The 130,583-nt window shown below is 33.3% G+C and overlaps 2 protein-coding genes and 1 long non-coding RNA gene across 3 annotated transcripts; all 3 read right to left on the bottom strand.

The window, feature by feature from the left end:
• Nucleotides 1–16,121: 16,121 nt before the first annotated feature.
• On the bottom strand, nt 16,122–33,853 carry LOC145303696 (uncharacterized). The gene is made up of 8 exons (XM_080145298.1): nt 33,714–33,853; nt 29,855–29,909; nt 28,129–28,188; nt 24,887–24,961; nt 20,982–21,047; nt 18,633–18,697; nt 17,347–17,469; nt 16,122–17,006 (listed from the first exon to the last, which is right to left on the bottom strand). The coding sequence occupies exons 3-8, from the start codon at nt 28,144–28,146 to the stop codon at nt 16,853–16,855; spliced, it is 501 nt and encodes a 166-aa protein (XP_080001424.1). The 5' UTR covers nt 28,147–28,188; nt 29,855–29,909; nt 33,714–33,853; the 3' UTR covers nt 16,122–16,852.
• A 627-nt stretch (nt 33,854–34,480) lies between these two features.
• On the bottom strand, nt 34,481–103,023 carry LOC145304098 (monocarboxylate transporter 10-like). The gene is made up of 17 exons (XM_080145859.1): nt 102,955–103,023; nt 102,455–102,516; nt 101,783–101,849; nt 94,317–94,418; nt 93,577–93,654; nt 92,055–92,141; nt 87,891–87,928; nt 74,659–74,747; nt 73,685–73,837; nt 70,800–70,912; nt 70,045–70,100; nt 66,788–66,908; nt 64,742–64,785; nt 61,964–62,019; nt 37,769–37,851; nt 36,112–36,151; nt 34,481–34,517 (listed from the first exon to the last, which is right to left on the bottom strand). The coding sequence occupies exons 1-17, from the start codon at nt 102,957–102,959 to the stop codon at nt 34,491–34,493; spliced, it is 1,221 nt and encodes a 406-aa protein (XP_080001985.1). The 5' UTR covers nt 102,960–103,023; the 3' UTR covers nt 34,481–34,490.
• A 9,557-nt stretch (nt 103,024–112,580) lies between these two features.
• On the bottom strand, nt 112,581–119,203 carry LOC145335278 (uncharacterized). Its single transcript, XR_013885187.1, has 3 exons — nt 119,135–119,203; nt 116,675–116,714; nt 112,581–112,682 (listed from the first exon to the last, which is right to left on the bottom strand). It is a non-coding gene; the product is annotated as an uncharacterized LOC145335278 (long non-coding RNA).
• Nucleotides 119,204–130,583: the final 11,380 nt, after the last annotated feature.

Genomic DNA, 130,583 nt, shown 5'->3' with positions numbered 1-130,583 from the left:
TGGGACGGTTCTTAGACTTAAATAACACTTCGAATATTCAACCTTTAGATTCTATGATCGCAGCAGCTAGTTCAACTTTAGTGGATTAAATTTAATTTAATTTTGATTGATTAAGTGTTTGTTTTATATGGGTTATTTGAATTGTTTTTTTTTCTATTACTGAAGTACGGACGAAACCCAGGTTATGAAAAGATGTTGAAAGAAATATTAAAATTTTACAACAAGGCGAGTACTGTTTAGAATCTAGGATAAGGATTTGCGGATCACTTAGTTTGCATAATTAATGTTTAGAAGTGAAGCTTCTCTTCAACTACATCATGTCTGTAATTCAGTCTTGTGTGAAAGCAAGTTCCATGGCTTAAATCAAAAGATTATAACTCATTTGCTTGTCTGAAAATTTGTAAAAACAAGTCTATACTTTAAGCCATTGTGTCTGTCTATCTGTCCGAAATGTGAGTTTCTCTTTCTTTTTTTTATCATTTTTCTACTCACAAAAATACTTCTGGTTCCAGGTATAACTGTCAATAGCCCTCTAAGATGAAAAATAAATTTCAGTAAGCTTATTATCAATATTACATTGTGTTTGGGACAAAAAAAGTCTTTAAAAACATGTTTTTTAATACTTTAAAGTCCTTTAAATATAAATTTGGATTTAGCTGAGTGTGTGAACTTTATCGAGATAAAACTTTGGGTACTATTATAGAAATGTGATTGATTTGTTTCATACTTGTAGTTGTCAAACTTTTTAACCAAGAATTTGAATATTGAATGTGATTTTGTTCATTATCATGAAAAATGTCGGGGGGCAGGGATAGAAAATGTTAACAAAAGTTTTTAAACATAGTGCATCTTACAAAATAATTATCATGAAATCAGAATGTTGGCGTTTTCCTCTTAGAAAATTTTTCTTCAATTTTGAAAATTTGAGCATCCCCCCCCCCCCCCTACCACCCCTTACAACGACAAACAACTATTTTAGGTTAGGTTAGGTTTTAGGCTAGGGAGCCGAGCGCTGCGGCTAGGCAGGCAAGGGGGCCAGAGTTCATAGTTCGCTTTGGGGGGGGGGGTGTGGGGGGAGTGGGGAACTCAAATTTTTAAAATTGGAAAAAAAAATTTCGAAGAGGATAATACCAGAATGTCAGTGTATGGTTACCAGTAATATAGGCTACGCACCTAGAGACCTTTTGAGCACTTGAGGGGAGAAGGGAAGTCGACCAACTCCCATTTCTAACTTATGCTTTGATAAGAAACATAAAACAAAAACAAAAATCTCGGCGGAGGGGGAAGGAAGGGGTGATAATTCTTATTTTGAGGCGTTTTCTCTAAGGGTTGGTTGTGGTACTCTCTCTCAAAATTTTTATAAACCTTTAATAAGCTACATTGTAAAGGAGAACCATATTGGTTCAGCAATTAACGAAATCTTGTTACTCTTATATATAAAAGGATAAAAATCATAAAATTGCAGTCAGACTGTGAGTGTGTAAATAGCTGTAGTTATAGGTTTCTAATTGCTCTATATTATTAAAAATACATAATTTACCACATTGTCGACATAAATAGTAAGTCAACACTATGTGTTTAAGTTTAACAGAGGTAATTAAAAGGTTATCATTTTATGATCTTTCTTTGTTTTTCAATTTCACATTTGTTTGAGCTAGCTTCAGGGTTATAGGCATAGCACAAGGGTCCAAAAAAATAATATTTTCCTCATTTATCATGACTGAAATTTTAATATTTATATGAATATACAAGAGGATTTGCCTCTAGGAGCACTTGAGGTGGAGATAGGAGAGTTGACACTTTTTGAGTTGAATCATTATTCAAGGGGCAATTTCTTTAGAGAGATGGTGGTAACTCCCCTCCCAAAAAATTATAAGACTATCACGAAACTGAGTAGGTACACTATAAAGGAGAAACATATCGATTACCGAGATCCTTCGGTAAACACAAACAGACACAAACACACATACAGAAAGACAGACAGACATCCTGTCAGTTTTTGAAACAGATTTATTGTTCTCTACATACATGGTATAAGCTTGAGATTTCTATTAATTGTTTTTCTTTCCTTTAAAATGTAAAAGTTGAGTGTTTTCATAAAAACTAAAATTTAAAACCTAGCAAAAAAATATAATTGTGTGATTTTTGATAATGGGATAAGACAATGGCCAATAAATTGATGTACATCTCCAATTATGATGCACAAAATACCCCTTCTGAATATCATAATCAACGGTTGAAACGTTTGTACAATTCACTCAAAGAATCAAGCAATCAAAATTCACTGAAACAAATAAATAAGAAAACGATACTATAAAACTTTGGGGACTAGTGTAATAAACAGCCCATTGTCCCCTCTCAATCTCTGTTTTTTGTTGCTCTACTTGGTAAGTTTCGTAATAATAATTCAAGCATAGTTGTTTTTTTAGCTACATTGTGAAAACATTAAAAGATTGTAAAAATTTTGTGTTAAAAGCTTTTTAAAACAATACCTTCATTCAGACGTTTCTTTTCAACTTTTTAAACAATACACAAAAAATTTCGGTTTTAATACTATTACTTTAATGATATGTTTGGATGTTCAATTTACAATAAAATTTCCTAGTAACCAAAATAAACGCGTAAAATAAGTCTTTTTGCGCATTAATGTGCACTGCGAGAAAACTGTGCATTATTGATTGATGACTATTCCAGATAACTTGTAGGCCTTGTTTTTTTTGCGAGCATAATCTATACGTTTTACCGTTTGGCTGTTAGAATCCTTTCTTTCTTTGTTCTTTGATTTTCGAAAACAATCGTTATCAGGAATATTTTACTGTGAAATGCACATGTTTGTTTCACGCCCCTAGAGGCACTTCAGGAGGGAGGAGAATTACCCACAATTTACAATATTAGTTTTTAGTAACGAAGCTACTCTATAATTCACTTTGTCCGTCAGTCAGTCCGTCAGTCAATCCGTAACGCTATGGGGGAAATGGGATTTACTCAGCTCTTATAAATAATAAAAGGCTGAAACTTTTTGACAACATTTCCATCATTAAGGAGCACAATTAACTATAAATCACCTGCAATGGCGGTCAGATCACTTTTTAGTTATGAGTTATGAGCATCTTTTATGTAATTTACTTTGACTGTCGTCATTATACAAATAAACCAAGGTTTTATGTTTATGTTCTCCAATAAATCTATTCTTGAATTTTTAAAAAATTCACTTTAAAGCTACTTGTATACGATTTCTGTGCTTCGCTACTTATGGATGTTGGCATCCTTGTTAGTATATAATTATCCGTATATACATCTATACTATAGACCTGTTAGGGATAGGGAAAAGTCAACCCACCATTTTCAATTTGAGTTTTTAAAAGCAAAGGCAAAATTCATATTTAATTAAAGTAGATTTTTATTGATAAAACAACAGGAAAGATAAATTATGTACAACCCCAATTACGACCAACAATATGAACCCTTCTGTAGATTAAAATTAAGTGTGAACTTTGGTTTAGACTATACAATCAGGATTTAAAGAAAGTACCCAAAGTTTTATGAGATATTGTGTAAACCCTTTGGAACTTATATGCTTTACAATTCATTGTCCCCTCCCTGCCTATTTTTTTTCGTGAGCAGAATGTATATATACAATTGACTTATAGAGTAGCTTTATTATGTTGTTGTTTTTGTAGAAGTTAATGAAAGGTAAATATCTGAACAGTTTCACACCTTTAGTTATGGATGGTCATGTAAAAAGGTATATTTTTCTAATTAAAGTAGCTAAAAAAAATGTGTGTTATTTTCTAGGGTTCCTGACTAGATTTTATCCTATTTTTCGGGAGTGTTAATTAATTCGCTTAAAGGATACAAACTGTTTTTTTTTCTATTTAGAAAAAAAGATTAAATATTAACTTAATGGTATGAGCGAAAATAGATACTATTAATAAAATTGACACATTACAATCTTTCCCGATTTTGTATTCACTGTGGGCTAGAATTGAATCAAGACAAAAGTAAGTGCCGAGCACTGGGACCTATGTATGGTGAAAATAGACATAAAACCATGATGATTCCAGGTAAAACCAAAATATTTTAGCAGGGGCTTTTTGAGAAAATTAGATTTGAAAATTTCAAGTTCAATTTTCACCCGCTAGGAGTTGCCGCATAATCATGACAAGAAAAGCAAATATTATTTATTTTAAATTTTGAACAACTTTGCTTTTATGAAGTCCTTCTTAAAACCTCTCTATGTATGATTTATTTTAGGCTGAATTTTCGTGACCTTTGCAAAGCAAGTGATAAAAATGGCCATTTATTAACTCCCTTCAGGAGTGGTTTTATGAAGAACTTTATAAAAGCAAAGTTGTTCAAAATTTAAAATAAATAATATTTGCTTTTCTTGTCATGATTATGCGGCATCTCCTAGGGAGTAAAAATTGAACTTGAAATTTTCAAATCTAATTTTCTCAAAAATCCCCCACTGAAATATTTGGTTTTACCTGGAATCATCATAGTTTTATGTCTATTTTCACTATACATAGGTCCCAGGGCTCGGCACTTACTTTTGTCTTGATTCAATTCTAGCTCACAGTGTATTACTTTTGCGGAACATGATTTTAGTTATGTCATATTTTTCTTTCCCGAAAAAGGGAAGGGGGGAAGAAAATCTCTTCAATCTTTTCTCCCATCTCTTTTTTTCTTCCCTCCTTCCCTTTTTCGGGAAAGAAAAATATGACGTAACTGGAATCATGTTCCGCAAAAGTAATACAAAATTGGGAAAGATTGTAATGTGTCATAGAATTGACATTTTTTAATATTATTCCCTTACAGATCGTTATAAGCGATGCAAGAAGGACTACAAATAATCTGGAATACCCTAGATCCAATGTTGCATATTCAGCACCCGGCTAAAGAAAACACGCATTTCAATGATACCGAACATAATAGGTACGTTCAGCCGTTTGGCTGCTAAAGTTCTTTATTTAAAATAATTCCAGCAACTTTGTACCGCGAACTGTATCTAATCTCATGAATATAAAGGGATACGTCAATGGCTGATAAAATAATGTACATTCCCAATGATGATACATTACCCCTTCTGTAGCGTTAGATTAGTGGTTGAAACGTTGAAACACTCAATATACCAAACCAATGCAAAAGTCCCCAAAGTTGTTAAGACAAGAAATAATAAAACTTTATTACAAAACTTTGGGAACTAGTGTAATAAATAGCCTTCATCTCTGATCTGATCAAATTTCATAATCTGCTAATTTATGTTTGATTTTAGCGGTATTTCGGGAGCTTCTTTATCTTTTTTTCGCTAGGCTTTATTAGCAAGACACAATCAAAATAATGGAGCAGGAGAAACATAATTAAAATCATCAACAGCCCATGTTTCTCCCATATAGGGATAAATTTGGAATTTGTTTAACGTTTTTTTATCATTCATAGAAATAAAAGAAAAATCTTATTTTGTACTTTTTAATCTTAAAAGGATGAAAACATCCATAAAAGAGATGCATTTAGGAATTTAAAAAAGAAATTATTTTTATTTTTCCCTTATTTTTCAATGTTTCAAAATTTCTTTTGGCTTTAACCATCTGGAGCTTCGCTCCGCTAGGGAAGAAAAGATTACCCAACTGTATCTGTACATTAACCCTTACAGATCGGGCCCCAATTCCCACCTTAATAGATTGGAAGGGGGGCAAATTTAGCCCCCCCCCCCTTCTAACTCGGCTCCTGTTACAGATATAGATAACCAAATTTTATGACGAACTTTTATTTTTCATAACAAAAAAAATACTTTTTCTTTCCATCGCCGAAAAACGGCAAATAACGGACACCGTTATTTTCGGCGGTTACGGCGGTAAAACGGCAGTTGGCGGCGCCAATTTATATTTTTATCTGTTTCTTATCACAATAAAAGACTAGATAAAAAATTTGGCTGGTCTAGAGTTGTTTTGAAATTTGGCAGCTGGCAGCTTACTAACGGCAAATTTACAGGTAGGAAATAGAAAATCGGCCAAGGAGCGGTCAAACGGTCATAACTTTACTATTCACGGAAGTTCATTATTGCTCAAGGATTTACCAAAAAAAGTTATAGGTCTCTAGCTGTAATAGAAACCACGATATACATGATATATGTCTATAGTAAAATATGGACAAAAAATTGGCCATAAAATCGGTCATGGTCAGCGGCAAAACGGCCAATCGGTCATAACACTACTTTTCTCAGATGTTCATTGATATCTAAGTTATGAAAAAGTCATTGACATTGAAAAAACTAGAGGGAGGGGGGGGGGGTGGCTGATTTATCCCCCCCCCCCCCCCGATATGTAAGGGTTAAAAGAAAATCCCAATCAGTTTTGCGGTTACTAAAATGTTAAGCTTCAGACAGACGGACGTACGGACAGACAACGTAATAATATTGTACAGAGTTGTCCTAAGAATCAATGTTTTAAAATAAAATAAATAAATAAATAGGATAAATATATCATTCTAAAATATCTTCCTGCATAATTAAACCGATAGGACAATTCTAACCTACTCAAATTAACTATAAGAGTAAACCGTTATCCAAAGTATAGAAAAGATTCGCTTTTAAAAATCAATACATAACTTATAAGATCAATTGACGTATACTAAAGCAGAATTACAAAATTATAAAAACATTTTTTTTATTCTGTGCCCATGGCAACCACAAAAAAACTTCAAACTTCAAAAATAAATAAAAATAGGATGACATCATTCATAAAAGCGAAGCTCTGAAACGGTAGGACATTAATACATGGAGAGTGCCAGAACTGAAAAATTCAAATATCTAAACAAAATTGAAAGTATATTTGTTGCAAAACTGAATAAATACAGGATTCTGTTTAAGGACATATTACATATTTAGGACTTGATTATAGAGACTCTTAACCGTTACGGACGGACGTGCGGACAGACCCTATTTTTATAAAAGCTTCGCTTTTAGAAATATGTTCAAAACATAATGATATCTACATTAAGTTTTACTTTTTTATTGACTTAAAAAATTCAAGTAAAAAATACTTACATTAAAATAACAGGATGTCTCTCTGTCTATAGGGAGGGACAGATATGATTCCCCTTTACAGTGAATCTTCTTATTGAAGACCAAAACATGTTGCTTTGATCTTTTAATATATAAAATTTAAAGGTATGGAGAAAAAAAATTATAAAAAGGGATCATTTATTCTATTAAAAGGGGCTATTTCTCTTGGGCGCGTGGAGTTACCAAAAAGTAATCACCTTCCATTAATATATAAGAAGAAAAACAAACATCTTTATACTTGTGTATACGGATTTTTGTTATCTGCGTAAAACACACATTTAAGATTTGTAGAGTAGACATGCTTATAAAAAAATATAACAATTTTATTTACAATTCTATTATTTTATTTTTCTACAAATTACAAAATGAAAGCCATTTTGTGCATATGAGATTACATTTTTATGATGTACAGTACAGGAAGCAGCTAATAAAGCCTAAAAAATGACGTCAATACAATACAAATGACCAATGATAGGCCAGTATATATATAATAATTGACCAACTAATTTTTAATGAATACTTATTATATAATGATTAAATTAAAATTATTCGTTCACAAAATATAATTTAACATTTTTTTTTTTTGGGGGGGGGGGGGCATAGACGTCCAAGGGGGGGGGGGTAATGAGGCGATTACCCCCCCCCCCCATTTAAAATTTACCTCTACCCTGGGGGTGCCGTAGGCACCCCCAACCATAAATGAGGGGGTATTTACCCCCCCCCAAACAATTTTGGGGGGGTAAAGCGCGCATTTTTAATACTTAATATTTAATAAAATTTAAATTACCTCCCCCAAAAATTTTACCCCAGGGGGGTAAATTTTAGGGGGGGTAAACTAAATTTACCCCTGCCAACAGATTTCAGGGAGGGTAATTACCCCCCCAAGCAAATTTTACCACCTGGGTAAAAATTTTTGGGGGGGTAAAAAAATTTTTCGCCATTTTACCCCGCCTTAAAAAATCCCCCCCCCCCAAAAAAAAAAGCTTGGTCGTCTATGGGGGGGGGGATTAATAGTGGCTGCGCCTTTAGCATTTAGGAGCTCCGTATTCGAATGGAAAAGACAGGCAGAACTATAGCCTAAAACGATACCAAGGCTGGAATCAAAAAATGAAATAGACTAAAACCATCCTAGTAGCAAATTGAAGATTCCCTTGAATGGAAACTCAATTGATATGTGGTAATACGGCAGCAGACGGACGGGCATTTTACAGAGTTGCTACGCAGTGGCTTATCAAGTCAAGCCTTCTGCACTAATCCTATTATATCACCATTCACCTCATGACCGCAGATGACCCCATCGGCAGCGGTCAGATTGGACTGGCTAAATAGGGGAGGGGCACGGACACTTAGCAACCCCGCGCCCCTCAGGCAACTATTCTACCGGGAGATGGTGCCTTCCCCTTTACTGCAGCTTACCCCACAGATGTCTTACCCGCCGCGGGCTACGCCCTTGTCTCCCACACCCCCTTCAAACCTAACTCATTGTTATAATCTATTTTGTATATATATAGTAACCACCCATTGTAAATGTATTCAGTTTAAATATAATTTCTGTATGAGTAAATCCTGCTAGTTTGTTTTGGTAGAATACTTCAAGGCTAGGGGCTCGTTGGATTCGAACTCGCAACCGGTGAGCTGAAACGCTTCGGCTTACCACAACTTGGTGTCAGCTGTGAGATCGAGCCCTGCAGAAACTAGCCAATTCTACCTCTGATTGGACCCTTTTGCAAGTAAGGGGACAGTCAGCTGCCAACTGAGAAGCCAACTGACCCGCGAGACGGCCTTTTTAGGTCGATTTTCCATCATTTTGAACCCATTATGTAGGCCTCTGGCCTAGGGCAAGCAGATTTAGCCTGCTAAAAGCGCCAGTTTACCGTGTGGGAGTAGCGCTAGGTGCGCAGCCACGGTAATCGGATAATTTAGCTCAGATGGCTACAGAACTGAGTCTAAATTGGCAAGTGTAGCTGGGACAAGCCCCAGGACACCCAGGCCAAACCTACGAGACGGACAGCTGAGTGCTGGTCTCCCTGAGAAGGCAATGTGTGGCTGCGAAGCTTCAGCACACAAGTAAGGCCTACCACTGCGACGGATAGCAGAATTTGAGCCCAAGGTACGGCAGGACGGGACATTCCCTGCCGTTACCCCCCAGGATTCGAACCCGCGGCGCTGCAGGAAGGGCCATTCCCTGCCGCCATCCTTCGGGATTCGAACCCGCGGCGCTGCAGGACGGGACATTCCCTGCCGCCGCCATCCATCGACACTTGCAGGACGGACATTCCCTGCTGCCATCGCTTCCAGAATCACACCTAGAGGTCCTAGTGATAACTACACATAAGTGTTTATAAATGTCAACCAAGTGATAAAAAGAAATATAAAATTGTTGACCCAGTGATAATTGATAAGCTCTAGTGATTCGAAGCTACAGTATAAGCCAACACCAGAGGTCTACACACACCATGGTAAGCGATACTACCATAGCTGCGGTTCGGCCACTGCCGAAGTTTCTGCCAACCCCAGCCGAGCGGGAGGCCCCCTTGTCTCAAGGGCAGGACCTCCACTTCCCCTGCCACATCAGGGTGAGGTTCCCTACTCCTGACCCTGCCCAGCACGTACAGGTTGATGCCATGGTAGATTCTGGCAACCGTGTACCAGGGTCTGCTGTTATTTCTGAGCACCTCATGCACGCAATGGGCGTGCAGCGGATGTTGGTTCCAGACAACACCTAAATCCTGACTGCTAATGAGGAAGGGCAACCCCTTCAGGTAATTGGAAAATTATATGAATTATATATGGCAGTCTCACACACTCTTATACTCCATCTGTACCACGTGACTGTGGTACGGAACCTCTCACACCCTCTGAACTTAGGAGGGTACTTTCTCAAGGAGTTCGGAACTAGGCTCTGTTTCGACATGCAACCCCCCTGCTTGTCGGTGCGTGGGGAGTTTATCCCACTCCGTGGCGTCCCCATCGACCGGGAGACAGCCGAGAGAGAGTTGAGTTACGAGGGGCCTCTGCCAGGCCCACTGCCAGAGCAGCCGCGTGTAGTCGAGAAAGGCACGCACTGGGTGGATGCTGCGCTGAACGCCCACAGGGGGACCAACCTGCTAGCCATGGGAGTGCCCCCAGTGCCCAAGGTGCCTCTGGAGAGCCTGCCAACGACGTTTCCCGAGATTTCCAGCCCTCCAGAGCCTATCTTCTTCATCCCAGAAGGCCTGTATGCGCACAGGCCTGGCTCCGCCAGCGTGTTCCGAGTACTGGTGGTAAATGAGGGGGAGATGCCTCTCCTGCTGAACGCCGGCCTCCCCGTGGCTGGGGAGCTGGTGAAGCCCGACATTCTGGAGGTCTCCGACCGGCCTCCCCCTTGCCTCCATTCGTTCCAAGAGCCTGTTGAGCCTCCAGATATGCAGCAGCTGTGGGCAGCCCTTGAGATGGAGGAGAACGAATTTCTGCGCAAGGACCCCCTGCTCAAGAAGGAGGTCTGGACCCTGCTGTCAGAGTACAGGGATGTCTTCTCCAACTCTACCCCAGGCTGCACTGACGTAGTAGAGCTACAGCTGCGCCTCAAGACAGGGACCCAGCCGATCCGCCAGAGATTTCGTGATCTGAACCCACGGCAGGAGGCTGAGCTGGAAAAACAACTGGACACATGGTTGCAAGAAGGAGTCATAGAGCCTTCGGACTCAGCCTGGAGCAGCCCCCTGGTGCCTATCAAGAAGAAGGACGGGAGCACCCGCTGGGCTGTCGACTACAGGGCCCTCAACAAGTGTCTTGAGCTGGACAGCTACCCCTTGCCCAGGATCCAGCAGCTGGTATAACAAGCTGGGGGACACCGCGTCTACAGTGCCTTAGACGCGGTGGCTGCGTACTACACCATCCGAGTGTCCGAGGATAGCCGGCCCTGCACCGCCTTCACCACCCCCAGAGGCTTGTACCAATGGAAAAGGATGCCCTTTGGCCTAGCCACCGCACCATCTGTCTACTCCAGATTTATTGCAGGGGTCCTGAACCCATTGGGCAAGGCCAACCTCCAGTCATATCTTGATGACGTCCTGACCTTTCACCAAGACACCTGGGCCCACCTGGCTAGGCTCCGGGAGGTCTTGGAAGCCCACCGCAGGGGAGGAATCCGCCTCAAGCCAGCCAAGACCAAGCTGTTCCGAGCCAAGGTAGACTATCTGGGCCACACCCTCAGCCGTGAGGGGATAGCCATGCAAGAGGATTATATTGACCGCATCCTTGACTGGCCGGCCCCCATCACCCCCAAGGACCTGCTGGCGCTCCTGGGGTTCTTTGGCTACTACCGTTTGTTCATCCCCGAGTATGCCGACCTCACCTACGAGATGAATCGGCAGAAAACGGCCAGGACACTGACCTGGACAGCCGAGATGGAAGCCCAGCTGGTACAGCTCAAGGACAAGTTTCGCCAAGCCCCCATCCGAGCGCCACCCAGGTTTGACCTACCAGCCGTGTTCCAGCTCACCACGGACTTCAGCAGCCGGGCCATCTCTGCCATACTCAGCCAATGCCAGGACGGCAAGGAGAGGCTCATTGCCGCCGTGGGGCGCAAGACAACCGACCCCAAGACCCGCTATCCGTCCTGGAAGGGAGAGATGGCCGCCATCATGTATGGGATCCGGAAATTTCACGGCATCTTGTCCTACCGTAGCTTCCAGATCAACACTGATTCCTCAGCCTTGCTACAGATGAAGTCACTGAACACATCCACAGGGATGGTGGCCCGCTGGCAGGAGGAGCTAGCGGCCCTAGACTTCACTGTCTGCCATCGTCCTGGCACCCAGAATACCAATGCTGACGCCCTCAGCCGCCGGGAGGATGACAATATGCCGGCAGCGTCCGCCGAAGAATTAGCAGAACAGGCTGAATACCTCCACCACCTTTGCCAGCTAGGGAAGCCCGCAGCTGGCAGACCCTCCGCAGCACGGCTGGATCCGGCCCGAGTCTTAGAAGCCCAGACCCAGGATCCCCTCCTGCTCCGTGTCCGCCAGTGGGTAGCCGACGGAAAGGCCCCAACCAAGGCTGAGCTACGAGGCAAGGACTGGAACGAGCAGCAGTATGCCAGCCGCTTCGCAGCCCTGGGACTCGACGAGCATGGCTGCCTCACCACCACCAACCAGACCCTGACAGGGGAGAGGACAAGATACCTGCTGCCTTCGGCCCTCCAGCAGGACGCGTTCTTCCTGGCCCATGGAGCCCCCATGGCTGGGCACTTTGGGATGGACGCCACTATCGCCCGCGTCGCCATGCATTTCTGGTGGCCCAACCTGTCCCGTGACATCCGCCTGATGGTCCAGACTTGCCCTGAGTGTGTACAGAAGGTCACCAAGGAGAGGCTGAAGTTAGGAATACACGTGCCCTCCCGGCAGGGGTATCCACAGCAAGTCCTGTTCATTGACCTGGTGGGGCCCCTACCAGAGACGCCAGCCGGGAACCGCTACATCCTCACCTGTCAGGATGGGTTCAGCTGGTTTGTCAGCCTCTACGCCATCCCCAACAAGCGCACCCTCACGGTGGCCGAAACCCTACTGCACCGGCACCTGGCCACGTTCAGATGCCCCCTGAAGATCCACTCCGACAATGGGATGGAGTTCACTGGCCAGGTATTCAAGGAACTGGCCTCCAAGCTCGAGATTGGCCTGACACATCCACCGCCCTACAACCCGCAGTCCAACCGGGTTGAGAGGTTCCATCGGACGCTCAACACAGGCATGCGGCTGTTCCTGGATAGAGATGACAACAACTGGGAGCCACACTTGCCTGCTATCGACCTTCCCCTACAACACCAAGGCCTGCAGATCCACGGGCGTGACCCCTTTCCTGGCCTACTTTGGGAGAGAGGCCAAGCTCCCGGTGGACCTGGTACTCCGGCTGCCAGACACTGAATATGCCTCAGTCCCAGCCAACGTCCAAGCCCTCCTGCAACGATACCACACCGTGTACGACGCAATCCAGCAGCGAGAGGAGGGAACCATCCGAAGGAGCGCGGCCGCTTACGAGGGCACGGCCAAATACGAAGTTGGAGACCTGGTCTGGTATCTGGCCCCCCGCCTGGTGCCAGGGAAGTCAGCCAAGATTACCAAGAGATGGACTGGCCCCTGGAAGGTAGTGAGACGGGCCACGGACGTCCACTACGTCATCAGGCCCGCCTCTCCAACAGCCAAGATCTCGGAAATCACCGCGCATGTCGGCCGATTGCGCAAATACACAGGAGATGTCACCGCCCAGCAGATTCCAACGGACATCCAAGGCAACCTGGACGGCGACGAGGACGCCACTGAGCTGCCGGCCGGAGCTGCGGCGTTGCCAGCTAGTGAACCAGGACAGTTTCCAGTGTACCAGCCGGCAGCCGCCGCCCCACAGCTTAGCGGCCAGGATCGTGACCCGGTAGAAGAGAACCTGCAGCACCAACCCAACGAACCACCGCTGGCGCCGCCGGCCCCAGAACCACCTAGGGATGCAGTCTGGAACCCTGATGCGGACATGGAGCCCCTGCCTGCCAGCAGCGAGCCTACAGGAGAAGAAGCGGCCACTGAGATGGAAGTGGCGGCCCCAGAGGGTGAAGCCGAAGCGATGTGTCCCCTCCAGATGACAGCCATCCCCATCCGGGTGGGAGCTAAGAGGCCGAGCAACCTGGACAAGATGGGCGCCCCTATGGAATTCTACGCGCCTTCTTCCATCGTTGTCCCCCCCTTGGGAGCCTCTAGAGTGAGCCTAGGCCTCCGTGTTCAGTTACCAGCCGAGACAGAGATAGTCCTGCAAACAAGGCCGAATTTCCAACGCCGAGGCCTGGCCGTCGCCAACCCTCAGCTGGAAGCCAACCGGGAGTTGACAATGCTGATATCCAACCACAGCCAGACCGAGCAGCGAGTGTCCCGCGGAGCCTGTATAGCCAGGGCTGTCCTGCACCGAGCGGTGCCCCAGGAAGAGGCTGCCGTTCGCAGGGAGAGGCTGCCGTATCCCAAGGTTCAAGGCCTGGTGGCTCGGGGGCCCCGCAGCCCTTGAAGGGGAGGTTGTGGTAATACGGCAGCAGATGGACGGGCATTTTACAGAGTTGCTACGCAGTGGCTTATCAAGTCAAGCCTTCTGCACTAATCCTATTATATCACCATTCACCTCATGACCGCAGATGACCCCATCGGCAGTGGTCAGATTGGACTGGCTAAATAGGGGAGGGGCACGGACACTTAGCAACCCCGCGCCCCTCAGGCAACTATTCTACCGGGAGATGGTGCCTTCCCCTTTACTGCAGCTTACCCCACAGATGTCTACCGCCGCGGGCTACGCCCTTGTCTCCCACACCCCCTTCAAACCTAACTCATTGTTATGATCTATTTTGTATATATATAGTAACCACCCATTGTAAATGTATTCAGTTTAAATATAATTTCTGTATGAGTAAATCCTGCTAGTTTGTTTTGGTAGAATACTTCAAGGCTAGGGGCTCGTTGGATTCGAACTCGCAACCGGTGAGCTGAAACGCTTCGGCTTACCACAGATACATTAGATATCTATATCTTAAGCTACAGACAAAAAATCCTTACTACTTTATTAATCCTTATTTTTACACTGTGTAATTAATTGATCAATGTAAAACACGTTTTTTATCTTTCATAAACATTTTAAAATACAAAGTTAAATGTTAATTATAAATAATTGATTTTTTTAATATTGATTTTTTTATGAAATCTACATAACTAATTAGACTATAATATACAATTTTATCACAGATATAGTTAACTTAGTACTTTTTTACTTACTAATTTTTTGGCTTCTGCAATCTGCATTGTTTAAAGTTAAATTGAGATTATATGAGGTAGGAATATGAAAATATAAGATAGATAATTCCTCTTCTAATCTTTAGAATACGAAAATTTCATTGGTACATTTCAAATGTGGGGATAAAATTTAATTTATCATTCATTGTACATTCCCTTTCTTATATATATTGTTAGTTATTTGATTTATTTGAAATGAAATAAGGATGACAAAATCCATAATTAGCGAAGCACAAAATAAATTATGAAATAGACAAACGGAAAAAGTGGGTTATTCAGCAGATTATCTGTTATCATAACAAAGAAAAGAAAGAGAGAGAATATGTAAAAACGTAAAATCTCGTATAAATAATGTTTATGTTGAAAGTTGTAAAAAGAAAAGCAGCTAAAAAGCGGCTTAAAAGCAGTGAGACTATCATAGATTTTTATAAGTATGATAAGAATTAATTATGATGAATAAAAAATGGAATATTGGCAGGAATTTTCAGCTGTGCATCTTTTGCAGGACACTAGAAAATCCGTTGTAAAAAGTAAAAGCAGCTTAAAAGCTATTTAAAAGCAGTCCGCCCGATATGGATATTTTATACATAATTATGCTCCATATTGATGAGAATGTTGACAAGAAGTTTCAGTCTTCTATCTATTCTAGCCGAAAAAATCAGTTATGTAGAATAAATGCAGCTTAAAAGCCGCTTAAAAGCAGTCCGACAGCTATGGATGTTTTACACTTTATTATGCTCCACATTGATGGAAATGTTGTCAAGAAGTTTCAGCCCTCTTTCTTTTACAGGAGCCGAGAAAATCACGTTTCCCCAAAAACGTTTCAGACAGACAGACGTACATTTCAAATTATAGAGTAGCTTCGCTACTAAAAAAAGTTTGATAACGTCTAAAAGGATAAGGGCAATATAGAAAATTCACATGTACAAATAACGTATTTTGGTATATTTTCATACTTATTAACTAAATGTTATAATAATATGAATTTTTCTCCAATTTCTAAATAATCGAACGTCATCCTTTAAAAAATTGCTGCTACACTGTACACAATATTTATATATCTACAAAATACTAAAAATCTAATATAATATAATATTTATAACAAATTATAACTAAATTGAGGTATTTATCTAAGTTATTGCTTTTAATAATTCACATATAGTAGCGAGGACTATTATTCCCCTATAGAATCACTGTATTAGACTTTAAAATATTTTACAATTAAAATTAATGAATTAAGTCTTAAAAAGCAGAAGGGTATAAGACAATGGCCAAAAATGAATGTACATCCCCAAAGATGATACACAAAATAACCCTTTCTGCATATTACAATTAGTTATTGGAACATTTGGACACTTGAACCAAACAATCAAAATGCATAAAAGTCCCAAAACGAATAAGAAAACGTTATTATAAAACTTTCATAAATTTTTAAAAAGGAACATTTTTACTACTCCTTGATAAACTCTATGTCATGTATTATATCAACAAAAAAAGGGCAATAATATAATCATTAGGATATTTTTGCATGGTAATATTTCATTTTAATATCAAGGAGCTATAATATTAGTGTTAATTGAATGCTATAGAGTAAACATGGGTATACGTGGGTATTGTGAGAGATTCTTTCATGCCCTGATAAAATGTTACTCCCAGCTGGCTAATTTAACTGTACTCCCCCTTCAGATTTTACACAATTCCTTTCTCTGACCATTGAGGAATGTATTGGGCAATGTATAAGGACTATATTAGCAACCTTGATTAATGTCAAAAATTCTCCTGTCACAATATTCACGTATTTTATATTTTTAGAATATGTTGGTAGAGATGACAACATGAGGGCGAGACATCTGGTGACTCTTTACATAACTATAATTATAGATACTCCAATCCTTCTTCAAGTTCTACATAGTCCATCTTCTCAATGGCTGGCATGGCGGGAACAATAACAACATGAGGGCGAGACATCTGGTGACTCTTTACATAACTATAATTATAGATACTCTAATCCTTCTTCAAGTTCCACAGAGTCCATCTCCTCAATGGCTGGCATGGCAGGAGAAATAACAACATGGGGGCGAGACATCTGGTGACTCTTTCCACAACTATAATTAGTCTTAGTCTTCTTTGGAGAGGATTTCAAACTCCTAAATTAAAATAGATTATTTCAAAGTTTGTTTATTAGAGTATTCAGTTGGTCTATGATACATGTCAGGTCCAACACCTAAAGGGTCTTAGATTAAATAAAATCCAACTGACAACCACCCCGTTGAATGTACAAACTTTATATAGAGGTCCTAACTATCTCCTAACCCTCCCCTAAATCAATAATAAACCTTCACAGGAACTTTGAGAAGATATAATATAAATTAAAACCATTGTGGTAAAGCAGTTAGCAAGATATTTTAGTTCAAACGGACACACAGACTCATATGGACATCCTATTACTTTTATGCATGGATTATGACACTCTAAGCATAATGATACCTTGGGAAAAGTCTAGAAAAGTCAGGTTCACTGAAGCTATGAGCTCCAAGGCCCAGGCTGTTGGCTGTCAGACGATGCTTTTTTATTGGAGCTGTCACCTGTTCTGAGTGCGCTTCACTAGACCTAGTAAACAATTTGTATTAAAAATATCTCTTCAATGAAATCAAATTGCATCAAAATAAGATTTTTAATAAACTATTTAATAGTTTGCAATTTTGAAAAAATTATAATGTTAAGGTTGGTACAAATGGAATGTAAAAGAGAGTATTATAACATATGATTTGTTACATAAATCTTACTTAAGAAGAATAAGATTTTTGTCTTTTAAAACAGCTGCAAACAAATATTTCTACAAAAATATTAAGTAATTCAAAGCAGAAGATAAATCATATTTTATATATAGAAATTTTATGACAGGCTAATTGAGTTATAGAGTAGATTCGCAGTTGTCTGGTGGATTTTCAAACAAAAATCAAACGTCTATCTTCAATAACTGCCAAGTAATTCATAATTTCCAACAGAAATTGATTGACTTTCAGACTATAACTGACAGACTGACAGACCAAGTAAAGCTTCGTAGCTTTGTTACTAAAACAAGGATGACAACATCCATAAAAGCGAAGCACTGAAACGGTAGGACAAACGGACATGAACACTTATATAGTGTCAGAACTGAATAATCAGAATATAAATGTATAAGAGTTGAAGCAAAATTGTAAGTAAATTTGTTGAAAAATTGCTTTATACAGGATAATGTTTATGGACATACTTACATATTTAGGACTTGATTATAGAGTTGCTTCGCTTATAACATTATACTTTGTTGTCCCAGGAATCAATATACCAAAAATCAGATCAAACGGATAATTAGATCACATAAAAATTTGCTGTTAAAAAAATTAGAAAAATCAACATGTTTAAAATGGACGTACGGACATTCTGGTAATGATTATAGAGTTGCTACGCTTTCTAAATCGTACCTAACTTCTACAGGAATCATCATGCAAAGTTTGAAATCGATAGGACAATTCTAACATGCCTAAATTAACGAAAAAAAACTATTTAAAAAAGTAAAAAAATCAACATGTTTAAAATGGACGTACGGACATTTTGTTAATGATTATAGAGTTGCTACGCTTTCTAAATCGTACCTAACTGCTAAAGGAATCACCATGCAAAATTTGAAATCGATAGGACAATCTTAATATGCCTAAATTATTGAAAACGGACGGACGTACGGACGGACCGAATCTAATTATAGAAAAGCTTCGCTTTTAAAAACTTACTGGAAAGAATAATCATCACTGTTAATTTGTTCTTCATATTCACTGCACATCAAATAGTTCTCAACCTGGAATAAAATCCACTTATAGTTCAGTAACAGGATATTTGGCTGTCTGTCTATCTGTACTGAATGATCTCGGTAACCTTTGAACCTATATTGTTCTTCTTTTACAGTGTTTTTATAACTATTTGGAGGAGGAAACCACCGCCCTCCCAAGAGTAATAGCCCCTAAAAAAATGGCACCCCCATTCAGGGGCGTCCAAGCTTTTTATTTTGGGGGGGGTAAAATTTTTTTAGGGGGGGGTAATTCGTGTTTGGGGGGGGTAAAATGGCGCGCGAAGCGCGCCGCAAATTTTTTTTACCCCCCCAAAAATTTTTACCCCGGGGGTAAAATTTGCTTGGGGGGGGTAATTACCCCCCTGAAATCTGTTGGCAGGGGTAAATTTAGTTTACCCCCCCCAAAATTTACCCCCGGGGTAAAATTTTTGGGGGGGTAATTTAAATTTTATTAAATATATAGTATTAAAAATGCGCGCGAAGCGCGCAAAAAATTTTTGAATGGTAAATTTTGAATGGGGGGGGGGATAATCGCCCCATTACCCCCCCCTTGGACGCCTATGCCCCCATTGTTTATATTCTATATTTTTAAAACTAAAATTATATGTGTTGGGGTGTCGATTTCCTCTCCTAACTTCATGTGCCCTAAAGAGGCCTCTAAGGGTGTAAAGGCTAAGGCTTTAAAAAGCTGCAAAGTACTTAATAGCAAAGCTGCTCTACATTCTACAATTCATGGTTGTCAGTCTCTAGAGCTATGGAGGAAATGAGATTTTTGGCTGCAATCCACGTTGGATAACAATCCAACTTTTTGGACTGTTTGGGCTAATATGGCCCATACTTAAGCATCGGGTATAAAACCTACTTGATCTTTCGGTAAAGGACGTATAAATTTTATTGTTCATAATCATATCTTTTCTTTCTTTATCTTTTTTTATGACCCCTTAATATATGCCCTATAAGTCACTCTGTCTTTATTTTTTTTGTACTTATGGATGTTATGGATTCTTTTCTTTTTTTAACAGGCATTTGGTCTCAGACTGACGAAGTTATGAGAACTTTACTTCTAAAAAGTGTAATAAAAATTAGAAATTAAATATAATATTATCAGTTAATAAAAACAAATATTTAACACTGTACAGATTTTTAGTAGCGAAGCTACTCTATAATTCACTTTGTCGGTCCATCCGTCAGTCGTCAGTCAGTCCATAATTCTTGCCTGCTATTAAAGATTAACAGTTTAAATTTTTTGTTAAATTTCCTATGATATATGCGCATCTAATATATACATTGTGTTGTCCGTCTGTCTGTCATGGTTCAAAAGATATAAACGTTTATTTTTTTAAGGTTTTGTGATTTTCTTAGATTTTTTGCATTTTCTCTTTTTTTCATTGTTATGAGAACGTAACATCTGCTCAATAACTAACTTTGTCTGTATGTTCTTTACATGATTTTTTTGTGTGTTTCGCTACTTATGGATGTTGTCATCCTTTTTCAACAAATATCTATAAAAATAGACAAATTTTTTTTATCACAAAATAAGCTTATTATCAAAATGTTAATCCAAAAATATTCTGATCATAACAAAGTATATAGTATACTTGGATATTTTGATATGGGACTTTTTTCCTTAATTTAGATTGCTACTATAGCCATCAGCTATTGGTCAATACGTTCCTCCATGGTCAAGGGAGGGGATGGGGTAAAGTCATAAGAGGAGTTAATGGGGGGTAAAGTTATAATAGCCAGGAAAAAGTTTCATATGAAAATAAGCAATATCCATGTATTTCTATATCGATTATCAAAACATATTCTAATTAAATATAAGAATATAAAAAAATCCCAAGTGCTACTTATGTTGAGAGCCTGCTGTTCTTAAATGTAAATTTACGTAAATTTTAATCTAATACTGGCTGACTATTTTTAACAAATAACAATATCCTGATATAAAAGTAACAGGATGTCTGTACTGAAGGTATGTTCCAGGAAGGTTACACCTATTATGTGGAAGGTTATCACCACCCTCACAAGAGAAATCACCATTATAACCCCCCCCTGCCCTAACTTTTTAAAACTTTTTTTAAAACTAAAATTTCTTAAGGTTTGACTCAAGATCCCTCTCCCTAGAGGCTTTTAGGGGGGAGGGAGGGGGGAAATAATAGGGACAATCAACTTTCACCAAAAACTTGCCAGGACCTATGAGAAGCTACACTATAAAGGAGAACCATATCGGTTTAGCGGTTAGCGAGATATTTTGCTACACACAGAAACAATGTTACTTTTCAGAAAGACTTACCTTATTACAGCTTGTTATACAGTCTCCAAGAAAGTCCAGAGCTTCTAACTGGTCTAATATGTGCTCCTAAAAATATATATTTTAAAAATAATTTGCAATCTAAATTAAAAGGACCAAATATATTTATAGTAGTCTTTTTCTAAAATATGGTTCTTGCTAATTTGTATCGAAACTAGGGGTTATGCCCCTAGCATCTAGGGGTAATGCCCTATGAGTTGATGGAAAGTCCTCTTTATATTTGTATAGATATTGTTCCTAAAGCTTTAGATAGTAATCAAGATGTCAAGCCAAAACCAAAACCATTATCAAATTATTCCTCTACTCAAAGTTACTCTCTGTGACAATTATATTTTTGTCACTGGACCCACCTCCCTAAGAAAATAGCTTAAAACCATTGCAGGATCAATAGCTATTTTTTGTCTGAGGAGCCAGGCCTAACCGGTTCAGTCATTACCGAGTTCTTAAGCTTCATATAAACAGACAAACATCGTTATTAAGAAGGATGACAACATACATAAAAGCGAAGCTCGGAAATTGTAGGACAAACGACTATAAAAACTTGTAGAGTGTCAGAACTAAGTGATTATAGAGATGCTCCGCTTATAACGTTGCACTTTGTTGTCACGGAATCAGTATGCAAAAAATCAGATCAATTAAAAAATTTTTTGACATAAAAATTTGCTGTTAAAAAAAGTTAAAAATCAATATGTTTAGGGACATTCTGGTAACGATTATAGAGGAATCACTATGCAAAGTTTGAAATCTATAAGACAATTCTAACATGCCCAAGTTAAAGAAAAGAGCTGGGGACGGACTGACGGACCGACCCTAATTAAAGAAAAGCTTCGCTTATAAAATGATTGAAAATTATGGAATATACTAGCAAACTAAATATACAAATATTGTAGATGCAAATATCATCATTTATATAAGTTATAACATTTTAGTAGCGAAGCTACCATAAATCGAATTTTCTGCTTGTCCGTCTTTCTGAAACGTTATGGGGTAAACGTGATTTTCTCGGCTCCTATTAAAGATAGACAGCTGAAACTTCTTTTCAACTTTCCCATCAATATGGAGCATAATTAAGTATAAAACATGGCGGTAGGAATGTTTTTAGGCAGGTTTTTAGCTATTTTTCATTTTTTCACACTTTTCCCCAAATCATTAGTGTTTTTGGTTCCACTTCATTTTTTTTATTACAGATTCAAAATTAAATTTCTTGTTGTTCCCATGTTTTTTGTGGTCAAGTATGATATGTCCTATATTTGATATTTAATATTTAAGGTATTAATATTTAAAGTAGCTTTTTTGATTTTTTACCTATTTTCTCATATCTACGGTATTTTTGGTCCCATTTTCAAAGTTTTTATGTACAATCCAAAGAATATATTTGATCTTCTTTTGTATAATAGTATCGAAATATATAAAGTAGTAAGCATTTTTTTGTCTGTCCCGAAGGATCTCGCTAACCGCAAACCGATCGGGTTCTCCTTAACAGGTTAGCTTCTCGTAGGTCCCGGGAAGGTTAATAACTATTTTCTTCGGGGGTGGGACACCCCAAACCCCCCCCCCCAAAAAAAAAAAAAAATATTCGCCCCCCCAAAAAAATTTTTTTTTACTTTTCCTTTTAAAATCTAAAAAAGGAAATTGGGTTATAAAATTCGACTCTCTCCTCCTCAAGTGCCCCTAGAGGCCTCTAGGGGCGTAGCCGCTAGTTAATTTAGATATAAAGAAAGAAAAAAAACATGTTAGAAGGTTTTATGATTTTTTCTAAAATATTTTTGATTTTACCAAATGCTCTTTAAATCTCCTTATCCGTATTCTTTTTTATGCTTCGCTACTTGTCATGTTGTAATCCTTGTTAACCGCTTCGCTACTTGTCATGTTGTCACCCTTGTTAACCTTGTATTACGACATATGAAACAACCAATCTCACAAAATATGAAAAGCTAATAATCTGTAATACAAAGTAGAACAATGTCTGTCTCTCCGTCTGTCTGAATTTTAAGGTCTCGGTAACCGCTGAACCGTTTGGGTTTTACTCTTAAGGGAATATACCTACTGGTCCTGTGGTGGTTTTAGGCTTTTTTTTGTAAACTAAAACATATAAGAGGGGCATCGCACCCGTGTAAAAATCAATACCCTCAATTTTTTCGTTTTTTATAAATTACGAACAAAAAAGCCTTCTAGGGGCGAAGCCACCAGAGGCTAGGGGCGCAGCCGCTAGTAGTTTATACACTATTACCACATCCTTCTAATATCCTGTTATAGGCTTTATCTTCAGATAGAAAACAACAATATTTTTTAGTAGAAATTTTCTCAAGAGTTTATTGTCTCATTAAGATTTTATAACATGACAAATTAATTCAAGATACCCTATCAATAAACACCCACATTTGGTATTCTTACATAAAAGTAACAGGATCTCATTAACCGCTGAACCGATCTGGTTCTCCTTAAAAGTGTAGCTTTTAATAGGATCTGTAAAGGTTCCTAACTATTTTGAATGAGGGTTTAACAATATTTCCATGAGAAATCGCCCCTAGAAAAATTTAATTTCTACTTTTTCTTTTTAAAACCACGAATAAAACCCAAGACCTCTAGGAGGTTATTTTTGAATGGGTAGATAAATGCAGAAAAATAGCCTAAAACCATCCAAATATTAAAATCGAAAACAAAAATGGCCTAAAACCATCCAAGGACCTATTTGAAGGTTTATTACAATGGAGACCCTAATCGGTTCAGGGGTTAGCGAGATCCTTTACATTACAGACCAAAAAAAACTTACTACTTTAAATAATAGGATAAGATAATTTAATAAATTTGGAAATTTACTCATTTATTAGAGAACATAATTTTATTTTGCTCTCGAAAATAAACTTTGTTTGGCAACCATCCTAATATTATTTGATAAACCCCCTCTAAACAAAAACAAAGTTTAGAAAGATAAACAAGCCACAAACATTCTGCAGATTATTATGTCTGGGAGCAGAAAATATCGTACAAGTATGTTTATTCAGTTAATGCAAGCATGAATATTGTCAATTTCTTTGATGCAGCTTATAGTGCCTATAAAATATGTCGTCATACAATACAAATGACCAATTATAGGCCAGTATGAAGTAGCTTGTAAATGCCTATAAAATGTCTTATTAAAATTTATACCTAACCCTAGGTCAAAAAATAGGAAGTGTGTACGCCCACTAAAATTCTTGGGTGTTTATTACTCCCCCACCGTAAACAAAAATTTTAACAACCAAGAATATTAAGAAGAGGGATAAAAAATTGTACTTTTTGCACCACCCTTTATTGTTACTTAATCTTAAATACATGACATTAATAATGAAGGTGGTGTGGGGAAATGATCTAATAGGCAAAATGCACAGCTAGGTATTTCAGCTAAATTCAAAGAACCAAAAAGTGTTAACTTTAATATATAGAAAACTTACTAATGTTGTTTTTTTTATTTTTAAATATCATCTGTAGTGAATAAATTTACAAAAAAAAATATTTAAAATTATTTCATAAATTAAACACAAAGAACCAGGAGGGCTTTTTTCCCCAAAATTGACAAACTTTAATAAAACTACTTTGAATGTGTACTAAGTTCTCGCCTGGTTTTGATAATATTGCAAATATATAATCTCTTATATTTGTATTGAGATCAGGGCTCGGCAATCGCGACTGAGCTTCAAATTTAAACCTGTTAGGATTCTTTGAGATGGAGGGTGGAGGGGGGGGGGCATGTTATTTTCAACCCTTGAACGTTTAAAAATAAAGATTCTTACCTTACTGATATTGGCAAATTGTTCATAATTGAGGGTAAAATGAGGGGTTTTAGAGTTTAAGGGAATGGAGAGAGTTATTTCCTCATTTGGACATTTATAAATAAAGATTCCTACCTCACTGATATTGGCAAGGAGTTCATTTTTTCCATGGAAATGATAATTTGGGTCTTCATCTTCATCATCCTCCAACTAAATAATAACATAGACAGCTTTAAACGGACATTAAAATGAAAAAAAGTAAAGATTAAAACTAGTTTGTTTAGCTTTGAGGGGCCGAAGGCCTGGGCTAATTTATGATTTTTCTTTTAGTATTCGTTTAAATAGTTTGTAATACTATACATGATTTTCCAGAATAACTTTGAACCTTCTTAAAGTTCAGCAGATATTGATCGGCTTTAAAGTCAAACAAGAAAATATTTTCAAAATCAACATCTACTTTTGACAATTGAGGGGAGGAAGGGGAGACGGGGCCTTCCACTTTACCTTTTAGGTTTAAAAAGAGAAAGGATGTGCAAGGTCTTCCAATGGAGGAGGTAAAAGCGTCAATATCCCCAACCCTCAAATGAGTTTAAAGTTTGAATTGTTAATCCGCCTCCAAAAGAAAAAATAAGCTTGGACTATGTATATGATATAAAGATTATTCCCCAAAAATTTTCAATTTTGAAATTTTAACCCCCCTCCCCCCCCCCCTCCAAATGAAAAAGCTTTGACGCTCTTGGGAGGATGGAGTTTATCTTCCCTCAAATGGTTATAACCTTCTCTGAACTTTAAAGAAGCATATCATTCCAGCAATTTACATGATTCTTCAGTAAATACCAAACAGATAGTCAGATGCATAGACAGTGATTAACATGATTCTTTAGTAAATACCCAACTGACAGACAGATGCATAGACAGTGATTAACATGATTCTTTAGTAAATACCCAACAGACAGACAGATGCATAGACAGCGATTAACATGATTCTTCAGTAAATACCAAACAGACAGACAGATGCATAGACAGTGATTAACATGATTCTTTAGTAAATACCCAACAGACAGACAGATGCATAGACAGTGATTAACATGATTCTTCAGTAAATACCAAACAGATAGTCAGATGCATACACAGTGATTAACATGATTCTTCAGTAAATAAAAAACAGACAGACAGATGCATAGACAGCGATTAACATGATTCTTTGGTAAATACAAAACAGACAGACAGATACATAGACAGCGATTAACATGATTCTTTGGTAAATACCAAACAGACAGACAGATACATAGATAGTGATTAACATGATTCTTTAGTAAATACCAAACAGACAGACAGATGCATAGACAGTGATTAACATGATTCTTCAGTAAATACCAAACAGATAGTCAGATGCATAGACAGTGATTAACATGATTCTTTAGTAAATACCAGACAGACAGACAGATGCATAGACAGCGATTAACATGATTCTTCAGTAAATACCAAACAGACAGACAGATGCATAGACAGCGATTAACATGATTCTTCAGTAAATACCAAACAGACAGACAGATGCATAGACAGCGATTAACATGATTCTTCAGTAAATACCAAACAGACAGACAGATGCATAGACAGCGATTAACATGATTCTTCTGTAAATACCAAACAGACAGACAGATGCATAGACAGCGATTAACATGATTCTTCTGTAAATACCAAACTGACAGACAGATGCATAGACAGCGATTAACATGATTCTTCAGTAAATACCAAACAGACAGACAGATGCATAGACAGTGATTAACATGATTCTTCAGTAAATACCAAACAGACAGACAGATGCATAGACAGTGATTAACATGATTCTTCTGTAAATACCAAACAGACAGACAGATGCATAGACAGTAATTAACATGATTCTTCAGTAAATACCAAACATACAGACAGATGCATAGACATTCTGTCACTCTTTTTAAAAGATTTGATGGACAGAGAAACGGACGGATGAACAGCTGATAACATAGTGTCAGGCACACTGACATGAAAAAAAGATTATCAAATAGAATATGTAAGACCATAAGTAGGAGATCAATAACAAGCTAACTTATTTGGATTTTGATACATTCTTTATATTAAAATGAAAAAGGAATTTTTAATTAATACAATATTTTATGTAATGTATTTATAGAAATGAAATATTAAGAGTTTTAATTTAAAAACTCAGCGTCACAAATAAAATACATATTTTTTTTATCAATTAGTAAATTGTAAAGAACGCTTTGAATCAATTTATTATAATCACATTCATAGACATCCAGAGGGTGGGTCAAAGGTTTTTTCCCCTCAAACATTGAAACCCCTCATTTTCCCCCTCTAAAATTCAAAATACAATCAATTATCCCCCTCAAATATTGAAATCCCGCATCACCCCCCCCCCCCTCAAAAATTTAAAATTTATTCAATTATCCCTCTCAAACCTTTAAGTCCCCTTATTTTACCCCACTCAAAAAAAGCTTGGATGTAATTGATTGCATTGTATATTGTATAAACTTTTGATTCAATAAATTACGTCTTTAAAAGATGATTTTTTTTCGAAGAAAAATTATATTAAATTTCTATTATTAAATATTATTTTTTGTGCTCTATAACATGTTTTTAGTTTAATTTACTATAACATATTAATATTTAAAGAAACGAAAACAAAGTTTTGAAGAATTAATTTTTTTCTCAGGCCCAACTCACAAAAATAGCATAAAACTACCCAAGAAAAACTAATATTTTCTTATTGTATATTGTATGTTATTTATGTAAGTTCAACCAAAAAAACTGTGGGAGGAAATTAATTTATCTAAATTAATATTCTAGAATCCCCTGTGGCCATGCTCTATGAAAAAAATTATAATGAAAAATTAAATTAAAATAAAATATTAAATCTTAATACATAATGGTTAATCAAACACTTTACTTAAGTTAAACTGTAATTTAAACAATAACAAGAATGACAACATCCAAAGGTAAGAATCAATCTAGCACCCCAACCAATAAGCCGATCTTTATGAAACATGGTTGAAATATGCATAATGTGAATATTCAATCATTTTATCAGCCCTCTATCCTAAATAGGAATTGAGAAAATTACGAAAACTGGAAAATATAGGAATCTATCTAGCACTGCAAATTAATAGATAAATCTTAATGAATCTTCGTGAAAATATGTAGAATGTGAACTTATTTAATCCCTGCAAATTGCATCTGTCTATCTTAAAAAGGAGATGAGAAAATCATGTTTCCCCCAATTCGTTTTAGACGGATAAACGGACGGATATTTCCGAATATAGAGTATCTTCCCTACTAAAAATAAGTAAATTATATGATTTATTTTTAAAAATTACCTTTATTTCAGGGTTCATAAATTTCAGTAACAAACTATTATTGTTTTGGGATACTTCGTCCTTAAAAATAGATAGATAAATTCATTAGATGAATAGATAATAGTTATTTATCGCATCGTATTATAGACAGCTTTCTGTTGGTATGAAAATACAAAAATTATAAGATTAAAACCAGTTTTTTAGCCCCAAGGCGGTGGAAGGCCCGTGCTCTCAAAACTAGTTTTATTGATAGGATTTTTTTGCAATATTCGTGGTAAATTGTCTCTAATGCTAAGTATGATTTTTTAGTACGGCTTAAAACCAGTTCTAATCCAGCGGATATTTCGAAGCCATACTGGAAAAAGATAACTGCACGAGAAAAAAACATTATGTAATTCTTTTAAAGCAAATCTCTGACGAATTTATGACTCAGATTTTTATATAAAATTATCGATCCGACATTCTTGAAAAGTTGATAAGTGGATTAATTTGGGATAATACAATTTTTGTTGAAATTTTCTATTTTTAAATGCTTCATTAAAAAAACTGGAATAACATCATCTCTTAAAGTATATTACACTCTTTCTATTGGAATCAAGATACTTGACATAAAAAAAAGGTAGAACGATGTCTGTCTGTTATTATGTTGATAAAGATCTCATTACCCCCAAATAGACTTTTCAAGGATTTAACCCTAGCTGGTACTAAGATGGTTTTAAACTATTCAACTGGGGGGGGGGGGGAGTTACCCTTTTCAACAAAAAATATTATTTTAAACTATAATTTCATCTCCACAATAATGAATAATTCTTTGCAAGTTTAAAAATTATCAATGAAAGTGTTGGGTTTTCATCCCTACAACCATCCTCACCCCCCTCTAAAAAAAGTATGTGCCAAGCTTTTATTGGCTAAAGGCTAACCTACTAAAAAAGAGACACAATTCTGTAACGGCTTATTTGAAAGATAACTACTTTTTTACATTTCGGACTTTACAAGGAAAAATATGTATCTAATATTAGTAAATATCAAAAATGAAAGTATCAATACATAATTTTCGGAATCACAAACGTTTGAATAAAATTAAGAGACGGTGTAATGCAAATTATGTGTTTTCGTTGAAAATTCTTTTTTCATGTGAATTTACATGACTAATAATTGATTTCATACTGAAATATGAATAAAAATGAACTAATATTATAATTTAAAATCATTTGTAGTAATACCTTCCTTATAAGAAGCTTCACTGCAAAAGAAAAATCCTATTTGGTCCGACGATTAGCGAAATCTTAATCCACAAATACACACAGACACCATGTAATTGAAATAGAATACTTGGATATTGTGAAAGATTAACACATACCCTAATAAAATGTTTCTCTGAGCTGGCTAATATAACTATACCCCACATTATTACTTTACCCCATCTCCTCCCCTGACCTATTGATCATTCATCCTGTTACTTTTATATTAAATAGACGATAATTCAGGCGAAGCAGGGATCTAAAGGGATAAGACAATGGCTGATAAATTGATATAAATCAACAATGATGATACAAAAATTATCCCTTCTGTAAATTAAAACTAGAAGTTGGAACGTTAACTTGAATTAACCAATCAAAATTCACTAAAGTCGCCTAAGTTGTTCAGCCAACGAATAAGAAAGCGTTATTATAAAGCTTTGGGGACTAGTGTAATAAACAGCTGATTGTCCTCTCTGCCCCTGGGTCTGGCTGTGAGTACTGCTTACCTGTAAACTTGGGAAGTGATAGGAATGGGCAGAACCATGGTCAGACAATATTTCACTATAATAGATAGATAGATAGATAGATAGATAGGAAGGGGAGAGCCATGGTCAGACAATATTTCACTATAATAGATAAATAGATAGATAGATAGGAATGGGCAGAGCCATGGTCAGACAATATTTCACTATAATAGATAGATAGATAGATACAGGGATAAGGGATGGGAAACGTAAGAAAATATTATTCCAGGCCTATTTTCCAACTAGGCCTAAAAAACTAGTTTCGGGATGACGCAGTAGTTAGATTTGAAAACTATGAACAATGATGAAATAGCTATTATATGAATAGTATAGAATAGAATTCAGGTAGTTGATTTCACCAATCATAAAATATAATAAAAACTTTCCAAAGAACCAATATGTTAGTGGCTTTAAGTAGAATCCCGTTATTACTTCGCCAACCCCCCCCCCGCCCCCCCCCCCCATTTAAAAAAAAAGTTTTTTTGAGATGGTTAAATCTGATTTATTTTCAAACATTTTAAGGAGGGATCTACTTCACCCCAAAATTTGTATTTAGAAATGAACACCGCTTTAGCCCCCCAGCTTTAATAAATAAATTAAGTAGATTTGAATAAGTACATGGGTAACATTCTATCAACAAATTGTTCCATAGCATACATATAAATTAAGAATTTTTAAAAAAATTAATTTTACGTTAAATATTAACAGAAAAGTTCAATTAAGTGTGCATTAATTTTTACCAAAATTAATGAAATTTTTTTTTTAACAAAACACAGTACACTTTTATTTACATATTGAACTAGTTTTGTATTTGTAATCATTTAGGTGGGTTATCAATTCCACATGAAATGTAACTTTTAAATTGAGTTTTTCACATTGTTCTAAAGTATAAAATGTTGAATCCTACTCAGTCTTCAAAAAACGATCTCTCAATTTATGTTTTGCTATATGGACATTTATTAATGTGTAGGTTTAATAATAAGTTGATGTGATTGAACGTCATATATATTGTTGTCCTTCTGATAGCAGAAACTTTCCATTGTTGTCTTTCTAATAGCAGAAATTTATGTTTGCTTGAATTAATTTAGCCAATAATGAACTGGGGGACGCGTTTGTTATTAATAATTGGTTAATGCTAAAAGCAAGTTTCAGGTTATTGGATATTGGCCTACAGCCAATGAGGAACTGGCGAAAATGAGTTGATTTTATAGACAAAAAAGAAAAGTTGCCCCATCACTTTTAAAAGGAGGCTGAGACCTAATTTTCGGCCAGGTTTCCCATCCCTTATCCCTGGATAGATAGGAAGGGGCAGAGCCATGGTCAGACAATATTTCACTATAATAGATAAATATATATATAAATAGGAATGGGCAGAGCCATGGTCAGACAATATTTCACTATAATAGATAAATAGATAGATAGATAGATAGATAGGAATGGGCAGAGCCATGGTCAGACAATATTTCACTATAATAGATAGATAGATATATAGATAGATAGATAGATAGGAATGAGCAGAGCCATGGTCAGACAATATTTCACTAAAATAGATAGATAGATAGGAATGGGCAGAGCCATGGTCAGACAATATTTCACTATAATAGATAGATAGATAGATAGGAAGGGGCAGAGCCATGGTCAGACAATATTTCACTATAATAGATAAATAGATATATAGATAGAGAGATAGGTAAGTAATTGTTAACAACATTATGTAAATGGAAAAAAAACGGTCAGATGTTTTATTAACTACTAGCGGCTTTGCCCCAAGAGGTTTGATCAACCTATTGTGTTATTTAAATTTAAAAAGAAAAATATTTTTTTTTGGGGAGGGGGTTTTCATTTTATGGGGGGTTGGGGGTGTCCCACCCCCCCCCCCCCCAAAAAAAAAGCTTAAAACCATCAAAGGACCAGTAGGTATATTTCCTGAAGAGTAGAGCCTTATCGGTTCAGTGGTTCAGACAGACAGAGAGACATCGTACTACTTTGTATTATAGACTAGCGTATGCGCCCCTAGCATCTAGGGGCTCTATATTCAAAGGGATATGGAAGGACAGAAAAATAGCTTAAAACCATACCTAGGCTTATTTATAAAAATAAAATAGCCTGAAACCATCTTAGGGCCTATAAGAAGCTTTCCTCTAAAGGAGAACAATATCGGTTCAGTGGTTAGCAAGATCCTTCGCTACAAACAAAAAGAGCTTAGTACTTTATATAATAGGAATAGCGGCTTCGCCCCTAGCCTCTAGGGGCTTTGCCCCAAGAGGTTTGATCAATCCAATTTTTCGTATTTTAGATTTAAAATAAAAAAGAAAAAAAAAATTTTTAAGGGGGGGGGGGATTTTTTTTTGGGGGGGGGGGGGGTAGTCGACCCCACTATTTTAATTTTAGTTTTAAAAAGAAATTTTTTTTTGGGGGGGGGGTGGTATTTTTCATTTTTGGGGGGGTTAGGGGTGTCCCACCCCCAAAGAAAATAGTTATAAACCTTTCCAGGAACTATGAGAAGCTACCCTGTAAAGGAGAACCCGATCGGTTCAGCGGTTAGCGAGATCCTTCACTACAAACAAAGAGACAAACACACAAACAGACAGACATCGTTCTACTTTGTATTATAGATAGATAGATTTAGACAAAGAAAAAGTAACATTTAAGAGGTTTTATCTAGAGATGATATCTTTTGGAAAGGTTGAGTTACTCGCCCCCAAAATAAAAAAGAAGCTTTATTGTAAAGGATAATCATATGTCAGTTCAACAGTTTTTGAGATCTTTCCCTACACAGAGGTTCTCTGTTATTTTGTATAACGTGGTAAAATAATGACTTTTTAATTTTGCAATAATGTTCTTAATGTCCTATGCATGAATTCAATTTATTTAATTACCGGATTATTTGAGATTTAACATTTTAATATTTACATGGATTTATCTAATTAAAAAAAAAAATTATAAATTACTTCCATTTAATTTATCATATATTTTAATCTTGTAAATTAGTAATTCAAAATCTTGTGACGTAATACGTAGTAAGATAGAACAACGAAGCAGATTTTAAAAAAGATTTTTTTTATAAAAAGCGAGCCTCTTTATTATTAGGGTCGGTCCGTCAGTCCGTAACGGTTTGCTCTTTTCGTTATTATAGGCATGCTATAATTGTCCCATCGATTTCATGGTGCTTGCTGTTGTAGTTAGGTACGAAGCGTAGCAACTCTTTAATCGTAACCAGAATGTCCGTGTAACCAAAGCATCTCTATAATCAAGTCTCAAAAATGTATGTAAGTCCTTAAATAATATCCTGTATTTAAGCAGTTTTTCAACAAATTTACTTAAAATTTTGTTTTGACTTTTATACATTTTATTCTTATTATTCAGCTCTGACACTCTTCAAATGTTAATGTACGTTTGTCGTACTGTATCAGAGCTACGCTTTTATAGATGTTGTCATCCTTGTATCTATAATACAAAGTAGCTTGATGTTCGTCTGTCTGTCCGTCCGTCCGTCCATCTGAAGCTTAAGATCTCGGTAACCACTGAACTGATTGGATCCTACTCTTCAGGGTATATACCTATCAGTCCTGTGGTGGTTTTAGGCTATTTTCTTGGGGGATGGGACACCCCCAACCCCCAAAAAAATGAAAAATTTCCCTCCCCCAATTTTTTTTTTTTCAGAAGATTTCCTAGGTCCTTTATTTTTTTTTGCAGAAGATTTCCTTGGTCCTTTTTTTTATGCAGAAGATTTCTTTGGTCCCTTTACGAATTTCGCCAAATTTTTTTTTTTATCACCTCTTGGGGCAAAGCCCCTAGAGGCTAGGGGCGAAGCCGCTAGTATTAGTAAAAAGAACCTTACCTAATTCTCTGGCTAGAAATTTCTTGTTGAATAATGACGACATTTTCCTCTCTGGGGCCACCGGCGCAGCTGATTTTTGATAGCTCGTCTTCTACCACCCCTCCTCCCACACCTCCCTTCACTCCTACCCCTCCTCCACGCACGCCCTATTATAAAAGTTGTTCGTGGATCTAGTGGAGTTCATGTTAAAATGTTCTGGTAACGGATAACTTAAAAACTCTATTTCAACTGCATTTCACAGAACTGCAACAGATCAAAGTTCGTGGATTTTTAAAAAATCATCTCATGGATTTTTAAAGAAAAATTATTATTTTTAACACTATCGTCCATTTCTTAGAAGCAAAGCTACTCTTTAAAAATACAATATGGAGGAAACAAGATTTTTTGGCTATTTATGATAAACAGATTAAATTTTGGTTAAGATTCACTGCTCCAATAAGTACCCAACATTCTATTGACTTAATTTATTTAATCAAACAAAATTTAGCATAAATAGATATTTAGGTAATAAATGATCGAGCGATATTTATGACCAATGAACATTTGCCTTATATCTCACGTTGTTCGTTTGTCAATCGATGACCTAGAAAGTGTTTTAGTGCTTAGCTACTTATGGATGTTGTCATCCTTGTACATCTATTAATATGATTATATTTAAACTTGTCAAAACTATAAAATAATGAAATTAATAAAAAAAAGCAAAATATGAAAAAATATACAATTTGTAATTGTAAATAATATAAACTAAATAAAAATAATAAAACTTACATGAAAAATCTAGCTTAACTCCGTAGTACTACTAAACTAAATAAAAAAAAATAAATTATGAAATAAATAAATATTAAGAGGGTGTCTCCAAAAAAAAGTTTAATGAAACGAAATCAGTAATAATTAGTTTTGGCAATTTACAATATAAAATCCCTCTCCCATCAATAATTATATAATCTTTTGTCCAAGGCTCGGCAGCCGCGCGTCAGCCAAGACTAAGCTTCAAATTTAAACTGTTTGGAATCTTTTATTTTTTGAAAAAAAGATGGATTGCCATATTATGGTCAGATTTAGACTTCAAGCAGATTTTCAAAATTGTACAAGGTTGATTTCCCTGAGTCTTACAAGCGGCTGCCGAGCCCAGGCACTTTTAAAAAAGAATGTTTTCCAAAGAAAGGAGTTTTTTTTTAAATAATTACGTTAATAACTTTTTTGGAGACACTCAAAGTTATACAATAAGAATATATTAAATTTTCATTAAAAAATATTGTAAAATCTTTGCATTCTATTAAAAAACTATAAATATTATTTTAACCATGCAAAAATGCAAATAAAATAATTTTACTAAGACTAAAAAAATGAATAACTAATACATGTTGCTATTAAGAATACTTTCAGAATTTATTTTTTGCTTTAAATTTTCCTTATCCTTTATTCGAAAAATTATGAATTTCAACATTGAAATTTTGCGACCAAATATTCTTCAGGGTAAAACAATTAAATTGAATATTGATAATATTTTTTTAGAATATTTATGAACAAATGCATTATTTCTAGAAAAACTTTACAACTTTGCAAAACAAATTTTATGACAATTTAGTTATTGTACCCTGTTTAATTTATATAATAGTTTCTGAAGCAATTTAATAACAGCCATGGATAAGACAATGAACGATATACTGATGGTACATCCTAATGGTAAACAAAATTACCCTGTTATGAATAAGAAAACACTAAAAGTAAAAGATAAGTGATATATGTACAATTTTAATGATAATTCACCAAAGTACCCCTTTTTTAGAATAATCTTATTTGTTAAAAAGTTTGGCCAATGCAGGTTTAAATCAAGATTTCTAAAAGTACCCTATGTTTTTAAGCCAAAAAATGGGTACCAGTATAATTTACAGTCCAATGTCCCATCTTTGCCTAATGAATGATGTGAAACGGCAAGAATACTAGAACTATGAAACTAAAGTATAAAATAGCTATTGACACATTAAAGTTTTATTTAGGGTTTAAGGAATAGACTAAAAGAAGATACAGTTTCCATAAAATTTGCCATAATTAGGCTTATAGATCTTGGGAAAATATAAGGGTAATTTGTAGGACAATTTAAGTAAGGTGGGTAAATTTACACAGTTGGGCTGTTTATTACACTAGTCCCCAAAGTTTTTTTTTGATGTTTTCCTTTTGGGGACTTTCGTGAATTTTGATTGATTAATTCTTTAGGTTGAGTGTTCAAACGAGTCACCCACAATTTTTAATCTATAGAAGGGATAATTTTGTGTATCATTACTGAGTTTGAACATCAATTTATCGGCCATTGTCTTATCACTTTAGATCCCTGGTAAATTTAACAGGAATTTTCTTTCCTTCTATTACTCCTATTTCTTAATCCGAGGATCCTTACCTCTGGTTTACAAATGTGCTTAATGGACTTCCTGTGTTTTCTGAAAGAATATAAATACAGAGATAATACACAAATATTACAAGATTATATTAACCCTTAACAGTCGGGCCCCTTGCCGCACTATTATCTCAGTTCCTATTAGAGCTAGAGGGCTAAACATTTTTGTACAAGTCCCCTGTTTGATAATAATTTCCGACCTTAAGTAAGTCAAAGTCAATTTTCGCTTCCTCCAACCTTTTATTTAACAACCTTTGTTTTTAGGTCCTTTTTTACTTAAAATTTCAAACGGCTGTAAATTTCTTATTTTTGAAGCTAGAAGAAATTTTTTGCAGAAAATGGTTATCTTTGTGTAAATTTTATATTAGAAATATCAAAACATAAATTTCAGCGGCGCAGATTTAATTGGCAGCTGCCAGCCGCCGCAGTCGGCGGTTGGCGGGAAAACGGCGGCAGATCTTTATGAAATTTTAATACGTTATGTAGACATGTAAGAAAAGCTTAAGTTTAAAATGTAAAGTCTCTAAGTCAAAAATTGCGGCCACAGTAGCCTTTAAAAGATATCTGGAGACCCGACCGTTAAGAGTTAAGAAGGTATTACAAAACAAGGACAATTGAATCAACAATTTGCGCATCAACTAATAAGATTAACCAAAAAAATTTACATTATAAATTAACTTAATTATTATATATCAAAAGCAACCAAAAAATGGACGAATGGACAGACAAAGTAAAATAAACATAGGTCCTGGGAAGGTTAAAACTATTTTGTGGAGGATACCAACACCCTCCCAAGAGAAATCACCCCTGGAAAAAATGATATTATTTAACAAATTTTCTTTTAAGACTACAATTTAAATAAAAGGGTCGGCATCCCCCTCATTAAAGCGCCCCTCGAGGTACTGGAGGAATAGCCGCTAGTTAAATATATTCGTGACAGAATAAATCACGAAGCATTCTAGAACACGCTCTGCGCGTAAAAAAGATATAAAGCACTATATTTACTTTAACAAGTAGGTTTAAAGTAAAAGAACAAGAAAAATATACAGTAATTAAGTCAACAAATCAACTACAGTCTTAAATAGAAAGGGGAAAATATACTTTAATGTAAACAGTTAAATTGTAGTAAAGAAAAAAAAAGAAAAAAACAGTGAGGCACTTTGTAGTGCTTTTAATTGGACTTAATATGGACTTCAAATGGAAACCAATATTTCAAAGAATCTTTAGGCCCATACAAAAGGCAAGATAGCATCGAGGAAAAAAGTTTTAACCTTTTTCTTCAAAAGGTGTAATATATATAATGCATCGTATTTTAAACAGCTTTCCGCAGATGTTAAAAGAAAAATAATAAAATGTTATTAATTTAAATTTGATATTCGTGGAAAATTGTCTGTAATACGACGCTATACATATTTTTTCATAATGGCTGAGGATCGGTTTTAATCCAGATAATATCAATCAGTTTCGAAGCCACATTGGAATAGTTATTTATCGCATCGTATTATAAACAGCTTTCCATGGATAGAAAAATGTACAATTATTAGATTAAAACCAGTTCTTAAGACCCGATTTGCCGCAGGCACGGGTTAAGGTATGGATGAAACGATTCAAATCCACCGGATATTTATCGGTTTGGAAGCCATACTGTAAAAAAACTTACTTGGTATCTATGAAGAACAAGATGAAAGCAGCAATAAAGGTTAAAATGGATGGTAGATAGTACCCAGAAAGGTCTCCAGTAGCCTGAAAAGAGAAATAGTTATTTCTCGCATCGTGTTTTCCGCGGATATAAAATGTACTAACATAAGTTTAGCTCCGAGATGGCAAAGGTACATACTAATCTTATGATTGTACATTTTTATATTCGTAGAAAACTGGAAATACTGCGATGCTATTTATATTTTTTTTTCGTATGGATGAGAATAATCCATCGGATATTAATCGGTTTAAAATGAATACAAGAATAGTTATTTCTTTCGTCGTATTATAAACTGCTTTCCGCGGATATAGAATGTACAAGCATAAGATTAGAACTATTTTTAATCTTATGATTGTACATTTTTATATTCGTAGAAAGCTGGATAAAATACGATGCTAGACATAGTTTTTTCGTATGGATGAGAACCGGTTCCTATCCACCGGATTCGAATGAATACGAGAAATAATATTATTTGTATCATATTTAATATTTTTAGTAGCGAAGCTACTCTAGGATTCAGAATGTCCATCTAAAAGAAAAAGATAAATTCTCGATCGTTTTTGCAGATTGACATAATGTTCCTAAAAAGTGATTATCTTCTCTATAATTCACTTTGTAATAATCACTCTGTCTGCTGAGCAGTCCGATACAATATTGCGTACTAAGGAAATTTTGTAGCAAATGAGACTCACTTGGATGCTGTTTAAGTTAAATTTCAAAATTTTCTTGTGAATATTCCCTTGCCCAAAAAGTATTTCATCTGTCTTTTTCATTGTTATACATTTTACACGCACTGAATAATTGTTGTTTTGGCTGACAGAAAGGTTGAAGGCAAAATAGTATTCACATTATTTTCAATGCTAAATCTCTGTTTCTTACATAGAGTCATGGGGGAAGGGGACATTAAGCTGTTTATTACACTAGTCACCAAAGTTTTATAATAACGTTTCCTTATTTGTTGGCTCAACAACTTTAGGGACTTTTAAATTTTGATTAGTTGGTTCTTTTTTTAAGTTGAGTGTTTAAACCACTAATTTTATTCAACAGAAGGGGTTATTTGTATATCATCATTGGGAATGTACGACAATTTATCAACAATTGTCTTATCCCTTTAGATCCCTGCAAAGAGTCAAAGTATATATTATTCAGAAAAAAAATCCTTTTGTTAATAACTCATTTACATCTGAATATGAATAAACAAAATTAGTGTGGGTTTAAACCAGCACAATTTATATGTGAATCATTATATAAAAGCAACAGATTGTCTGTCTGTCGTTTTATATCAAGGGATCCCGCTAGCTGCTGAACTTATATGGACCTCCTTTACAGTGAAGCTTCTCATTGGTTCTGGGAAGGTTTATAACCAAAGAGTTTTTTTAAATAAATCAGTTTTAAAAAGAAAAAGGAAATAATTTTTTTAAAGCGATTTCTCTTGGGAGGTTAGTTGTATTCTCCCCCAAAATAACTATATACAGTGTGGGTTTTTTTATGAGAACTTTTTAAAAGCAATTTTACCACACTTATAGTTATCAGAATTTAATGATTAATGGATTATTTTCTTTATTTTTTAATGCAATTAATAGAACAAAATAATATTTCACATTTTATTTAAAAAGTACAGTAAAATCTAAAATTCAAAACTTAGGTATCAACATCTAAAAATGGTTTTAGCGCATTTTTCTTATGTTTTATTAATTGCATTAAAAAACGAAGAAAATAAGCCATTGATCATTAAATTCTGATAACTATAAGTGGGGTAAAATTGCTTTCAAAAAAGTTCTCATAAAAAAAACACACTGTAGTTAAAAATGTTCCCAGGACATATCATAAGCTTCAAAGGAAAACGAAAATCGTATCGTTTTAGTGGTTAGGAAGATCCTGCGGCACACATAGACAGCGTGTTACTTTTTTTATGAGGATTGTAAAACAGTTTTATTAATTAATGTGGCTGTTTCAGTTTTGCTGACAAAATAGCACTCTAATGAATAGTCAAAAATAAGCGATTTAAGTGTTTTAGCAAAAAAGGTAATATTTCATTTTGGTAAAAACCAGGAAAAGAGAGAACATTTGGCTGTTTATTACACTAGTTTATAAAGTTTTATGATTACTTTTTCTTGTTCATAGCTTAAAAACTTAATAAGGAGTTTTATTGAATTGTGATTAGTTCATTAAGTCAAGTTTCCAAAAGTTTCAACCACTAATTTTAATCTACATTAGGAGGAAATTTGGGTATAATTGGGTATGTGTGTGTCTGTGTGTGTGTGTGCGTTTGCGGCCCTTTGTGTGTGCGCGTGCTTTAGAGTGACACGAATCTTGGCAATTAAACTATAATCTGCATTAACGTATTTAAATTAGTGTCCCAGCAAACTAGCCAAATTTATTAACTGCCTATAGGAAGCCTGCGTGTTTTCTTAAGCTTAGTGTACCTTTTAAGCACTTCAAATTGTAGCTTTGTAAATTGGAACTGGTCAGCTGTAAGACTCCACTGATTGAATTAAATCATAGGAGGGGGGTTGAACCTGGTCTGCATGTAATATAAATTATGTAAATTATAAATTTCTAAAAAATTGTAATCTTGTTTCATGCAGATTCGAAATACATATTCATTCATTCATTAGTTAACAAAGTTGCTAATTAAATGTTCTGTATGTTGGTTTGTCATGCTTTGCTAATGTTCACGTCATAACAATAAGCAAGTCTTAAAATGTTTATTTTTCAGGTGTAAGCCAATTTAAGATAAATAAATCCTAAGAAAAAATTAAATATGTTTTTTTCTCTGTGCTTCAATGTACAAAGTTTTAATATGCCAATAAAATGAATGTCATTTTTTCTTGGAGGCATATTGCCATTTTCAGGTGCAATATCTCTCCTCTATCAAATAAAGATGTATGTATATTATCATTTCCACGCGCCTAAGTATCAAAAACGCAAATTAATATTACCGCGAAATCAGACCAAGAATTTGATTTCATTGCTAATATTTTATTTCAGAATTTCTTTTTGTGATTATCTCTATCAAAATATTTTTGTACGGAATCAAAAGCACACCATAGTCAGTTTTTTTAATAGCGCAAGATCAGCGAATTTTGTTCTTAAATACTTTCAGATTAAACTGTCTTTAAATCATTTATTATTTTGAAAAAAAACTTTTCGTAGATTTTTAACTATAAGAAATTAACAATATAACGATATTAGAACTATTTTTCTGTTATTCTACATCCAAATCATCCGGTCTTTAAAAGATGATTAAATATTTAGGTTTAATTGGGGAGAGAGAGGACATGAGGTAAAGTGAATTTATGACAAAAATTACTGAGCCGCTGTTATTCATACCACATTAGCCCTAAAAGTTTTTTAATGACGTTTTCTTGTTTGATGGCTTAACATTTTTAGGGACTTTTACTGAATTGTGATTGGTTGGTTAGTTGAGTGTCCAAACGTTTCAATTACTAATTGTAATTTACAGAGGGGGTAATTATCTAAATCATAATTGGAGATGTATATTAATTCATAGACCATTGTCTTAACTCTTTAGATCCCTGGTTTTTTTTACATCGACTAATTTCTTTACTCAAATCTTAACATTACTGTATGATAAAAGATTTTAACAATTAGAGCTTAAATCCGTAAAAAAGTTCGTGATGCGACGCGACGCTAAAATTGTAGATTATAAACAAGATCTATTTTGATCAAAGTACCAAAACAAAAATACTCTTGAAATAATATTAATTTAAAAAGAGTAACCCATCCAAAAATATATAGGATATCTATCTGTATGCCCCCTTCTTAGAACTAATCGTTTCACAGAAATATATATGGCTAGGTCCAAAGACAATAGTTCAAATTATAAAGAAGTAATGATGGTTTAAGGCTATATTCCTGACACCCCTTTTTAAAAGCGAAGCTTTTCTATAATTAGGGTCGGTCCGTCCGTACGTCCGTCCGTCCGTCACGGATAGCTTTTTTAGTTAATTTAGACATGTTAGAATTGTCCTATCGATTTCAAATTTTGCGTGGTGATTTCTTTTGTAGTTAGGTACGATTTAGAAAGCGTAGCAACTCTATAATCATTACCAGAATGTCCGTACGTCCGTTTTTAACATGTCGATTTTTTTACTTTTTTAACAACAAATTTTCATGTGATCTAATCATCCGATTGATCTGATTTTTGGTATATTAATTCCTGGGACAACAAAGTATAATGTTATAAGCAAAGAAACTCTATATTCAAGTCCTAAAAATGTAAGTATGTCCATAAACATTATCCTGTATCCAACAGTTTTTCAACAAATTTACTTTCAATTTTGGTTCGACTCTTATACATTTATATTCTAATTATTCAGTTCTGACACTATACAAATGTTAATGTCCGTTTGTCCTACCGTTTCAGTGCTTCGCTTTTATGGATGTTGTCATCCTTGTTTTACAAGCAACGTCCCTAGAGTGTAGGGGTAAATGCTAGTTTAAGTGCTATTTCGCAAAAAATACAAGATCGGTATATTAGGCTGTTTATTAAACAGGCACCAAATTTTTAAAATTCGTTTTCTTATTCGTTAGTAACAATTTGGGGCTTTTGTTTAATTTTGGTTGGTTAGTTCAATATAAGTTGAGTGTCCATAAATTTCAAACACTATTTGTAATCTACAGAAAGGGTAATTTTGTAAATCATCATTGGATATGTACATCAATTTATCGGTCATTGTCTTATCTCTTTAGATACCTTTCTCCCCTACCTACCCTCTGAATTGTATGTGAAATGTAAAAATGATTAAAACTTGAAATTGAAAAGCTAAAAGTATCAAAACACAGATACCAAAAAGTAACATATTGACTATTAAACATGCTTAATAGATCTTTTCATGAAAATACCCATTCTCGAATTTCATTCTTCTGCTAACCTAAAAAGTTACTTTAGGGGCCTAGAAATACATGTACAAAATTTCAGCTCTTTATCTCTACTGGCGACCTAGCGCCAGGCATGTAAAATATCAACAGATAACGGTAGCACGGCGGTTTTAACAATATCTCAGTAATGTGCAGGTTTTAAGCTCTTCTGCATATTTCAATTTAAACACATAAGGCCAAAGATATTATATCCAAAAAATCTTTTGTCAAAGTCTACTCTACACCTAGCGCCAGTCAGTTTTCTAAAATCATGCATTTTATACCTGTGAAAAATGAAATCGCCAGCGCTAGGTGTAGAGTAGACTTTGACAAAAGATTTTTGGGATATCATATCTTAGGCCTTATGTGTTTAAGTTGAAATATGCAGAACACCTAAAATCACCTTCCAAGCCATTCTCTATGCATTTTAAATTTTTTAATGAAATAACGGGATTTCAAAACTGCCTTTTGAAAAGGCCTAAAAAATATCTTTTTTTGTCCCTTTTTTCACTGTTTATAGTTACAACTTATTAAGATATTATTCTCAGTTAAAAAAAAATTGGCGCTTCCAGCACCAAAACCGGCAAAAACAGGCAGTTAAACTTATGTACCCCTACATAACCCCCTAACAGACCCCCCCTCTATCTCGGCTCCTGTTACAGATAGAGACGTAAAACTTTTTTCTGGTGGTTCATGTGTATTTTTAGAGAAAATTACTTTCCTAGTCATAGCGGTCAGACCGCTCCTTATCCGCTTTTTAGCGGCCAGCCGCTAAATATTAAAACTGCTGTAGAGCAGCCAATTTTAAAGCTAAGAAAACCAAATTTTATGACGAATTATTATTTTTTATAACAAAAAAAATCCATATTTTTTTTATTGTACTACATAAGTTTTGTTGTCCCTCATTTTTATTTTATTTGTCAAAATTTATTCAGAAGGTACCATGTGATCAATCATATATATTTATTTATACTTTTCTACACTTTTTGTGTGTCAAATCAGATTGATTCCTAGATTTTCAAGTTCTTGGGAAGGTGGTGTTACCCTCCCCCAAATTAGTTATAAACCTTCCCAGGACCTAAGAGAAGCTACCCTGTTATGGGGAACCATATCAGTTCAGCAGTTAGTGAGATCCTTCAGTACAGAGAGACATAAAAACAGACATCCTGTTATCCCCCCTAAATAAAATATCCTCCCCCCCCCCCCCGCCTAATAAACACATTGGACGCCTTGAAGGGGAGAATGGTAATATTACTACAATTATTTTTTACACTATATAAATATTAAATATTTTACAAAAGTTTATATAAAGACAACCATAGACACAATTTTTTTCACTATCACTGATTATAAACTTTTTTTTGTTAGATACTATAAAAATAGGTCCTTCACTTATTGTATCCACCTTTCAACTAAAATCAGAAGACATTTCTAAAGTCATTTTATACATACTAGCACATAAGAATCACCGGCAACTTCGTTTTCTGTCAATGATCCAGAATCTTTCTATCAACAGTTAAATTTTGAAAATACATCTTGCATTTGAAAAGGAAAATAAGAAAGATAATATGTAATAGGATGGAAAAGATCATCTTGATGTTTTTAATAATTAGATTTGTATATTTTGATTTTGTTTTTAACCCTTTGTAGACAAATTGATAATATTTCTAGGATCATGGAAAGAAAGCAAAGTCATTCCTAAATTAGGACAGAAGTCACCTTCCTAGGAAGGACATAAGTAGCCTTCCTTATGTGAGAATTTGTTAGATGAAGGGCATAACATGCCTCCCTTAACAAAGATTTTGCAAGATTGAGGACATAAGTAGCCTCCCTTCACCTCACAAAACCTATCTTTTTGATCCTTCACATAGCAAAATCTTGCATAAAATTGGTTTTTGGTCCATCACATAGCAAAATATTGGAAAACTTAGCTTTTCTGTCCTTCACATAGCTAATTCTTGCAAAACATAGCAAATTCATTCAAAACATAGCAAATTCTTGCAAAACATAGCAAATTCTTACAAAACATAGCAAATTCTTGCAAAACATAGCAAATTCTTACAAAACATAGCAAATTCTTAGAAAACTTAGCTTTTCTGTCCTTCACATATCAAATTCTTGCAAAACATAGCAAATTCTTACAAAACATAGCAAATTCTTGCAAAACATAGCAAATTCTTGCAAAACATAGCTTTTCTGTCCTTCACATAGCTAATTCTTGCAAAACATAGCAAATTCTTACAAAACATAGCAAATTCTTGCAAAACATAGCAAATTCTTACAAAACATAGCAAACTCTCGTAAAACATAGCAAATTCTTGCAAAACATAGCAAATTCTTGCAATAGGGGTCCCAAACTCAAAAACGAAGTTTCAGCGTGATCCGATCACCGGTTCTCAAGATACGGTGACCTGGTGTCCTTGGTACGGACAGTAAGATTTGGGTAATGGTTCGAATCCTTACTAAATTTGGCCTATCTTTTTGATCCTTCACATAGCAAAATCTTGCATAAAATTGGTTTTTGGTCCATCACATAGCAAAATATTGGAAAACTTAGCTTTTCTGTCCTTCACATAGCTAATTCTTGCAAAACATAGCAAATTCATTCAAAACATAGCAAATTCTTGCAAAACATAGCAAATTCTTACAAAACATAGCAAATTCTTGCAAAACATAGCAAATTCTTACAAAACATAGCAAATTCTTAGAAAACTTAGCTTTTCTGTCCTTCACATATCAAATTCTTGCAAAACATAGCAAATTCTTACAAAACATAGCAAATTCTTGCAAAACATAGCAAATTCTTGCAAAACATAGCTTTTCTGTCCTTCACATAGCTAATTCTTGCAAAACATAGCAAATTCTTACAAAACATAGCAAATTCTTGCAAAACATAGCAAATTCTTACAAAACATAGCAATCTCTCGTAAAACATAGCAAATTCTTGCAAAACATAGCAAATTCTTGCAATAGGGGTCCCAAACTCAAAAACGAAGTTTCAGCGTGATCCGACTACCGGTTCTCAAGATACGGTGACCTGGTGTCCTTGGTACCGACAGTAAGATTTGGGTAATGGTTCGAATCCTTACTAAATTTGGCTAAGTCCGAAAATTTTTTGACACTTAGAATATTTTCGATTTGGTGTCCTCTCAGTAGGTACGCTTGGTGTCACCTGGGTATTTTTTCTTTAAAAATTTGACTAAGTGTCAAAATATTTTTGGACTTAGCCAAATTTACTAAGGATTTGAACCTGTTCCCAAATCTTACCGTCAGTACCAAGGACACCAGGTCACCATATCTCAAGAACCGGTGGTCGGATCGCACTGAAACTTCATTTTTGAGTTTGGAACCCTTATTGCAAGAATTTGCTATGTTTTGCAAGTAATTGCTATGTTTTGTAAGAATTTGCTATGTTTTGTAAGAATTTGCTATGTTTTGTAAGAATTTGATATGTTTTGTAAGAGTTTGCTATGTTTTGCAAGAATTAGCTATGTGAAGGACAGAAAAGCTAAGTTTTCCAAGAATTTGCTATGTTTTGTAACAATTTGCTATGTTTTGCAAGAATTTGCTATGTTTTGCAAGAATTTGCTATGTTTTGTAAGAATTAGCTATATTTTGCAAGAATTTGCTATGTTTTGTAAGAATTTGCTATGTTTTGCAAGAATTTGCTATGTTTTGTAAGAATTTGATATGTTTTGCAAGAATTAGCTATGCAAAGGACAGAAATGCTGAGTTTTGCAAGAATTTGCTATGTTTTGCAAGAATTTGCTATGTTTTGCAAGAATTTGCTATGTTTTGCAAAAATTTGCAAGAATTTGCTATGTTTTGTAAGAATTTGCTATGTTTTGCAAGAATTAGCTACTTGAAGGACAGAAAAGCTAAGTTTTCCAAGAATTTGCTATGTTTTGCAAGAATTTGATATGTTTTGCAAGAATTTGCTATGTTTTGTAAGAATTTGCTATGTTTTGCAAGAATTTGCTATGTTTTGCAAGAATTAGCTATTTGAAGGACAGAAAGAATTTGCTATGTTTTCCAAGAATTTGCTATGTTTTGTAAGAATTTGCTATGTTTTGCAAGAATTTGCTATGTGAAGGACAGAAAAGCTAAGATTTCCAAGAATTTGCTATGTTTTGCAAGAATTAGCTATGTGAAGGACAGAAAAGCTAAGTTTTCCAAGAATTTGCTATGTTTTCCAAGAGTTTGCTATGTTTTGCAAGAATTTGCTATGTTTTGCAAAAATTTGCTATGTTTTGCAAGAATTTGCTATGTTTTGCAAGAATTTGCTATGTTTTGCAAGAACTAGCTATTTGAAGGACAGAAAAGCTAAGTTTTCCAAGAATTTGCTATGTTTTGCAAGAATTTGCTATGTTTTGCAAGAATTTGCTATGTTTTGCCAGAATTTGCTATGTTTTGCAAGAATTTGCTATGTTTTGCAATAATTTGCTATGTGAAGGACAGAAAAGCTATGTTTTGTGAGGTTTTGCTATGTGAAGGACATAAAAGCTAAGTTTTGCAAGATGAAGGACATAAGCAGCCTGCCTAATGTAAGAATTTGTCAGACAAAGGACATAAGTCACCTCCCTTAAGTTAGATTTTGTTAGATGAAGTACATAAGTAGCCTTCCTTAGATCAATTAGATCAATTTCCAGTGACTTCTGTCCTAATTAGGAATGACTTTGTACTTCCTATTTCTAAATGTTAATTTATTTAATTGCCTGTGTCTGGCATCTATCTAAAATAAAAATCTATTACATTAGTTTCAACAATTAACTGTGTTGCCCCTTTCCGGACCTTAATCAGCCATTTTTGTATGAAGTCTTTTATTGTGATCATAAACAGATAAAAATATTAATTAGCATCGCCAACCGCCATTTTACTGCCTAAATTGGCGGTTTCCGTTATTTGTCGTTTTTTGGCTAAGAAAAGCTAAGAAAACCAAATTTTACGACGAACTATTATTTTTTATAACCAAAAAAATACCTTTTCTGACCATCGCCGAAAAACAACAAATAACGGAAACCGCCAATTTTGGCAGTAAAATGGCAGTTGGCGGCGCTAAATAATATTTTTATCTGTTTATGATCACAATAAAAGACTTCATACAAATATTGGCAAATTTTGACAAATAAAATAAAAATGAGGGACAACAAAGGGACAATGTAGTACAATAAAACTATTATTTTTATAACAAAAAAAATCCATATTTTTTTTTATTGTACTACATAAGTTTTGTTGTCCCTCATTTTTATTTTATTTGTCAAAATTTATTCAGAAGGTACCATGTGATCAATCATATATATTTATTTATACTTTTCTACACTTTTTGTGTGTCAAATCAGATTGATTCCTAGATTTTCAAGTTCTTGGGAAGGTGGTGTTACCCTCCCCCAAATTAGTTATAAACCTTCCCAGGACCTAAGAGAAGCTACCCTGTTATGGGGAACCATATCAGTTCAGCAGTTAGTGAGATCCTTCAGTACAGAGAGACATAAAAACAGACATCCTGTTATCCCCCCTAAATAAAATATCCTTCCCCCCCCCCCTGCCTAATAAACACATTGGACATCCTTGAGTGGGAGAATGGTAATTTTACTACAATTATTTTTTACACTATATCAATATTAAATATTTTATAAAAGTTTATATAAAGACAACAATAGACACAATTTTTCTCACTATCACTGATTATAAACTTTTTTTTGTTAGATACTATAAAAATAGGTCCTTCACTTATTGTATCCACCTTTCAACTAAAATCAGAAGACATTTCTAAAGTCATTTTATGCATACTAGCACATAAGAATCACCGGCAACTTCGTTTTCTGTCAATGATCCAGAATCTTTCTATCAACAGTTAAATTTTGAAAATACATCTTGCATTTGAAAAGGAAAACAAGAAAGATAATATGTAATAGGATGGAAAAGATCATCTTGATGTTTTAAAAAATTATATTTGTATATTTTGATTTTGTTTTTAACCCTTTGAAGACAAATTGATAATATTTCTAAATGTTAATTTATTTCATTGTCTGCGTCTGGCATCTGACTAAAATAAAAATCTATTACATTAGTTTCAACAATTAACTGTGTTGCCCCTTTCCGGACCTTAAAGGAAGCCTGCAAGAAATACCACGCTTTAAATGCTGAAAGACTGCCACAAGTAGACCCAATACCCCAAATTTGAAGCCTTCAGCTTCTATAACAAAAAAGTTCTAGGCATTTTAAAATGGCATTTTATGTACAATGGAAATTTTGAAAGAATCTCAAGGCTAATGTTAGAAATTTTGAAATTAAACTAAGTGGCCTAGAAACAAAATTATAAGCTTTTTTTGTCATAAATTTAGGTTGCCAGTAACTAATTATATTTTTACAATAAAAAAACCCATTTTTATAGTCAAAATCATTAAAAAAAATTAAGTTTAACTTGTGTTGTATTGAGTGTACTGTAGCCAATCAGTAGTTTTTCCCTTTGTTTCCGCTATGATTTTTGTTCACAAATGCAATTTAAATCGATTTTTTTCATAGATTTTGACTATGAAATGTAGTGTTTTTATTTTAAAAATGTAATCAGTTACTTGCAATCTAGATTTCTGACAAAGATAAGATTATAATTTTATGTCTAGGCGAGGTAATTTAATATTGTTTTTTCTTTTATGAGCATTGTAAATCTTTCAAAATTTTCATTGTTCATGAAATGCTATTTAGAAATGCCTAGAACTTTTTTGTTATTGAAGCTGAAGGCTTTAAATTTGGGGTATTGGGTCTACTTGTGGCAGTCTTTTGGTAGTTAAAGCGTGGTATTTCTTGCAGGCGTCCTTTAATCAGCCAATTTTTGTATGAAGTCTTTTATTGTGATCATAAACAGATATAAATATTAATTAGTGCCGCCAACCGCCATTTTACTGCTAAAATTGGCGGTTTCTGTTATTTGTCGTTTTTCGGCGATGGTCAGAAAAGGTATTTTTTTTGTTATAAAAAATAATAGTTCGTCATAAAATTTGGTTTTCTTAGCTTTAAAATTGGCTGCTCTACAGCAGTTTTAATATTTAGCAGCTGGCCACTAAAAAGCGGATAAGGAGCGGTCTAACCACTATGCCTAGAAAAAGTTTTTCTCTAAAAATAAACATGAACCACCAAAAAAAAGTTTTATGTCTCTATCTGTAACAGGAGCCGAGATAGAGGGGGGGGGGGGGTCTGTTAGGGGGTTAAGTAGGGGTACAGAAGTTTAACTGCCTGTTTTTGCCGGTTTTGGTGCTTGAAGTGCCAATTTTTCTTAACTGAGAATAATATCTTAATAAATTGTAACTATAAACAGATAAAGATATTATTTGGCGCTGCCAACCGCCATTTACCGACAAAATTGGCGGTTTCCGTTATTTGTTGTTTTTCGGCAATGGTCAGAAAAGGTATTTTTTTGTTATAAAAAATAATAGTTCGTCATAAAATTTGGTTTTCTTAGCTTTAAAATTGGCTGCTCTACAGCAGTTTTAATATTTAGCAGCTGGCCGCTAATAAGCGGATAAGGAGCGGTCTGACCGCTATGACTAGAAAAGTAATTTTCTCTAAAGATACACATGAACCACCAGAAAAAAGTTTTACGTCTCTATCTGTAACAGGAGCCGAGATAGAGGGGGGGGGGGTCTGTTAGGGGGTTAAGTAGGGGTACAGAAGTTTAACTGCCTGTTTTTGCCGGTTTTGGTGCTGGTAGTGCCAATTTTTTTTTAACTGAGAATAATATCTTAATAAGTTGCAACTATAAACAGTGAAAAAAAGGACAAAAAAAGATACTTTTTAGGCCTTTTCAAAAGGCAGTTTTAAAATCCCGTTATTTCATAAAAAAATTTAAAATACATAGAGAATGGCTTGGAAGGTGAATTTAGGTGTTCTGCATATTTCAACTTAAACACATAAGGCCTAAGATATGATATCCCAAAAATCTTTTGTCAAAGTCCACTCTACACCTAGCGCTGGCGATTTCATTTTTCACAGGTATAAAATGCATGATTTTAGAAAACTGACTGGCGCTAGGTGTAGAGTAGACTTTGACAAAAGATTTTTTGGATATAATATCTTTGGCCTTATGTGTTAAAATTGAAATATGCAGAAGAGCTTAAAACCTGCACATTACTGAGAAATTGTTAAAACCGCCGTGCTACCGTTATCTGTTGATATTTTACATGCCTGGCGCTAGGTCGCCAGTAGAGATAAAGAGCTGAAATTTTGTACATGTATTTCTAGGCCCCTAAAGTAACTTTTTAGGTTAGCAGAAGAATGAAATTCGAGAAAGGGTATTTTCATGAAAAGATCTAATGCTTAACACAATGTCTAACAAGGATGACAACATCCATAAAAGCGAAGCACTGAAACGGTAGGACAAACGGACATTAACACTTGTACAGTGTCAGAGCTGAATAATCATAATATAAATGTATAAGAGTCAAAGCAAAATTGTAAGTAAATTTGTTGAAAAACTGCTTGATTCAGGATAATGTTTATGGACATACTAACATTTTTAGGACTTGATTATAGAGTTGCTTTGCTGATTACATTATACTTTGTTATCCCAGGAATCAATATACCAAAAATCAGATCAATCGGATTATTAGATCACATAAAAATTTGTTGTTAAAAAAGTAAAATAATCAGCATGTTTAAAATGAACGTACGGACATTTTGGTGATGATTATAGAGTTGCTACGCTTTCTAAATCGTACCTAACTATTAAAGGAATCACCATGCAAAATTTGAAATCGATAGGACAATTCTAACATGCCTAAATTAACGAAAAAAGCTATCCGTTACAGACGTACGGACGGACCGACCCTAATTATAGAAAAGCTTCGCTTCTAAAAAGTATTTCAACAAATAAGACAATGCAAAAATAAACACTGTGGTGTATTATTGGCAAAAAGATAGAACTAAAAGTCTACATTTTTTAGTGTGGTCCCTTGATTGATTGATTAGCCTCCAGTGGACAGGTCATCAGTTGTTGAATCTCTTGTTGTGCCCGTGTCAAAATTTAAAAACTTCGCGACCATGATAGGCTGAGTCCAGAGGGATAAAACAGTAAGATTTGTCGGGTTCTGTGGGCATTTAAACAGATGAGATGTGGTGTGCGTGTGAATTTTACATTTAGGACCCTCTATTTAGTTGAATTTTATTTCATGAAGATTTTTTCGTTCTATTGATTTCAAAATTTTCATGATGATTCCTATAACATGTACGATTTTAATAGCGTAGCTACTCTATAATATTTACCAGAACATATATACGGCCATTTAAGATACATTGATTTTTAACCCTTTTGACGATATACTGATCCCTATTACAACAAGATACAATGTCATAAGCGAAGCATCTTTACAGTCAAGTCTTAAAAATGTAATTATGTCCTTAAACACTATCATGTATTTAAGCAGGTTTGCAACAAATTTACTTACAATTTTGTTTCGACGATTACATTTATATTCTATTTATTCAGACTGACACTCTACAAGTGTCAATGTTCGTTTGTCCTACCGTTTCAGAGCTAATCTTTATAAAATTTTACATGTTTTTGGCACAGTTCATCAGTAATGATTTTTTGTCCAGTAAAATGGTTTTAGACCATAGTGTGCCTAATGTATGACTCTGTTTGAGTCTTTTGTTTAATTTCTTCTGGGTCATGTACAAAATTTCAGGGATCTAAAGGGATAAGACAATGACCGATTAATTCATGTACAACCCCAATAATGATACATATATTACCTCTTCTGTAGATTACAATTAGTGGTTTAAACGTTTTGACACTTTTTGAATAACGAACCATTAAAATTAGATAATATAACCAACCAACGAATAAGATCACATATAAAACTTTTGGGACTAGTGTAATAAACAGCCCATATCCACTCCCACCTTGATAAAATTGACAAGGATGTCAAAACAAAAATACAACAAAGACAATAATGTCCATAAATATCATCAGCAGAAAAAAGTATTTTTACGTTGACTGAACAGTAAATTGTTATACAGTATGGACAAAGAAAAAGTTCCTACAATGAAGATTCAATAGGGATTTTCTATGGTATAAATGTGCAACAATTTCAAAAAAAAAAAACTTATTTTTACTAACTCTTTGCCACACCTAAAGACTGATGATCTAAGAAAAAATAGTTAGAAGAAAAAATTTGTCTTCCATTATCTTTTCCCCGTATATCTAAACATTAAATGACACCATTTAACATAGTTTTGAAAAGAATTATACATTAGCTTCACATTTTATGCATGATTTGGCTAAGTGAGCTTTGGACCAGGGATCTAAAGGGATAAGACAATTGCCGATAAATTGATGTAAATCCCTAATGATGATACACAAAATTCCCTCATATGTAGATTACAATTATTGGACATTCAACTTAATGAACCAACCATTCACAATGCAATGTAATAAAAGTCCAAAGAGTTGTTAAGCCAACAAATAAGAAAACGCTATTTAAAAACTTTGGGGACTAACAGACCCCTTTCTTCCTGGCTATAGACAGACAGCATAGTATGACTTTACTTATTTATTTTCCAGCTGTTTAACCACTTTTGGGGATTATTTTTATCCAAGGATCTAAAGGAATAAGACAATTGTCGATAAATTGATATATATCCCCACTAATGATGATACACAAAATTCCCTCTCATATAGATTACACTCAACTTAATGAAGCAACCAATCGAATTTCATTAAAAGTCCCCAAAGTTGTTAAGTAAAAAAATAAGAAAACGTCGTAAAAACAACTTTGGCTCAAAGTGGTGGGGTTACAACCCCCAAGAAAAAAGCCTTAAACCACAACAGGACCAATAGGTTTATTCCCTGAAGAGTAGAACCAAATCGGTTTAGCGGTTACCGAGATCTAAAGCTTCAGACGGACAGACAAACAGACATCGTTCTACTTTGTATTATGGATATGTCCCTATGTTTGGCTTTGCTAGCATTTGACTTTTTTGTTCCCTTTTATTACATGTTGATTTTATTTTATTCTTATTTGTCGTTCCATTCACAATAGTCGTGATGTCTTGATTGTTATTGTACTTGTTAGGAACGTAGCTACAACATAAGTAGGGATTGTCGGTGTGTCCTGTAGGTTGCACCATTACTGTTGGATGACAGACACTGCGCTAGAACGCAGGGATCAAACAACGTCCGATATATTGATATATATCCCCATTGATGATGCACAAAATTACACCTTTTTTTACATTACAATTAGTGGATGAAACGTTTAGAACCTCAATTTAAGTGACGTTATTATAAAACTTTGGGGACTAGTGTATTAAACTGCACAATGTCCCCTTCCTCCCTGCATAGTACGAGAATCATTGAAAATCATACAGGCCAATGACCACTAAATAACGCTATTTCTAAATAATTATCTAAATAATAATAAGTTTTGCTTTTAGTAAATAAATTCAAAATTTAAAGTATTTGTAATGCAACAAAAAATGTTTAAAAAGTCTTCAATAAATAGAGAACAGAGCACTCTCAGGGGAATGAAAAACTGTACTTACTAATTAGCCATAAGTGCAAGGCCCCCCCCCCCCCCCCCAACTCATCATAAGTTGGTTGAGCTCTCTGGTCGAAATTTCATACCTTACTCGTCATGGGGTAATGGCGCAATGGGTAGGATGTTGGCCTGGTAATCTAAGGGATCCCGGTTCAAGCCCCGCCACGTGCAAAATTAACTCTAATGAATTGAGCCATACTGATGAGCCCTAAAAGGGCGAAATACTGTGTCTATGGATATATTTTAAAGTTTTGTGTCTATAAATTAAAATTTTGATAACTATGGATCCTTTTGAACTCTCCCCAATTTATGAAAGCTACATATAGATCCCGGGAAGGTTTTAAATATTTTATTTTTGGATTAATGTATTTGGTTGGTTTTGGGCTATTTCTATGTCATTTTTTCTTCCCCCTTCGATTCTAGAGGCACCGTTTCTATTAAAAGTTAAAGAAAAATCTGAAAGCATATGAACATGGAAGCAGGTATGGAGGGGGGGGGGGACATTGGACTGTAAATTACACTGGTACCCAAAGAATAAAACCACGTGTTCTTATTCGTTAATTCAAAAGCTTTGGGTACTTCTTTTGAATTATTAGTGTCCTAACTTTACAGCCAATAATTTCCATCTACAGAAGGGGTTTATATAGTTTATTATCATTAGGAATATATATATATATATTTCAATTTATCGTGCATTGTCTTATCCCCTAAGACACCTGTCACGGGAGGCAACATTCGCAAGATTTGAAGATAATATTGATTTTAGCAAAGCTTTTCACCAGGGTTCTAAAGGGATAAGACAGATAAATTAAAATTAGTGGTTAAAATGTATGAACACTCAACTTAATGATTCAACCAATCTAAATTCACTAAAGTCCCCAAAGTTTTTAAGCCAACGCTAAGAAAACGTTATTATAAAACTTTGGGGACTAGTGTAATAAACAGCCCATTGTCCCCTGCCTTTTCATCCATGCAAAAAATGTTTGTGAATGACTGAAATGGTTGAATTGGTTTTACTTTGTCATTTAGGCCAGGAAGGGAGGGGATACTGAGCTCATTTTGCACTAGTCCCCAAAGTTTTATATTAACCTTCCTCCTAGTCATTAGCTTAGCAACTTTGTGGACTTTTATTGAGTTTTGATTGGTTGGTTCATCTAGTTGAATGTCCAATCGTTTCAACCACTAATTGTAATCTAAAGAAGGGATAATTTTATAATTTATAGGTCGTAATCTTATTCCTTTATATTCCTGCATACAGGCACGCTTTCGCTTATACACACAGGGATATTCCAATAGAAATTTTTTTTTACTAATTTACAAAAATAGTGATGCCGTTATTTTATCAACCTAGTCTTGAATGGTCAATTAGCATAAAACATTATCAAACAAAACAACACGTCAGCATATGAGCTTTGATTTCTTTCATAATATATATACAGGTATTTAATATCTGTTTCGGTATGTATTTCTTGTATTCCCTGGCAAGTTCGAACCCATTAATCCCTTTTTCCTTACACCAAATTTCCCAGAGAATGAGTGTGTTACGCGGCATTCCTAACTATCTCCGCGCGGCGCGTGGCTTGTAAACAGACAAAAGAAACGCGCACTTTTCCTTTGATTAGTCCCACGTGAGGAGCTACGTGAATGAAAATAATGTATTGCTTGAATATACATGCGCTCTGATGTGTGGAATATCTCAAATAAGCCTTCCTGCTTAGTTTGACATCATATGTGGTAAGAATTTATCTTTTAATTCTTGAAAATAAGCGTAGAATGGTACAATTTTATGAAGAAATTTAAATCATTAATTTTTCAATAAATAGACCATTTAACTGCTAAGTTTTGACATACGAATATTTTCCTTTATATTATTGATTATTTTATTCTAAAATTATCAATTTCTGATGCGATTTAATATGTTTCGTGCCAATTTAAAGTTTTTTAGAAATTTTATATTTTTAATTAAATTGAAATCACGCAACCTCGATCTTACAAAAATAATAACCATTAATTTTATGTAATTAATTCTTATATTTTTGTTTTAGACTTACTGTTTTCATGGTAATAAATACACATTCGTAAACTTCACTATGTTGGTCATTCGGAGGGCTTGGAGATAAGATTTCGAGAACGGCTAGGCATTGCGTTCCGAAACAATATCCAAGGAAAATCCCCGATAAAGATATACAATATTTCCCCTTTATATTTAAACTATTGGTTCAATAAGAGTATCCAATGGTTTGAGCCAACGAATAAGATAATTTGGTTACAAATACCAATTGCATGCTTTTAGCTAAAAAAAATATCAAATTTGACTTTTGGAATTTAGGAGACAAAATAGTTATTTTTTCGGTTGCAATATCCCTATTTTTGAGATATCTTTTGTTTTGGGAGTGATTTGTAGTTTTGACCGCTTACTCATTTAATTTATCTTAATACTAGCGGCTACACCCCTAGAGGCCTCTAGTGGCACTTTAAATGTTTTTGTTTGTTAAAGTTAATTTTTTATGTACGATACCACCTTATTTGATGTTAAAGTCTCCCTTAAATTTTAAAAAATTTTGATTTTTTTGTCATTTCTCTTGGGAGGGTGGTGGTACCCTCCCAAAATAGTTATAAACCTTCCCGGGACTTATGAGAAGCTACCCTGTTAAGGAGAACCCGATCGGTTCAGCGGTTAGCGAGATCCTTCGTTACAAACATACAAACACACAAACACACAAACATACAAACACACAAACACACAGACACACAAACATTATAAGGATATCTCAAGTTTTGTCTACATGCTTTGTTGTCCAAGTTAAAATCAACATATAATTTCATAGACGAAGCCCATTTTGTTCCGAATTTGTATCACTTTTGAAAAGTGCGACTCCAGTTACGTCATATTTTTCTTTCCCGAAAAAGGGAAGGGGGAAAGAAAAAAAAGGGAAGGGGGGAAAAAAGAGATGAGAGAAAAGGGGGTTTTCCCCATCTCTTTTGAAGAGATTTTCTTCCCCCCTTCCCTTTTTCGGGAAAGAAAAATATGACGTAACTGGAGTCGCACTTTTCAAAAGTGATACAAATTCGGAACAAAATGGGCTTCGTCAATTTCATAACCCAATCAATGAAGATTCCTGTAACAATAAAATATCCTATAATATAAAGTATTATGGTTATTTGTATATGTAACTTAAGATTTTGATTACCATTGAACAGATAGAGTTCTCTAGTCTTGGTCTTGGAATGGTCTTAGGCTTTTTAGAGTTAAGTCTTGGGATGGTTTTAGCATATTTTCTGCCTTGTGTTACCCCTTCAAGTGCAAATCCCCTGTATGTATACGTACATACCTAAGCTATAAAGTAGCTACACTGCAAAGAAGTATTTAGTATTAAAAACAAACACTTAAAAATTGGATTAAACAAAGCTAAAGACGTACATACCAAAGCTATAGAGTAGCTACGTTACTAAAGAGTGTTTAGTATTCAATAGGAACACTAACAAATAGATTAAACATCTACACACCCTAGCTATAGAGCAGCTACGCTGTTAAAAACGTTTTTTATTCGTTAACTTAACAACTCTGGTACTTTTGATCAATTTTGATTGCTGGTTTATTAAGTTTAATGTCCAAACGTTTCAACAACTAATTTTAATGTACATAAAGGGTAATTTTGTGTATCATTATTAGGTATGAACTTCCATTTAATCACCATTGTCTTATCCCTTGAGATCCCTGATTTAGTATTCAATAGGAACACTCACAAATAGATGAAACAACTAAATATGAGATGTGCTGAAAATGGATTGCCTATTTCTTCTATAATTTCCAAAGTTATACAGCAGATAACCCAATAATTGCAAACGCTATATTCAGCTACTCCGGTGAATGGGAAAAGCGATAGAATGTAAAAACGAATTATACATTCAAAATTTTAATTTTTCAAATTTTGATTTATTTTGGAAGTTTGAAGCTTTTTTAGCTAGTAGTAAATATTGAGATAGGACGCGGAAGCTAGGTACACTTTCGGAAACTAAATTTCAGTACATCAAATATAAATTTTAAACGTAACTACAATCTCTATAATATTTTTGGCAAATTTTAGCATCATATATAAAATTTCAAATCTGTGTGTTTTATAAGATCTCTAAAAAGGCTGATTCGAAGGCTTATACTAGCAGCTACGCCCCTAGAGACCTCTAGTAGTGGTATTGGTGGGCGTAGTGGGATGTCCAGCCCACCCCCCATTTCTAATTTTAGTTTTTTAAAAAAAGTTTTAGAAAACTTCCCAGAACTAGTAGAACCTACGATGTAAATGAGAACCATATAGGTTGAGCGGTCAAAGATATCCTTTGGTACAGGCAAACAAAACAGACAGACACACTTACATAGAGATATTGTTATTAAAAGAGAAGCTTTTGTATAATTAGGGTCGGTCCGTCCGTCCGTCCGAGATAGATAGCTTTTATTCATTAATTTAAGCATGTTAGAATTGTCCTATCGATTTCAAACTTTGCGCGATGATTCCTGTAGTAGTAAGGTACCATTTAGAAAGCTTAGCAACTCTATAATCAATACCAGAATGTTCGTATATCCATTTTAAACTTGTGGATTTTTCTACTTTTTAACAAAAAAAATTTATGTTATCTAATTATCCTTTTGATCTGATTTTTGGTATATTGATTCCTGGGACAACAAAGAACAACATTATAAGCGAAGCAACTCTATAATCAAGTCCTAAAAATGTAAGTATGTCAATAAACATTATCCTGTATCAAGCAGTTTTTCAACAAATATACTTACAATTTTGCTTCGACGCTTATACTTTTATATTCTGATTATTCAGTGTAGACACTATACAAGTGTTAATGTACGTTTTTCCTACCGTTTCAGTGCTTCGCTTTTAGGATGTTGTCATCCTTGTTTTTAAACAATTATATATCTGCTGTATTATATAAATACCAAAAATGAATAGTAAAATGAGAGTAACAATTTGTTAGTCAACGTTAGACTTCCTTAGAAATTAGAGAATAATAATTTTAGCCTATATTAATGGATATTAAGGGATATGACAATGGTCGATAAATTGATGCACATCCCTAATGATGATAAACAAAATTACCTCTTCAGTAGATTAAAATTAGTGGTTGAAACGTTTGAATACCTAACTTAATGAATCAACCATTAAAAATTCACTGGAGTCCCCAAAGTTGTTCAGCCAACGAATAAGAAAACGCTGTTAGGAAAGTTTGGGGATATTGCAATTGTCCATTGTCCCCTCCCTCTTCAAAATATCCAAGTATTTTATATCCATCCCACCATTTCCTATGAAAATGATCAGAATTGTCATAAGAAATATGTTTATACGTCGGCTATTTGAATACTAATAAAGAAATAATCTACATTTGTAGCGAAGCTACTCAATATGTTTTAATGCAAGTATGTCCGTTTATATTTCTATTGATTATAAATAAAAGAGAGAATATATATTTTTAAAAGAAAATGTACATTGCTTCTAAAGAATAACAATTTTGCCTCCTTTTTCAATTAGTGTGCCTATAACTAACTTATATTAAACTAATTTTCTTTAAAATCTTTAAAATACAAAAATTAAATTTTGATATGAGATTTTGTCATAGGTACAGTTATTTGTCACAAAAAACAACATCCTGCAATAAAAACTCGTTTGAGAGATGGTCTATTTTTCCCTGACACTGAGTCTTTTGAATTGAGTTTCAATAAATTATTCTCTCTTCCTCTACCCCTATATTTTAAAAGTTTCTTTTTTGAACAAATATGCCGCACTCTTGTATCAAAACGAAAACTAGGTCTTTTTGGTCATAGTGACTCTACCAAATGTAATCTATGTAATGTAGAAAGTAGTATAGAACATTCATTATTTTTTTGCCTTTACCCAAAATTCTTTATAAATGCACTTGCTTTATATTTAGACTATTATTTTAATAATGACACCCCTGAATTCATTTATCTCAAAGAAAATTTTTATCTTTTTAATGTTTGGTACCCTATATTTGCTAAAAATGAAATATTTTTTCAACTATCATTGCTAATTCTAATTGCCAAAGATCGCTCATTAAAAATTAGTAAAGATGAATGTTTATCAAGATGGACCATTCTAAACTGTTTCTCTCAATCATTGTTTGTTGTAAAATCTGCTTTATCAATTTTAAATAATATGGGTCTAAATTCTGATTTTCTTAATGATTTTCTTGAGTTTCTATTAAAACAAAAAAATAATATCTCATACTTCAAATGTACATGATTTATATTCTGTAATTCGTAATTTATCTATTATAAACATTTAAAAATACATAAATTCATAGTTTGTTTCATGTTTAACTCGAAATAAATTATATAAAAACAACAATTTGTCACATCGTATTAATGTTATGATTTTTATTTTAATATTTGTAGAAAATTGGCAATAATACGATGCGATACATGATATTTCAGTATGGCTTAGAACGGGTTCTATACCATCGGATTTTAATCGGTTTCAAAGCCATACTGAAAAGCTTCTCCACAGTTAGAGTGGGTCTATTGGTCCGAAAATAACTTTTCAATGAAAAATAAAATCAAGCTTTGTGTTATATAGAACATCGCATTAAGGGTACGTAGTTTAATCTATTTTTTCTCTCCAATATTTTTGATTTGATAAAAATAGAATATCAATAAAAATATCTTATTCTAATATTAAAACGTGAAGAATTTCATAGTTGGGCGTTTGAAAGTTTATTTGTCTTCGTTTACTTTTTTAATTTAAAAATCGGCGATTTTCCCTTACAATGGGCTGTTTATTACACTAGTCCCCAAAGTATTAGATTAGGGTTTTCTTTTTCGTTGGCTCCACAACTTTTACTGAATTTTAATTGGATGGTTTATTAAGTTGAGTGTTAAAACGTTCTTACAACTAATTTGATCTACTGAAGGGGTAATTTTATGTGTCATTATTATGGATGTAAAAATTTCAATAATTTTTTTATGAAAACAATAGTGTTGCCCTTCCAGATCCCTTCGTAAATATTCACTGCATGATATAAATATTTTTTTAATAAAAATTCTTTCCAAAATAATATTTGAAAAATTATGAGAGAAGAAATTAAGAAGAAAATTTTAGTAGGGAATCTACTCTATAATTTGAAATGTCCGTCTGTCCGTCTGAAATGTTTTGGGAAAAAACGTGATTTTCTCGGGTCCTGTTCCAGATAGACGCCTGAAATTTTCAGGGATTAAATAAAATTATATTCTTTCTATTTTTAACAAGATTCATTTAGATTAGTCAATCAATTGGGTTGCCAGATCGATTCCTAGAATTTTTAGTTTTCTTGATTTTCACGAATCCTATTCAAGATAGATGGCTGACATTTTCAGGGATTAAATACATTCAAATTCTGCAAACTTCTATGAAGTGTTATTGAGACGTGGTTATTGGTTGGGATGCTAGTTCGATTCCTAGATTTTTCACGATTTTCTCGAATCCTATTCAAAGATAGACGGCTGAAATTTTCAGGGATTAAATAAGTTTACATATCACATATTTCCACAAAGTTTTGTTAACATTTGCTTATTGGTTGGGGTGCTAGATCGATTCCTAGATTTTCACAATATAAAATTTAAAAGATTTCGTGATTTATTTTAGTTTAATTTTTCCGGATGTTCATCCAGAATTTTTTAGCTTCGCTACTTATGGATGTTGTCATCCTTGTTTTTATTAGCAAATAAAAATGCACCTACCTTATTTATAAGCTGAGTTATTGGTGTACCAATCAGGATAGGTAGACACTTAGAACCTAGATAGATAGATATCTATAATACAAAGTAGCTTGGTCCTACCCCAAACGTAAGAGTCCCAAACGTCAGAGTGGACAAACGCAAGAGTCCCAAACGCAAGAGTCCCAAACGCAAGAGTCCCAAACGTCAGAGTGGGACAAACGTCAGAGTGGGACAAACGTCAGAGTGGACATTGCTTAAGTAAAACATCAGAGTCTATGCTATTTTAATTATATGACAAAAAATAGACAGTTAGGCCCCCTAGCCTGCCTAGCCGCGGGCGCTCGGCCCCCTAGCCTATAACCTAACCTAACCTAATCATAAAGAAAATGACTCTGGCTGCAGCACTCAGCACCCTGGCCTACCTAGCCGCAGCGCTCGGCCCCCTAGCCTGCCTAGCCGCGGGCGCTCGGCCCCCTAGCCTATAACCTAACCTAACCTAATCATAAAGAAAATGACTCTGGCTGCAGCACTCAGCACCCTGGCCTACCTAGCCGCAGCGCTTTAATGATTATAAAATCGAGACTCATACGTTTTACTTATAAAATGTCCACTCTGACGTTTGTCCCAAAAATCCTGCGTTTGTCCACTCTGACGTTTGTCCCACTCTGACGTTTGTCCCACTCTGACGTTTGTCCCACTCTGACGTTTGTCCCACTCTGACGTTTGTCCCACTCTGACGTTTGGGACTCTTGCGTTTGTCCACTCTGATGTTTTTCCACTCTGACGTTTGGGACTCTTACGTTTGTCGTGGAACCAGTAGCTTGATGTCTGTCTAAAGCTTAAGATCTCAGTAACAACTGAATCGATTGGATTCTACTCTTCAGGGTATATACCTATCGGTCCTGTGGTGGTTTTAAGCAATTTTCTTGGAGGGTGAGACACCCCAAACCCCCCAAAAAATGAATATTTCCTCCAAAAAAAAAAATTTCGTATTTTTTTCTAATTTTAATGTTTTTTAAGTTTTTATATAATTTTATATATGTTTTAAATTTTTTTATACTTTTCTATATTTTTAATTTTTTTCTTCTTTTTAAATTTCTTTTCTTCTTTTAAACTTTGTTTTTTCAAATTCAAAAAGATTGTAAAACCTTCCTTTTCCTGTGGGGGCGAAGCCCCAAAAAGGCTAATGGCAAAGAAATTTTTAAAAACATTAAAAAAGAGAAAAAATTTGAAGGGTTTAGAAAATATAAATTAATATAGATAAATATAAACAGTTATAACAAGTTATAAAGAGTTATAAAATGTTATAAATAGTTATAAAATACAGAAAATATCTAAAAAAATGTAAAAAAAAATTTGAATTCTCCCCTGAACCTTTAGGGAAAAAAGCCCCTAGATGCTAGGGGCGAAGCCGCAAGTATATAGATAAGTAATTAATTATTAATAACATTATGTAAATTGAAAAAAACATATGTTATGATAGATGTTTTACTAACAAAAGAAATAATATTAGAATTTAGTTGATGTGTCAAATGCTTTGTTCAAATCAAATATTTCAAATCATATAAGATAGATGATTAAAACAATGTATAAAAATAACACAAAATGAATGATAAATTTATAAAAAAAAATTCAGTATTTCTAAAAAATTATAAAACTGTAAAAAGTAATTGACAGATTTAGACAGCCGCAACCTGCGGCTGCCGATTTTACAGCAATTTCACTTTTTGTAAAAATGGACCACAAATAGAATCTTTTGAAAGAAAAAATACATTCTTATTTTAAACCGATTTTTCAAAATAACAAAAATATCTAATATTGTTTCCTTTAACTTATGGATTATAATTACCGTTTCATTGTAATTCGTTTAAATACTTTCCTTCAAAGTCATTTTTTAACGACATCGCTGCAGTTGTCTGACCCTAACATTTTAGTTTATTTAAGTAGAAGCCTTTTAAACTAATATTGTCACAACTGCGCACTTATACTATAATCTAAAAGGTAATATCCCTCTAATTGACAAGTGGATCACATATACCCCCTCCCCATTATTCACCAAAACATAAATATATCCCATTACACATTACATTACCGAATCCTACTTAATAATAGCAAAAAAAAATGTTTTAAAATTTTTGCGGGTTGGTGGTTCGACCAGAAATTATTTTGACATCTAACATTTTTTTAAAACCTTATGTAACTTTATTTCTATATTATTTTAAACTAGTTTTCAAAATACACTTGAAAAGCTGATTTAACAGAATGATAAGTTATTATATGTAGTTAAATAAGACTAGAAAAATTTATCAAATTATAATATATATTTGTAAATTGATCTCTAACAATTATAGAGTAACTTAAGATTACGATAATTACTAAAAGATTAAGTTCTCGTTTTTAGGAAATCTTAATAATTTCATAGGATGGTTTTAATCTATTTTTCTTTAGGAAAATGGGCGTACCCAAAATAGGTATAAACCTTTCCTGGACCTATAAGAAGCTTCATTGTAAAAAAAAAGAAACAAGGCAGTCCAGTGGTTAGCGAGGTCTTAAGCTACAGTACAGACACTCATATAGACAGACAGACATCCTGTTACTTTTATAAATAAAGAATAGAAGCGCAGCTACTATTTAATAAATTTGCGACTTATTGACATACAGTTCAGACTTATAAAGTGCGCTATTCTAATAAAAATCCTCGAAACAACGTATAGTGTCTAATAAAAAATGACGTCATACAATACAAATGACCAACGATAGGCCAGTGTACATTTGACGTCATTATTTATAAAAACCTACCTTGAACAAAACTCCATGCTCTTGGGAAGTGCTTGGCTCGTATGCTGAAAAAATATATGTTATATGTATATCAGGCGCGTGACATGTATCAATTCCAATATATGCCAATACATACATGTCATATTTCTTTTTAAAAGCGAACTTTTTCTATAATTACGGTCGGTTCTTTCGTCCGTCCGTAAAAGATAGCTCTTATCGTATAGGATGCTGTGAGTATTGGTGCAAAAAATATGACGTAACAAAAAAAATTAGCCAATGAGAGACCGTTATTGACCAATGGTAAAATTTATAGTGGCCTCTCATTGGCTAATTTTTTTTGTTACGTCATATTTTTTGCACCAATACTCACAGCATCATCGTATAGTATATGTATGTTAGAAATGTTCTATCATTTTAAACTTTGCATGCTGATTTCTTGAAACTGACAATCTACATGTGTTCTTTTTCGTTTGTCCTACCGTTTCAGAGCTTCGCTTTCGTGGATGTTGTCATCCTTGTTTATATGTTACCATGGTGAGTCGAGCATTTTTATTTAATTTTAGTTTTATGAAGAAACAGTTAATAAATATTGGAGATGTGTTTATTTTCCAAAGTGAATTCTTTTAGGAGGGTTAAGGTACCCTCCAACAACAACAAAAATACAATTATTCCCTGGACCTATAAGAAGCTTCACCTTATACATAGGTCCAACGCTTTGTGAATTCTAAAAGCAGAAACACAAGCACGCAGATAGACATCCTGTTAATGTAATTGAAAGATTTGCGATGCTAGTTACAGGATTGTCGTCCTTGCTTTTCAAGTATTCAACCTCAGGGATCTAAAGGGATAAGACACACTTGACGATAAATCAATGTACATTCCCAATGGTAACACACAAAACTGCTCCGTTTGTAAATTATATTCATGAACCATCCAATCAAAATTCAGCAAATGTCCCCAAAGTTGTTAAGCCAAAGAATAAGGGAAAAGTTATTTTAAAACTTTGGGCACTTTTGTAATAAACAGTCTAATGTCCCCTCCCTCCTTGATAAAATCTATTTACGTATATTAATATTGAGAATTCATCTTATTTAGTTTTTATCTACGTCAATAACTTGTTCAAATATTGTTTTTTAGAAGCGAAGCTTTTCTATAATTAAGGTTAGTCCGTCCGTCCTTTTTTTATACATGTTAGAATTTTCCTATCGATTTCAAACTTTACGTGAAGATACCTGTAACAATAAGGTAAGATTTATATAGCCTTGCAACTCTATAATAGTTACAAGTAAATCCGTACGTTACACGTTACGATATCAGCAGCTCTAAGATCAAGTTCTAAAACTGTTAGCAAGTCCTAAAAAAGTATCCTGCATTTAAGCAATTTTGCATTAAGTGTATAAACAATTTGGCATATATATCTTAAATTAATGTTCGTTTTTACATAGTTGATTTAATAGCATCGCTTTTTTGGGTGTTTTCATCCTTATTTTTTTATGATATTATCGTCAATAACACATAACCACTTTCCACAAACTGTATCTTATAAGCCTGAATAGAAATTATTAATATTAAATTTTTCCAGTTAAAGTTCTGTAATAGTTATCGCATCGTATTATAGACAGTTTTCAGCGGATAGTAAAATGAACAAAATATGAAATTGATTCGTTTTATTGGCTTCGGAAATCTGTCGGATTAACTTAAAGTCTTTTAACGACTAAAACATGAGTTTTACATCTAGAATACTATATATTTTGAATCTATTTTAGTCAAGTTTTAGGCTATTTTTTAACAGGATCTGAACCTCAAAAAAAAACTTAATCGGGCTAACAGTTAGCAAGATTTTTAGGTACGGACAGCCCTTTTTTACCAGTATCTTTTACATAAGGGTATGTGTCAAGCCTTTGAGCTTTATATTGGTCCTTCAATCCTTAATATCTTTATTCCCTATACAAATGCACGTGATTGATTGATTGATTGGAAGAGTAAAGAGTAACTTCTTTAAATCTCCCTTTTTCAATTACTAAAAACAAAACAAAATTAAGACCAACTTTTAAGTCATATACATACCATTGGTAGGTATACATCTTGAGAACATAATTATAGCTGCCAAGACTGGAACCAAAGAGCACACTGAATATGAGAAACCCAGTAAAATCTGTCACCATTGTTAGCCACAGCAGAGACGAACCTAGAAAATAAACAATTAGTTAGGACTAGGACTATTGCTATTGAAACTATCCGGATACCGGAAATCCGGTTATCCAGTAATTTGCCGGATATCCGGCGTTGGAAAGATATCCGGCATTAGAAAACAGCAGGGTATCCGGCTAAAAAAAGTATCCGGTCCAACCATAGTTAGGACTTCCATGCAAAGACTGGGAAATTAAATCATTATTTTCCACGTTTTTAAGAGCTAAGCTTTTCAATTATAAGAATCTGTACGCTCGTCCGTACGTCCGTAAGCTCTTTTGTTAATTTAGGCAGTTTAGAAGTGTCCTATCGATTTTAAACTTGGTATGATGATTCCTGTAGTAGTTTGGTATGATTTGGATAGTGAACCAAGTTTATAATAGTCAGCAGAAAGTCCGTATGTCCATTTATAATTTTATTATTTTTAACTTTATTTAAAAAACCCTTATTTGTATGATATAATTAGCCTATTCATCTGATGTTTGGAATACTGATTCCTAGGAAAACTAAGTACGATGTTGTAAGCAAAGCTTATCTAAAACCAAGTGCTTAATATGTAAGTGTGCCCTAAATCAGTATTCTGTATTTAATCATTTTTGCAACAAATTTATATACAATTTTGTTTAGACTTTTTCTCTGCTCATTAAGTTTTGACACTCTACAAGTGTTCATGATTTCAGAGCTTCGTTTTTTTTAGGATGATATCATCCATGCAAGGACGTTTAACGGGGGGAGGTAAAGTAGAGATTACCCCCCCCCCCCCAACGAATTTGGGGGTGCCGTTTTCATTTTTTTCATTTTACCCCACCCATTTAAAATTTACCCCTACCTTGGCCGGGTGTCCCGTAGGCACCCCCACCCAAACAATTTGGGGGAGGAATAACCCCCCAAAATAAATAATCCCTAAAAAAAAATTTACTACTAAATATCTAATAGTATTTAAATTACCCCCTCCAAAAATTTTACTCCGGGGGTAAATTTTGTGGGGAGTAAAAAAAAATTACCCCTGCCAACAGATTTCAGGGGGGGTGAAATTTTTTTTTTTGGGGGGGGGGGTAGAAGAAATTTGCGGCTTGCTTCGCGCGCCATTTCCCCCCCCCCCCAAAAAAAAAAAAAAAATTTACCGCCCCTACATAAAAAAAGCTTGGACGCCCCCGCATCCATGTTTCTTTTATTTTTCTGAATTCTTTTCACGGTTTCTCTGACTTTGCTATGCTCTGAAATCTGATGACAAATCTTATGAAAATTCTCAAATCACCATTTATCAAAAAAGACGGAGGCCAGATTCTATAATCATCTTCTTTTTAGACTTATGAAAAACTTTTTTGAAATGGTACAATTTCAAATTTGCAAATTTCAAATTGTTTTGCTTTATTTCAAATAAGGGAAGGGGTATTTTTATGCCTAACCCCTTTAGAGGGGCCATAAACCTGCGTGGCTATTCTGTGCCCAATCTAACCTAGCCTAATCAAATGATCAATGTTAATAAAAAGATATACGTGTATTTGTTTCAAAGATATTTGTAAATCCTATATATTTTGTGTTTCTTAGCCCTTAACATAAGAAGTTATTTGATGTTTAGTGAATATGTCCTAAAGATACATTGAAACTTTGTAACATTAAGTGAATTCCGCCACTAGAAAATTTAAGCTATGTAATTTTACAAAGATGTTTAGTGAATATGTCCTAGAAATACGAGTTAAACATTTAGACAAGTTATGTGAATTCGGTCTTTAGAAAATATATATGCAATTATTTTACAAAGATGTTTTGTGAATATGTCCTAAAAATAATAGTTAAACTGTGACAATTTAAGTGAATTTGACCTTTGAAAAATGTATATATATAAGCAGTTATTTTACAAAGATGTTTAGTGAATTCGTTTTAGAAAGATATTTGTAAGGAATTTAAATATTTCACGCGTCAACTAAACTCAAATTTTCATAAATTGATAATTTCTGACTGCAGGGAAATTACACAGACATTAAAAGCTTATTTTCTATTTAAGGTTGACCTGTCCCTTCCCATAAAATTTATCTATTTCAATCTGAAAGCCAATTAAAATCCCATCCTTGCTTAATTTTATATTTTTATTTTTAATAATCAAGGTTTGAACAAATTATAAGCCAGAGAGAGAGGCGACAATGGGCTGTAAATTACACTAGTCCCAAAAGTTTTATAATTTAAACGTTTTTGTATTCGTTGGCTTAACAACTTTGGGGACTTTAGGTAATTTTAATTGAATGATTCATTAAGTTGAGTGTTCAAACGTTTCTACAACTAATTTTAATCTACAGAAGGGGTAATTTTGTGTGTCATCATTGGGGATGTACATCAATTTATCGGCCATTGTCTTATCCCTTTAGTTCTCTGCTTATAACCTATGTTTCAGGAATTATACCTAAGGGATAAGACTAGGGTTGGGCCGGATATCCGGTTTGGTCGGTTATCCGGCCGGATACCGGATATTAAAACTATCCGGCTACATGATATCTGGCTGATTTTTGACGCCGGATATCCGGTTATCCGGCCGGATATCCGGTAAATTGCCGGATATCGAACGTTGGCCAGATATCCGGCCGGAACCGGATATCCGGCATGAGAAATCAGCCGGATATCCGGTATCCGGCCAAAAAAGTATCCGGTCTAACCCTAGATAAGACATTGGAGGATAAATTGATGTACATCCCCTATCATGATAAATAAAACTACCCGGTTCTGTAGATAAAATTGTTGGTTAAAACACCAGGACACCTAGTTTGAATCAACAAATTGATAGAACATGAGTATGGCCAAATATTCCTTCAAGGGGGGTCAAAATAAACAAGTGAGATATTGTTTTTTTTTAAATATTCAAAAAATTGAAATGTCTCCTCTACTAATAGTTTTAAACTGAATTAGTGCACTCACATTGATGCAAATAAATAGTCTAAATATTGTAAATAAGTGGATTTTAATCCTACTTCAAATGTGCTCCTAAAAATCTATTTCGGGGGGGAGGAGTTGCTTACCCCCTCCACCAACACTTCATAATAGAAAAAAACATGTCTAAATTAACGATAAGAGCTATACGTTACGACCAAACGGACGGACAGACCTTATTTATAAAAAAATATTCGCTTTTTCGCACTTACCTATACCAACAGTAGAAACTATCAAAAGATATTTCGAGGGAATCCGGCACTTACGTCTAAAAATAATAAAAATTATATTTCGTAAAAATCCAATTATTTTCTAAAAAAAATATAAAAATAAAGTCATCCAGCTGAATCAGATTATTTCCAGTTTTAATGACCTAGGCCAACCAAACTGCTATTGCCTTGTAATATAAAATTATCTGTAATACGATGCTAAACATGATTTTTCAGTGTGTCCAATACAGGACATCAAAATCGCACCGAGTTAACTCTCCTAGACCATATATATAATGATACACAAAATAACTTCTTATGTAGATTAAATTTAATGGTTGAAACGTTTGGAAATGCGACTTAATGAACCAACCAATCAGAACTCAATAAAAAAAACAAAGTAGTTAATGCAACAAATAAGAAAACGTAATGATAAAACTTTGGGGACTAGTGTAATAAACAGTAAAAATGTCCCAATCTTTCCTGATAAATAGGGGTTATCTCAGGAAGGAAGGGGACTATGGGCTGTTTATTACACTAGTCCCCAAAGTATTAAATAACGTTTTAGTATTCGTTACTTTAATCTTTGGAGAATTTTCATGAAATTTGTTTAGTTCATTAATTAAGTTGGATGTCCAAACGTTTCAACCAATAATTATAATCTAGAGAAGAAGGAATTTTGTGAATCATCATTGGGGATGTACATCAATTTATCGGCCATTGTCTTTTCCCTTCAGATCGCTGGGTAAACTTCTTACCTGATAAGTACAATAAATCCAGAAACAAGAACGCCAAGAATGAGACCCAGCCCAAGGGCGGAGTAAAGGTAAGCCATGCTAGATTCTAGTTTCAAACTCTCAAAATGAATAACCTATAATAGAAATAAAATCCTTATAATAAAGTAACAGGATCCGTGTGTGTCTGTGTGTGTGTAACCACTGAACCGATATGGTTCTCCTTTACATAGTAGATTCTCACAGGTCCAGGGAAGGTTCATAACTATTTTGGGTGAGGGTGCCACGAACCTACCAAGAGAAATTACCCCTAGAATAAATTGACCTCCCCGCCAAAAAAAATACAGTTTAAAATGGAGCAGTCGACTCTTCCCCCCCCCCCTCCCACTCAACTCAAGGACCTCTAGAGGAGTTTAGGGGCATAGCCGCTAATATAATATATTAGTGTAAAGCTATTTTGTTTGTCAATTAGAATCTTGAAAACCACTGAACCGATTGGGTTTTCCGGTTTAGCAAAGCTTTACAAAGGACCTATTATGGTTTTAGTCTATTTTTTTTTAAATTGAATTCTTTGGAATGTTTTTTTATTATACTTGTTGCTATCCCTTTTTCTCTAATGGAGGGTATGGAAGTTCATAAAACAGCCTAAAACCCCCCTAAGACATTTAAATAGCTTTCCTGATAAGCAAATGAAATTTGAACCAGAAGTTTCAGAGACTTTTAGATACAGACAAAAATCCTTAAATCCTTATAATAAAGTAACAGGATGTCTGTTTGTTTGTCTGTGTGTATGTACCGAAGGATCTCGCTAACTGCTGAACCGATCAGGTTCTCCTTTACAGGGTAGCTTCTAATACAGGGTGGGGCAAATAAGACCGGACAAACTTTAAACGGCCATAGCGCCAAAACTACTTGACCAATCAGGACGTTTGAACCCACTATAAAAAGCTTGGGTAATTACCTTTTAGCATAAAAAAATCTTTGGACAAAGTTGGGCTCGTACTCCGAGCTGGCCGCGCTTATGTTCAACAAGGCAGATTCGAAATGCGCCGGTGGAATAATCTGGATCCTTGACTTGGGCCCACTAAATCAGATCTCAGCCCATCTGTAGATAAGGTAGAGTTATGCAACTTGCTGGGGATACTGTTAGATACATAAATAAGACACTAGAAAAGACTAGAGCTCTCTATCTAAAGTGGCTTGGCTGTAGTACTCCGGCAAAGTGAAACGTGGCAGATTTTAAGATGTCAAAAAATGTGTGAAATGATGAAAATTTCTCGGTTCTTGACGTTAGGGACCCATATGGAACTTAAAAACTCATTTTAGACTATGGATTGCATTAAAAACCCTAGCTGAATCTTCATGCCATTTCCAAAAAGGTACAGAACGTCGTTCCAGCTCAACTGTGGTCCAAATAAGAGCCTCCCTGTCAAAGGGTAGCGTTACAGTTGGGTGAATTTGGATCCTGCGGTTACTCACGTTCCTAAGGAAATGGGGCCTCCCAGCAGCCCGATCTTAATTCAATGGACTTTTGGGCCTGGGGCTACTTTCAAGCATGCACCAATAGACGTGCCTATACAACAAAGACCTCCCTCATTGCCACCATCAAAGAGAAATTCGTCAGCTTGGACAGGGACATGGTGACCAGGGCCTGCGGGCGGTTCAGGGGGCGGGTGAAGGCGGTGATTGAGGCTGGCGGCGATTTTATTGAATAATCTAATAGTTATATACCTATTTTGCTTGCCAGTTTTTAAAATTCAATAAAATCTTTAAAATTGACGATTTTATGTTCATTTGTTTAGAAGTTAGAATTTGTCCGGTCTTATTTGCCCCACCCTGTAGGTCAAAAAAGTTGGGTTATCAAATTTAACTCTTCCCTCCTCAAGTGCCCCTAGAGGCCTCTAGGGGCGTAACCGCTAGTTACATAGAATAGGATAGAATAATATATTTGTAAAATAAACAAAATTTAACGTTTCAATAGACCAAGGTTCAAATATAAATATTCCATGACAATACAAAAATTTTCAAACTTTTCTTAAAACCAAATATTACACTTATCCAACTTATTTGCTTTAATATCAAAAGTATAATTTGTATATTACTTATAAAACTAAATATTTGAAGGACGTACATTTTTCTACAAAAGACTTTATTATAAAAAATACCCAGCCTAATTTAGACTCCAAAGTGAACAATTCAATAAAAGTACCCAAATTATTAGAGCAAACTAATAAGAAAACGTAATAAAACTTTGGGTACGACATTCCAATGACCCCTCCAATCACTGCATTTTTTACAACTAATTTCTGTGACACAACCCAATCTGTCCCGATTTTGTATCACTTTGAAAAGTGCGATTCCAGTTACGTCATATACGTTTCGGGAAAGAAAAAGGGAAGGGGGGAAGAAAATCTCTTCAAAAGAGATGGGGGGAAAGGGAAGAGATTTTCTTCCCCCCTTCCCTTTTTATATGACGTCACAGGAATCGCACTTTTCAAAAGTGATACAAAATCGGGACAGATTGGGTTGTGTCATTTCTGTTTATGTGTCGTCTGTACAGAAGATTTTATAAAACAGACAGACAGGCATCCTGTTACTTAAAATGACTTACTAAAAACGTAAAAGGTACATAGGCTCCAAACGAAGTGAACGGTAGAGCAAATTATAAGCTATAGGATACGGATGGACCATATCTGTCCCGCAGTTAGCAAGATCTTATACTACAGACAGACATACATCATTTTGCTTAAAAAGACTTACCATAAAAGTGAAAGGTACATAGGCTCCAAACGAAGTGAACGGTAGAGCAAATGATAAGCTGGAGGCTGCGAATGGACCATATCTGTCCCGCAGTTAGCAAGATCTTATGCTACACACAGACATACATAATTTTGCTTAAAAGGACTTACCATAAAAGTGAAAGGTACATAGGCTCCAAACGAGGTGAACATGGTAGAGCAAATGATGAGCTGGAGGCTACGAATGCGCAGAGTCGTGAAGTCAAAATAATTTGGCTTGTTCTCAAGTTTCGCCTTGTCTTTACCCTTCTTCTTAGACATGTCCTAAAAAATGAAAACATCTATAACTGTTTTTAAAAGCGAAACTTTTTATATAATTAGGATCGATACAGATAGCTTTCAACCTGGTGATTCCTGTAGTAGTAAGGTACGATTTAGAAAGCGTAGCAACTCTATAATCACTACCAGAATAACCGTACGTCTATTTTAAACATGTTGATTTTTTAAAAAAATTATCAACTATTTTTTATGTTATCTAATTATCCGATTGATCGGATTTTAGGTATACTGATTCCTGGGACAACAAAGTACGATATTATAAGCGAAGCAACTCTATAATTAAGTCCTAAAAATGTAAGTATGTTCATAAACATTATCCTGTTACAAGCAGTTTTTCAACAAATTTACTTACAATTTTGCTTCAACCCTTATACATACATATTCTGATTATTCAGTTTAATGTCTGTTTGTCCTACCGTTTCAGACCTTTTAGGGATGTTGTCATCCTTGTTATCAATTTGACATGTTATTGACTGCAAGTGTTTTTGTCTGGATATTCTAACTGTGCAGGCAATAAGTGGTGTCAGTTTGAATGCCAAGACAGCATACCCACTAATCTTAATAAGTGTCACGCGCCAAACATATCAGCAGCTGCTACAGTTTTTGACATCTCTAGAATGGGGCAGTGACGTCAACACTTAAACTTTACGCCTCCCAACAACAAAGAGGCAAATATCAAATATTTTAGAAATTAAAACATTAAAATATTTACTATAGATTTTTCCCAGCTTTATTACATAGTCTTTGATTTAATGGATGTTAGTGACTCAACGACTCTATAACTAAAGTTTGTATGTATGTATTACCTTTAAATGAAGGATAGCCCGTCTCTGTGGATGATACAAGCTGGCAGATCTGTAGAACATACCCAAAAAGAATAACGAACTTGTTAAACCTGAAAAGAAAAATAAAGTATTAATTCAACAAGGATGACAACACAGGTATAAGGTATAACCAACAAGCGAAATAAATATAAAATAATATTTGGGGGGCAAATGGAGAGGTCGTCAATTTTACGATGTGTTGCCCCCCTACGACAGCTAAAAAACACGTATAGGTTTCGTGATTTTTTTCCGAATTAATTTCATTGTTGGTATAAGCTGATGATAACATCCCTAAAAGTGAAGCACTGAAATGGTAGGACAAACGAATATTTAAATTTGTAAAGTGTCAGAACTGAATAAGCAGATCATTGATGCAGAAGTCTAAACAAAAGTGAAAGTAATTTTGAAGCAAATATTCTTAAATACAGGATACTGTTTAAGGAAATACTTTCATTTTAGGACTTGATTAAAGAGGTCCTTCGCTTCTAAATCGTACCAAATTGTTATAGGAATCATCATGCAAAGTTTGAAATTGATAGTACAATTCTAACCTGTTTAATTAAACGAAAAGAACTAACTGTTCGTGACAATGAATGATGCAATAATATATATACTTATTCAATCAAAATAAACAAAATTATCCCTTTTGCATGTTAAAAATTATGTTTAAAAAGCTAGGAAATAACAAATCAAAATTAAAGGTACAATCGTCTTTTAAAACACGTATAAAATACAGGTTTAAGCATATTTTAGTAGTGTAACTCACAGTCCAATATCCTCTCTCTTCCTGGTTTAAATTTGCGGCTTATGCGGGCATTACGCGCGGCCGTCAAGCACTGACTGGAAGTAACTCGTAATTCTTTGATAAATCCAACAACGAGCCAAATAATTTCTATATTTGTCTATCTTAAGACATGAATATCCTATCTATGAAACAAAGTAGAACGATGTCTGTCTGTCGTAGAATATACAGTATTAAGGTTTTAATTGTCTGATGCCAAAGATCTCGGAAGATACTGGTCCGATTGGGTGTACGTTTCAGTGAAGCTTTATAATTTTCTTGGGATATCCATGGTTTTTTTCCTAACCTCTCTCGCCCTCCCAAGAGGCTAAGGGCAAGTAGTCGCAAGTATGAAGCCTAGATTTTGATAACTTCTCAACTGATTGAGTTCTTCTTTTTTTAGGAAAGCATCATTTTATATAATCTATTTTTATTTTAGACTTGGGATGGATTTAGGATATCTTTTTCTGATTGATTCTAACCCAAATGAATAAAGAGTCCAATAATGGTAGGAGCGCAGCCGCTAGTAATAATTATAGATTTAGTTTTACTTTTGCCTCATAAAAAACAAGAATATTTTGTTAAATGAGATTCCCTATCCGTGTAAAAATTGTGTAAAGATAATTTTGGAATTTAAACCTTTTTATAACAGGTATTTTTTGGCGCTTTAAACTTGGTAAAAAGCTATAGTACAATAGGAAATGCGTTTTTTGTAAATATTAATGGTCAAATAAACATAAATGGATAAGGTTACAGCCGTTTTCAATATCCATCTGAGCACAAAAAACAAACAAAAAATACATCAAGTATATTTAAATTTTTAAATCGTGATGCAATTATTTATCATAAATTATAAGTTTTTTGTTGTTCTTAATGTTACTGCTGTGCTTCTATTGAATATAATCATTCTAGATTATTCAGATAATGATAAAACTACCAGGGATCTAAAGGGATAAGACAATGCTTGATAAGCTCAAATATATACATATATATCCCTAATTATAATAAACCAAAATATCCCTTCTCCAGAATAAGAGTATTAGATGTAAAATTTGGATATTGCTAGCTTCGATTAAACAAATAAAAATTCAAGAAAAGTAATTTAAGTTTAAGAGTCAATAAAAAAGATGACAGGATTATAAAACTTTGGGTACTAGTGTAATTTACAATCCAATGTCCAATTTAATGATTCGCTAAAACACTTTGGGACGGTACTTTCATTGGTGGGTTATACCAATCAATAACTTTAATTTTGTTTATCATTATTGGGGATATACATCAATTTCTCGTCCATTGCCTTAACCCCTAAGCTCCCTGGTAATTGAATAAGAAGTTGTAAAATATGTGGTAGATATAGTCCTGACAAAATAAAATCCTGTTTATTTCCAAATTTTTGGCAAGCTGGGGACTCAATATTTCCTAAGCACATGCAGTCACACGCAGAATTTACTTTTTTTACTCGTTGCAACGCGTTGTGGTAAAAATTTTGAGTACATTTATCAGAGATGTAAGGGAATAAGACGATGGCCGATAACTTTAAGTATATCCCATTCCCCAATGATGATACACAAAATTACCCTTTATAAATATTTTATAAAAATTGGATACTAAATGAAACAAACAATCAAAATGTAAAACGGTCCCGAAATTTGAAAGTTAACAAATAAGAAAATGTTTTTTTTTATAAAACTTTGGTGACTAGTGTAATAAACAGCCCAATGTCCCCTCCCTGCCTGACCTATAATGATTATTTAGTTACAAAACTATTAGTGTACAAACTTTTTAACCCATAGTTTTTTTTTTCACTTGATGTGTTTTTTATCATCGTTGGTGATGTATGTATATCATTTTATCTTCCACGGACGGACGGACATTTCAAATTATAGAGTAGCTTCGCCACTAAAAACTAACAAGCACAAATTTTTAGGAAGAACTTAGTTTATAATCTAATAAGAAATATTTTTTTTAAAAATAATATCCTAAATAAAATAGAAAAAACGAAATTGTGGTCACTAATAAATGTCTAAAAATACAGTAATACTAAAAGATTCTAACTTATGAAACAACATAAAATGAAAGATCTCATGTGTTGATCTAAAGAAAACTTCGCAAAATATAATCCTGATTTTTTTTTAAAAGGTGGATAAAATGTACTAATTCTTATATAAAAGTATCAGGATGTCTGTCTGTCTGTGTGTTGGAACCGAAGTATCTCGCTAACCGCTAAACCGACATGTTTCTCCTTTCCAGTGTGGCTTCTCATAGGCCCTGGCAAAGTTTATGACTATTTTTAGGGGAGGGTACAAGCCTCACCACAAGAAAAAAACTTTTTTAGCCACTAGTGTTAAAGCATTTTACAAAATAATTGGATTTGTAATCAGTGAAATAACAAGTAAGAACTATTGATAATAATTAGTATGTAATTGTAAAACTAAAGAAATAAAAAAATAATATCTCCATATTTATTAAATCTATTTTTACTTTTTCTAGCAAATATATCCTATACAAATGTACATTGTACACACTTACTAACAAAAAGAAACTCTTTAAATTTACATACACATACTTTTTTTCTGTGTAGGGATATATTTTCTGAAGAAAAAATATCTTTCTATTCTTGTAAAAGGATAAAGATCTATCTGTCTGTCTATCCGAATGTAGATAAAATTTCGAATACACCAATTAGTATTCTATAGGAAGTAATTATTTATTACTCCTTTTTTGACATCAGAAACGGAATAGGAACCAAATTTAAAATTACAAAATGTATTAGTTATTTATCGTATTATAAGCAGCTTTCCGTAGATAGCAAACGGATAAATTAGAAGAGTATTTCCATTTTTTGGGCTGTTAGAGATTAATTTTAATATTTTTTTTAATTATTTGTGGAAAATTATTTTAGTAAGGATCAGAACCGGTTCTAATCCAGCGGAGATTATACGGATTCGAAGCTATAGTGAAATGTACATTATCAAACAGATGAGTAATAAACAAAAGCTTAAAGAGTAGCTTCGATACTAAAATTACATTAAAATTTTATGTCCATACTGTTAATGTATTCAAAATCCTACCAAAGACAATTTTGTCCAAAGTTAAAAAGATTTAAAATTAAATAAGATAAATCAAGACATAGCAAATCGAAGACTTTATTAGCTTTAGTTTAAGCAAGTCATATCTAAATCCGCCAAAACGTAAAGATATAAATTCTCATATTAAAAATAACTAACGAACCGACTTTTTATATCTATGCTGTAGAAGCACTACTATATACTGTGTAAAAAAGGTGATTATTTTGCACATAAAAATTTCATCAAAAAAGGCTTAATTTAATATGCATACAGCTTCTTGTTGTCTTAGTGTTTCTTAATTCTAACCAATTAATTTTATGCTGGGACTGAAGTAATAAAACAAGGGCCGATAAATTCATGTACATCCCCAATGAAGATATACAAAATTAATGTTCTGTAGATAAAAATCAATGGTTGAAATGTTTGGACATTCAACTTTATGAACCAACCAATCAAAACTTTAAAAAGTCCCTAAAGTTGGTAAGCTAACGAATAAGAAAACATTATTATAAAACTTTGGGGACTAAGTGTAACAAACTTACCAATATCCCCTACCTCCCTGAATTCATAAGCTAATTTTGTAGAAAAAAAATATCAAAAGATTATAGATTATTCTGTATTCTAATTGGTAGGGAAGGACAGAAAACTAGCTTTAAACCATCCTAGGTCTTAATTATTAAATTGAAATAGCGTAAAACCATCATGAGACCCATGTAAAGTTTCCCTGTCGAAATATAGACAAAAAAAACTGTATATAATAAACAGACAACTTTTTTAGCCGTAAATGATCAAAATAGATTTTTTAAATGTTTACTCCGTTGTGTAAACATTTTTTCCAGAGCTCAGAAGCCGCATTTTCTATCATCCACTTATTTCCATCAACTAGCCGCAATCTGCAGCCTAAACTGGTCGAGTGAAACAATAGAGGGGAAGGGGGTAAATAACTGTTTGTCCTCATCCCGTGGACCTTGTGCCGAATTTCAATTTTGAATCAACAAATAGCATCAGGAATATTAACACAGCCAAGTCGCTACAACATTGCATTTTGGTAGCAGATAAAAAGGGTCCCCAACAGGGAGATCCAGGTAGTTGTCTGGTTATACATCTATATTTTTAGATTTATTGTCCCTGTACCCAAGAGGAGGATTCAGTTTTACATCTATATTTATAGATTTATTTAACCAATTATAGTTGCGGCCCAACTTATAAACGGTTGCTAAACCGTTTCTCCTTTATACATGTGTGTATATATGTTTTTCTGAGTATCAAAAACACCTTTTTTGTAAGCCTAGGTACATGGAAAGAGAAAAAGATTGAGACCAACTAATCTATCTTAATAATTTAATGATTTCTTGTAGTTATAATCTTTAATTTTCAATTGCCAGAACAAGTAGAGAAAAACATAAGAAGCACAACTAAATATAATATGATTGAAATAGATAAAAATTATGAAAACAAGTACCTGTCTATTTAAATATCATAGAATAAAAAAATGTTCGTAAAAACCTTCAATTTAGAATTTACAACAACAAAACAAGGTAGAAACATCCATAAAGCAAAGCCCTGAAATCAAACGGTCTACTACAGAGTTGCTACGCTTTCTAGATCGTTTGCTATCATCAACAGGAACATTCTAATTTGCATAGAGATAACCGTTACGTACGGACGAACGTACAAACCTCAATTATAGAAAAGCTTTGATTTTAAAAATAAATCTTTTATGAAAAGATTATTGGCGTAGAAAATTCTCCTTTTTTTAGCATAAACGTATAAACATTAAAGGTGTTAAGAAGTTGAGTAAAGAAAAAGTGCTTGAAAAATTAATTACTCCTTAATTAGGATTTAATGAACTTATCTTTTTATCTATCCATCCATCAAGTGAATTAAAATCTATCTATCCATCCATCCATCAAGTGTATGTTGTTCATATATCTATCCATCTATAAAGTGTCTCTTGTTCATCTTTCTATCTATCCATCCATCAAGTGTTTGTTCCTCTATCTATCTATCCATCAAGTGTCTGTTCATCTTTCTATCCATCTATCCATCAAGTGTATGTTGTTCATCTTTCTATTCATCCATCCATCAAGTGTTTGTTCATCTATCTATCTATCCATCAAGTGTCTCTTGTTCATCTTTCTATCTATCCATCCATCAAGTGTTTGTTCATCTTTCTATCTATCCATCAAGTGTCTGTTCATCTATATATCCATCCATCAATCACTGTCTGATTATCTATATATCCATCCATCAATCACTGTCTGTTTATCTATCTACCTATCCATCCATCAAGTGTCTGTTCATCTATCTATCTATTCATCCATAAAGTGTCTGTCTATCTATCTAGCCATCTATCAAGTGTCTGTTCATATATCTATCCATCCATCCATTCATCAAGTGTCTGTTGTTTATCTATCTATCCATCCATCCATCAAGTGTCTGTTGTTCATCTATATATCTATCCATCCATCAAGTGGCTGTTGTTCAACTATCTATCTACCATCCATCCATCAAGTGAATGTTCATCTATCCATCCATCCATCAAGTGTCTGTTGTTTATCTATCTATCCATCCATCCATCAAGTGTCTGTTGTTTATCTATATATCTATCCATCCATCAAGTGGCTTTTGTTCAACTATCTATCTATTCATCAATCCATCAAGTGTATGTTGTTTATCTATCTATCCATCAAGTGTCTGTTCATCTATCTATCTACTTGCTTTTTATCTATATAACATAAAAACATAGTAAAAGTAGCAGTCATTCATTATTATCTTATTGTAAAAATTACAAAGATTATTGACTTTTGACTGGCAGAATAGAAGCTTGCAAGCTTTTTTTTTAATAAAACTCATCTTTGGCCACTTTTGTGCACAGTTATTAGTAGCTAAAGCTACTCTAAAAAACTCTAAGATTGAAATTGGAAATTGGACTGTTTGTTACACTAGTCCCAAAAGTTTTCTTATAACATTTCGTTGAGTTAACAACTTTTGGTATTTTGATTGGTTTGTTCTTTAAAATCTACAGAAGGGACCTATGTTTACCATGTAACAGCTTTTTGATTGCTTTTACTTTTCAATTTTTTTCGGAACTTGCAGTTTTTCTCAGAGAAAGAGAGGGGACAATGGATTGTTAATTACACTGGTCACCAAAGTTTAATGATAACGTTTTCTTATTCGTTATTAACGACTTTGGAGACTTTAGTGAATTTTTATAGGTTGGAATATAAAGTTGTGTTTTTTAACGTTTCAACCACTAATTCTAGTCTATTGAAGAGTTAATTTTGTGTTATCATTGAAGTTATTCATCAATTTTTCGGCCATTGTCTTATCCCTTCAGATCCCTGGGTTTTTCTTATTTATTAATGTTTAATTAGGATATAATGAAGCCTAAGCATCTTAGGACTTGATTAACTGACACTTCACTTAGGGGAGATAACGCCAGTGTTGGTTATTTTGAAATATGCAGATAACTTAGGACAATAATTCAATATAATTTGTTAGGGATCTAAAGGGATAAAACATTTGAGTACAATACTAGAGGGGGAATGGGGTTAAACCCCATCCCAAGGACCTTGTGCTGACTGACAATTGGGTCTTTGAAAATCAACCAATAGTGTCGGTAATATTAACATAGCCAACTATCAGAAAACAATTTGCTAACAGACGAAAAAGTTCTTGAAAAGGGGGAAAGGTTGTTATCTGTATATAATTATACATCTATACTATATATCTGTTTATAAGACAATGGCTGATAAATTAGTGTAAATCCCAAATGAAAATACACAAAATTACCCTTTCCATAAATTACAATTATTGGTCAGACGTTTGGACACTCAATTTAATGAATCAACCAATTAAATTTAGTAAAAGTCCCCAAAGTTGTAGGGCCAACAAATAAGTAAACGTTATAATAAAACTTTAGGGACTAGTGCAATAAACAGCCCATTGTCCCCTCCCTCCGTTCAACTGTGGTACATGTAAAATTATTCTTGTTTTTTTTAGTGGAGCTTGCATCGAGTATATATCCATCAACTTATTTTTGCCATTAACATTGAAAACATTATGTAAATATAATAGGATGCATCTCTGTTTGTACCGAAGTATCTCGCTAATCGCTGAACTGATATTGTTTTCCTTTAAAATATAGCTTATCATTTAGGGAAGGTTATCGAGTTATAAGCCCCTAGAAGCCTCTAGGGGCGTAGCTACTAGTTTTGTATAAAAGACGATTCTATGAATTGTCCAAATAAGTCTGAATTAATTTTCCCTTAGTGTTTAAGATTTTGGCACCTATAGTTAACATTTTAATTTTAATAAATACTTTTCTGTGGCAAAACTACTCTAAATATTACTTTGTCTAACGTTACGTTCTACCATGGCTTACTTAATTTTAAAGATTAATTATGTAAAATATAGTAACTATTAATATAAAGTAGTAAGATTTTCATGTCTGAAGCTTAAAATTTCAATAACAACTAAAATGATTCAGTTCTCCTTTATAGGGAAGCATTACATATGTATCGGGATGGTTTTAGGCTATTTTTCTGTCCTCTTACTTCTTGAAATAATAATAAAGGGGAACAACCGCTAGTTTTAATTCAAAGTTCCGATAAATTGATGTACATTTCCAAATGATGATAAACAAAATTACCCCTAGAGTAGATTAAAATTAGTGGCCCTTCTTTCTCTGTTCTAAAATTGAAAATTAATTTCATAACATTTTGCACAGACAATATAATAAGCTGCCTAACCCTTCTTCTATATTTGTCTAAGTGTTATGGTTAAGATAAATCGTCGGATAAAAGAAATTGCCAATTTTAGCCCCCATTGTATTTTAGATTGAGATGACCTATCTGTCTATCCATCTCTAGATATCTATATTACTATCTAGATAATTATCTCTCTATATTACTATCTATCTATCTAACTATCTGTCTATCTATCTCAAGCTAACTATCTTTCTATCACCAGTTATCTATCTATCCATTAATAAATAGCTTTCTATCTTACTAACTATCTATCCATTTCCATATATCTATCTATCTATCTAATTAAATATCTATCCATTTTGCTATCTTTATTATTATCTATCTCTAGCTATCTTTCCAGCTTAATTAACTATCTATTCATTTTTCTATCTTTTTATTATCTATCTCTAGCTATCTTTCCAACTACCTATTTCTGGCTATCTTTTTCACTATAATTCTCTCTATCTTTAACTTTCTATCTATTTAACTATATATCCATCTCAAGCTATATTTCTAGATACTTATTTATGAACCTAGCGCTTTCCATCCACCCATATCTAGCTATCTTCCTTTCTATCTATCTATCAATCTCTAGCTATCTTTCTAACTATCTGTACAACTTTCTATCTAGGTATATATTTAACTACCTTGCTATTGTACTAAAGATTGAGCTTATGCCAATTTCTGACAGATGTGCAAACCTCAGGGAGGGTGGGGACATTGGACTGTAGATTTCACTTGTAACCAAAGTTTTTTTTATTTGTTGCCTTCACTACTTTGGGTAATTTTTAAAGGTTGGTTTTAAACTATCACTGTTCATCTTTTCAACCAATGATTTTAATCTACAAAAGGTGTAATTTTGTTGATTAACATTGGGAAGTATATCAATTTATTGTTCATTGTCTTTTCCCTAAATCTTGACAAACATTCATTATAAATATATTTTTTGCCAGGAGCTAAAAACCATAAAAAAAAAATTACTAAACTGAACATAACCTAAGACTATTTGTAAAAATCCACTTTGCAAGGAAATATGCTGTAATAGATCCAATTGTAACACTAGTCTAATACAATTTAATAGAATTTAAGAGAGATTAAAGAGTTATCCAGGTAAAGAGTAAAAAATGTTTGACTTTAACAAAGCATGTTATATAAATTTATTTGTTTAAGTCAATTTCAGATTCCAGGTATGATCCTGCAGGTCCTGATACTTTAGGTCTCCAGCAATCTTTAAAAGGCTCCTGTTACCCCAATTGTTACTTAGAAGCTTCAAATTTTAAACTTTAGCTTATCTAATATGTCTGCATGACATGTAATAATGTCATACAAAATCTGCCGCCATTTTAATATCCAGGGAGGTAGGGGACATTGGGCTGTTTATTACACTAGTCCCTATAGTTTCATAATAACGTATTATTATTTTATAGCTTAGTTAACTACTTTGGGGACTTTTAATGAATTTGATTGGTTGGTTCATTAAGCTGAGTTCCCAAACATTTCAACCACCAATTATAATCTATAGAAGGGGTAATTTTGTGTATTATCATTAGGGATGAACATTATTTATCGGCCATTGTCTTATCCCTTTAGATCCATGCAAAAATATTCTATTTTTGGGGGGGTGGGTCCAATCCTTTTTAGAATTACCTAAATTCAATCACTTGTGTCATTATTGCCTAATTTTTTTAGCTTTCATAAATAAGGTTAATTTTTTACATATATCAAACCATAATTTTATTTCCATTATCGCTTTAAAACCATTTAATATCCGGTGGATTAGAACCGGTTTTTAGCCATACTGAAAAATTATGTATAGCATCATATTATATCCAGTTTTCTACGAATATAAAAATGTACAATCCTAAGATTAAAACCACTTTTGTAGAACGTGACTTATAACTCCTTTTGATCTTATATTCAAGAAGGTAAAAAAGTTGTTAGCTCAAATAACAAGAAAATTTACATCAACCTACAAGAGAGTGTTACCTGTGAAAGTAAAAATGTGGTTTACTGCATTTCCTGTGACAAAGCTGCATGTAATTTTGTTCAATACATCGGTGAAACACAAGCTAAACTAAAAGTTAGGTTTGGCCAACACCTTGGTTATGTCAGAAGCACAGATCATGACAAATACCCAACAGGAAAACATTTTAATCTACCTGGACACAGCATGACCAACATGAAGCTTTCGGTCTTAGAAAAATGCAAACTGGACTCATCAAACTACAGAAAAATTCGGGAAGCTGAATACATCAATAAATTTGACACACTAAGAAATGGATTAAATAAAAAATTGTAATTTTACTTGTTTTTTTATCTAAATATAAATTTACATTTGTTGCTTTGTTGTTAATCATTACTAAAAGAATTTTTTCAATACTTTATTGTTTAATTTATGACATTTTTAAAAGCGAAGCTTTTCTATAATTAGGGTCGGTCCGTCCGTCCGTACGTCCGTCCGTACGTCCGTCCGTCCGTCCGTCCGAGATAGATAGCTTTTATTCGTTAATTTAGGCATGTTAGAATTGTCCTATCGATTTCAAACTTTGTATGATGGTTCCTGTAGTAGTTGGGTACAATTTAGAAAGCGTAGCAACTCTATAATCATTACCAGAATGTCCGTACGTCCATTTTAAACATGTTGATTTTTCTACTTTTTTAACAACAAATTTTCAAGTGTTTTAATTATCCGTTTCATCTGATTTTTGGTATATTGATTCCTGGGACAACAAAGAACAATATAATAAGCAAAGCAACTCTATAATCAAGTCCAAAAATGTAAGTATGTCCATAAACATTATCCTGTTTTTAAGCAGTTTTTCAACAAGTTTACCTACAATTTTGATTCGACATTTATACATTTATGTTCCGATTTTTCAGTTCAGATACTATACAAGTGTTAATGTCCGTTTGTCCTACCGTTTCAGTGCTTCGCTTTTATGGATGTTGTCATCCTTGTTTCATACACTTTCATGTAAAATTAAAATCTTTTCAACACATTCACGTATTTCTGTTTTGCTAATTGCAATATTTTTTTAAAAAACAAAAGTCATACAGTACAAAACTTTCATTCTTTTGAACTTTGATTCTTTTAAACCCCCATCCCTTCTACCCCTTCCCTTTACACCAAAACCAGCGGGTAAATTGCTCAGTTTCAAACAAACCTTTGTACAGTAAACAATAATAGAAGGGATAACCATATTCATTATAATACATTTAACTTTTTCTTTGTATTTTCGAGCACTTTTTCATTATTTTGTTGTTTCTTTACTTTAAAATAACCTAATTTTTTTCAAAATATATATCTGATTTTACTATAAATATTTGAAATATGGTTAATTTTGTGCAGGTTGACAAGGATTAGATGTGATTTAATCGAAATATATTCCTACAAATTGAGCTGTGTGTTTTTCCTTGGATAGTCTCTTTTCAACATTGCTGCCGTGTATTATTCCATTTTGATCTTATATTTGTACATTTTTATATCAACGGAAAGCTGTTTCTAATACGATCCTTGTTTTTACTGGAAATAGTATAATAAGGATATTTAGTTAAAAATATAAAAATATTGATAATCAGGTCATTAAAGATTTTTTAAAGTAGGATTATTTTATAATTTGGAAGAAAAAAACATGAATAAATTTTCTCGTATTCATTCGAATCCGGTGGATAGGAACCGGTTCTCATCCATACGAAAAAACTATGTCTAGCATCGTATTATAAACGGCTTTCTACGAATATAAAAACGTACAATCATAAGATTTAAACCAGTTTTTTTAGCCCGTGCCTTCGGCACCCCTGGGCTAAAAAAAACTGGTTTTAATCTTGTAATTGTACATTCTATATCCGCGGAAAGCCGTTTATAATACGATGCGAGAAATAACTATTCCTTATTTTTAGATTATGAAAATTGGTAGTATGATTCAGGCGGAAAAATGATGCATTAATATCCATCCCCATTGTGGGATAAACAAACTTACCCCTACTATACATAAAAATCATTGGTTGAAAAGTTTGGACACTTCTAGTTCGGAACTAACCAATCAAAATTCCTTAAAAGTACCCACAGTTTTTGAATCACGAATAAGTGGTTATAAAACTATGATTACCAGATATAAAACTAAAATTATGAACAAAAATTCTGAATAAAAATGGTTAAAACCGAATTACAAATAAAGCACTTTAAGATAAAGGATTTATCAAAAACGAGGACAACTACTTTCAAAAGTAGCGCAGTAAGTATCAGAACAATTTTAACTAGAAAAGTAACTGTTTTAATCTTAATATAAGACAGATTCGTGAGATTTATAGTACATTATAGTAACATTAGAGGGTACAGCTTAACAAGAGACGTACACTTACGAGACCATTAGAGAGTACAGCTTGTCCTAAAACAGGTTGAACTTAATTCCATGAACAATTATGACTTCCTGACGAGTATCAAGCAATCAAATGGTTGAATGACCGCATTTGTGTGAATGTTAGTGCCTTGGAACCTACTATATAGTTCTGGTCCTACGTTGGTATCTCGATAATGTACTGCCGTGCGGGCAGACTGTAGTTATAGAGCAGTTTTGATTCGGACTAGGGAATAGTTTGATTTATGTTCCTAACCTGTTATGATTTGTAGCCCGTACCTCCAGCCAACCTCACTACAATATAGATAGATAGATAGATAGATAGATAGATAGATAGATAGAAAGATAGATAGATAGATAGATAGATAGATAGATAGATAGATAGATAGATAGATAGATAGATAGATAGATAGATAGATAGATAGATAGATAGATAGATAGATAGATAGATAAAAGTAAAAAAAAAAAAGAAATCTTATCTTCAACATTATACAGGGTCATTCAAGAGAAATGATTTTTTTTTTAAACTTAATTATGCATAGAAAATAAAACAATTATGTAAAATCCTTTTTATATTTGGAAAACATATTTAAAACATTTATGTTTCAAATATTTAAAAATGATTATTTCAACAAATTATGCCCTAAAAACCGGTTTTTCCAAAGGCCTTTTTTTTGAAGATTTATTGATTTAAAGGTTGTAAAAAAATGCGCACCTTTTTGAAATTCAAATTGTGCAGCTTGTGTTAATAGTAGAAAAATGTTATGCATATCGTTAGAATCGTCATAGGCTCTAGTTTCTTAATATATAAGAACCATTCCTGTGCTACGTATAGTATAGGAGCTACGTGGTAAAATGTTCCAATTACTTAAAACTTTTCATCCTTTTTCTCACATTTTTCAACTTAGCTCCTAAACTACAAATAGCACAAAAACGGGTCTTATATTTTCAAAAACTAGAGCTTATGACGATTCTAACGATATGCATAACATTTTTCTACTATTAACACAAGCCATGAAATTCAAATTTTAAAAATATGTGTATTTTTTTAACACCCCTTAAATTCATAAATCTTTGAAAAAAAGGCCTTTGAAAAAACCGGTTTTTAGGGCATAATTTGTTGAAATAATCATTTTTAAATATTTAAAACATAAATGTCCCATAATAGGTTTTCCAAATATATAAAGGATTTTACATAATTGTTTTATTTTCTATGCATAATTAACCCATTAGTGACGAACCGGGTATTAAAACCCGGTTCCAGAAAATGTAAAGAAAAAACGGTTTCCAGCTTCATAATTGCATCATTCTCAGTATGAATCCCCCCTCTACTACCCTGGCTTTCATTTCCCCCTGGAGCAGGCAGTTTTGCTTACTTCTGTTTGCCGGTATAGCTCAACAAAGTTTAAAAATCATGAAAATTCAAAATACACCTTCTAACTTTTTTGTTTTATAGTAAAGTCGCTGAGTACATCTATTTGTGAATTCGTTTTATTTAAATTATTATTTTTTATATGATTTTTTTATCGTTTTTTTACGCCCTATATAAGCCTGGTTCGGCACGGGAGTCAGGAGTCTGAAATTTTTATTACCCGGTTTTACTAATAGATCTTTTTTGACAACAACAACAAAACAGGGGTTTTTTTACCCGAAAACGGCGGCACCTATAGCTGAAACGCTAAATTTGAAATAAATCGCTTTGTATATTACTTGTAGCTCTATAGATTACATGAGGTTGTGTAGTTTTCAATTTCGGATTGTATCAAAGTTCTAAAAAGTGTTCATCTCACTTTTGGCGTTCAAAAATTACATTTTTCAATTTTTGGACGAAATAACCGGGTTTTTACTACAAAACCGGGTTTTAATGCCGGCGGAAACTGCCCAAAACAGGTAATAATGCCTGGTTGGTATTTATGGCCAGGCCGAACCGGGTTTTTTTGCAACTTTCCTGTGCACGCCACTAGAGCAAAACAAAAAAATTGGAATTCCGTTTTTACCATTATAAAGCTTCCCTGAGATTTTCAGCTCGATCAGCCCATAAAAGTGGCGCTCGGCACTAATGGGTTAAGTTTTTTAAAAAATCATTTCTCTTGAATGACCCTGTATTAATATTTTTCCCTAGAAGTGCCTATCGAGCACTGAACCCCCCCCCCCTTCCCTTATAACTTATTTTAAGGATAATTTAGGCATGGATATGGAAGAAAAACCTCCCTTCTAGTTGTTATTTTCCTAATCCTAAACCCTGCAAGGTGGTCCTAGCCCTTGGGCCGTATACGTGAAAGGGGAAAGTCGCTCAAAAATCAGCATGTGACGTCACAAAAATAACGGATTATCCATCTCTTTTTTAGGGGTTTTCTTTCCCACTCCTACCCTCCTCTTCCCTTATTTTTATGACGTAAGATTTTTTTGAACGACTTTCTCCTTTATCCCATATACTTGCTTTCTTAACACCACAGGGCTACCAGATACCCAATTTCTTAACCTGACCTAAAGTAAAAAAAACAAATAAAAACTATGCTCTAGAAATCTCCACTTAAAATTTAAAAAGTCCCACCAAATTAAAAGGTTGTGAAAATAATGATATTACTATTGGTTGGTTATCTGTTGTGTTACTTTACATATGACGCAGGTGCAGATGGTTGATAGTAAAAGAGAAGATAATAATCCCCACTCCTTGGGTCCAGGAATACTTACTTTATAAGATGGTTGATAGTAAAAGAGAAGATAATAATCCCCACTCCTTGGTCCAGGAATACTTACTTTATAAGATGGTTGATAGCAAAAGAGAAGATAATAATCCCCACTCCTTGGGTCCAGGAATACTTACTTTATAAGATGGTTGATAGTAAAAGAGAAGATAATAATCCCCACTCCTTGGGTCCAGGAATACTTACTTTATAAGATGGTTGATAGTAAAAGAGAAGATAATAATCCCCACTCCTTGGTCCAGGAATACTTACTTTATAAGATGGTTGATAGCAAAAGAGAAGATAATAATCCCCACTCCTTGGGTCCAGGAATACTTACTTTATAAGATGGTTGATAGTAAAAGAGAAGATAATAATCCCCACTCCTTGGTCCAGGAATACTTGCTTTATAAGATGGTTGATAGTAAAAGAGAAGATAATAATCCCTACTCCTTGGTCCAGGAATACTTACTTTATAAGATGGTTGATAGCAAAAGAGAAGATAATAATCCCCACTCCTTGGGTCTAGGAATACTTACTTTATAAGATGGTTGATACCAAAAGAGAAGATAATAATCCCCACTCCTTGGGTCCAGGAATACTTACTTTATAAGATGGTTGATAATAAAAGAGAAGATAATAATCCCCACTCCTTGGGTCCAGGAATACTTACTTTATAAGATGGTTGATAATAAAAGAGAAGATAATAATCCCCACTCCTTGGGTCAAGGAAAACTTACTTTATAAGATGGTTGATAATAAAAGAGAAGATAATAATCCCCACTCCTTGGGTCCAGGAGTACTTACTTTATAAGATGGTTGATAATAAAAGAGAAGAAAATTATCACTCCTTGGTCCAGGAATACTTACTTTATAAGATGGTTGATAATAAAAGAGAAGATAATAATCCCCACTCCTTGGGTCCAGGAATACTTACTTTATAAGATGGTTGATAATAAAAGAGAAGATAATAATCCCCACTCCTTGGGTCAAGGAAAACTTACTTTATAAGATGGTTGATAATAAAAGAGAAGATAATAATCCCCACTCCTTGGGTCCAGGAGTACTTACTTTATAAGATGGTTGATAATAAAAGAGAAGAAAATTATCACTCCTTGGTCCAAGAATACTTGATTTATAAGATGGTTGATAATAAAAGAGAAGATAATAATCCCCACTCCTTGGGTCCAGGAATACTTACTTTATAAGATGGTTGATAATAAAAGAGAAGATAATAATCCCCACTCCTTGGGTCCAGGAATACTTACTTTATAAGATGGTTGATACTAAAAGAGAAGATAATAATCCCCACTCCTTGGGTCAAGGAAAACTTACTTTATAAGATGGTTGATAATAAAAGAGAAGATAATAATCCCCACTCCTTGGGTCCAGGAGTACTTACTTTATAAGATGGTTGACAATAAAAGAGAAGAAAATTATCACTCCTTGGTCCAAGAATACTTGATTTATAAGATGGTTGATAATAAAAGAGAAGATAATAATCCCCACTCCTTGGGTCCAGGAATACTTACTTTATAAGATGGTTGATAATAAAAGAGAAGAAAATAATCCCCACTCCTTGGGTCAAGGAAAACTTACTTTATAAGATGGTTGATAATAAAAGAGAAGAAAATAATCTCCACTCCTTGGGTCCAGGAGTACTTACTTTATAAGATGGTTGATAATAAAAGAGAAGAAAATAATACCCACTCCTTGGGTCCAGGAATACTTACTTTATAAGATGGTTGATAATAAAAGAGAAGATAATAAGACCAGCTCCTTGACCCAGGGCACTGAAAACCTCAACTTTTTCTCTATTCCTAAAATAAAATTTCATTAGGAATTCAAGAAACGTTTTGTTATTTTTTACTACTTTTTTGCTATTTTGGGGGAGGGTACTAAAAATTCTAAAATAAAAATTGGGTTATTGTATTCAATTCACACCTCCTTAAATGCCCCTAGAAGCCTTTAGAGGCATAGCCGCTAGTTTTTAATAATTTAATAAATGAATTCATAGATACATAACTAGATAGACAGATAGATATGAAGATAGACATTTTTATAGTGTAATTTGGCTGCTTCAAATAGTCTTCATTCTGTCTGCCATAGTTATGCCATAATGCTTATTCCAAATTCATAGTATGACAGCATAGTAGGAGGATAAACAAAGCAAAAGTCTAATGTTATTCTATAGCAAGGATTATTTTTAGAACCCGTCCATAGTCTTCTCGACCATTTATGAAATTATATTTCATATCTCTGTTTATTACTACCAAATTCATACATTTCATATAAAAAATAGTTTGGGTAAATATATGTTTCTTATGATCCCTAAAACTCCAGGACTGACAAATTTATGAATAAGTTTATTAAATAGAATTGTATATATTAATTAAACTAGCGGTTTCGCCCCTGAGGACTCTAAAGGCATTTCAAGGAAGTAATAAGCGGGACCCTCAACTTTAATTCTAATTTTAAAAGGAAAATATGAAGAAAAACAATTATAGCAGTAATTTTTGTCGATTTCTTTTAAGTTATATATCTTCACAGGACTAATGAGAAGATTTACTATTAAGGAAATCAAAGTTGGTTCAGTATTTAGTAATATACTTTTGCCTTTATTCAAGCATGACGGATATTCAAAAACAAGAATAGAAATATCTAGTTAGTTTTTTACCTAAACTTTGAGTTGATGTTGAAAAAAGTGAATAGATTGTTTTTTTTTTACACCCTTTATAATTATATGCCATCCCAGGTTCAGCGGTTGGAGGGACACTTTGGTACACAGAGAAAGACACAAACAAAGACAGAAAGACTTCCTGTTAATTTTACAAAAGAATTTTGATTCATTATATTTGGTAATTGATACAATAAAATTCGTCTTATATTTTGAGAGAAAAGGGAGATTGTACTGAAACAAATCTTGAAAAAAACAGGAGAAAGTCAAGTTGGCATTACTAACAGCTAGACCAACTTAGATTTATTATAGAAAAAAATCACTAAAATTTTAATGGATCTAAAGGTATAAGACAATGGTTGATAAAATGATTTACATCCCAAATGATGATACACAAAATTACCCCTTCAGCAGATTACAATTAGTGGTTAAAATATTTGGACACTCAACTAACCAATCATAATTCAACATAAGTCCCAAAAGTTGTTAAGCGAACAAATCAGAAAACAAATGTTTATACTTTTGGGACTAGTGTAATAAACATCCCAATGTCCAATCCTTTCTAAGATAAAACTTACCTTTTAAAATATTGTGAAAGCATTAGAACATTTGTTTCTCTGACAAGACCACACCCAAATCCAAACAATATTCCATAACTAAAAGTATAAATTAGGAGAAACAAACAAATGAAATGATAGAAAGAGTATTTCTAATGATAAAAATAAAAAGCAAATAATGCATTTATACAAAATTGTATAGAAAATAACATAAGAAAAAAATAAGTTGAAATAAAGTCATAGTTATGATAGCCTAATTACTCCTTTTGTAGATAAAAATTGTAAGCTAAAAGTTTGGACACTGCTAATTTGACCTGAACAATCATGATTTGATAAAAGTTTCCAAAGTTTTTAAGATAATCAAGGAGAAAGTGTATTTATAAAACATTTGGTACTAGAACATATAATATACCATCCAATATCCATTGCCTGCATTATAACAATACAAATAGTACAAATTTTAAAGATGCAAAGGGTACATATCTACCTGAGCAAAATTTGATGAACTTTTGTAGCAAATGATACAAAAAGTACATATTTACCTGAGTTAAATTTGATGAACCTTTGTAGCAAATGATACAAAGAGCAGATATTTAACAGACTAAAATTTTGATGAACCTTATAGTAAAAGATACAAAGAGTACTTATTCACCTGGGTAACATTTGATGAACTTGTGTAGCAAATGATGCAAAGAGTGCTTATTTACCTGAGTGAATTTGATGAACTTGAGTAGTAAAAGATCCAAAGAGTACATAGTTACCTGAGTAAAATTTGATGAACTTGAGTAGCAAATGATGCAAAGAGAAGAGCTAATGACATTATCAATCCTCCAACAACAGCTGTTAATCTAGTGGATTTTCTCCTAAAATAGAATATATAATTTTAAAATTGTTTCATGAGCTATAACAACTCTGTCCCATTTTTGTATTTGGTCTTTGAAATCAACTAACTCACCACTTTGGCTAGTGCCCAGTTCACAAAAGACAAAGGTCGACCTCTGGAAGTTTTAGGTCGACTTATAGAAGCTTTAGGTTGACTGATTTTGTAAAGGTATTTGTGGGTTGTACTTGTTTAGGTTGACCTACAGAAAAAATTGGTCGACCTTTAAAAGTTATTTGTGAACTGGGCATAGGTAGTTGTCTGGATTATACATCTATACTTGACATTTGTTGTTCGATAGCTCATAATGGTTCATTGTAATATCACAACAATGATTATTCTTCTCTTTATACTTTTTTAGATAATTTTCAGCATCTCAAAATATACAGTGTTACATAAAAAGGAAATAAGAAATTGTCTTGGTGTTTTGATTTTTAAGTAAGATAGGTAAGGCTAACCTGCTTTACCTTTTAGAGGTGGGTTTTTACTAAAATTTGGAGGCAATATTTTCATCAAATTACCAAAATAGATTTGTAAATGATCTTCAAATTTTAGATTTAAAGCTTTTAAAGAAAAACTTATACATATTATCAAACTTTTAATAATTTATATTAAATGATAAATTCACTGAGTGAAAAAGATTAACTTTTTTTGATTATAATTTTACAACAAAAGAATTTGGTCGGTTCTTCATTCTTTTTAAGAACCCACCTCAGGTAATTCTTATCTTACTAGTGAAGAATTATTGCATCACAGTTTTTTTATTTTTATTTTTTTCGCCTGCAACAAGGACGTCCAAGCTTCTTAAAGTGTCTTACATTTTTTTGGCAGGATATTGCCCCCCTCCCCCTAACAAATTTGAGTCAAATTTTATGAGAAAGGGGGGGGGGGACTCTTATTTATTTCAAAAAATTATGAGAGGGGAAATAAATTCCATTCCTCCCTTGGCTTTTGAAAAATAGGCAGTTCTGATTTGTAACTCTGCATGAAAGTAATTAGTATCTATAATTTAGTTTAGATTTTTATAGAGCCCTTTCAAACATTTATTTTATGTTATTACTTGAATTATAATTTTTAGAATTATTGATTTTAATGGTCAGATTAGTAATTTTCCCAGCTACAAAAATATCATTTATGTCAGGGATTTAAGAGATTAGACAATGGCTGATAAATTAATGTACATCCTCAATGATTGTACACAAAAGTACCCCTTATATAGATTTTTAAAAAGTGGTTTAACGTTTGGACACTCTACTTATTGGACCCTTTAATCAAAATTCATTAAAAGTCCCCAGTTGTTAAGACATTATAAGAAAATGTTATCAAAAAAGTTTGGGAACTAGTGTAGTAAACAACCAAATGTTCCCATCCTCCCTGCATATATGTACTTAGAAAAGTAATCTAATGCTATTATGAAAACTTTTTCCTGTCTATTTGTCTCCAATTGTTGTCTTAATATTGTTCCACAGTTCTATGGAAGCCACTCTGACAGAGATGTAAATTTCCATTTAGACAAATTTTAAACAACAAAATAAAATTATTGATTATTTATTGGAATAACAGGGTGTCTGTCTGTCTGTTTGTCTGTACCAAAGGATCTAACCGCTGAACCGATCGGGTTCTCATTTACAGGGTAGCTTCTCATAGGTCCTGGGAAGGTTTATAACTATTTTTAAGAGGGTAACACCAATCTCCCAAGAGAAATCGCTCCTAGAAAAAAATACCAACCCCCCCAAAAAAAAATTTTAATTAAATTTTTTTAACTAAAAATAAAAATGAGTGGGCGTCAGCCCCCCGCCCTTAAAAACTTTTCCCTCCCAAAATTTTTTATTCCTCAATAAAATTCAACCCCCCCCCTCCCCCTAAAGTGCCCCTAGAGTTTTTCTAAAAACAAAACATTATATGATAAATAATTAAGTTTTCTAAAAAACGAGCACAGGGAATTTTTTATTATTCTTCATAAAAGTTCTAGCGAACTGTTTTTCAGATATATTGTTATAGTCTAGAGTAGTTCATTTAAAAATATATCTTTGTCTGAAATGATATAATGTGCTGTTCTATATTGTACTTTAAGTCTATAACGACCAAGCTAATATTGCTTGATTCACTTCTACAAGAGACAAAATGAATTGAAAATGATTGCTAAAATCGAAATATATCTTCATATCTTAGAATAGTGTATTTTTTTTTTAATAGGTTGAAAAACATACTAACTTTAAAATAAAGTACTTGAAGTGAACATTGTTTAGTACTTTTAGCTTTTTATCAATTATCATATAGACTAATGTAGTTCCTTTACATTTATTTGTGTCTTTTAGTCTATTGTAATTTCAGGATCTGATGTACTAATGTACTTTTTAAAAGCGAAGCTTTTCTATAATTAGGGTCGGTACGTACGTCCGTCCATCCGTACGTAAAGGATAGCTTTTTTTGTTAATTTGGCAAGTTAAAATTGTCCTATCGAATTCAAACTTTGCATGATGATTCCTGCAGTAGTTGGGTACGATTTAGAAAGCATAGCAACTCTATAATCATTTCCAGAATGTCCGTACGTTCATGTAAGTCCATTTTAAACATGTGGATTTTTAACTTTTTTAACAACAATTTTTTTATATAATCATCCTATTGATTTGATTTTTAGAGTTATACGTAAATTTTTTATATTTTTTTTGTAAATTCAGTTCAGACATCCCATAAGAGTTAATGCTCGTCTGTCATATCGTTTCAGAGCTTCGCTATTATGGATGTTGTCATTCTTGTTAGTGAACAAATTATCAGTATGTAGTCAATATTGGTTTCTTCACAAATATGTGAGTACATTTCAAGTTTATGTCTGTTTTTTTTAATTTTTTTCATTACAAGTTTTTTGCAAAATATATTCTTTAAATTATTTATTTGCATATTTCCTCTGCATTCTAATCAATATGCAATCAAATTAGAAGTTTTTTTTTATAAATGTTCTTTTTCATTATAATGTATTATAGTTTACTGCCTTGTATTGTTAGGACTTTATTTTAGAGAAGATGAAAGTATACAATGTTGTCCTAGAAATCATTATCCATAAAATAAATGAATAGGATAATTATATCATACAAAAAAAGATTAACATTCGAAAATCAGCAAGTTTAAAATGATGCTAACCCTAGAGTTGCTACGATTCTTAAATACCTAACCTAGTTGTTACATGAATCATTATGCCAAGGTTGAAATCGACCCTAATTTAAGAAAAACTTGGCTTTTACTAACTTGTCTAATATTCTGTTGCTGTTAGTTATGCCAGATAATATCTTTATTGCCTACGGACGATTTAGAAATTCATACGACTTGAATGGATTCAGGGAAGGGACAATGGACAAGTAATTCAAACTAAAAAAAATAGCTTTGCATGGTTCAAATACTACATTTAATTTACAACTAATTAAATGGCGGATACGCCCCTAGAGGCCTTACAGGGCACTTGTAGTATGTGTATATGGCACTTATATTCAATATAAGTTTAAAGATTTTTTTTATAAATTTAGGGAAGGAATAATTTTTTTTCTATGTGCCTTTTCTCTTGGAAGGGTGGTGTTACCCTCCCCCAAATAGTTATAAACCTTTCAAGGACTTATGAGAGTCTAAATTTTAGGGGGGGGGTGGCCATATGTATTCAGCAGCTAGCGAGTTCCTACGGTAAAGACAAACGCACACACACAAAGACATCCTGTTATTTTTATTTAAGATTATTACATAACCATGTATTTTTGATCATTCTCTAATTGTACAATTGTCTTAATTGTTCAGCTCAGCTTTTTAAAATGTTGTCATTCTTGTTCATAGTATACAATAGAAAAGATAAAACATGTAAAGCGACAACAACTAATTTCTGCACATTTACACTCATAGAGTAAGTATTTAAGAATAGGATTGCCGTCCACATAATATTAGAAAGGAAGTCATTGATTTTTACATATTCTAATACATAGAGAAATCATTTTAGAATAGGAATTAGTTCCCTTTTTTCCTACAAATAAACTAACGAAGAACTAATTTCTACACATTTACACTCATTGAGTAAGTATTTAAGAATAGGATTGCCAGCCACATAAGCATTTAAGAGTAAGAATAATTCCCCTATTTCCCTTTTACCTACAAGTAGGAAACAAACTACAGTTTTTTTCTAGTTAATTACATAAAAGTTACAAGATATAAAATAACATAATTTTTTATTCTCTGTAGTACAAGTGTCTATTGTCCAATAAACAAAATCTACAAATATATTAAATACTATAAAGTCTTTAAAGGATTCAAAATGCATGGACATATATCTTTTTAACTCTTATTTTATACATCTTAATTGGAACTGATGATCTATTTTTATAGAGAAACATATGTATTCCACCAATAAATAGTTAAAAAATTAAATGTGTTTATACATATAATAATTTCTATAAAGAGTAGAAATAATTACTTAAAGACAAAGTCTAAAGAATTTTAATGAAATTAAAGGGAGGAAAATACAACTCTTGTACTATTTACTCTATGATAAAGTCTACAGAATTTTATTCAAAAGAGTGGGAAATGTAGCATAGGGTTAATGAAGATTTAAAGAGAGGATTATACAACTCTTGTATAATTTACTCCATGATAAAGTCTAAAGAATTTTAATAAAAAGAGTGGGAAATATATCTAAAGGGTAATGAAAATGAAAAGACAGTAATATAAAAAACTTTAACTATTTACTCCATGAGAAAGTCTACCAAATGTTAATAATAAGAGAGGGAAATATATGTAAGGGCAATGAAGATTAAAAGAGAGGGAATTTAAACTCTTGTGCTATTTTCTCTATGACAAAGTCTAAAGAATTTTAATAAAAAGAGTGGGAAATGTATCTAAGGGGTAATGAAAATTAAAAGAGACAGTTAACATGAGACACAAATTTATTATTTTTAGCTTCCTTTGTTTTCTTAAATTCAAACATTGAGAAAATGTAAATTCTACAAATAATGCATCTTTCAACATAAAATCTAAAACGTGTATATGGTAATTACTTATTCGGAGAGGGGGGGGGGGGGAATAAGTAACCCCTTCCTCTATTTTTTATGGGGCGGGAAGGCATACAATTCAGGTATTTGTTTTCTGCCGATTTCGTAGTTTATTTCATATGCAATAAATTTTTGTTGGGATATAATTTGAATTATTATTTTTCCTTCAACTTCAATTCTATTTTTGTAAATGTTCGTTAATTTGATTTGTTGATCTTTGACTATGTATATATAGTATGTATAACCTTGTGGATGAAAAATAGTCAACAGGAGTCCTTCTCTGCTTACAATAACAACAACATTTTTGGTTATGGTAGCTCCATTGTAAAAAGTAACAATATATTTTTTTATCAAAACTTGTAGTGATGTAGTTAAATTGTTAAATAGTTACTGTATATTTTTTTACAATAAACACAGGGTCATAGGGAAAAGAAACAAAAATTAAATTGATCTACAACTTTTTCTCCCCATATAATTGACAAACAACGGTATAATTTCCCCTAAAATGCCAGCGAAGGGACATTGGACTGTTTATACTAGTCCCCAACGATTTTTTGAATATTGATTGGTTGGTTTATGAAGTTGGGCGTCCAAACGTTTGAACCGCTAATTGTAATCTACAGATGGGGTAATTTTGTGTATCACCATTGAGGATGTACATCAATTTATCATCCATTGTCTTATCCCTTTAGATCCTTGCTAAATGATCTTAGAAAAGATTTTCTATTTGTCCATATTCCTATCCCTGCTTTCGTTATATATTTTTACACACACTGCAGAGTCACAGTGTTGGAAATATTTTAGAAAAAGTGACAACATGTAAGAGAACAATATTTAGACATAAATTTCTATACTTTTTATGCGTTTATGAGGTAAGAATGGAATAAAAAATTAACTTAAAACTATCTCAAGGAATATATCTAAAAATAAAAAAAGCTTAAAACCATTTTGGGATCAATGTGAAGCCTACCTGAAAGGGGTTCTTGTAATCTAAAGCTTCAGACAAAAAACCTTACTACTTTACATGATAGGATTTCATCACTGTTTTTGGTCAGAGGTCTGCAGGAGTGGGGGGAAAGGGTCATTACAATACCCCCCACCCCACCCCAATAAAAATATTCGTTGCTTTTTTTATCTTTTATTTCGTACGGGAATATGGGGTAAAAAAATATTCAATGTTGGTCACCTATTAAAAACGTAGGGTTAAAGTAAGGGGAGAAAATATTTAAAATGGTGTTCTCCTAAATTCTCAAACCCGTCACATTAGCTAAGTTTATAAATTAGCAAGTAGCAAATAACGGAAAATTTTGGCTAAAGTATTTTACAGTATTTCATTTTAAAGCTTGGACGTCCATGCCTATATGATATAGAGATTACCCCCAAAAAATTTTGAATTTTAGCCCCCCCTCCACTAAATGAAAAAGCTTTGACGCCCTTGATATAGATTTCATAACTAACAAAAAGCCAAAAGAAAACATTTAAGGTGATGAATGATGAAATTAAAGCAAAATGGAAGGGAAAGGGGAAGCTTATAATGTTGCAATAGTATTAAGTTTTGTCAACTTGATGTGATTCTTATGCAGAAGTAATTGCACACCCAAAAGTAAAAGATAGATTGTTAGATAAGTGTTAAAACAAGGAAATAACAAAACAAACAAAAAAAAACAATAAGAAACTGAAAAGGTACAAATACGGTGGTAACAAGAGCAATTGTAAAGTTTTCTTTGGTGGTTTCCCTTAAATTGCCAATCGACCAAAGTAGCTCCCTCCTCCTTTCCATTTTTTTTAATAGAGTTTAGGTAGGAGGAGGAGGGGAAAGGTATAGGCCCATACGTGTTAGGCATTAATAAAAGAAATAAAACCCTCCCCTTTTATATTATATTAATTGAAATAATAGTGGGGGGGGGGGGAGTTATGTGATCCGCTAGCACTTTGAGAGAAACCACATTTTCTTTTGAGAAACTTAAACTTAAAGAACAAAAATAATAGAATGGGATAGATAAATGAAAAAAAACAACAACATTTCCCCCAGTGTACTTTCCTGTGTCTTATTCAAGCTTTCTACACATAGAATCATACCAACAGGTACGCTATTTGTTTCTAGGGGCTAGAAAAATAGTGTAAAACCATAAAAGGACCTATGTGAAGCTTATTAAAAAAAGAACCCAATTGATTCAGCGGTTAGCAAGATCCATCGCTACAGACAAAAAAAACCTTACTACATTATATAATAGGATGTGATTAATCAGCAATCATGGTAGAAATTAAATTATTTTTCACTTCTTACCTGATTCCTTTATCCATGATAAATATATTACATTACCTGCAAAAAGCGACAACTACCGGTGAAAGGCCAAAGCTGACAGACAGGCACATGGCACCTATCATACCTGGATACATAGGTAGATAGATAGATAGATAGATAGATAGATAGATAGATAGATAGATAGATAGATAGATAGATAGATAGATAGATAGATAGATAGATATATAGATAGATAGATAGATAGATAGATAGATAGATAGATAGATAGATAGATAGATAGATAGATAGATGGATAGATAGATAGATAGATTGATAAATAGATAGATAGATAGATAGATAGATAGATAGATAGATAGATAGATAGATAGATAGATAGTTAGATAAAACAAATGAGTATTTATGTGTTAACTGCTTTGTTGAAATCAAAAAAACGTATTCAAGAAATGTTTCATATTTTAAAGGCATGCAGTGATATAGAAAATTATGATTTCTAATGCTGGTATTATATTATAGTCAAATTAAGGGAATGCCCTGGCCCCTAAACAAGTATAACTTATGTCCATTTATAGTTCCCTGGTAAAAGTAGTAAAATCAAAGAGTTATTTTATGAACCTCGGTGTAAAGGTGATAGATCACTTTACAAGGTGATATATATCCCTAGGACCTCCTTGAAGGTCACAGCAGCCTCTAAGGCCTTGAATGGGTAATAATTTTATAAAAATATTTTACCTGTTAATATAACATCTTCAATACCATAGATTTTAATCAGATGTAGAAACAAAACTCCAAAACTGAAAAAAAAATATTTCATATAGTAAAATAATAGAATGTCTGTAAGTATGTCCGATAAGATATGATAATGTCATTGGGGTACTGCGACAATAAAATACCCACCCCTGCCTCCAAAATTCCTCCATTTTCTCTAAAAACGATGCTATAGAGGCTAAGAGCCTGGGGCAGAGCAATTGATATTTTAAAAATTAATCAATTTAAAAAAAAAACATTGTATTAGCTTAACTTCCCTCACTATAATCAAATGTAGCGTATACACAATACTAAGGGGACTATCCGATATGTTTCTCTACTTAGTTCGTCCAAGAAAATTTGTAAAACAAAACTTGCTTATAAATCTGGTTTAGGTTTGGAAATACTTGGTTTATTAGAACTTTTGTAATCCTTTGGCCCGAAATTTTGCAATTTAATTCAACTGTATGATGGCTTTTCCTTACCTCATTTGAAGTCCAGTAGTATAGATTTGAACCAGGAAAGCACAAACTGTGATCACCCAGCCCCATTCACCCTCTTTACATCATATTTATATTATAAATAGATAGATAAACAGACAGACAAAGTAACATACTAAAAGACAAAATTAATTGTTTATATTTAGACAAACAGAAAAATAAAACAAATACCAAGAATAGACTGATATTAAAGAAACTGACATATACATAGATAAGATAAACTAAAAGATATACAGATGAGAAGTAGTTAAATAAAACACATAACTATATATTTAGAGATGAACAGTAAAAAAAATACAGGTATCAATACAGAAAATGTGCAGACTCTATTAAAAACAGATGATTAGAGAAATGAAAATAATTATACAGAAAAACATAAAGTAAGTGAATACGGAAGGCCCGGTTTAGCAAAACCATAGACGTCCAAGGGGGGGGGGGGGGTAAAGGGGTGATTACCCCCCCCCCCCCAATAAAAAAAATGCCCCTATAAAATAAAGATTACCCCCCAAAAAAAAAAAAAAAATTTCAAAATTTTACCCCCCCCCTCCAAATAAAAAAGCTTGGACGCCTCTGAGCAAAACTGGTATTAACTTTTTGATTTGTATTTTAAAATTCGTGGAAACCTTCTGTAATACTATGCTATACATGATTTTTCAATATGACAGAGAACCCGTTCTAATCCAGCGGATAGAATCGACTTCGAATGCAATTATAGATAGACAATTTATAAGTAATAGATAGACAGACAGTCAGATAATCTAAGGATATTTAACAGATTAATTTATAATACAAAGTAGAACGATGTTTGTCCGTCTGTCTGAAGTTTAAGTTCTTAGTAACCACTAAACCGATTGGGCTCTACTCTTCAGGGAATATACCTACTGGTCCTGTAATGGTTTTAAGATATTTTCTTGGGGGGTGGGACACCCACAACCCCCTCAAACCTCTAGGGACAAAGCTCCTATAGTCTAGGGGCGAAGCCGCTAATAATAATATAAATTCCTGGATAATAATGTTGTCTGAATGTTGCTATTCGTCCATTATACCCCTTCAGTGCTAAAATTAAATAGATATATAAATATGTGTTTCACTAGTAAAATATAGGTTTTTTAGCCAAAAAGATGAATACTCTGGAAATTCGACCAGATATCATTTATGTATGCCTATATAGAGAGCTTCACGTCTTTATTTAAATCATAAGTGCATGGCCTAATTTTTTTTTCATATTTTATAATAAAACCCTCTATTTTCCTTAGATCTAACATCATTTCAACAAGTTTTTTTTCATTTATTTTACATGAAGTTCTTTTAAATCCACAATAATTTTTGGTTTTTGTATAGAAATACATTAATTAACAAAGATGGCATTCAATATTTAAAATAGATTTCAAAGTATATAAATATTTCAAAAAAATATTATATCAATTCAGATTCTTATACTGGAATAGGTCACTAGGACGAATGAACAATAAAACTTATAGAATAATCATAATATATGTAAATGTTCTAAATGTCAAAACAAAATTGGAGTAAATTTGTTGAAAAACTGAGTATGGACATTCTTGTATAAATTATACAGTTGCTACCTTTTCTAAATTATAAATAATTAACTACTACAGGAATCACCAAGTAAAGTTTAAAATCAATAAGACAATTCTAACATGCCCAAGTTAACGGAAAAAAACCCTTTTAGACGAACGGACCAACACTATTTTTAGAAAAGTTTTGCTTTTAATAGACACATCACTTTGAATTTATAATTCATAATTAAAAATATTACAAAGACCTGTTGGTTCAGATTTACAAGAGCGAACAACGTTTCATTTTTCTCTATATCTTGGCAATTCTTGCCTTTTTTTTCACAAGCAACACAAATTATTTTGGATCTATTGCAAACTATGGCATGTTTGTTATTTAAGAAACAATCACACTAAGAATGAATTTTATTACTAAAAAGCTTCACGGAATTTTCATTTTTTAACTTGCAGATTTTTTTTAATGAATTTTATAGTTTAAAAACATAATTTTACAGCTTTTTTCAAGAAAAAATACACTGAAGTTCAAATGCAATTTATTCTTTAGGCCATGCACTGATTTAAATAAAAACGTGGGGCTCTCTATATAGGTATAAATAAATGATATCTGGTCGAATTTCTAGAGTATTCATCTTTTTAGCTAAAAAACCTACATTTTACTAGTGGTTTTGATATATAGTTATATTAGCCTTGTCGCCCCTTGCATAAAGTGGTGTAAAACTTCCCTGAAATTGAGAACTTTATTTAAAAGTTTAGAGATAGGGGGGACAATAGGCTGTTTATCACACTACTCCCGATTATGAATATAAATTCATCATCCATTGTCTTATCACTTAAGATCCCTGGTAAAAATAAGGTGAAGTAAAGACCAAAGGATAGGATAGTATAGACATATTATAAAGAGATGTATTATAACTGTATAACTATAGTGTTACTACTAAACAGGACAGGATAGTATAGACATATTATAAAGAGATGTATTATAACTATATAACTATAGTGTTACTCCTAAATAGGACAGGATAGTATAGACATATTATAAAGAAATGTATTATAACTATATAACTATAGTGTTACTACTAAATAGGACAGGATAGTATAGACATATTATAAAGAAATGTATTATAACTATATAACTATAGTGTTACTACTAAACAGGACAGGATAGTATAGACATATTATAAAGAGATGTATTATAACTATATAACTATAGTGTTACTACTAAATAGGACAGGATAGTATAGACATATTATAAAGAAATGTATTATAACTATATAACTATAGTGTTACTACTAAACAGGACAGGATAGTATAGACATATTATAAAGAGATGTATTATAACTATATAACTATAGTGTTACTACTAAATAGGACAGGATAGTATAGACATATTATAAAGAGATGTATTATAACTATATAACCATAGTGTTACTACTAAACAGGACAGGATAGTATAGACATATTATAAAGAGATGTATTATAACTATATAACTATAGTGTTACTACTAAATAGGACAGGATAGTATAGACATATTATAAAGAGATGTATTATAACTATATAACCATAGTGTTACTACTAAACAGGACAGGATAGTATAGACATATTATAAAGAGATGTATTATAACTGTATAACTATAGTGTTACTACTAAATAGGACAGGATAGTATAGACATATTATAAAGAGATGTATTATAACTATATAACCATAGTGTTACTACTAAACAGGACAGGATAGTATAGACATATTATAAAGAGATGTATTATAACTGTATAACTATAGTGTTACTACTAAACAGGACAGGATAGTATAGACATATTATAAAGAGATGTATTATAACTATATAACTATAGTGTTACTCCTAAATAGGACAGGATAGTATAGACATATTATAAAGAAATGTATTATAACTATATAACTATAGTGTTACTACTAAATAGGACAGGATAGTATAGACATATTATAAAGAAATGTATTATAACTATATAACTATAGTGTTACTACTAAACAGGACAGGATAGTATAGACATATTATAAAGAGATGTATTATAACTATATAACTATAGTGTTACTACTAAATAGGACAGGATAGTATAGACATATTATAAAGAAATGTATTATAACTATATAACTATAGTGTTACTACTAAACAGGACAGGATAGTATAGACATATTATAAAGAGATGTATTATAACTATATAACTATAGTGTTACTACTAAATAGGACAGGATAGTATAGACATATTATAAAGAGATGTATTATAACTATATAACCATAGTGTTACTACTAAACAGGACAGGATAGTATAGACATATTATAAAGAGATGTATTATAACTGTATAACTATAGTGTTACTACTAAATAGGACAGGATAGTATAGACATATTATAAAGAGATGTATTATAACTATATAACCATAGTGTTACTACTAAACAGGACAGGATAGTATAGACATATTATAAAGAGATGTATTATAACTGTATAACTATAGTGTTACTACTAAACAGGACAGGATAGTATAGACATATTATAAAGAGATGTATTATAACTATATAACCATAGTGTTACTACTAAACAGGACAGGATAGTATAGACATATTATAAAGAGATGTATTATAACTATATAACCATAGTGTTACAACTAAACAGGACAGGATAGTATAGACATATTATAAAGAGATGTATTATAACTATATAACCATAGTGTTACTACTAAATAGGACAGGATAGTATAGACATATTATAAAGAGATGTATTATAACTATATAACCATAGTGTTACTACTAAAGAGGACAACTGTTATTTTAGTATCAACACCATTTTTGAATTATTTACAGGGGGTTAGTTTGCATTAAAAAGTGCTTTAGTTTATATTAAAGTGAGTTATCATATTAGGCAAATCTCCTCTCTAATAAACTCTCCTTTTTAATGTTAACACCACTTTTGCAAGATTTACAAAAGTGCCCCATTTTATCTGAGAGTAAGTTGCCTTCTTAGCCAAATCTACTTTTCTGTCCAACTGTCCTATTTAGTGTTAACACCACTTTTGTAATATTTACGGGGGTAAGTTGGTACTCTGTACGTGACTGGAATACGATCTGGTAACATTAACTAAACTTCTGCAGTATTTAGACATCTAGATATCTATCTATCCAGGCATATTTATCTATCTATCTTTGTTTTAAGTTTAACAACTTTATACTTTACTTTGTGTTAACTAGTTATTTTTAAATTGGGAATGAATGGACATGGGCTGTTAATTACACTGATTATCAAAAAATTTAATTAGTTGATATAAAAAACTATGGATACTTTATTTAATTTTGATTGGTTAGTTCAAAACTTGAAGTGTCCACATGGTTCAACAAATAATTTAAATCTGGTCTTCAATTGGCCTTCCATTGGTCAATTATAATGTACACTGGCCTGTCATTGGTAATTTAGTCTGATACAGATAAATGGTCTTTTTAATATTAATGATATAACACTTTTTTGGAGTTCAATAATCTTGTAATTTTTTAACTAGAAATTTTGCACACAAAAAATATAAAATTTGCACTTTAAATACTTTTATAAATGTTCTGTAAATTTTCAAATTTTCATTTGTTCTTTTTTTCCTTTGAAATATAAAATTTAATAGACTTAAGCGGATTAAATAATAAAAATTTCCTTTTATTTTGTTCTTCTTTTTAACAATTTTTGAGGAAAATTTAAAAATCAAAATTACTTTAATTCTTTTATTTAATATAATTATACACTTTATCTGATTTTGAGAATTATAATTTGAAGATTAAGCACAATGTTATAAGCGAAGCATCTCTATGATCATCAAGTCTCAATAAGTCCTGTAAGTATGGCCTTATAAAGCAAACCGGTAGATTTTTGTTTAGACTATTTAATATTGTATGCGTAGTTATTTAAATTTGCATAGTATTTTCTCTATCTGATATAAGCTTTCTTTTCATAACTGTTGCGATCCTTGTTAAAAGCAAAGCTTTGATGCTGTGAGTATTGGTGCAAAAAATGGGGACAAATTTCAAATTGTTTTGGCGTGTGACGTCATACCCCCATCTCTTTTCTAGGGGGTTTCTTTCCTCCTTCCCTTTTCTTTCCCCTCACTTGTGACGTAAATAATCAGCCCCGTCAAATCAACTTAAAATTTGTCCCCATTTTTTGCACCAATACTCACAGCATAGCTTTTTTCGTTAATTTAGGCATGTTAGGAAAGTCCTATCGATTTCTTGAACTTTGCATGTTGATTCCTGTAGTAGTTAGGTAAGATTTAGAAAGCGTAGCAACTCTATAATTATTACCAGAATGTCCGTACGTCCATTTAAAACATGTTGATTTTTGATGCTGTGAGTATTGGTGCAAAAAATGGGGACAAATTTCAAATTGTTTTGGCGTGTGACGTCATACCCCCATCTCTTTTCTAGGGGGTTTCTTTCCTCCTTCCCTTTTCTTTCCCCTCACTTGTGACGTAAATAATCAGCCCCGTCAAATCAATTTAAAATTTGTCCCCATTTTTTGCACCAATACTCACAGCATCTGATTTTTTCTACTTTTTAACAACTAATTTTTATGTGATCTAACTATCCGTTTGATCTGATTTTTGGTATATTGATTCCTGGGACAACAAAGTACAAAATCATAAGCGAAGCAACTCTATAATCAAGTCCTAAAAATGTAAGTATGTTCATAAACATTATCCTGTAACAGTTTTTCAACAAATTTACTTATAATTTTGCTTTGACTCTTATACTTTTATATTCTGATTATTCAGTTCTGACATTATACAAGTATTAATGTCAGTTTGTCCTACCGTTTCATTGTCATCCTTGTTTAAAATAATTTACCTAAAATCTATCTCCCTTCCCCTTCATTGAAGTGTAAAATAATTAATAAAGCGATTTGAGGTCTCCAAGGTTTTTCTTATATTTACAGAAAAACAAGGATTTATATGTTTCAGAAAAACGTAGCAATAATATGTTAAAATACGAAAAGATTAGAAACCCAATCCACAAGGACGTACAAGCGGGAAGGGTAAAGGGGTGATAACTCACTCCCCCCTATCAAATTTACCCCTACCCTGGGGGTGCCATAGGCACCTCCAGTCATTTAGGAGGGGGTATTTACCCCACCCAAAATAAAAAAGCTTGGACACCCATGCCGATCCACCTTCTAAAACATTAGTTTTAAAAAGATATAGGTAAAAATCTCTTAATTTGAGGGAGGGGACGGTTAATAGCTGATTCGTTTTCTTACGGTTAATTAGTTATTGAAATCGCAAGCTACAGACAAAAAACCTTACTACTTTTTATAATACGAGCATTTGTACACAGAAATACAGTCTAACATACATTATTCTTGAGTTATTGAAAAAAAGCTCTGCCGCTAAAAATCCGTGGAGGTTTATTAATGACTTTGGCCCACTGTCCATCATACATTATGATACTATAATTTCTTATGGAAAAATCTCATATTTTGCCAGCCAACTATAAATAAGCAAAGTCTTAGTAGTTTTAATGAGGTCATGTTAGTATAAATTAATTAAGAAAAACGAATAGAGTTCCGTTTGATTAGATAACCTTTATTAAAAATATTAAAGATATATTTTCTTGTAAGAAAGGCAAACAGGGATTAATGTACCTTTACGGGGAAAAAATGGATTCTACCGTTTTGAGATGTAACTACGAACGTTTTAACAACTTGTACTTTAAACAAAAGATCTATAGTATAGTTGTATTTATAGACAACTACCTCCCTTCCTTTTTTAAAGACCCTCTGCTATTTTCTGCTACTTGGCTGTGTTAATATAAGCGACGCCATTGGTTGATTTTCCATGACCCAATAGAAAGGTTGCACAAGGTTGATGCGATGGGGAGATACAGTTATTTAACCATTTCTCCCATTTGTGTTTTACTCTAATCTTTAAACCTAAAGCTTAACTTTAAATTTGTGGCGCGAAGAAAGGGGGTATAGGGGGGTGTCAACACTCATCTTAAAATTAAAATTTCATCATTAATTTATCTTTAAAAAGGGTTTATTGTTTTGGTTTAACAATTATTTATGTGGTGGGCAATATCATATCTTTCATTGTCTTACCCCTTGAGGATGCTAAAAATTGCTGAGCCCTGTAATAAAATAAATTGTACAGATTTTGAAACTACTTGTATGTATATCTAATTTTTTACACTTTACCTAATGAAATAGTGTAGGATTTATACATTTATCATTACAGCTATATTATCTATCAATATTTGTTAGGTAGCAAAGATACTTTACAACTAGGGCTATTTCTATTCATAAAAAATCGGTCAGAAAAAGAATCCTTTTTTTCGAAATGATTTTCTGATATAAAAGTAACAGGATCTGAGCTTGTCTTTTTGTGTGTATCGAAGGATCTCGCTAACCGCTAAACCGATATGGTTTTTCCTTTAAAGTGCAGCTTTTTATAGGTGCTGGTTTAAAACTATTTTAGGGAATGGGTTGAGTGTTCAAACGTTTCAGCTACTAACTTTAATCCATTGAAGAGGTCATTCGTGTATCATCATTGGGGATACACATCAATTTATCTACAAGCTTTATAATATAATATGTAGTCCAAAAAAATCGCTAGATGTTGTAAGCTGCTTTAAATTTCTACCTGGTATATGTTTATTCATAGAGTGTAGCTCTCTTTCATTTATTCCAAGTTGGTTATCAGATAACTCTTCCTCATATTTAGAACTTCTAAGCAATTTTCCTAAAATTTTAATTTAAATTTTGAAGAGGAAAAGAATTTTTTTTTATAATTTTCCTTCATTTCAAAACCAGTATTGTATTAGGTTTATGGTGTTTTTGTCTGTATGTCTGTATGTATGTCTGTCTGTATGTCTCTCTGTATGTCTGTCTGTATGTCTGTCTGTATGTCTGTATGTCTGTTTGTCTGTCTGTATGTCTGTCTGTATGTCTGTCTATATGTCTGTCTGTATGTCAGTCTGTCTACTAGATTATTGTATGGATGTTTGTCTGTATGTTTGTTGTGTGCGGGTTGAACATAAGCAGGTTTTTTCTAGGGAAGGATTGTTAGCCCCACCCAAACCCCTTAGACTGGGGGAAGTGACCAGAATTCAGTCTGGCATCTACCCTGGGACCTTTCCAGCACAGTAGGACTCTTCTGGTGTATCTCCCAGGGTCATTGATGCACGGTGCAGGATGGACGGCGAGCACGTGCCTGGTCTCCCATGTTTGTTGTGTATTTCTTTTAATTTTTTTTGTCTGTCTTTTTCTTTTTCTGTCTTTGATTATGACCAGCAGCTACACCTCTAGAGGCTTCTTGGGGATGGGGAGTCGACCCTTCCCTCCTTTCATTTTCAGTTAAAAGGAAAAAAAAATTGGGGGACATTTTTTCTTGGGCGATTTCTCTGGGGACGGTGGTAGAAACCTGCCTTAAAATAGTTATAAAACTTCCTAGAATCTATGAGAAGCTACACTATAGAAGAGAATCATATCAGTTTAGGAGGAGTTAGAGAGATCCTTTGTTACACACAAAGAGACATCTAGTTACTTTTATATTTAAGGATTTTATAAATAAATATTACCTCTCCATTTCTTTCTACTGCTACTTCTTCTGTTACTAAATATTTTATGGATTTTTAACAAACATTTTGGAAGATTTTTATTCGTATTGCACAGACAAAATTAGATATACTAAGAGAATCACAGAGCTTTAATAGCCTGTCAAGTTTTAAAGAATCAGCCATCTGACGTCATAAAAATGATTAATTATCCATCTCTTTTTTAGGGGTTTTCTTTCCGAGTTCACCTCTCATCTCCCTCATTTTTATGGCGTCACGTGGCTGTTGGTATGTTTCTATGTCTACTTTTTAATCATTTTGAGGCGTTACATACGAACAGAAATAGTAAGAGAAACTAAGCTCTATAGAACAAACTATGCATGTTAAAAATGTTAAATGCCTTGAAGTAGAAGTAGATGAAAGGGATGTCAGAGTATTTACATTTTTACATCTTCTCTTTGAGGCGTTACATACGGACAGTAAGCCAAGCTAAGCTTTATAAAACAAACTATGCATGTTAAAAATCTGATATATTCCTTGATGTAGAAGTAGAAGAGAGAGAGGTCATAGTTGTAACATTGCTGTGTCCACTTTTCACGGACTTGAAACTTTTTCCACTCTGAAAATAAAATAACCATAAAATGTTTAATATTTAATGTTTAAAAATCAATTTATGAAAATTATCAGGGATCTGAAGAGATAAGACAATGGCCGATAAATTGATGTACATCCCCAGTGATGATACACAAAATTAACCCTTATGTAGATTACAAACAGTGGTTGAAATATTTGGACACTAAACTAAATAAACCAACAAATCGAAATTCAACAACGGTCCCCAAGGTTTTTAAGTCAACGAATAAGAAAAGACTCTGAGGACTAGTAAAATAAATAGCCCAATGTCCCCTCACTCCCTGGGAAATTATCCTAATAATAATGAGGAGGCCATTATGAAACATCAAATACTTTGTAAATGTCTAAATGTTATAAATTGACATTAAAATTATAAATGGTTTAAAAGCCTTAACAGGAAAAAGACAATGAGCTACTTATTACACTGGTCCCAAAGTTTTTTGATAACGATTTCTCATTCGTTGACCTAAAAACTTTGGGGACTTTTATTGAATTTTGATAGGTTGGTTCATTAAGTTGAGTGTCCAAACGTTTCTACCACAAATTTTAATCAATTTATCGATCATTGTCTTATCCCTTTAGATTCCTGGTTAAAAGTCTTCATAACTCAATTGCCCAACATTCTTTTTAAAAGCTTTGCTAAATTTATTATTTGCATCTCTCTCTTTCTCTCTCTCTTTCTCTCTCTCTCTCTCTCTCTCTCTCTCTCTCTCTCTCTCTCTCTCTCTCTCTCTCTCTCTCTCTCTCTCTCTCTCTCTCTCTCTCTCTCTCTCTCTCTCTCTCTCTCTCTCTCTCTCTCTCTCTCTTTCTCTTTCTCCCTCTTTGTCTATATAGAAAAAAAACCATCAAGCAAAATTGTCTAAAGTCATATACTTCAATGAAAGAGATTATGGATCTAAAGTTATAAGACAATGTAAGGTATATTGAGTACATCCCCAATGATGATACACAAATATTCACCTCTATTAATTAGTGGTTGAAACGTTTGGACGATCAACTGAATGAACCAACCAGTCAAAATTCAATAAAAGTTAAGTTTTTGAGCCAAAGAATAAGGAAACGTTATTGAAACGTTTGGGGCCTAGTGTCATAAACACCCCAATGTCCCCTCCTCTGATTATTTAGCAAAGGTCAGGTTTTTCTTTAAATACAATATTCCTCTGGTTGTATTTATCAATATACGCAAGAACAAGATAGTCACAGATACATAAAACTATTTTGTTGCTTTTATCTAAGCTTCCTAAAATATTGATTTTTGTAGGAGCATCTTTTTCTCCTCTTTTTAAAAAGAGTTCAACAATTAGTTTAGACATTCAGAATTATGCTTTCAGTACAAATTTTAAGGAAAATATCAGGGGTGAAGAGATAGATAAATAAAAAATCAATCCTTCTTCGTAATGATTATTTTGCAAAGCTACTCTATAGTAGTAGATAAGCTATTCTATAATTCACTTTGTTCGTGACTTTGTTCGAAGGAAATGTGATTTTCTTTGCTATTTAAGATAGAGACATGAATTTTTTTATATTTCCTGTACCAATGAGCTTCAAGCTTGTTTTCTACTTGGTTCGTCGGTCTGTCGGTCATGCTTCAAAAGACATAATTTTTCAAGTAATGTGAGCTAAAAATTATGGTAGAAAAGGTTGTGAAATAACGTAACCTCCATTGTACCTTCCCTTCCAGGGTATTAAAAACATTTTTTCGAATTGTAAAGTGGACGGACTTACCATAGTTAAAAAATGGGTATAGAATTATCCTATAATATAAAGTATTAAGGTTTTTTTGACTGAATCTTAAGAAATCGGAAAATGTTGGTTAGAATTGGTTGTACTTTTCAGGTAATTGTCTTAGGTGGTTTAATTTCGATCTCCACCGCTATCCTTTAGATACTAGGGGCGATTCTTGAATATTCTGACAGGGGAATTTTAGTCCACAATTTGGGTTGCTAATAAAGTTCTCAGATATTGATTAATAGTTTCCTCCATGGTCATGGAATGGGTTGGGGTAAAATCATACGAAGATGTTACACATTATTAACCATGATTTTGACATCATTTTATTTTGAACACAATATCCTAAGAAATTCTATGTAATATGCAAAAAAGTATTTAACTTTTTTGTATAACCACCTCGTACCTTGCTAAAATATCATGCTAGGTGAGAGGGGTAAATATGATACAAATTTTCATATAAACATAAATATAAAATAAAGTTATTCTTTACTAAAATAGTATTAATTAAAGTAATTGTAAGCAAAAATAATTTAAAAATATTTTTGCAAAGTTTATACTTTATTGTGCAGTCAGGCTAAACTTGTGTGCAAGACAAAAGAGAGAGTGGGGGGGGGGTAAGTAGGGAGGGTTGGGGAGTGAACCAGGATCTTGCCATGAAAAGAATGCCAGTAGGAGTCTAGGCCTAACTTTCAAAGAGATCAGACATGCCTAGTACTCTCTACTTACTGCATGATTTAGGCTAAACTGTCAAGCTTAAATATGTTGCTGTATGTAATTGAACTTATATTCTTATATCAATACTTTTAAAATAAAATTCTGAAATAATCATACATCTAGTGTTCAATAAGTAAGTCTTTAGGGTGATAGAAAAATCAAACATTTAAATAGGCAGTTAGGCAGTTGAACACAGGCCTTTAAACTACACACTCCAACCTAAAAATGTCTTAAAGAAAATACACTTGAAATTAAATATTCAATGTAATCCATTAGATAGAAAATAGGAGAAGATTAATATTTTAGTTAATACTCTTTAAAGGTTTAATCTTAGAGATGTGTTAACTCTATTCAATATTCATAATGATTTAAATAATCAAGGTATTGAATACTGTTAGGAATTATTTTAGTTGGTTATCTTTTGGATTTAAAAAAGTCCAAAAGAGATATCAACTTTGAATTATAAGCTAGTGTATAAAAAACCTAGTTTGTATTTCATATTGTTGTACATATTTTAGTTGATTATCTTTTGGATTTAAAAGGTCCAAAAGAGATATCAACTTTGAATTATAATTTAGTGTCCAAAAAACCTAGATTGTATATTCATATTATTGTATATATTTTAGTTAATTATCTTTTGGATTTAAAATGTTCAAAAGAGATATTAACTCTGTTTTTATTTGTATAATCTTAGATAAATGACATATTATATCTAATAGATATGTTATTTGATCTAAATGTATAACCCCTGTTGAATATTCATTGATAAACTATTGATTTTTAGTATAATATACTACATTATACCCTGACTTAACAAAAAAGTAGTCAGTTGACTAGCCTATGCTAGGGGGAGTGTTTACATATAGCTCCCTTATATACCTAATGTTTAATTAATAATAATAACATTAGTAATAATAAATCCAATAACTTACCCCTTACACACCCCCCCCCTGTCCTATCCTAGAAAGGCTGTCCATATTTTTAATATGGAGGCTTAGGGGTAGGGTGGAGGTTGTATTTTTATGTGAGGAGGGGGTTAAGTTTAGTTGGAATAAAGAGATGGTGGATATTGTTTTATTAGCCAAACGGAAGAAACATTTCATGAGGATATGTGAGAATCTTATACAGAGCTGGATCTTTAAATCATTTTAGTGATGAGCCAGATCGGGGTGAGCCAACTTTCCACCAATGAGAGCACAGCATTTTATGAAATGCCGCGCTGTGATTGGCTGAAATTCGGCGTACCCCGATCTGGCTAACCACTAAAATGATTTAAAGATCCAGCTCAGTATCCATGTAATCTATATTCATTGTTAAAGCCGAAGGCCCTAGCTAACAAAGTTGTTATCAATTTTATTAATTTTATTTTATCATTCGTGGAAAATTGTCTTCAGACATGATTTTACAATATTGTTGAGAACCGGTTTTAATCCAGCTATTATTCGGTTTTGCAGCCATACTGGAAAAACATTTTTTCAATTCGGTCAACGGACCATAGTGAAAGATTAGCTACTGCGCTACCTCCCAACTGACCTGGTATGAATGGGAGCTGCCTGTCCGGAACAAGCTGGTTCTAAAACTGACCTGGTATGAATGGGAGCTGCCTCTCCGGAACAAACTGGTTCTAAAACTGACCAGGTATGAATGGGAGCTGCCTGTCCGGGACAAGCTGGTTCTAAAACTGACCTGGTATGAATGGGAGCTGCCTGTCCGGAACAAGCTGGTTCTAAAACTGACCAGGTATGAATGGGAGCTGCCTGTCCGGAACAAGCTGGTTCTAAAACTGACCTGGTATGATTGGGAGCTGCCTGTCCGGAACAAGCTGGTTCTAAAACTGACCTGGTATGAATGGGAGCTGCCTGTCCGGAACAAGCTGGTTCTAAAACTGACCTGGTATGAATGGGAGCTGCCTGTCCGGAACAAGCTGGTTCTAAAACTGACCTGGTATGAATGGGAGTTGCCTGTCCGGAACAAGCTGGTTCTAAAACTGACCTGGTATGAATGGGAGCTGCCTGTCCGGAACAAGCTAGTTCTAAAACTGACCTGGTATGAATGGGAGCTGCCTATCCGGAACAAGCTGGTTCTAAAACTGACCTGGTATGAATGGGAGCTGCCTGTCCGGAACAAGCTGGTTCTAAAACTGACCTGGTATGAATGGGAGCTGCCTGTCCGGAACAAGCTGGTTCTAAAACTGACCTGGTATGAATGGGAGCTGCCTGTCCGGAACAAGCTGGTTCTAAAACTGACCTGGTATGAATGGGAGCTGCCTGTCCGGAACAAGCTGGTTCTAAAACAAAAATATATAATTAACAAGAACGAAAATGTAAACTTGATAGCGAAGCGCTAAAGGACAATGAAAAAAGAGTAATATATATCTCCTAAAATCTATGAACTGTAAACGTTTCAAACGGTGTGGACCGTATGAATTATGCTAGCATAAAATTCTAACCGACAAAAGCAGGCCTACAAATAATCTGGAAAAGTCATTAATCAATAATGCAAAGTTATTTCGCATTGCACACAAATGCGCAAAAAAAGTCTTATTTTGCAGCTACCAGCCTTTAGAATTAATAGATTTAAGAAGATAATCATGAACATGACCCAAACAATTTAGAGCATTACAGACAGACCTACTTATTACAGTATTTAGTTAACAGACCAACAATATAGCTAGAAAGAAAAGAAAACTTTGACTCTAGATTCTTATTTTTTTATATTTATTTTAACTTTAAAGTGGCTGACACATTAGATCAAAGTTTTTATTCAGAAAAAAAAACTTTTTTGAGACTTTACGGGATAAAGGGACAGAATAAAGGGGGATAAATTTATCTCCCCCAAATAAGTATGAGTATAAAATCCACCTTTTTTTCAATTCTTTCGTGAAAGTTATGGTATGTCTGTGAGTTTGTCTGTCTGTCTGTTTGTAACGAAGGATCTCGCTAAACGCTGATCCGATACGGTTCTCCTTTACAGTTTAGCTTCTCAGGTTTGTCACAATTTTGGGGGGGAAATCACCCCTAGAAAAAGATCCAGGTCAAATTTTTTCTTTTACACTTACAATTAAAAATTGGGGTGGGTCAACTAAATCCCGCCCCCTACCCCCACCTAAAGTGCCACTAGATTCCTCTAGGGGCTTAACCGTTAGTTGTACATATTGGGACGAAGAAATGTTTTACCACAATTGTCCTCTCCCATCCCTAAAAAAAAAACTAAAACTTGTTATCTTTTCAAACTTTTCCAACAGTTGTAGAAATTTTTCGAAATGTTTTTTGTGCTACCCTTGAAAGAGCATATCGAGCACTAACCCCCAACCCTCTCTATTTTGAATCTCTGCGGGGCCTATACCTAAAACCTAACCTAAAGTAATAAACAATCAAATTATTTACATATTTACTTCAAAATATGTAGGGGGGGGGGGGGGTTATGTGCTCCCTGAGGCAAACCGTCTTTTTAAAAATCTATCTATATTTCTCTCTTAAGTACTATCTAAGTCCATTAGTATCTAAATATATAAACCATTCTTTCCAACTATTTATCTATCTACCTACCTATGTATATATCTATCTATCTACCTATGTAACTATCTATCTACCTACCTATTACTCTTAGTAGACTTGCTAAGGCCAATACTGTCTAACAGTGGAATCTATCTATCTATCTACCTATGTATCTATCTATATACCTGTACCTTCTACCTATGGATCTATCTATCTAACTATTCATCTATCTATCTACCTACCTGTGACTGTTGTTATACTCGCTAATGCCAATATTGTAGGCCAGTGACATCTATCTATCTATCTATCTATCGACCTGTGACTGTTGTTATACTCGCTGAGGCCAATATTGTACCCCAGTGACATCTATCTATCTACCTATGCATCTATCTATCTACCTTCCTACTACTGTAATTAGACTCATTGAGGCCAAGACTGTCAGACAGTGACATCTATCTATCTATCTACCTACCTATCTATCTATCTATCTACCTACCTGTGACTGTTGTTGGACTCGCTAAGGCCAATACTGTCGGACAGTGACATGTCTTTGCCTGTTTTTCCTTCGCCTGTAGTTCAGAGGGTGAAAATCATTGATATATTGTAAGTTGAGGATCTGAATGGATAAATTAATGTACATCCCAATGGATGATACACAAAATTACCCATTTTGTAAATTACAATAAAAGCTTGAGACGTATGGAGAATCAACTTAATGAACCGACCTAAAATCAAAATTCAATAAAAAGTCCCAAAAGTTGTTAAGTCAACGAATAAGGAACAGTATAATACTTTGGGGGCTAGTTTAATAAATAGCCCAATGACCTTAATCGGTTAGGAGGGGAGGCGTTGATCGCTCCCCATCTATATTATCTATTTTTTTAAATGCTTATCTTTATGTAAATTTTATATTAGAAATGTACTACAATAATAGAATGATTTTGTATTTTTCTAACATAAAATTCTTTGTTTAAGTCAAAAAAAATATATTTTTGCTTTTACCTGGATGATCCTGCCAGGTTTGCTGGCATCCTGTGCCCACCAGGATGGAGATATTGCAAATTTTGAACTCTCAGTTATGTGTCATATACCCAAACCGTTACGGTTAAACTAATATACTCAGGAGTTAGAGTATCGCATCCCATTACAATTACAGATGATGTCTTAAAATTGAAGGACAGTTTTAACTTATTAACATGGTAGCATACTAAAACTGTTGTTAGTAACTACGTGAGTAAAATTATAAAATTAAAGTACTATACATAGTTCTAAATAAATTAATTAACAAATTTACGATTATATAATCAAACAGAAATGCAAATCTTAAAATTTAACATATCCATTATTTCATTACTTTATTAAATTTTATACAGTATATTCAGCAGAGGTGTACATAAGCTTTTCTTCATTTAATATTCAAAAAATTCTTTTAATACAATATTAAATGCTATGTTATTCTATAATTGTTAATGTTTGTTTGCTTCTCTTTCTTTTCTTTGTTGTGGCAATTAAACATCTGCTCTATAACTCACTTTGTCCGTTTGTACATTCCATTTTTTGTGCTTTGCAACTCATGGCCATGCATGGATGTTGTCATCCTTGTTTGATATTCTAATTTGTTAAGCTTTGTTTAATAAGTGTTGTCATCAATACGTTTTTATGTTCTTTGTAATCATAAAATTTGAAGCAACTAACTAAATTTTCTATAAATAAATTCAACTGAAAATTCATAAGAATTTTTAATGGATATAGAATGCGTGGATGCATTGACAGGGGGAAATTTGTCATCAACCTCATTTATGGGTCAGTTCGTTCATCCAATAAGAGGGAAGGGGAGAGGATGAAGTAAGTGGGATATCGTTTTTAATTTGATTGATTGATTTAATAGATTGAATTAAGTGTAATTGGTTTAATTTAAAAAAAAACTACCTCAAAATATCTTTAGAAATAGCTATTCTGTTAACATGCGAACGTAAAATTTAATAAACTATTTTTAAATGTTCCTATTGCACAAAATCAGAAATTTTTAGGGATAAGACAATGGCCGATAAATGGATATACATCCAAAATAATTAGTGGTTGAAACTTTTGGACACTCGACTTAATGAACCAAATAATCCATATTAAATAAAAGTCACCAAAGTTGTTAAAGCAACAAATAAGAAAAAAAAATTTATTAAAACATTAGGGACTAGAGTAATAAACAGCCTAATGTCCCCTCCCTCTCTGGACAAAATTGTCTTGTTATTTCCAATGAATCCGGCTGAGTTCATTCATGATTCTACAGAAACTAATTCTCGTTCCTACTAAAATTTTAGAGAATATAGCGCAACAAATAAATTTTATAGATAATAGAACACTAAACTATACTACAATTATAAGGAATAAATCTCTTTTATGATTGTTGGAGATAAAAAAGAAGAATAAAATATAATATAGAATAGAAAATCTGTAATGGTCATAGCATTTCAACAAATTTCTTTAAGCCTGCTTAAAGGTTCCAGGACAAGAGTGACGAACGTTGGCAGTGGACAAATGCATATTGTCTAAAATATTAAATTAATTAAGTATTTCTTTACAGTTTAGGTTAACAAATGAATATACCAAAAATCCCCCCATAGGGGTTAGGCATTTAAAAAACCTATAGGTGGTTTAAAATAGGTTAGGTTATGTCAAGTGTCCACTCCACCGTTTGTCCACTCCCACGTTTGTCAATCCTGCGTTTGTCCCAGGACCTGATTAATAAAACTCACTTCTGCATGCCTGTAAAAATGTCTTTCCGTATGTATTTTCAGTATGATACCCCCTCCCCCCTCCTGTTAAATGAGCTATAAGATCACAAATTTAAGTGTAGGTCTCGGGCAGGTTTTAAGCTCTTTTACAGGAAGGCGGGTAAAGGGAATGGGTTGGAGGCATACCCCCTAATACAGAATAAAAAGTAGAAAATGTTTGTGTTTTTATAAAAATATAGAAATGCTTCTATTGCAGACTTTAACTGCAAATTGAAAATGATATCATAACACATTTTACCAGAGAAAATTGAGTTAACTCCAGAGATCTAAAGGAATAAGACAATGGCCTATAAATTGTTGTATATCCCCAATGATGATACATAAAATTACCCCTTGAACGTGTGAACACTCAACTTAATGAAACAACCAATCAAAATTCATTGAAGTCCCCAAAGTTGTTAAGCCAACGAATAAGAAAACGTTAATATAAAACTTTGGGGACTAGATTAAAAACAGCCAATTAAATTAATTGTCCCCTCTCTCTCTCAGTTAACCTACATTCAAACAAAAATTTATAACATTTTATAACAGCATATGTTCATTATTTTGTCAATTCTTGAGGTACTTTTCCAGTGCATAAAATTCAAGGATCTTAATGGATAAGACGTGGGATGCTAAGTTGACAAACATCCTCAATGATGCCAATGATGATAAACAAATTAATCCATCTGTAGATTAAATTTGCTGGTTGAAAAGTATGGACACTACTAGTATGGAACAGATAATCAGAATTCAATCAAGGTACCCAAAGTTTTTAAGCCAAAGAATAATAACACTTTTTTTATCAGTGTATAGTAGCCATATAGTTGACACAATAACCAATGAACTTGTACAGTTTTGACAGGAATAGCTTCGGTCTGTTTTTTTTAAGCGAAGCTTTTCTATAATTAGGGTCGGTCAGTCCCTCCGTCCGTCAGTCCGTCTGTAACGGATAGCTTTTTTCGTTAATTTAGGCATGTTAGAATTGTCCTAACGATTTAAAACTTTGCATGATGGTTCCTGTAGTAGTTAGGTACGATTTAAAAAGCGTAGCAACTCTATAATTGTCCGTACGTCCATTTTAAACATGTTGATTTTTTTCCTTTTTTAAAAAAAATTTTTTATGTGATAAAATCATCCGATTGATCTGATTTTTGGATTACTGACTCCTTTTAACCTTAGTACAATATTATGAAATCTCGAAGCATCTCGATAATCAAGTATTAAAAATGTTAGTGTGTCCTTAAACAGAATTCTATATTTAAGGAGTTTTGCAACGTATAATTTTGTCAAACTTTATATTTTCAAATTTTGTATATTCAGTTCTGACACTTAAGTTAATGTTCGTCTGTCATATCGTTTCAGAGCTTCGCTTTTATTGATGTTGTCATCCTTGTTAAATTTTGTCTACTGAGAAAATTGGGCACTAATTAATTTTGTGATGCAGTTTTTCAAGCACTCAACTTAAACTTTTTCGTATTTGCCCTCCTAAATCCTTATAATATGGTAACATGATGTTTTTTGGAAACTATTTTTGGGAGGGTACCACAACCCTCCCAAGAAAATCGCACCTAGAAAAAAATAACCCCCCCCCCCCAAAAAAAAAAATTTAATTTAATTTTTTTAACTAAAAATTAAAAAGAGGGGGCGTCAGCCCCTCCCACCACCCCTAAATTTTTTTTTCTTCTCTTAAATCTAAAATAAAATCTAGAAAAAATAGTAATCAAATTTAACTCCCAGCCCCCCCCCGCCTCAAGTGCCCCTAAAGGCCTCTAGGGGCGTATCTGCTAGTATATGTATAAAAATTTAGGGGTAATTTTGTCTGAAGCTTAACATTTCAATAACTACTGAACTGTTTGAGTTATTATAAAGTACGTAAATTACCCTAACTAATAAAGAAATGCCATTTTCAGTGAATTGCTGGACAAAGCCCAAATTATGTCAAAAAATGATCTATGTGACGTCATAAACATGAGAGAGATTAGAGGAGAAGTGGGAAAGAAAACCCATAAAAAAGAGATGGATAATCCCTCATTTTTATGAAGTCACATGGATGATTTTTACACAATTTGGGCTTTGTCAATTGATGTAAATATTTACCCAAAAAATAGTTTTTTTTCAACAACCTTTATTGTTCTAAATTATAATTTTTTTTTAAAAACTTTTATGGATGTGTTTATATGCGGAAGAGATCGTACACTCTCGTTTTCTCCCTTTATAATTCATCATATACTTAGTTAATAAAAGTCAAATAAATGATGATATGGAGATTTAGCGGTCGATTTTGTACAGAAAATTTTTTTTTTTTAAATATAGGGTTGCCTTGAGTTATCCCTCCTACTGGATGCACGAACTGACCAATATATGATAATATTAGCTTCATAAATTGGAGGCAAATTTTCCCCTGTCGTAATATCCATATATATTATATATCCATTTATCTATCTGTCTAATGATGACTTAATAATGTTGGTAAATGTAGACAGACAGACAGACTAACAACAGACATCTATTTATGTTGAGTAGCTTCTCTACATATCTATCTGTCTTATGATGACTTAATAATGATGGTAAATGTAGACAGACAGACAGACTAACAGACATATATTTATGTTGAGTAGCTTCTCTACATATCTATCTGTCTTATGATGACTTAATAATGTAGGTAAATGCCAAAGATTAAAGATGATTAATCAAAAATATGAGAAATCACAGGATAATATCCTCACAGTTTTTTTATGGGCCTCTTTATTTTGGTTTATTAACCACTAGCGTCTACGACCCCCCCTGGAGGCTCTAGGGGCACTTAAGGCAGGGATGAGGGAGGGGGTTGATAAGTCGACCCTTTATTTTATATCTTTTGTACTTAAAAGAAAAACTTAAATTTTTTCAGTGGCGATTTCTTTTAGGACGGTATAAAAATCCAAAAACCCTCCCTGGAACTTTAAAAAGCTTCACTGTAAAGGTTAACATATATTACTGTTCAGCAGTTAGTGAGATCCTTTGCAACACAAAGAAAAACCATCAATGTCAAATGCGTAGCGTTTTTACAAATGTCTACATTCAAAAATTTAAATATGTATATTTTTGCTCTAGCAATTTTCCTAAAACTTGATTTATATGGTGATTCCCATGGTGATATGGCTAAATTTAACAAACATAATCTCAATAATTATGTCTTTAAATGTAATTCTAAATCTAAAACGACCAAGCTAATATTGCTCGAGTCACTTGTACAAGAGACAAAATGAATTGAAAATGATTGCTAAAATCGAAATATATCTTCATGTCTTAGAATAGTGTATTTTTTTTTAATAGGTTGAAAAACATACAAACTATAAAATATAAAATGTAAAGAGCATCGCTTATAAATGTTATCAACCTATTCAACTGAAAAGGGGGTTAAAAAATAACTTACAGTTAGAAATGGGAAATTTTTGAAAGAGATAAATAGGGCAAAAAGTAGCATATATATGATAAATTATTACAACATTTATACACATGAAAAACATATCGATATTAGGCTAGAAATTTTAGAAAACTTTTCTTAAAATGTGTATATTGGAAAATTTTTTATTAAATCAATATGTAATTTTTAAAAATAATATGTAATTTTTCTGCAGTAGTTTAGTATCGAAATATATGATTTTTAGGGTTTTTTTTTCGAGTGGCTTAGCACTTTTGTGTACTTATTGTCTGTCTGTCCATAAGTTACTTTTAGAAATCAATTATATTTTTATTGGCGAGTTTTTAAGAATTTAGATATTAACTTAGCTAGTGAGCACATGAAAAAAAAACATTTTTATGGCCTATCTCTACGTCTAACTGTTTCAAAAAATTAATTGAAGAATTCTGTAAAATTATGTTTTTCATCACAGCATCTTTTCTATAATTTGGGTAAGTATGATTGTACGTCTTACTGTCTAACTATACGTCACTGCTCTAGACGATGGAAATGTTTTTTGTCTGATAAAATATTTATTTTCATTCTGGTTATTATTTTTTAATTTATACTTCTTGTAGAATAATATATAATTCTCAGAGAGTAAGGGGACATCATATAATTGTTGATTAATTCAAAAAAAACGTTAAACAAGCAAGTAATTGAAACCTAAAGTGGAGTATTTTGTGTATTATCATTGGAAATGTGCTTCACTTAATAAATAATTGTCTTATCCCTTAGAATAATACATGATAACTGTTTAAATTCTTAATTTTTCATTTTTAAAGCTGCGCAAATTTAAGACATAATTATCCTTGCTATTATTACTATAAACATAAACTCTCAATCAAAACTATAACTGCTTCCTCTAAATATAAATTCTCTAGTATTACAATAGAATTTCTAGCTGTTACAGCTTGCTACTCTGCTGTTATGCAACATGTGTCAAAATAGTTCAAAGAACCATCCCATTATGTCCATAATTTTATTAAAAGTAGCATTTTGTGTTTGAGATACTGAGGTATGGGTCAATGGCCGATAAAATACATTACACAAACTTACTCCAAAATTACAATTAGGGGTTGAACGTTTGGAAACTCAACTTTATGAACCAACCATCAAAATTCCATAAAAAGGAGAAAGACTAAACTACATAACTTTTGTGTCACCTTTGAGGAAGACGATTCCTATATGACGTCATATAAAGGGAAAAGAAAAAGGGAAGGGGGGAAGAAAATCTCTTCAAAAGATATGGAAGAAAAGGGAATCGTCTTCCTCAAAAGTGACACAAACGTTATGTAGTTTAGTCTTTCTCCAGAAAAGTCTCCTAAGTAGTTAAGGCAACAAATAAGAAATGATATTTTAAAACTTTAGTGACTTGCGTAATAAACAGACAAATGTTCACTCTCTCCCTGAACATTTTATGTTCAAGTTACAGGGATAGGTCAATGGATGATACATTTACCTTATATTTCCTTTACTTCAGGGATAAGACAATGATAGACTAGACATCCCCAATGATTATAAACAATAAACAACAAACAAACAATATTACCCCTTTTCTGGATTGGACACTAATATTTGGAAATAACCAATCGAAATTAAATCAAAGTACCCAAAGTTTTGAAGCCAACGAATAAGATAATGTATTTATAAAACTTTGGGTACCAGTGTAATTAATATTCCAATATCCCTTGCTTAATATTATCCCTTTTATCTCTTATTCTAGTATTTATTCTCTCTTTATATGAAGCTCCTAAAATCTTAAAATAACATATTTGAATAGTTTTATACAAAGCTTAGATTTCCAAACTTTGTACAAATTTTAATGCTGTAACGTCTTTATGGGCAATACATAGTATTGTTAGTCAGTCTTTTTTCGTCGTTTTTCAAAATTATTTCATTTTCTAAATCGGTAATGAGGTGGTTTAGATAGTAAGTAAAATGGGGTGATGGCGTGTACTCAAAACACACCCCAAAACTTATTTATAAGAAGATGCATCCCCCCCCCCCAAAAAAAAAAATCCTTAAAATGCCCAATACGTTAGTGTTTTCTAAAACGTCGTTGAGACTGTCAAAATTTACCATAAGCTTTGAAAAAAAATAGTTTAGATTAACAACTACTCAAGGATCTAATAGGATAAAACAATGGCCGATAAATTGATGTACTTCCCCAATGATGATACACAATATTAACCCAGTCTAGAGATTAAAATTAGGTGTTGAGACATTTAAACACAACCCATCAAACGCCGATAAGCTGCGCTTATTATGACTATTTTCGGTCCTGCCTCTCATAAAAAAATACCAAAATGTAGTTCATCATAAAAATGATTTGAATTCTACCATAAAATAAACATTTTTGGCTGCAGAAGACCTCTGGAGTTTCTACAATAATACACAACATAAAACTTTAGCTTAAACTTAATACAATTGTTTTGATACTTGGTTAATTAAGTTGAGTATGCAAACGTTTCAACCACTAATTTTGATCTACTGAAAGGGTAGTTTTGTTTATCATCATTGGGGATTGGCCATTGACTCATTATTGTAAAGAATTTTCAGACAAAGGATGTGTAATCAATGGGTTTATGAAAGAATAAGGGGTAAGACTATTTCTGTTTCCTTTATAATTATATTCCCCGATGATTTTGTTGTTTTAAATAAAAACTTCTATAAGAAGTATTTTGCTTTGGGCATTAAATTGACAGACACTGACCAAAATTATATTACCACAGACTAAAAATTTATTAAGTGAGGATATTTATTATATATTTATTATTGTTCCTATATGTTTTACCCTCATAAAAAATGTATTTACAAATTAAAATCTAGGGTTATTGGGGGAAATTTTTTTGCACTTTGCGAGTCAATTTTCCAGTAAAAAAAGCTTTCTTTACTATTCAGCGTGGTGATTTTGACAATACAACACAAACCTTTTATTGTCTGTGTTACAACTTTCTTGATTTTCGATTAAGTGAATTGTCCACATTTTAGGGTGCGCTTCGCGCACCTATTTGATCAAACACTTTTACATAATACTGGTGTCTGCCAAGGATCTAAAAGATTAATTGATCAATCAATTGATGCATATCCCTAATGATGATTATAATACACAAAATTACCCTTACTGTAGATAACAACTAGTGGTTTAAACGTTTGAACACTCAACTTAATGATCCAACCAATCAAAATTCATTTAAGTCCCCATGGTTGTTAAACCAACAAATAAGAAAACGTTACTATAAAACTTTGGGGACTAGTGAAATAAATAGCCCAATGTTTTCCAACTATATATGTAGAATACGTGGATATATTTATACGCAAAAATTTAGGTTGTTAATATAAACACCTCATTTATTGGCCAGTTCGTTCATCCACTAGGAAGAAAGGGGATAAGGTTTGGATGGGGGTATTGCCAGCTGGGAGCATTACTTCATTAGAGTACACAAAATTTTGGTGCCTAATCCAAGTAATTAAATATCGATTAGTATCATAGAAATTTTGAAAATCTATATACAATTTTTGTATGATTTGACCTCTATATGTATATTTAATGTATGAAAATGTCCGAAGACTAGTAGACATACCGTGTGGGTGGTAAATTTATTGGACGAACCCTCTTAGAAAAACACTTTTTAAAAGACTAAAAGTATGCAGAATTTTTGAGATCTTAAGGAAAAGACAGTGGAAGATGAAGTGATAAACACACCCAATGATTATAAACTTCTCAACTCATCTCACTCATTTTTATGACGTCACATGGCTTATTTTCGAGACACTCTGTAAAGTTAATTAAAAAGTTTACAAGATTACGAGTTTGGAACCAAACAATAAAAATTCAATAATAATAAGACAAGTATCTAGACAAAGTGGTTATAAAACTTTGGATACCAGTGTGATGTCCCTCCCTGGAATTGAAAACAGCATGCCCAAATTGTTATCAATAGATAAATATCAAAAATAAATTCTATTTTTTTGTATGTGTTTACTGTAATTGTTATCATTAAAGAATTTAACTTAACATTTTGAAAACGTGTTTGTTGAGGGGTTTTTAGCATTTTCTTAAAAGCCCTAATCATAGGAGTGTCTTTTTTCTTCCTTTTCTTGCCATGACTCCTATTTATCAAGGAGGGAGGGGACAATAGGCTCTTTGTTGAACTAGTCCCCAAAGTTTAATATTCGTTGACTCAATGATATTGAGGACTTTTATTGAATTTTGATTGGTTTGCTCACTTATGATTGTCCAAGCGTTTATACTACTAATTGTAAACTACAAAAGGGTCGTTTTGTGTATCATCATTAGGGATGTACATCAATTTATCGGCCATGTCTTATCCCTGTGGTTCCCTGAGTATTTTTATATTTAGTAGTAGTAATAGTGTTACAGAAAATTAGTAAGAATCTTTGATTAAAATTGTATTGTGATATTTAAGAATATTATGGTTTATAGGAATCCACTTTTCTCTTTTTGAATTTAGATGACTTTATTTGACTTCAATCAAATAGAGGGTGGGTCATTTTTTAAACGCAAAACTTTTAAAAAGTTGTCTTGTTACGTTTGTACATCAGAAAGATTTTATTGTAATTTATTGTATTCAGGGATCTAAAGGGATAAGACAACTTCAGAATATAAATAGTGATTAAAAAGTTTGGACACTTTCCAAAGTTGATAATCCAACGAATAAGAAAATGTTATTATATATTACTACCATTTTTTAGTTTAAAAAAGAAAAAAATTCAAAAAATGTTGGTGGGGGGGGGGATTTCTTTTGGGTGGGTGGTGGTACTCTCCCTAAAAATAGTAATAAGCCTTTCCATGACCTATGAGAAGCTATATTGTAAATGAGAACTATATCGGTTCAGCGGTTAGCGATATCCCTCGGTACAGGCATTCTCTTACTTTACTATCAGGATTAATGCAATTTAGCAATAAAAGTATGTACAATTTAAAGTACAAATAAATGCTTATCAAATTCCGACACTCTACAAGAGTTACAGTTCGTTTGTCCTTACTTCTGATTTTAGAGCTTTGCTTTTATGGATGTTGTCATCCTTGTTGTTTAAGGAAAATGCACAAAGTACAAAGTATTATTTTGGATTGGGTATTATTTTTGTACAGTAAAATGCATAAAATATAATTTATCTTGGTCATTCATTCAAAAACTATTTTAAGCAGAACATTGTTAATAACGCTTAGAATATTTATTAATCGCAATTATTGACAGCTTTTCGTGGATATCAAAATGAAAAATCATAATGTTTCAACGAGTTCAGCAGTTGGGACTAAGAAATTTGGAATTATTTTTCTCGTATTCATTCGAATCCGGTGGATAGGAACCGGTTCTCATCCATACGAAAAAACTATGTCTAGCATCGTATTATATCCAGTTTTCTACGAATTTAGAAATGTACAATCACAAGATTAAAACTAGTTTTTTTAGCCGGTGCCTTCGGCACCACGGGGCTAAAAAAACTAGTTTTAATCTTATAATTATACATTCTATATCCGCGGAAAGCCGTTTATAATACGATACGAGAAATAACTATTACGATTTTATTTTGATATTCGTGTAAAAAATGTCTGTACTACGATGCTATACATAATTTTTCAGTATGGCTCCTAACTGATTCTAATCCATTGTGCTGGGAAAAAAACTTAAAAGTTAAAATCATATCATTTTTAGATTGGTTTAAAAAATGTTTTCAAAAACAATGATTTTATCTGTTCT

Source organism: Acartia tonsa, chromosome 13 (assembly GCF_053477335.1).
Source record: "Acartia tonsa isolate MP-2025a chromosome 13, ASM5347733v1, whole genome shotgun sequence".
NCBI lineage: Eukaryota > Metazoa > Arthropoda > Copepoda > Calanoida > Acartiidae > Acartia > Acartia tonsa.
The sequence above is the reverse complement of the archived record's forward strand: the minus strand, read 5'-3'. Positions and strand labels throughout refer to the sequence as shown.

Excerpts from the sequence above, each read along its gene's own strand:
- LOC145303696 (XM_080145298.1), bottom strand. Across the intron at positions 21,048-24,886 it reads TCCTTGCCAATATCAGTGAG|GAGCACATATTAGACCAGTT; the intron begins GTAGGAATCTTT and ends ATATATTTTTAG. Across the intron at positions 18,698-20,981 it reads GTATAACAAGCTGTAATAAG|GTTGAGAACTATTTGATGTG; the intron begins GTAAGTCTTTCT and ends ATTTTATTCCAG.
- LOC145304098 (XM_080145859.1), bottom strand. Across the intron at positions 92,142-93,576 it reads CTTTCACAATATTTTAAAAG|GAATAGAGAAAAAGTTGAGG; the intron begins GTAAGTTTTATC and ends ATTTTATTTTAG. Across the intron at positions 37,852-61,963 it reads TAACTCAGCTTATAAATAAG|GCTACTGGAGACCTTTCTGG; the intron begins GTAGGTGCATTT and ends TTCTCTTTTCAG.